General features: G+C 50.7%; 2 protein-coding genes across 2 annotated transcripts; both read right to left on the bottom strand.

Annotated features, from left to right (window-relative positions):
* Nucleotides 1-15,944: 15,944 nt before the first annotated feature.
* Angpt4 (angiopoietin 4) lies at nt 15,945-49,604 on the bottom strand. The gene is made up of 10 exons (XM_055618006.1): nt 49,470-49,604; nt 48,113-48,436; nt 32,387-32,542; nt 30,627-30,748; nt 28,445-28,683; nt 24,840-24,955; nt 22,408-22,509; nt 20,304-20,470; nt 16,933-17,063; nt 15,945-16,105 (listed from the first exon to the last, which is right to left on the bottom strand). The coding sequence occupies exons 1-10, from the start codon at nt 49,602-49,604 to the stop codon at nt 15,945-15,947; spliced, it is 1,653 nt and encodes a 550-aa protein (XP_055473981.1).
* Nucleotides 49,605-74,366: 24,762 nt separating this feature from the next.
* Nucleotides 74,367-111,585, bottom strand: Rspo4 (R-spondin 4). The gene is made up of 5 exons (XM_055617997.1): nt 111,371-111,585; nt 83,586-83,774; nt 82,891-83,031; nt 81,012-81,197; nt 74,367-77,952 (listed from the first exon to the last, which is right to left on the bottom strand). Exons 1-5 carry the CDS (start codon nt 111,447-111,449, stop codon nt 77,861-77,863), a joined length of 687 nt encoding a protein of 228 aa, XP_055473972.1. The 5' UTR covers nt 111,450-111,585; the 3' UTR covers nt 74,367-77,860.
* Nucleotides 111,586-122,442: the final 10,857 nt, after the last annotated feature.

Genomic DNA, 122,442 nt, shown 5'->3' with positions numbered 1-122,442 from the left:
CACACACACACACACACACACACACACACACACACACACACACACACCCGCCCCGTGACCATGGGGGTGGGATAATCCCTTAATCCCACAGTTTGAAAAGCCTGCTCTCGCCTGGCGTCTCATTTCACTTCTCTGCAGTGGAGTGATAGGGTGCCTGCCTTCCGGGGCAGAACACTGCTTCCACTGGAGTGCAGGTAGGCATGCTCAAAGGATGGCTATGTGCACATATGTGTGTGTCATGCTTTCAGATAATGCTCTGTGGTCCACTGGGACCAGCGAGGTTGGTGCCCGAGAGCATATGGAGTCACATGGGGCTCGGGGTTCGAATCCCACTTTGGTGCCTCTATACAGGGTGCGCTGCCCACCCCTGCTGTCAAGTCCAGTGAAGGAGAAGCGCCACCATTCCTTGTCCTGTCAGGACAAGCACTATATGTGCTACTCGGGGTGGGGGTGGGGCCTTTCCAACTTTGATTTGTTGTCAATATTTAAATCCTTGAATTGTTGGAAGGAAAACCATATGCCCACTCAGTAATTAATTCCTCTGTAACCACAGACACCACAGAACAGGGTGGGGTGCAGGTTCAATGTGAAGTAGATGTGGCTTCGATATGGTCTCAGAAGGGGAAGTCACATGCTGGAGGCCACAGGCAGGGAGGGCAGAGGCTTGCTCATGTACATCTGCCTCCACTGATCACTCTCTCTGGGTATTCAAGGATCCTTCTTCACAGGTGTGGGTATGTGATGGTGGTAAATGAAGAGACCAGCCTCCGGCCACTTTCTCCATCTCAGAGGACAGGCTCAGCAGCATCAGAGCGGCTGAGGTCTCCTGAGAAGTGGGGCTTTGAGCACATTCAGTACCCAGCGCACCTCACAGTTTTAGTGTGGGCAAGCAGCCGAACGCAAACAAACTCCTCCAGCAACAGTGGGATATTCTTTCTCTCTCCACTGCTTGTACTAGCAGTAGAAAATGGCATCTCTGAGACTTTGCTAAATTCAGGCCAAGATGCACCACGAAACCCTGTGTGGCAGTCAGAAGTGCTCTGTGCACATTTGCTGTGCAAGCGTAGAGGAGTGAGGGGCAGTCCTGGGTGTTTGTGGGAGCAGGAACCTGGCTACAAAGGCATGAGGGGCCCTAATAAATGCCTCCCCCACGACCCCTGGGGATGGAATTCACTGCCCGGCTGCCATCAGTGGTAGGAGGAAGACTTTTCCTTTTTGTGGCTTTGGAAGTTGGGATCATCTATGAATTTATTATCTATGCAGAAAAAGTAAACAGCTTTCAAGGGAAGTGGCCAAGAAGCCCAATACAGACAGGCCCAGCGGGACGCCCGGGCTGCCTTTTGGGTTCGACCCAGCTTGGCTACGCGGCTCCACCTTTAGGGTAATATTTTGGTTTTCACACCCACGGGAAACCCAGCCAATGAGCATCAGGTTCTGTGTTGGGTGTCTGCCAAGCCTGGTTGTGGGTATGACGAAGCCCCAGGAATGGCGTGGTCTAAATACCTGTGGGATGATGCGGAGGGATGGAGAGATGCACTTTTCACAGGCTCCCGACTCGCCACTGTGGCCCTCAGCAAGCCATCTCCTCAGCTCTTTTGGTGGCAGAGGCCTCCTTTTTTCCTTCCTTCCCATCTTTCTGTAGTCAGTAAATACCCACTCTGTCCCCAATCCCCTTCTAGGCCATGAAGGTATAAAGCAACTGAAAACCCCTACCCGTGGGGCTAAGGTAGTGAAACTTTTGGAGAGCTCCATAGATGTGTGCCGCCAGATTTCCTTTCTACAAGCCTCAGTTTCCCCTGTGCTAAAGGATCAGAGTGTTTGGGCAGGACTCATTCCTGTAATAGTTGCCCATCTAAAGACTGAAATTCTATTTCTGCCTCTAGCTTGCTGTGTGGCCTTGGAGAGATCACCTGTGCTCTCTGAGTCCCAGTTTTCTCTGCTGCAACCCGAGACTATCATTAACGCCTACCATGGCAGGAGAGGTGCAGGTCCAATGGCACAAGGCCCAAAAACTGTCAGCTATCTGATCATCATTACCACATCACCAGAAAGAACAGTAAACAGAACAGTAATTGCCTCCCCAGGTTGGGAAAAGTTTTGTTTCCATGGAGACAAATGCCATTGGCCGGACTGGACCAGATTTCTGAGAAAACTACTAAACTAGCTAGCTTCCTTCCAGCCCTGTAGCTGTTGGAGCAGCCAGCCCAAGGGTCCTAGGGCTTGGAGCTGAGAGCACATGGGAAGTACAGGGGAAGAAATATACCGCTCCCAATGCCTAGAGTCATCTCCTGCTTCCACTGAGAACACTGGCTCTCACCTCTGCACATGCTGGCTGCATGGGGTGGACGTCGCTCCCAAGGCCCTGCTAACCCCAAATGCTATCTGTAGCCAGTTGCCAGTTCTCTCTTGGGCACCTGAGTCTTGAGTGAGGGCAGGAAAGCCGAGTGGGTAAAGGCATGGCATTCTGGTGCTCTGCAGAGGGTAGCCGTGGGCTCTGGCTGGTCTCTATCCTGCCGTTGCCAGAGGAGCGGTGTGCCGGACCACCAGGGTTCACCCTGCTCCATTCTGAGATCACCGGCTTGTAACTACAGCTGTGTTCCTGGGTTAGTCACTCAGCTCCCCTTGGCCAAGACTCCCAGAGAGGCAGCATTGTTTCAGGCTAAAGTGGGACACCTTGGTGGCCTCTGGGAAGTGCGAGCAGTCACAGGTGTCTCTGGGGAGAGCACTGACCTCGGAGTCTGGTTCTCCAGAATGTACTGCTGTGTGGTTTGGGGGGTGAAAGAATTACCATTTGTATGCAATGGAGCAGTAGGGGTAAGGTGGGGAAACCCAGTGAGCAGATACAGGGGAAAGGCATGACACAGGTTTAGGATAGACCCAGGAGGACCACCCCTGCCTTTGAAGGCACCTTCCCGGCTTGGGATGCTCATTCCGCTTTATCTTAGGGGCTTTTCTCCCCTGCACCTGAAAACACTGAACAGTTTTTCTGTACAGTTCCTAGCATCAGTGTTCCATGAGCTGGTCGGGCAAACGGGGCAAAGACACGTTCTACGTTATACTGCCATTTCATGGCAGAGGTAGAGTCGGAGCCTGATCTGAGAAGTGGGTACTCTTTGCTCAGAACTGAGACAATTGAGACAAGCTGTGAGGAGAGGTTTGTGAACCTGACGAAGGAATTCTTAATTATTTGCTTCTCTGTGGAGCTGGACCTTAAGACAGTAACTAACAGACACCATGTCACATGCCATCAGTATAAGTGTGAGTGGATCCCACCAGACCTTGCATTTGGACTGTGGGTCCTGCTGTGTGTGTGTGTGTGTGTGTGTGTGTGTGTGTGTGTGTGTGTGCGTGCATGCACATATGCTTCGTGCTCTGTGCATTTCCTCCATGTTCACTGAAGCCTTACAATCCTCCAAGACAGATACTGCTAACATTCTCACTTCCCAGGTCGGGCAGTCAAGGCCCAGAGAGATTTAGATACTAGCATCCAAGTCAACAGCCGAGATCTAAGACCAGTGACTATTACAGTCATGCCTGGTGAGTTTCGCCACTGGCTCAGGGAAGGAAGGCTCAGAGGCAGCTCTGCTATGCACAGATGAATTCCTGCTGAGCAGAGGCTGTGCGGTGCAGAGGCAGAAGGTCGGAAGAAACGGAGCCACGTGTGGGAGGACAGAGCCATCAGCACGGTTGGGTAGAGTGTGTCATGGCCTGGGGTGGAGAGGCATCCTGTTGACTGTCCCACATTCACTCTAGTGGTGGCGGTTCAGGTCCAGCAGAGCAACATTACCACGTCCCTGGTTAACCCTGTCATGTTGAAGATAGGGCAGCATGGTCTAATGGTCAGGGCCGTGCAGGCAGGAGGCGGGACTTGTGTGTGGTGTATGTTTGTATGTGTGTGTATTGGGACATGTGGAAGCCAGAGTTGATGCTGAGTGTCTTTCTCAGTTGCGCCTCACCCTCTCTTGTAATTGATTAATGTATTAATTACTGTTTGTGTGTACTTGAGGTGTGTGTGTGCGTGGATGTGTGAGTGTGTGTGCATGTGGGCCTGTGTCATGGTGCATGCATAGGGGTTGCTCTGTGTAGCCCTGGCTGTCCTGGAACTTGCTCTGTAGATCTCACTGGTTTCGAACGCAGAGATCTACCTGCCTCTGCCTCCCCAGTGCTACTGCACCTGGCCTCCACCTTAATTTTTGAAGCAGACCTCTCTCTGACTTGGGGCTCACTGTTTAGAGCACCTGAGATCTACTCTATCCCCCAGTTTCGAGTACTGAGGTTACAGATGTGTGCCTGGCCCTGCTCTTTCCATGGGAGCCCAGACTCCTCATGCATGTGCTTCAGCAAGTACCTCACTTCACCCACTGCGCCCTCTCCCAGCCCCCAAAAGTCAGGGCTCTGGTAGCCAATGTGACATCCATCTTGTCAGGACTCAGGCTGTGGGAAAGTCACCGACCCTCTTGGCCCTTGGTGTGTTTGTCCTAGTTTGGCTTCTGTTGCTATGGTGAAACGCTATGGCCCAGAGCAAACTGGGGAGGAAAGGCTTTATTTGCTTTATACCTTCTGGTCACAGGTGCTCAATGGTTCCATCCTGAGAGAAGCCAGGGCAGAAACTCAAGCAGAGCAGGAACCTGGAGGCAGGAACTGAAGTAGAAGACATGGAGGAATGCCACTTACCGGCTTGCTCAGTTTGCTTTCTTATGCAGCCCAGCACCATGTGTCCAGGGGTGGCAGCACCACCAGAGGGCTGGGCTCTCTCACGTCAATCATTAATCAAGAAAATGCTCCACAGGTTTGCTTACAGGTCGATTGGACAGGGCAATCTTCTCAGGAGGTTCCTTCTTCCCAGGTGACCTAGATGGTTTCAAGTTGACAAAAACCTCAGCCAGTACAGCGTTCATCTCTAAAATAGAATTAGATTAGCCCTGAACCCTCTGCACTCCCTGCCCTCTGCTTCTTTGTTGCCCCAAGTCTGTCCTCAATAGACGGAAGTGCTTACCTGGTGGTGGTGGCACATGCCTCTAACCCAGCACTCAGGAGGCAGAGGCAGGCGGATCTCTGAGTTTGAGGCCAGCCAGGTCTACAGAGCAAGTTCCAGGAAAGCCAGGGCTACACAGAGAAACCCTGTCTCTACCCTTTCCCCCTCTAAAAAATAGACTATAGTGCTGGCCGCTCTTGAAGCTACTGACAGCCAGAAAAATGCAAATCATTACATGAGAGTTCTGTGAACTATCTTCAGGAGAAGCTTGTACAGCTTGACAGTCCCTTTGCCTCTCTTTCTCTTCTTGCATAGGGCTCAGGTATTGGGACTAGAGCCCAGTTGCCACCTTGGATCAAAAGGTTAAAAATGAACTACTTAAGTCAGGCTGAAGCAACCTGAAGTTAAGGGAGGAGATGAGACATTGATGGCACACAGAGATGGATCGTCTCTGGTTAGACTCTTTCTATACTTCTTAAAAAAAAATAAAATAAACATCTGGGGACTGGAGGCATGGCTCAGCAGTTAAGAGCTGCACATGCTGCTGTTGCACAGAACCTGGGTTCAGTTCCCAGAACTCATCCAGTTCTGATCTCCAAGGCCCAGGCATGCATGCGGTGCACACACGTAAACGCAGGCAAGCACCCATATACATAAAACAAATAAATCTGAAAATAACAATAACAATACCCAGTGATGACTAGAGAGATGGTTTGGTGCTTAAGAGCGCTGGATTCTCTTCCAGAGGATCGGTGATTCCCAGCACCCACATGGCAGCTAAGAGCTGTTTGTAATTCCGATTCCAGAGGATCTGATGTCTTCTTCTGGCTTCTCTGGGTACCAAGCACATACGTGGGAGACATGTGCACATGTAGGCAAAATACCCATACAATAAAAATAAAAAACTATTGTTTTAGAAGAATTTCACATTCAAGAGTTATTGCAAAAGCCTGGTGGCACACACCTTTAATCCCAGCACTTGGGAGGCAGAGGCAGGTGGATCTCTGAGTTTGAGGCCAGCCTGGTCTACAGAGTGAGTTCCAGGACAGCCAGGGCTATATAGAAAGATCCTGCCTTAAAAAAAGAAAAGAAAACGGACAGACAGCAATAACAAGAGTTATTAAAAGATGGCGCAGAGTTCCTGCATGTTCCATGACACTTCCCCCACCACTAACAGATTAGTACGCCAGGGCCCCTGCAGGGCTGACACCGTTCCATTCAACATAGGCCTCATGTCAGGACCCCAAGAAGGGCTTGTCGGGAGGGGTCAAGTGGTGCCTGAGTGGTAACTTGATGCCTTTGTTCATCTTTCTCTGCTTTTCACTATGTCTCTTTAAGAGGCCTATGGAGAATGGGGTCCAATCGTGGCTTGTTAGGCTGACAGGGCCCAGGCTCCAAACCTGTGTGCATCAGTAACACTAGACCGCATGTGTTACAATGAACCAATATTGTCACAGTATCACTAGCTGATAAGCCCACACCTTCCATACTTCCTAGTCAATCCCTGGGCTGAAGGTCCGTCTAGGACTGCTTTCTATCCAGCATTTGTGTCTCCTTGGCTCCTCTGGGCTGTGGCAGGTATTCTGTGAATTTTCAGACTACTTCCTTGTATTTGGGTTCCATGCTTGGAGAAAGCCAACAGAGCTGGCCACACCCTCCTCTTGCCGCCTTCGGGTGTGCTCCTGGAAAGATGTCAGTCCTCTGGCAGGATGTCCATCATGATGCTACTCTGTTTCTGTCCTAGGTGCAGCCCATGTTTTGGGAGTGGGCAATTCCATCCGGGTGGCCCCACATGTGTACACAATCTGCTTCTTCATGGAAGTTTATCACTGCTTATGATCTCATAATTGGTTTATGTAGATATGACTCATACATATATATGTGTGTGTGTGTATATATATATATATTTATCTAGGAAGCTGGAGTCTACAGCCGCTCTCCAGGCTTGTACAAACAATGCTGTCTGGTGTCTCCAGGCCTCAGCTGGTTGGACAGACTTCTTGACACGGGAGAGGAACTGGGAGGGGGCATCTCTCAGCAGTAGTGTGAGAGCCGTTCCATCCACTCACCTACCTGGTGAAGCATGGTGCTGCAGAGCCCCTCAAAGCCTGGCCCCTCTCTCCTCCTCCGCTGTGACCTTCACAGCTAGACACAGGCAAGCACCGAGAAGCTTAGCCAGGCTGCTGGAGGACAGGATGTGCCGAGGCTCTTTGAGCTGGTTCGCTGAGCTCAGCTGCCCACAGGGGCATGGTCAGTCAGAACCTGCTGGCCTCTCAGAGCCTGTTCAGAACCAGGCGACTAGACACCAGACCCTGGGCCTCACACACACCCTAGCACCGTGCCCTTTTTATACCATAAGCCAACTAGGTGCCAGTGAGGCAGGTTTTTTTTTTGTATAGCAGAAGTGTAATTGCTAAAAAGGGGCTGTTTGGATTTTTCCTTTTTGTTTTTGAGAAAGGGTCTCACTCTGTAGCTCAGATTAGCTTGGGCCTTCCTGCCTCAGCCTCCTGAGTGCTGGGATCACAGGTTTGTGCCACCAGCCTTCTTGAATGCTCCATTACATGCAATCCAGCCTAACAGTAAGTGGAGGCGATTACATTTCTTGGGGAGCAAGAGTTATGAGAATCAAATTCCTGAAGCAAGTCATTATTTATGACTGTAGAGTTGAGGTAAGTAATGATAATTATCATCACCATCTTAATAATTATGCATAATTTGGTAGCAACTGAGAGGGAGATGTGTTGGGCCAGGAGGAGTTGGAGGGAGGGTGTGGGAGGTAGATATAATCACAACACACTGAATACGTACATGAAATTTTCAAAGAATGAAAAAACACACCCTGGCATTTATTAATTTTTTAATAAGCTTTATTTATTTTATGTATATGAATGCTCTATCTGCATGTATACCTGCATGACAGAAGAGAGCATCTAGATCCAAGTATAGATGGTTGTGAGCCATTATGTGGTTGGTGGGAATTGAACTCAAGCCCTCTGGAAGGGCAGGCAGTGCTCTTAACCACTGAGCCATCTCTCCAGCTCTTACTCTGGCATTTATAATACTGATGACTTTGTTTCAGTCTGCTGAAAGCTCTAGGTGGAGGGACTGACACCTCATTTTATTTTATTATATATATACTATATATTAATACGTTTAACTTATTTTTAATCTAGGGATTTTTAACCTAGACTATAACCCATAGGGGAACACCTTCACAGTTTTTAATGAGAAGGATTATTGAAGCTGCAAAGGAATGCTGGCTAATCTTGGTGAAGGCTTGTGATGGGGTCTGGCCCAGCTAGGTGACTGCAAAGAGGGTTTGGGGATGAGCTTTGCTCTGGGTTGGGTACCACTGAGATGCTGGGGTGATGTGGTGCCTTTGTAAATCTCTGTAGTGGAGGCAGAATTGAGACCAGAAGTGTAACCCACATAGAAACAATGGTCCCTCCTTCCAGGCACATTTTGGAGAAACAAAGCCAGGCTGTGGCCCAGACAAGGTCATGCTGGGTTTTGTACAGACACAGTGGTGGAGAGGACTTGTTTTTGTGCAGTCGTCAGTCACAGGGTATTACCTGATGATGTCACGTGAGCTCCTCATGTTCCACGCAGGCAAATCTTTCAGCTGTGAGCCTCGGACTGTCTGGCAGTGACACCTCAGCCAAGCAGTCCACTTCTGGGTTCAGCTCCCCAAAGTCCGTATGCTTTCCTCTTTCTTAGCTGACATCAACACAAATTTGAACAGACTTTTTCCCCTTTGAAGAGTGGACTGGGTGTGGCTCAACACAAAGAGAAAGTGTGAGAGTTTGAATGGAGCCACCAACGAGCAGATTCTTACTCCGGACCAGTCCTATAGAAGCTCTGTCCAGCCTGGTGTTCAAGGTCACAACAGCCCCTGCTCTAGCATTCTGAGCAGTCATTATTCTCCAATGGGGGGAGGACAAAACAGTGAAACACCCCTTGATGGGGGACTGTCAAAGAATGTACAGCTTTTCTAATGTGTTCATGCACACACACATGAACACACACACAAATACATACACATACATACAGAGCACTACAGGTGATATTCACATGCAGAAGTCACATTCCCATATTCGCAGGCATGTGATTAGGCTCTGCAGATAATTTTATTTATTTATTCTTTTAAAATTATTATTATTATTATTATTATTATTTACTTTTTATTGATTTTTTGCTTTTTTGTTTTGTTTTGTTTTGAGACAGGATTTCTCTGTGTAGCCTTGGCTGTCCCAGAGCTCACTTTGTAGACCAGGCTGGCCTTGAATTCACAGAGATCCCCTGCCTCCCAGAGTGGTGGGATTACAGGTGTGTGTCACTGAACCCAGCTTTTTTATTGATTCTTTGTGAGTGAGTTTCACATCACCTCAGTCCAACTCATATCCCCTTCTCCTTGTTGTCCTCTGTCCTTGCAAATGCGCGCACACACACAAATAAAGCAAAGTATAGAAAGCATCTCACCCTCTAAGCTACTGTGTGCCATGGTGTGTCTCACAGTCTACCCTCCTGCCCACACATCTTCACCTACAAATGCTCATCGCAACGAGTCATTGGTCCAGTTCCAGGTCTCGGCTTCTGCGGCACCATCAATGTTGGATTCTCACCAGGACTCCTCTGGTTACACAGTTGCCCTGTGGAGATCCTACAGTTTTGGATGGGCAGGACGGGCCCTTTCAATCACCCCATCATTTTGCAGATGATGTAGATTTTGGGGCAGGCCAACTCAAAGCCCTGGATCTGGGCCTGGGTGGTAGCTCAGCTGGTCGACCCACCAGCTCTTCCTTATTCACACCACCAGGGCGAGTTCTCCAGCACTGCTCCTTCAGCTAGGCCACCCGATGCTGCCATTGGCAGGAGGCAGGGTCAGCTCTCCCCTGCCCGTGCCCTCAAGGCCAGGTTTCTGTGTTTGAAATGGGCCCAAGAACCTTTGGGGTCTATATCTGAGTTTCAGTAGCGACAATGAGCAAGAAGCAGGAGAGGATGGGAAAACACAGTTGCAGCCTAGGCCACCCTTAGCACAGTGGTTACCAATTGCATCGTGGTTTTGGATCCTAATGCACTGCTCTTTTAATCTGCTCTATTCCCAGCCCTGGATGGAAGAGGCAGGTGTTGGCCACCCAGGAAGAGGATGGGGCAGCCAGGAGGCACTCAGGGTCACACAGCCCTCCCCTACTGCCAGGTCAGAAGCAACACTTGGGCTGCTCTGCCAGGACTGAGAGCATAGTGCAGCAGCAGGATGCCTGCCTGGCATGTGTCAGTGTGTTCTGAAACCATGGCAGGACAGTCAGGAAGCCAGAAACCTGAACAAAGGTCCTGTTTATTGTGAAGCAAGAGGGCCTGGCAGTGAGCTTCATTTTCTATGGTGAGCTCCAGCCAATGCTGAATGTTTAGGTCACAGGGGAGTGAGATGGAGACAGGGTGCACTCTAAAGCATGTGGTTCGTGTCTGCAGCACCCATGTAGCCCCTTGCACTAGGCCTTAGCCATGTGCTGTCCTTTCCTGTGAAAGGGGGTATACTAGGCTATCACTGAGTGACTATGGGGCTCTGGGGCTATCTGGAGGCAGGTACCTGTGCAGTGTTTGGCATGGAAAATAATACCATAAGATGACACAGAGAATGGACAGTGCCTGGCTCTGTCCCCAGGCCTGATGACTTACTAGTTCACAGGGATCTTACAAGCCCCACCTTCCCTCTGCAAGGCCCAAAGCCAGAGCATAGTCCTCTGTGTTCCTTACAGGACCCTGAATTAGTGCCATAGGGACATGAAAGTCAACTGGAAATGGACAGTTCTTCCAGGGTAGCTTATGGTCACCTGGACCCTTACTTCTTCATAGTATGAATCCCGGGTAGAGACAGAGTTACAGAAGTCACGAAGAGCCCTGGCTATAACCTGAACATTAGAATTTTTTAGAATGCTGGGCCACTGGGGGGCATTAGCCAGGAGGAACACAGGAAGGTGCGGTCCTGTTAGGAGGCTAAGGAATGAGGCTAGCTGGCAGAGTGGGGCTAGAGGCTAGTAGGGTACAAGCCTGATTCCCTTCCTGTCACTTAGGAGATGGCAGCATGTGTCAGTTTCCCTGTCCAGGGAACAGAGCTCTGGCTGCAGACAGCAGAGCTACCCACGAAGCATGGTTATTGTTCCAGGTCTACTGACTCCACTGAATCCTGGCTCCATTAGCTTAGCCTATGTCCTAATGTCTGTGAGCTTGTTTCCACACCTGTAACACAGGGCAGTAGAGCAGCCCACTGGGGCCCAGGTAAATGGTATTCAGGGAGTTAGCACTGAGAGCACACAGCTGAAGGCTGTTGCCTCGGTGTGTCTCCTGCTGACTTCGGGAACGAGTCCCTCTGTCCTCCTATAGCCGAGGCATTCATTTACCTCCTCTCTCTAATGCCCAGGCGCAGGGCAATGGACAAAGTAGACCTTTGACCCCAGCTGATCCAGCAGTGGCATCTGGAGGATTTCCAGATGAAGGCGATGGGAGGGGCCTCAGCTGCTTTAACAACCACGGTCTAGAAGGGCAGAGAGCTAGAACCGCTGCGAGTCAAGTGAAACAGGGAAGCTGCTTGTGCATGTGTGCCTGAGTGCACTGCGTGAGTGTGTGTGTGTGTGTGTTGTCCTCATGACATGGTGGGAAAGCCACATCCTTCCTTCACTGCTACCCCAGCCAACAGTCACACCGGCCTCCGGCGGTTACAAAAATTTGCCAAGCTCACGCCAACCCCACGGCCTTTGCGTTGTTTGCGCTAGTAGGCTCTTCTCCCTGCAGCTCTTCATTTGCCTCTGTTCTCTGTGCCTCTTTAGGGGCTGGAGAGATGGCTCAGCCATTAGGAATGCTTCATGCTCTTGCTGAGGATTCCAGTTCAGTTCCCAGAACCCACATGGTGGCTCAAAGCCATTTCTAACTCCAGCTCCAGGGGATCTGATATTTTCTTCCGACCTTCTTGGGTGCTAGACATGCACATGGTGCTTATACATACATGCAGGCAAAGCACCCACACATATACAATAATGTGGGTTCTGTTTGTTTGATTTTGAGACAGGGGTGCTCTCTGTGGTCCTCCCTTTGTAGACAAAGCTGGCCTTGAACTCACAGAGATCTGCCTGCCTCTGCCTCCTGAATGCTGTGTGGCATGAGCCACCACTCTCAGCTAAAATAAATAAATAAATCTTAACAAACAATATCTCCTTAGGACCTGCGTTCAGATCTCTAGCACCACCTAAAAGCTGGGCATGGTGGGGTAGACCCGTGATCCCAGCACTGGGGAGGCAGAGACAGAAAGGTTCCTGGTGTCCACTGGCCAGTCAGTCTAGGAGCTCCAGGTTCAGTGAGGGACCCTGTCTCAAATCACAATGTGGAGAGCAACTGAGGAAGCCATCTTCTGTCAACCTCTTGCCTTCCCAGCACACCACACACATCTACACATGCATGAACGCTCTGGTCTGTTATGTGTGTTTTCTGCATTTGTGCTGTACTCTTTATTCACCTCATCTTGAGTCTTTTTAATTTGCTCCTTGGTCATCCTGCTCTGAGCCTGTTCAGTTCAGTGAGGTGGGTGGGCTGTAGACATCTGTCGATACACTGCTCCATCCCCATCACCCTGCCAGGCCTTGGTCCAGGTAGGTCTTCAACCAACCACAGCTATATTATCGAATGTGCCCATAAGGAATGAGCGAACGCAGGTGAACGCACCAGGTCCAATGCTGCACGTCTCTGAAAAGCTGTTCTGTCAAAGAGGCTGCTGCTGCTGTTGCCAAGGCAACAATTTGCCTGCTTCCCAAAGCATCTTTAAAAGAAAGAAGCAGTGGCTCAGACAGTGGTGGGATGGAAAACCCAGAGAAGGATCCATTCCTGAAGCCACTTGGGAACCTTTCCACGAGGGCTGCCTGTTTCCTTCCTCCCTCTCCTAAGGGCCACCTTCCCTGTTGCCCTTGGTTAGGTCCCTGGTATAAACACAGTGAACTCCAGTACAGAAACAGCCTTTTCTGGCCACATGAAGTGCTGCCTGGCTGGTTCCACTGGGACCCACCAGGCACCAGTGAGAACAGGCTGGCCTTGGAAGTCCTTCCAGAAAGTTCCGTTAGCCCATGTGATGGGCCACAGGGACAGTGCTTCAGTGTTCTCATGGAAGGTGGCTACATATCTCCAGAGAGCTTGAGAAAGGAGGCAGCTCAGGAATGCATGTGTGCTGGAGTGGATGAAACCCATTCTCTTCCTTTAGCACAGAAGTGGAAGGACATTGAGCCCAGGCAAGAGGTCAAAAAGATTTTGGGTAGGAGTTTCAGCTGCAGAAATTCCCAATCCAGTTCCAAGGAACTGCGGCCCCCAGGAGATGAAGCCTAGTCCCCAAACCACCCCTGCCCTTGTGGGGCTCCTCCAGCAGCTGCAGTGACTCCACACTGCTGTCCTCAGAGCTGTCAGGAGTTGGCAGGTGCTTTGTGGGATGTTGGGTCTCAGGGAGAATCAGAATTGTGCCTGGGGAGGGGTCTCTGGGCCTTGATTATCTAGGGTAACTTGGGGCACAACTGGCACCCAAGGCAAGACTTGGGGGGCGGGATCAGTGGTGGGGAGACACAGAAGAGAAGGTGGAACTCCTCCTGCCTCCCTGCTTCCTGCAAACAAGGCTTGGCCTGGTCCCTGAGTGGCCCCATCTTGGCTGTAAATGATCATGTAACCTGGCTTTGGCCACTCAGAATCCCAGGCCCATGCTGGTCGGAGAGGATCATCCTTGGCTGGATCGTCTGGGCCAGAGTTAGCTTCTGGGTCAAGATGCTGAGCTGGGACATGAACTGAGGCTGCTGGAGCCATCACATCAGAGACCCCAGCTGAGAATGCAGTCAAGCAGGGTGGGACAAGTTGCAGGTGGAGGAAGGCATCACCGGAGCACCTGGAACCAGCTGCCCCTGAAACCACCCCGTGTATGTGAGTGAACCCTCCTTCAGGATGCTGTTTCTGTGTCTGGCAAGGAGAAAGGAAGGCAAGAGGGGAGTATGGATATTTAGATGCAGGAGTTCAAGGGTGAACTGATGGAGATGCTGCCCCCTGGGGCTCACAGTGTTGCCTTGCTCTGCACGCAGTGGGCTAGAAACATCACAATACAGAGGTAAGTGCTGGGGACACAAGAGTAGGATGCACCCCTCCCTGCTTGCCTGGATCAGGAGAAGGAGCACACGTCAGGGAGGGGTGGCCTTCCTCACTCCCTTGGCCTTTGAAGGAGTGTGTGTGTGTGTGTGTGTGTGTGTGTGTGTGTGTGTGTGTGTGTGTAAGCCAGATGTCATTCCTTAGGAGCTATCTTTGTCTTTCACTTGGATCTGGAGCTTGCCGATTAGACCAGACTGACTAGTCTGTAAACCTCAGAGACTCACTGGCCTAGGGTCTCAGAGCCAGTGTGACCCAGAACTCTGCCCAGCCTCATATTCAGTAAGTGCTGAATAAGGCGATTTGAATTTTCTGTGTGTGGCAGCCTGACCCTAAGTCCTTTCCAGGCCTGCTGGAAGTGCCTCTGCATCACCGGAACCCAGGAGGACGGAGCCCATCCTGGCAGGCCTAACTTGCCCAGACTTGAGAAAGGTACTTCCTGGCTGGGCTTGGTGTGAGGGGACGGTGGAAGGGGACACAGTGATATGCCAGGTTTTGGTTAAAGGTTCTTAGAGATCATGGAGTCCCGTGACTGCAACACCTCCTTCAGGGACAGAGGGGCAGCACCATGTTGGATGAGGCAGGGGGATCCCTTGGTTGGTGTCATGCCTGACAGTTGCTGGCTGAGCCAGAGTGAGCCTTGTAGCCAGCGCAGGTGGGGTAGAGGTGGAGGTGGGGGATGTGTCCCTCAGGCTCCCCCTCATGATGGGTGAGGACCAGCTTTTCCAAGGGAATCCTTGGCCCTGTGATGGAACAAATAGGGCTCCACTAAAAAAATGTGTGTGTGTGGTGCATGTGTGTTTTTCTGTGTCATATGTGTACATGTGGAGGCCAGAGGTCAGTTCAGATCTTCCTCCTTCACTTCTCCACCTTCTCTCACCAATTCAGCGAGGTTGGCTGGCCAGCAAGCTCCAGAGAGCCCTTGGTCTCTGCCTCCCCAGTGCTGACCTATAGGTCCTCATGGCCACAACCAGCTTTTTATGGTGCTGGGGATCTGAACTCTGATTCTCATATTTGCATGGTAAGAAGTTTACCTATGGAACCATCTCCCCACTCCTCATTTTCAGGCAAATAAATTTGGAGAAAGCTGCTTCCCCCAACCCCATCCTGGGTGGCTTGGGAACACACGAAGGGCTCCGAGAAGTCCTGCAGTTACGAAAGCCTATTCTTTTTATTTAACCTACTGTCTCTCTCTCACTTCATCCAAAGTACTTTAGAGAGGAGCCTTAGTTATTACTTATGGAACACACTCTAGGGCACGCTGGAGTAAGAACATTCCCCTCTCATGCTTCTGGAAACCTCTGGGAGACCAGTTCTGACTGTCAGCCACTGAAGTCCAGGAGCCATAGAGCACTGGGAAATGATGGCTCGCACTTGGGGTGGGAACGGTGTCCAAGCCTTGGGAAGAAAGTCTGCAGACATCTCAAGGCTAGAGAAACTCTGAATTGGAGAATGGGGATAGACTCTCAGGCTCCCCTGGAGGGGGGCACCTCCAGTCTGTGAGATTTTCCCACCTGCTGCAACCCCACCTTCTGAGGTATCAAGTTCAGTCTGCCTCAGGCCATGACAGGGAGTCCCTGCAGGTGGCAGGAGGGAGAAGATTATGGGTACCACAGAGGCAGTGCTTCACAACAGAGGGGTAGGTGGAGGTGGGTGACTCTTGATAATTTGGTGGCAAGGTAAGCTGGCTCTGATGTCCCAGAATGTCATGGACGAGCCCTGGGCACTGATTTCTGGGTGGGGCCCAGCTTGCACAGAGCCATCTCGGCTGAGAATCCTCCTACGGCATCAGTCTCTGTAGGGCTGCGTGTCAGGCACCCATTGGCCGCAGCATCATGCGCGTGCCATGCAGTGAGTAGCTGGGGCCCCGGAAGTATTGCCAGCGGATGCCATTGAGCTTGTGCAAGTGTTGGTGAACTGGATAGTAGATGCCATTGAGGTTGGAGAGGCCACAGGCGTCAAACCACCACCCTATTGGAAGAGGGAGGACAGAGTTTGAGGGAGGTGGGATGTGGTGGCCTGGATTCAGGGAGGGTAAAGCTGATGACTGTCATCTTGGGGTTCCAGCTCACTAAAGGCGGTGGTCTGGGTGTAGGCAGAGATGAAGCTGGGGTTTGGGAGGGTAGCAGGGGCTTCGGTCACAGTTGAGGCTCCTCTGTGATTTTCTATCGTGTCTCTGACACCCCCTTCCCTTTTCACCTCCTACCAGGCTGTCATGCCCTCCTGTTCTTTCTAAGGCTCTCTGTGTTTGCGGATGTCCCTCTGTCTGTGTCATGTGTCTCTCTATTGCCCTGTCTTCCCCTGGGGCTCTGTCTCCAGTGTGCCCTGGGCTTTATTCCTCTCCTTGCTGTCTGCTGTCGCCTGCACCAATCTGTCTCTGCCACTTTGTGTCATTGTTGGCCTCCTTTGGCCCCTTCTCTGTGACCTGGGTCTCGACCCTTTCTATCTCTATCCTCTGACCTTCCCCCCACCCCACCAGGAACACTGCCTGACATAGAGGTGGGGAAGGGAGCTGTCCTCCTGCCTCTGGTCTCCCCAATGCGGTTTCTACCTGCCCGGGGAGTAGGGGAATCCTTAGACGAAAGGGTGGGATTAGTGAGTACGGCGTTTTCCCAGAGATACCCTTGGCATCTCCCAGCTGGTCTCTAAGGCAATCTAGGGGTGTTTCTATTGAAGGCAACCCCATGGGGACGCCAATGACCTGCAAGAGGGAGGTTTGGCCAGAGTCTCACTAGGAACACCCAGCTCCACGTAGACACACCCTCCTCCACATCCAGATGTCCTCTGGACACACCCACCTCCAGACATCATCTGAGCACATTTGCACATGCAGTTATCATTGTCCATGTCGATGGTGCTGAACTTGGTGCCCTGCGGAGCTAGGCTGTTCTTGTGCCCTGCTGAGTTGCTGCTCGCATTCACAGAGAGGCTGGAGGCAGTGGGGAGGCAGGGTAAGAAAGGGTCAGGTTGGGGCTCTCCCGAGGGCTTTGTTCTGGCAAAGTTCCCTTCCTGTTGTTTCTGCAGGGGAAACCCAGCCTGCTCTGATGCCAAGGCCATGGGCGCTCCTGGCGGCCCTCCTCACTTGCCACGCTGGGATCACAGCACTTACTGCTGCTGGGCCCTTTTTACTTGCTGAGTTTGGGTCCTAGAGAGCGCTGAGTGGGAGACACAGAGTAGGGACAGTAGCTAACAGTCTTTTGAGCATCTTCTCTGGACCAGGCGTCCTTACAGTGTCTTGAGGTTAACTCATTTTCATCTAAACCTCATAGTCCCTTTTCTATGCAAGGGAATGAGGATGCCAAGAGCCAAAGGAATTTGTTCAGGTTCTCAGGCCCAGTAGCCAGAGTCCAGTCTGCAGGGGCCTGGTAGGGGGAGGGTTACATGCCTTTTGCCTACAGCCCTGAGGCCTCAGCATAGCAGCTGCTCCATTCCACACCTCTTCCACAAAGCCTTCCTGGCCATTCCAGCCCATGTGGATCAACCCTCAAGAAACCCCCATCCAGGGGACAGAGACCTTCTATTTCTTTGCCAGACTCTGTGAATATGTCCAGGCCTCCAGGGTTGTAATGGCTGTGGGGACTCCTACATCAGGGCCCAGGAAACCTCCCTTTGATCACCTGCACCTGAGGAAACCCAGATACTTGGTTCTCTTGAGAACCCCAAGTGAGAACATGAAGTGTGTCCCGCCTGTGCTCAGATGGTTCCCATCACTGCATCTGACAGACAAGGGCGCCTCCTGCCTGTTGTGCTAGTTCTTTCATCCCTGCCTCTGGGCTTCTCTGTGGATCCTCCCACTTAGCTGCTGACCTGGAGATGGCGCCCAGGGCAAGCTGTCATCCTCCCCCTGCTCCCCCTTTGGCAGTTTCCAGGCCTCCCAGTGGTTTCCAGGACCCCCACCAGTCTTCCAGGCTTTTCCTGTGTAAGTCGACACCTTATGGCCTCAGAAGCCTTAGTGAACATTCGGGTTTGGGGAGCACACGACCTAGCTGGATGCCATTTTTTAAAGGTGTGTGTGTCTGTGTGTACAAGTGCACATATACATTTGTGTGCATGTGAAGGCCAGAGGACAATGTAGAGCATCTTCCCTCAGGTATTTTTTTCTTTCTTTTTTTTCTTTTTTTTGTGACAGGATATTTCATTGGCCCAGGGAGCTCCAGTGAGCCCCCTGTCTCCACTTCCCTAGTTCTGTGGGTATAAGCACATGCCACCTAAAGGCATAAACTTAACTGACTGAGGTATCTCTATAGCCTCTCTCTGCCATTTTTGAGAACACCTCACTTCCTGGGATTCCCCTACAAAAAAGACACATATACACCCCCCCCCCCCGCCCAGGGGACCTCTTTGGTTGTCCAGGATCTCTAGGCCACTGGATAGTGCCCCTGGCAGCTACTGCCTCCCTGGGGGAAGTGGGCTGCCTTAGGGACATGTCTGACCCCCTACTCACTACCACCACGTTAGGAGACGAATGGCTCTGAGGAGGTAGGTCCAGGCCAGAGTCTTTTCCAGCTTATGCCTGGCACAGGGCAAGTTTCAATACCCTGTCATTAGGGCTCTGCAGCCAATTAAGTCCATGCTGCTTTTTGAGGCATGACAGAGCTGGTAGTGGGGAGCTATCCATGGTCCAGAGACAAAGCCGGAGGTGTACACCCAGTTTTTATGCAGAAGAATAGGGAAGCCTGGGAACTGAGCACAACTTTTCCTGGTGAACACAAACCTTGTGGACGCTGTCAGAAGGATGTTGGGTTGGTGTAGTTTTGCCTTTGAATCTAGCATTTAACGATCTCCAACATTCGCCCAACACTCACTACATGCTAGGTGCCTTTCCATCGGTTGTCTGGTTTCAGATGCCAGTCTCTGGCTCTCCCAGAGCAGGCCAGGGCCACACGAAGGCTGCAGCAGTGATAGCGATTTGGATGGATCCCACATTTGATCAGGATTGGGAGTATGCTCGGGGCTTCCACTCAGCAGACGAGAGGAATTTGCTCAGGGTCACTAAGAAAGGGGTGCAGAGGGACATAGCCTTTCCTTTAAGGCCAGTGTCTTCAGTAGGCACCAGCAGGTCATGGCACATTCTCCCTGGTCAGCTCCGAGGATCTGGAGCCCCTGGGTCAGCCTTGCACAGCTCAGCCCTAGGGATGTTCCCTCCAGCTCTGCCTCCTACACCTCAAGCATCAGGGTGGTCCCACCAGGAAGGATGGCAGGCCCACCCTGCTGGAGGAAGCAGGGGCACTTAATAAGAAAATGGAGGCATGGGGTAGTGCTAGGGATGTCCCTAGAAGCACATTTATGGGGAGGCAGTCATTTAGAGGTTCCCTGAGAGCAATCAAATGCCTTCCTGGCTTTCTGGAAGTTGTCTGCAGCTGGAAAAGGGCCAGGTGCCAGGGGGCATCCTTGCAGGCCCATGAGTGAGCTCATGAGCTCATTCAAATCATTGAGCTGGGCTCAAAGATAGCTAAGACACAGGCTTAATCCAAAGACCAGTAAGTGTCTCAGAGATGTGGCATCACAGAGTGGAGATACAGGAAGAACTGAGTTCAAGTCCAGGATCCACCTAATTTGTCATCTTAGACTAAGCACTCAGTGCCCCAGTTCCCTTATCACTAAAATGTGTATAAGAATGTGTGCCTCACAAGATTAAGAAGATTAACCAGTGTCCAGAACAGAGTAGGTACCTGGGAAAGGCTTGCTTCTTTTCCTAAACACACACCATAAATCACAGAGGAAGGGGTGGGAAACCATAATGACTTGACTGTAGCTTTATGCCCAACACAGAGCACAGAGAATGCTGACCTTCATGCACCCAAGTTCCACTCAAGGCTGCAAATAATAGTGCTGAGAAAGGTTCCTTTTGTCCCAGGGTGGGGACTTTAGCACCTCACCACAGAGGGCATCAGACAAACTGAGATCAATTCCCCACCCCTGCTGTCTGTAAATGGGGCAACTAACTTCTTGCTCTAGGCACAGTGGCGTCAGTGACAGTCTTTCCACCCCACCCAGGGTCCAAGACTTGCTGAGTGCTAAGTAGCCACCTCCGGATCCCGTGACGTGCGCCCAAATTTGGGCCAGATGGTGGAAGCAGGAGACGCCCAGGGAATGACCCTGGGTGCAGGCTCTGCAGCCACTTGCCTTGGGACCCCAAGCCGCCCACAAGCCTGGGCCCCGGGCCCACCTGTACCGCTGCCTCTCGTCGCCCAGCTGGAAGTGCTCATACTGGATGGAGGTCTGGCGGCCCTCCCAGTCACGCAGCTCCACACGCAGCAAATAGGCTGTCCTGCTGGTGAGGCGGTGCACGGCCTCGTTGCCCAGCCAGTGCTCTCTAGCCACATTACCAAAACCCTGTGGGGAGGAGAGGAAAGGGTGGCTGTGTGAGGAAGGAGGCAGCATCTGTGGCAAGCAGCTGGGCCAGCCCAGGCCCCGAGGCCTCTTATCCGAGGTCAGTGCCTAATGAGCAAGTTTGTAAGAATAGTGCGCACAGGCCTGAAAGAGGAGCCCCCCTCCTGGAGAGCGACGATAAGCTGTTGATAAATTTTAAACCCACTAAAAATAACTGAAATCGCATTCTCCTAAAGTCAGAAACACTCAACTCATTTGTGGTGATAGAAACTGAGAGAGCTGGGGGATCGGCTCAGTGGGGAAGGGCAATCGCTGTGCAGGAGGAGAGCTTGAGTTAGAATCCCCAGCCCCCATGTACGGTGAAGTGGGAAGCAGAATCAACAAGGCTTGCTGGCCACCACCCTAGCTTCAGCTGTAGTTAGGGACCCGGACTCAGGACACAGCATCCTCCACCGGCCTCCAGCATGAATGGAAGCACAAACACACCACACAGGTAAACTCACACTCACAGATAATAAAATTGAAATAAAAAGAAGCAGCTCCCGCCTCTGGGGATACTCCTAGGGAGAGGGAACACGGGGGCCTTCCAAGTGCCAGGAAGCCGTTTAGCTGTGAATGGCATGGATGAGCTTGTGCTGCGCTTTCTGCTATATTCACACACGTTAAGCCTCAGCAGGAAGGAACCCGCTGAACCAGCTGCCAGGCAGGAGTGGCAGAGCACATTTTCTCCAGCGGCAGGACAGAGGCTGGACAGACAGTTTCAGCAATGGAAAAATGTGAGGTCACAAGTCCTCACAGTATCTTTGTGGCTTAAGCTCCACGTTGTCAAGAAACCAATGCCCTTTGGCAGAGCAACCTCTCAGGACCAAGGACAGGGGCTCAAGTGTCCTCTTGATCTGCTAGTTGCTTAAAGCCAACAACTGTGAGCCCTTATCTGGTGGACACTGGTTGCTTGATTCCCCATGAACATCTCTTTCTATTTCCTTTACTTTTGAAAATTTTAAGGGCTTTTAAGTGAGATTGCCAAAATCTTGTGTTCGGTATTTAACCTTAAACATAAGCCAGAAAGGCAGCTGGGCCCTCTTTGCCATCCATATGTTCTTTGAAGCAGCTCCACTTTCAAGAATTTGTCTTAAACTGGGTGTGGAGGTACACTCTATAGTCTCAGCATTGTGAAGGTGGAGGCAGAAGTTGAGGGTCATCTTCTGCTACAGAGAGAGTGATGTCAACTTGCAGTATGTGAAATCCAAGAAGAAGAGGAGAAGGAGGAGAAATTTGTATTGTGGATGTATTAGAGACATATACAAACATGAGGAAATTCAGAGAGCCTGAAAGGTGGCGCACACCTTTAATCCCAGCATTCAGAAGGCAGAGGCAGGTGGATCTCTGTGAGTTCAAGGCCAGCCTTGTTTACACAGTGAGAGTTCCAGGAGAGCCAGTGCTATTAGACAGACCCTGTCTCAAACAAACAACAACAAAAGACAACGAAGAAATTCATTTAAACCATATGGTCTGTCCACCTTGTTTCTGAGGTAGGCCCTGTCCCCAGCCTGGAGCTTGAAATTCAGCCAGGCTGGTCTGTGAGCTCCAGGGATCTATCTTTGCCCCTCAACCCCAGATCTGGAATGACAGGTGCGTGCCTCCCTTCTCAGTCTTCTGGGAATCAAACCTAGGTCCCTGTGTTCTGAGACACCACCCTAGCCCCTCCTTTAAAGAGCATTATCAACATGCATGTGTCACTTCTCCAAATGTTAACACAAAGTCAAGTTTCTCACAAGTGAGAAATGTCAAAACAAATGTCAATTTGAGGCCAGGGTCTGGACCGTTGGCTTTAGGTGAGCTGGGCTTTCATCCTGGGGAGAGGTAAGGGGTTCCAGTCCCTATCCACAGCACTGGCCTGCACAGGCCCTGGGCCAGGAGCCCCTGGGATGGCACATTACCTCTTTGTATTCCTCCCAGGTCCTCTGGAAACTCACACTTCCATCCTGCCGGCGCTGGATGAGGGTCCAGCCGCCTCCATCGGTCTCCATGTCACAGAACACCTGTGGGGAGGGAAATAGCACAGCTGGGAACTCTGCCCGATGCCACCAGCCAACTCTCAGGCAGCCCAAAGGTAACTTGGCTGAACTCTCCCTCCTCCTACATGGTGACCCCAAGGTCAAGGGCATCAGGAAAATTCAGGCGCAGACTTCCCACCCACTGCCATCATCTTTCTAGGAGGCAGGTGATCGACGGCCTCTCAGAGCCTCATCCTCATTTGTGACTGCATAAGCTCTTCTCCTTTGTTATTATTACAGGGTGCAGCCGGGGTCAGAGTTCATATTAGACACCTGACAGAAACAACTTGCAGGAGGAAGGCCTAAGAGCATTTTCAGGTCACAGTTGCTTGGCTCTGTGCTGGGAGAAAACATGGTGGTGTGAGTGAGTGAGTGTGTGTGTGTGTGTGTGTGAGTATGTGTGTATCTGTGTTGTGCGAGTGTGTGTATGTGTATATCTGTGTGTGTGATTATGTGTGATGTGTGTATGTAATATCTGTATGTGTATATGTATGTGTATGTGTGTATGTTGTGTGTGTGAGTGTGTAGTTGTGTGTGTTTGTGTGTGTGTGTTGCTTTTACTCATGGTAGACAGGAAGCAAACAGTGAAGAAGGAATGAGGTTTAAAAGGTCTTCTTACTGACCCACTTCCTCCAACTAGGCCCTAAGGTCTACACTTTCCAGACCCTTCCAAAAGAGCACTGCCATCTGGAAACCAAGATCCCTGCAGCTCATGACCTCACAAGGGAGGGTGTAGCAAGCAGAGGGAATCTGGACACAGTGTGGACTCAGGAAGTGCTATTCCCCTGGACACAGTGTGGGAGAATATCTTGTGAGCCAACCTGAGCCAAGCTCTGTTCAAGGCAGGGGTTGTATGGGTGAATAAGACAAAAGGTCCTTTGGTTCAAAGGGCTCGAAGCCTCCCACAGCTGACTCTCCCAGCCTGGATTTGCTCATACATTTCAATGGGTTCAGTACATGTTCATCTGACAGTGAGCGCAGGTATGCTGCCTGGCCCTGCACTAAGTGAGTTGTTGGTAAACAGGAAATAAATAAATACGCTCATAGGGCTAGCTCTGCAGGAGGCTGTGATAGGACAAGCTGAGGACTGGGAATGATTGGGTAGCCACGAGGAGGAAGTGCCTGGAGACCCCTGGAAGGCTTCTTGGAGGAGGTGGTTTTGGAAGAGGGCGTCAGATGATGACATACCTCCAAGTAGAGGTGGATGGAATTTTCAGTGGGGAGGGAAGGAGGGAGGGAGGGAGAGAGAGAGAGAGAGAGAGAGAGAGAGAGAGAGCAGGAGTAGGGTCCAGTAGACCTGCAGAAGGAGGGAAGGCGGGTGCAGAGGGTACAGGAAGTCCAGAGAGGTGTGCAGCTAAATGAGACCTAAGACATGCTGAGGCCCGAGCTCAGGACTCTCACCTCCCAGGCCAGCTCCCACCTACCCGTCAGTAGCCCTAAATTCCAGCTGTTCACATCTGCCCTCATTCCACCACAGCTGAACTTATTCAGCTTTGCATATTTACTTTCAAAGTGCTGGCATTTCTGTGCTCACACCCAGAGGGTACACGCCCATTGGGAAGGAAGCCTTCTCAGTATTGTAAAGGGAAAGTCAAAGATGCTCGCTTGTCTACATGGCAGTAAGCAGGAGAAAAGCAAGGGTATTCCGAAGATCAGCTAAACATTTGCCAGGGCGAGCCCTTGGCTTGGTTTCTTCCTATAGGAGACTTTAGCAGGTGATGTGGGCAGCACAAAAGCCAATCTGGGGTCAAACAAGGCTGCTCCCCCCAACATATGCAGAAAGTTAGACTGGGACTGTGAGGAGACCTCTCCCGTTCCTTCTGGTCTGCCCCAGACCTCACTTCTGACATCCATACTTCCCCTGACCCCTATTGTGGGGTAACAGTCAAGCTCAGTGCAACCTTGGAGCCTCTCAGATGGTGGCACCGCATCACCCTGTCACCAGCTTTACCGATCCAACTCCTGCTTCTCCTGGACTGTGTGCAAACGGAATAACCTGCTTGTGCAAAGACAAGATAGGAGCACCCAGGACCATCAGCTACACAAATGGCTGCCATCTTGACCAACATAGAACAGTTTCCTGAGATTCTGCTTAGAGGTCTGGTCCCAGAGGAGATGATGACAAAGGTAGACTGCTGGCTTTGTGAACTTCCATTTCATCCATTCCTCAGAAGCCTGTCTGGGGAGAGGTTCCAGAAACAGTGTTCCTGCCTTCTCTGGGCCCTCTGATGGTGGATACAGCCTAGTGTTGATGGGGAGGGTTGGGAGGGTCTGTTAGGAAGCCCCCAACTCAGCTCCATCTCAAAGACCCTCACCTTGAGAGGCCTTGTCATGTTGGCCCCACGGATGGTGTAGACACCACTGGTGTTGGCCCCGGAGTGCTTGATCTCTGCACAGTTCTGGAACAGCTGCTTAGGTACCTTTAAGGAAACTGCAGCGGGACAAAGCAAATGTCAGTCAGCCAGAAGGCCAGGCAGGCAGAGCAGTGCACCTACCAGCATCCAGGCAGCAAAGGTAGGGAGATCTTGAATTTGAGACCTACCTGGATCATAAGCTCTTCTTTCAAAATAAAGGAAGAAAGGAAAGAAAGAAGGGAAGGAGGGAGAGGGAGAGACTGAGAGAAGGAGAGAGGAGAAATCATCAGCTGGAAGGGAGCAATGAGGGAAAGAAGAGACTGGACAGGCACACCTGCCTGCTCTGTGCACATTCTGGCTGGGGAGGTATGGAGACTGGAAGCTGAGGGTTTCTTCCGGGAGGGGGATGGTTAACTGGGACCACCCAGGTGAGGGGGGTGGAGACTGTGTGGAGAGAGCAGCATGTTGTCAATATCCCTGGCTAGGAATAGTTCTCTGTACAGGGGGTGGTGTGAAGGAAGGGTCCACCTTAGTGACCTAGCCTTGAGGTAAGGGTTGGGGGCAAAGAGAGGGGGAGGAAGGAAAGGACAACAAGAAGTCTGGGCTTCTGCAGGGTCATCTGAACTGAATTTGCCAGCTGGAGGAACCTGACTTCAGGGCTGCGGTACTGTGCTTTGCTTGGGTGGAGCCAACTGGGGCAGAAGATGCCAAAGCAGGCAAGCCAGAGCTGGGCTGCCAGGCTCCAGCTCATGGACAGGGAAGGTGACACCTGCCTTCCCGTGTCCGAGAGTAGGAAAGTGAAGCATAGGATGAGGACTGATCCAAGGGCTCCCAACCTTTCTTTCCTGGAGGGTTTTTGGGAGAGGACCTAGGCTCTCTGTGGCCTACTGATAATCTGAATCTCCTGGAGCTCCAGTTAGAGATCCTTCATCCTACCCTTCCTGGAAGCCATCCACTGGCCTTCAAGGGCCTGTGTACATTCCCTAAGCAATGTGTTCCTGAGACCAGGAGGCTGTTAATGTAATGGAATTAAGTGAAGATGGAATCTATCACAACCCCAGGACATACAGGGAGTTAAAAATCTGCTGTCCAGTTCACTTAGTAGGCTTGGGATGGGATTCTCCTAGAACCCAGTCTCTCTGAGGGGTAAGTACCTAAAGATAGAACTAAAGTTGTGGACAGATGGTTATCAAAACTGACAGGATGCTATTGGGAATGGTACTTTCTGTTTGGGCCTTACACCTAGGTGGTGCTCCCGGATCCTGGCGTTGGTAGATATATCTGAAGGATACTGTTCCATACTACAAATGAAGTGTCTAGAATGTTTTCTGGACGGGGATCTTCAGTGCTAGCATGTTAGCAGCCCCCACATCCCCACTGCCCATAGGGCAGGGGGGCCAGACAAATACAGGGAAGGTAATGGCCTGGAGGTAAGCTGGGAGCTGGCCTGGTGTTTCAGCTCCTCTCTCCAAGGCTCTGTCTACAGCCCATTTCCACAGTGAACAGCAGCAACGACGATAACAGTCCAATAAAAGCGCTTTTGCCTGGAACTACTGTGTGAGAGGGTTTGCTAAGAGCCAGGTTCTGCTGGGACCCCCTCGGGGTCAAGGAAAATGTTTCGGGGGGTAGCATACAAACAAAACAGGACTGATGTGGCCAGGAAACAGTTTGGGTGCAGCGTGGCCTTCATTGTATGCTCAGCCGCAAAGTGCTGCAGCAGATGTCCGATCACGTAGGTGAGAAATCAGATGTCTTACGAGTAATCAGCCAGGCTTGTGCGCTGCTCATCCACTGGCTAGCCCTCCCCCCCTCCATCCTGGGGTCGGGCATCCCAGGGAGGCTGGGCAAAAGGACTAGTGCTGCATGCTGCTTTGCCACAATGCATAGCTGAGTGCCTGCCCCTGCCCTCACTTTGTGATTCTGACTTCTGACTGTTTGAGATAGCCAGGCATTTTTTTTTTTTTTTTATAATCTTCTCCCCAGTCACTGCCAGGGAGAAATCTGTGCAGAGTAGCCAAGCTGGCTGCCCACTAGGCTTCAGCATGCCCTGCCCCGTCCTCTGCTCAGCTCCCATTCACCCAGCCTCCCGTGGGTTCTCCATCTGGACAGAGGGCAAAGGCCACTCCCAAAGGTCTTTTCCTGGTGACAGTCAGGCAAGCAGACAGGTGTTTGGACAGAGACTGATCAAGTGACACTTGACGCTGGACTCTAGGAACAGTCATCTGGCCTCAGTGGGAGACGGGAGAGCTGCGGGCCTGTAAGGAAAGGCACCAGCTCAGGCCCTGCTCCTGTCTGTGAGAAACCCACACATGAAACTCATTCAGGTTGTCTCACTGCCAGGGCCGCGCACAGCCCCATAATGGCTTCTGGTCACTGCATATCCTGCGGTTTAGAGGCATCCACCTCCTCACTCACGGCTTCCCTAGCCTGTTGGATTTAGGGTGAAGTCACTGTGGGATGCTCTGCCCCTGTTTTCTATCAGCCTGTAACCCCTTCTCATGATTGAGGCTGGGTACCTTGAAGAAGGCCCAGCCTCCCCCAGGGTGTTTGCAGACTGTCCTAGAACAGGAGCCCCTTGGGTTTTTCACCCACCAAGCCAGTATCCACTCCATACTGTGCTTTCTGAAAGCAGTTCCTCTCTATCCAGGCTCTCTTGTGCCCCCTACTGGCTCTAGACTGAAACGCCTTTTCCTGGCTCAGCCCCTTTGCTGTGGAAGCTAAGAGCACCTGGCAGACTGTGGGCCCTTTGCTTCTCCTTCTCACTGAGACCTGTCAAGCGGCAGGAAGTTTTGCAGGGGACAGGAACCATGACAACTGTGTGCTGATGAGCCCCTGCTGCCCAACCCCTTGCTTGGCACACGGTGGGGTACAATAAACTCTTGTTGACTGCTCATGGAACCTGGCAAACAGGGCTGTGGAGCAAGTTAGGCATGGTTCTCCTTTCTATGGCAGTCTGGGGATACCACATTTCTTCCCACTTCCAGGTGACTCTCCAAGCCTAGGAGCAGGAGCATTAAAAGGAGAGAAGTCTTGGACTCATTGTGTCCACTCTTCCATTCTATGGAGAAACTGAGGCCCAGGGAGGCATATAGCAAGTCAAGCTGGATAGCTGGGTATAGTGGCACATGCCTTTAATCTTAGCACTTGGGAGGATCTCTGTGAATTTGAGTCTAGCCCAGTCTACATAACAAGTTTAAAACTAGAGCTATATGGTAAGGACCTGTTTCAAGAATAACAACAACAACAACAAAAAGCTGGGATACAGGTTTGTCAGGGTAGGCTGCAATTGTCTGTGTTGTTATCAGCATCTCCATTCAACAGATGGAGAAACTGAGGGCAAGAGTAGAATAGGGGCGTAGCTAAGGTCTCTCAGGAGACAAGGGCTGAGTCTGAGTTGGCTACTCTTAGAGGCCCGCTGTGGCCAGTCATTGCATTTCTCTGTTGCAGATGGTAGGAGAGAGCTGGCCTTTCCCACCACAGGCGCACAGTGGCTGAGCAGGCTACACAGGATCTCCCTTCCCCGTTTGGCTCTTCATCGGGGCCCCTGCATGAAGCCTCCTGCTCACCTGGTCGCTGGTCCTGGGCTACTATGCGCACCAGGCGCTGCACTAGCTCCACCAGCTGCTGCTGCTGCTGCTGAAGGGAGCTGGAGTTGCTGCTGAGGGCTTGCAGATTGTGCTTGAGGTTAGCCAGCGCCCCAGTCTGGTGGCCCAGGAGATTCTGCAGTTGTTCCCTCTTCTCCTGTAGGCTGTTCACCTGGGCCTGATGCTGTGCTTCCAAAGCCTGCAGCCTGCTTTCCAGTGCCCTGCCCAGGTGCGACACACGGGTGAGCCCAAGGTCTCTATCCCAAGCACTCACTTTGACCCCAGTTTCCCCAGGGCTAAGTATGACAGCCCAGGGCAGAGGCTCAGAGACACTCAGTGTCTGGCTCAGGGTCACACAGCCCGGTAGTCTGTGTCCCCTGTAGCTCAAATCAGGGAAGAGAGAGAGAGGCAGGCTATGGAGTCAGGTGAACAGCAGTGAGTAGAGGAATGGGGTCAGGATGGAGGGACCCAGCAACAAGCAAGCAGCCATGAGCACAAGTCCAGAAGTGATGTCTTTGACCTTGTGTGGACAGCCCCAAAGGAGATAGTCTCTATGGAGTGTGGGCCTGATACTGCGTATAGGTGAGAAAGGAGAGGCATACTAAATGCCTAACAGCCAGGACTGGCAAGTCTGTTCTGTTTTGGTGTCCCTAGGATGGTGCTACAGCCATGGGGAGGATTGAGGTAGAGGTACTGGCAAAGAGTTAGGAGGAGGAGGTGGGGACTGACATAGCATGGTAGAGGCTTTGGTGGAACCTTAAGTGGGGAGACAAAAACAGAGAGGAAGAAGAATGGTAGTGTGTGTGTGTGTGTGTGTGTGTGTGTGTGTGTGTGTGTGGCTAAGGACAGGCAGACAGGGTGTGGAAAGACACTAAAAGCCTTAGTGTGGGTGACTAGAAGGAATAAGACAGAGCACCTTGGTTGGGCTGGGCTTCTAGCGAAATAGAACAGGCTTGCTCTTGTGGTGGTTTCTCTATTTGTTTGCTTGCAGAACTATCGGTGGAACCCAGGCCCAGGTTCATACTAAGCAAGCGTTCTGCTTCTGAGTTGAGTGTCAGACGCTTGGTTTTGTATCCTGCAGGTCTATTAGCACAACAAGCACAGGGCGTATTCTGGTATAGAAAGCAAAGGCCTGGCTGAGAAAAAAAAGCTTTCCACTCAGCAAATCCTCTTTAGGCTTTTCTTCCTTCAGTGCAAGATATGGGTGCACTGGTCAGACCACTGGGTAGATAGTACACAGCTGGAAACAACCTTAATGTCCACAGACTGGGGGCTGGGAAACAGACACTGAGGAACTCTGGGAAGTTGGAGAAAGGGAAAAAATGTGCAGAAACAAGCTAGGGGCCTTGGGTGCCAGATTTTCCTGCCTTGTCTCTACACCAGGGCTGTTTTTGTCTGGGCAAGTCCCAGTGTCCCCAAAATGTACTTGTACAAAACACTAGACTGACAGTGAGGACGGATGCTGGGAACTGCTTTTCTCCAGGAGGGGGTACTTCAGGCTTGTGTACCCACAGTTATGAAAAGCAGTTAGGGTTCACAATGTGGATTACAGGGCATGGAATAAAAAAATAATGAAGTTTTAAAGCAGAAAGAGAGATGGGTGTGGTAGCACAAGCCTATCATGCCAGTTCCAGAGTCTGAGGCAGGGGGATAGTAAGTCTGAAGCCAGCTGGGTTACGTAGTGAGAACCTGTCTCAAGCAAAACAAAGTGACAAAAAAGAAAAAGAACAACCACAAGAACTCCAGACAAGGGCAGTGTGTGCATGTGTGTGTGTGTGTGTGTGTGCGTGTTTGTACGTGTGTCTGTTCACTAATACCCATGCAGGTGGAGGGTGGGGGTGGGGTGGGGGCAGGGTTTGAGGATTGACTCAAGGAACTGGGTTTTATAGGCAGCACCACAAGAAGAAGGAAGGTGGGAAGGAAAAAGAATCAAAGGAAAATGCATGGCCTCTGTTGATACCAAATGGTAGCACCAGGCTTGGTGCTGCCTTGTTTGGACTCCAAGCCTAGTTCTGATCCTTCTCTAGCTCTAACCTCACCCCAGCTTTGTCCCCAGTCCTAGCTCCATCCCACAGTGGTCCTTGACCCCAGTGCAAATCCAGGTCCCATCCCAGCTTTGGCCAGGTCCAGCTTCTTGCCCACCTCTAGGCCTGTCCCTGCTCACCTGTTGCGGCCCTGCAGCCGGTGCAGCTCATGATTCTGCATCAGCATCTGCCGCTCCAGCTTGGTGGCGGACAGCGAACCCTCCAGCATTTGGATCTTCATGCGTGATGTCTGGTTCAGGACCTGGCCCAACAAGCAGGAGGTCTGTAGAGGCATGTGCTATGTAGGCCCAAGGGCCTGCCACTTTTGAAGCTTGCCAATTCATTGTCATGTCCTAAGCTATGCGTTTCCGTGGTTACTAGCTTACTGCCATTTGCAGGCCCTACCTTACTTATCTGGTTTCTAACCTGCCCTCCCTCATTACTGCTCTTGCAATCAGTGACAGTCTCCCAGCTGTTGGGGCTCCAGAGGCATAATCTTGACCCCATATACCTCCTCAGCCCCATCTTCCTATTGGCCCCTAACCACTTTCCTTCCCTCCAAGGCCTTATCGGATTCTTGGCCTCTCCTAGGTCAGTTTGACAGCTCAGAGTTATCTGAGGGAGTCCCCAGTTAGGAGACTGCTTTTACAGACTGGCCTGTGGGTATGTCTTGGGGTGGGGGCATCTTCTCGGCTGTTGATTGATGTAGGAGCGTTCCCTGCTGTGAGCGGCACCACTCCTGGGCAGGCAGTTCTGAGTCATGTAAGAAAGAAAACTGAGCAAGCCATGGAGAGCAAGCTAGTATGTAGCATTCCTCCATGCTTCCTGCCTCTGTTCCTGCTTGAGTTACTGCCCTGACCTTCCTCAGTGATGGACTGTTATCTGGAAGTATAAGTTAAACAAACCCTTGCCTTGCTGAATTGCTTTTAGTCATGGTGTTTACCAGAGCAACAGAAAGCCAACAAGCTCACTGTCATCCAGTGTCCTGCTCTGGCCTCAGGGCTCTCTGCTCTTGCCTCATCCCCTTCATCCCTTTCCTACCCAGCAGTCTGAGGCAGCCTTTCACACTGTGTCCCTTTTGCTCCCCCTTTGCTCAGAGTCCTTCTGTGTGTGGAATGCTCATCCTCACTAGGCTCCTGACTCAGTTTCTCTCCACCATCTCCCTGCCCTGTCCCTCGGGACACTGGCTTCCTCTATGTTTGTAATATGGCTAGCAGGCACTGCCTCTGAGCTTTTGTGCATGCTGTTCTCCCTGTCTAGTGTGCTTTTTCCTAGCAACGTGTCCTGTCAGCTCTGCATCCCAGTGTCCTTCTGACCTTGCTGTCTGGACTCATAGCCTCCCATTCTACCCATACATGCAGCATGCCTCTTTCTCTCTCTGCATGCCGGTTCCCCGGCACGGTCACAGAGTAGCACATGGGGGCTATGTATCCCGCTTGCCTTCTTGGTTAGTTCCAGGGCAGCAGACCTTTGATTGATTTGCTTATTGTGCTGTTCTAGAATCAGGGTCTCGCATGGTGTCTGGCATGCAGGAGGGCTTTAGCAAACAGTGGCTCCTTCCTTATCTTTGTTCCCCCCCCCCCCCCATCATACACACACTTGGCTGCCCTGCTGGGCCTGCTGGGATTACCTGGTTTCTTTATCATCCAGTTCTTCCAGTGTGCCCTAATCCCTGGGGTAGGGTTTTGTCAGTGTGGTCTTTGCCCAGTGCCCAGCACAATCTTGGCATCAAGTTAACAGAGGAATCAGACCCAGTGCGGCTGGGAAATGGCTGCTTATATGAATTCAGGAGAGGAGGCCAGTAGGCTTCCAGCCCAGAGAAGGACCAGACCTCACCAGGAGAGTGGCAGAGACAAGACGCCTGGAGGACCAGCCTGGCCTTCTGGTGCTCTTTTCTTACCTGTGCCTCCACAGCAGTCAGCTTGTGGGTCTGAGCCGTGGTCTGGTTCATGAGGTTGGCGCCCAGTGCCAGCATGGTGGTTGTCTGGTTCTGGACTGTGTGCTGCTGGGCCTGTGCCAGGTCTGGCCTCAAGTTCATCCGGATGGACTGCTCCAGCTGCAGGGAGACAGAGGGCTGCGGTGAAAGGGCAGGGGCTGGGGGAGCCTCCTGCCACTCCCTCTCGTGAAGCTGTGTGGCAGAGCACAGAGCAGCAGCTAGGGGTGGACACCCGGCTGAGCATGTGCCATGTCAGGCCCCCGTGCCCCTGCCCCCGCCAGGTTTCCCCTGCTGGCGTCTGTCCTCATTCTTGTTTCAAACAGTTTGTCCCCCATTGGGCAGCCAGAGGAGTCCACTGAAACCAGGTAAGCCGCACCCCTCCCTTGCCCTCTGTTAACCCTGGGTTCGCATCTCACGGGAGAAGCTGAAAATCTTGACTTGTAGAGTAGAAGTAACTTTCATTCTCCTGTCTCCTTGCTGTGCTCACTTTCACACCGCACTTTCCTCCATAGCTAGTCCACCCCTCTCTGCATCCTTCCTTCTGTCTGTCATTCACCTCCAGTGGCCATTCCTCCACACATCCCTCCTGTATAACCAAGCACCCATCTTAGGGCTTCGAACCCCTGTACCCAGAACCCTCTCTCCACTCACTACCTCATGTCGTTGCACTGGTGTCACACACTTAATCATTCTCTAGTTTTATGCCAGACATTTTTTTTTTAAATCCTTTTTACCCTCCAGAATGTCAAGTGCATAAAGCCGGGGATAGACTCTTTCTCAGTATTTCATCTCTTCATCTAGCGCAGCACCAGGTGTTCAGAGGGTGCTCAATAATTGTGTTCAAGGACTTGATGGGAAAAGGGAACTGCAGGGATCAGAGTGTTGCCTGACCCTCTGCTTTTCCCCCCAGGGGAGAGCCAGCTTGTGGCTGCAGGGGGTAGAGGGTGGGGCTCACATCTTTCCCTTGTACAGGTTTCCAGGTCCATTTGCCAAGCTGAACTTTCTTTTAGCAAACCCCTCAACCCCCCACTGCCTGTCAAACAAGGCTGAACTCACAGCCTCCAAGTGCCCTGCAGGGCTATATTCTTCCCGATAGCCCATGGCACTCGTCTGCTGGGAAGCCAAGATTGAGCTGGAGAGGTGAACAGTTTGAGTTCTCAGCTCAGCCACTCCTTGGCAGCTCCTGATTGAAGACACTGCTTGGGTCTCTCTGTCTCTCAGGCCAGAACTCAGGCTTCCAAAAGGTTCACTGGAGCTACTCAAAGGGGCCAGGGGTCTCGGGGAGAGGTGGGGATCTTGACTAGGGTCATGCTCACTCAGGGTAATCCTTCCTTCATTTTCCCCCTCTATCCACTCATCTCTTCCTGCCATGAGCGCTTTAGAAGGTATAGGCTCCATTGCCAAGTCCGCATAGTATAAGTAACTTTTAATAGCCAGGTGTGGTGGTGCACACTTTTAATCTCAGCACTCAGGAGGCGGAGGCAGGTGGATCGCTGTGAGTTTGAAGCCAGCCTGGTCTACAAAGCCAGACCAGGACAGCCAAGGCTACACAGGGAAACCCTGTCTCAAAACAACAACAACAACAACAAAGTAACTTTTATTCACTTGTTTCAGTTGTCTCAGAAGATTATTGCCTCTGTCTGCTAACCTAGGTCTAGTCCTGGAAGCTTCTAGCCTCCTTAAAATCTAACCTAAGCCTAGAATATTTTCAGCTTTTGGGTGTATTCTATTCTGTCAGCTCTTTCTCTGATTCTTCTCCTTTTCTGCCACTCAATTAGACATCACTTTCAAACCTGGGTGCTTCCTTCTATAAACTAACTTTACCTTCATTGTTTGGGATTAAAGGCGTGTACCACTAGGGCTGAATCTAAGCTTTTCTTTACCTGAAACTTTCTCTCTGCCAGGCTGGCCTTGAACTCAGATCTGCTTGCCTCTGTCTACTGGATTAAAGGCATGTTTGTATTCCAGCCGGATCACACAGACCTAGGACTTGGATGTGATTTCTTGCCAGAACAGCCATGTTCTCAATGGAAATTCCTCTACAGTAGGGAGATTGTTAGAATTACTCACGAATCAGCCTTACCTGGGAGCTGGTTAGAAATGTGGGTTTCCAGACCTGGCCCAACACTGCTGAATGTGGAGCTAGGAGAGAGGCAGCTGTGTGTTCTGTAATAAACGTCCAGCTAAGCCTGAGACCTCGAAGTGAAGCACACAGGAAGATGAGTGGACCAGTGTGGAGCTTCTCCAGGCCCCTGCCTTCCACCTTCCTTCTTCCTCTGCACCGCCATTGGTCCTAAGCTTTCCTTGCAGCACATGGAGGATATACGCTTAGAGATCTATCTGGAAAGCTAGGACCCCACCCCTTCCAGCTGCCTCCCAATTTCTCTATTCCCAGAGTGTTGGTCCTCATCTTCTATCTTGTTTGAGACAGGGCTTCTTGTTCACCTCTGCTGACTAACTGGCCTGAGGGCTTCTGGGGGATTTTCCTTGCTCACCAGCCCATCTTTCAGGGGTTCTGGAATTACAGACATGTGCTATCTGCATCTTGTTTTCCATGGCTCCTGGGGATGGAAACTCAGGTCCTCATGCTTGTGTGGCCAGTGTGATCTCTACTGGGTTGTCTCACTAGTCCTGTTCATGATCCTTTAATTCACTTTGTCATGATCTCCTTGACATCATACTTTGTAGGGGCCTATCACCAGCATAACTGCCAGACATACACCCAAATGCACTCTCCTTCTGCATTCTGGGCACCTTCCCTCTCCTTGTCCAGTCTTGGTCTCTTCATCTTCTTGTTCCTTCTTTTCTTAAGCTAGGGGTTCTAGTTGATTTTGTTTCTAAGACAATCCATAGGCTTTCTCTGGGGCCAGATACCGAAAGACCCAGAGCTCCAAATACAAGAGGTGCTGCCTGTGTGCTCTGGCTACTGCTGGGACTCTCACGGTTCACGACTCACCATTTCCTAGAAGGAATTCTTCCTGGACACCCCTCCATATCTACACAGGTTTAAAACTGGCATCTCTAAAACTGGCAATGGGGAAACACATCTGTAATTCCATTGATTGGCAGTAGACAAGAGGATGAGTAATTTAAGGCTATCCTCAGCTACATAATGAATAATAATTCAAGGCCAGCCTGGGCTACAGTGAGACCCTGCCTCAGAATGAACGACTAGCTTCTCCTAGCACCTAGCATAGGCGCTATGAGCCCCACTTCCCTCTGGGTCCCTGTATCTTCAGCCTGTTCCCCTTTTGTTCATCTTAGTGAATGGCCCCACCCCTTCCTGAAGCCCCAAGCCTAGATGTTAATCTTGGTTCCTCTCTCTTCTGTTCACCCGAATATCTTGCTATTAAGTTGGTTTGCTGAGATCCCAGTAAGAGCTTCCAGTCTGTTCACCTCCTTCTTCAGCTCCCCAGGGATGATACTGAGTGGCTGGCCGGGGCTCACCAGTGGCCAGAGAACACTGAACACCACAGGGTGTGCGCTTAGATGTTTCTGCTCAGCATGGGCCTTCAGGAACCTGGGTCAGATGCAGTCTTCAGGGCCCCGAGTTTCTACTCAGTCAGCAGCAAGTTCATTCCTTGGTAGAGAACTTTCTAGACACCCCTCTACACTTCAGAACCAAGGTCACCTCTCCTATCCAAGTTATAATCCACATACAGGAAACCCAGGGTTCCTCTGAGCCTCCCTCATGCTTATAGAGCCAGGCTGAGGACTCAGGGCCCTCTTTAATGATTTGAGCTCCCTAAAAGCAGACTCATTGATTTTCTCCAGTGGGCCTGTGGCTGTAAGTAGCTGGGTGGGGCATAGGCCATCCACAGCTGGATCCTATTACCCAATCTGCTAGCCCACCCACTGGCCTGGGCCCTGGGCAGATAATCCCAGCCAGATGGCCTAGTTCAGCCAGGCTGGGGTTCTGGAAACCAACATCAGCCGAGACAGGGAGCTGGGGATGGCCCCAGGCTGAGGCACCAGCCAATGGGTGCAGAAAGGAATCCAGTTGAGAAACCGACACAGTCAGTGTCTGTTGTTATCCGGGCATCACTCCACTCGAGGAGCTCGTCAGCGCCTTCCTTGCACCTTGGAGCATCAAATTCTCATATCTGAGCCAGCAGAATATCCTATCCCCAGCTGACACTCCATCTAGGTCCTGGGCTCAAGGTCCAACTCTGCTGCATTCCTTTGTGGGCCCTGGAGGAGTTCTGCATGCCCCTGGGCCTCATTGTACAAACATGTTCTTGGTGGCAGTAAGCAGAACTCTGTTGGGAAGAGGGCATGAGCAGAGGGCAGAGAGGTGAGAGGAAAGGAAGTATCTGAACAGGCAGAGACTAAGGAAGAAAGAAAGGATCCTCCAGGAAGACCTGGGTGTGTAGCTTCAGCTGCTGAGCAGGTCCAAGCGAGCCTGTTTTGTTCCTGTGTTATCTATATAAGTGGATCTTAGTTGGCAAATAGCTGAATAGCTGAGGGCTATTTGGAGGTCACCCTGTGGGCTCCACTCTGCCAGGAGAAGGAACAAACGAGTCCTTAGTGTGTCCAGTCACAGTGACGGGTTTCACTGTGAAAAACACAGACTCAGTGTCTGCAAACGTGGGAATCTACCAATGCAACCTTTTAGCGAGTCATTCTACCTTCACCAGGCCTTGAGTGGGAGTATGTGACTCCAAAGGAATATGGGGATATTTACGAATGCTGGCAATGCCCTACACCATGGGATGCAGTACATGGATTTTTCTATATGAGGATTATGCCTCAATAAAAAAAGAAGCCTGCCAGCCCAAGGTTCTAGAATTGTCCCAGATAAATATACTTATATTTATAATTTGAACTGTTTTCTTACACCAATGCGGGACGTTGAGTTTCTGGCACACAACCACTCAGGAGTATTTGTTGAACCTTTGCTATGTACCATGGCTCTCTCCTGGGCACAGGGATGAGCAAACGGATAAGTATTCAGATGGCAGGGCTCCTTCTAGACAAATGAGCTAACCTGAAGTAGTGATATGAATCATGAAGGAAACCAGGCAGGATGGACATTCAGGGAAAGATGGCCAGGAACATCGAGCTGAGAGGATGAGACCTCAATCGCTGGAAGAAAGCCAAGAGGAAGGAGCTTCAGGTGGAGGGAAAGCAAGGACAAAGGCCCCGAGGTAGATGGGAGTGTGCGTAGGATTTGAAGATCGACGCTTGCAACAGCGGTATGGTCTGTGTGTCTTTTCTGGGGAAAAGGTACATGAAGCTCAGCATTCAGAAGAGCAACTGTTTACCGTCAGAGCAGAGTGGGTGGGACCTCGGGTCAGTGGTGGCCACCCTCCGCCTACAGCAGGGCTGCCTCAGACAAGTGTGTCTACCTACCTTGAGCTTCTTCCTTGCAACCCCTAGGGTTGCTGGGAACACGGCTGAGGTGACTGGGTGAGATAGCTCAGTACGGTTTCGTAACCAGCAGGTGAGAAGCCCCAGTATGTGTGTGTTACGGGTTACCTCCTGGCAATGCCAGAGGTGTTGCAGCATGGCTGAGTTTCACCACTGCTGTTTTTACAGAGATGTGCCAGATGCATGTGGGTGAACACAGCCATGATCAAAGCCCCATCAACAGTGTGGACCCAATCCTGTTGTGGTGGTGGGGACCCACTCTTGTCATGGCAGGCCCAACCCTGTGGGAAAGATGCTTGCGATGTATTCTGTGTGTGCACAGATAGAGGACAAGGATGGCCAGCTGTTAGCCATGGTGACTGGCCTTGGGTAGGAGTGACAATGGGGAGACCGTGTCTTCTATTTGTATTGCACATCTCAAATATGTTTGGATTTAAAAGTACAATGAAAGGCCAGAGAGATGGCTCAGTGGGCAAAGAAGCTCTCAGCCAAGCCTGATGAACTGAACGTAATCCCAGGAGCCCAAGAACCAACTCCCCGCAAGTTACCCTCTGACCTCCACCCATGAGTACACACACAGACACACACACACACACACACACACACACACGTAAAACAAGTAAATGTTAAAAGTATAATGAGGACAAATGCAAGTATAATTAATGTATTTAGCAACTATATGCCAGATATTCCTCTGTTTCTTTGAGACAGGGTCTCACTAAACAGCCCAGGCTGTCCTCACACTCATAATCCTCCTGCCTCTGCCTCCTTAGTGTTGGAGTTCCAGGAAGTTGTGAGCTGCTTGACATAGATTCTAGGAATTGAATTTGGGTCCGTTTTGGAGAACAATATGCACTTTTATCTGCTGAGCCTGCTCTCCAGCCCTACTATTAGTGATTCTTAACTAATGTTCCTGGGCCTTCAAAGGATCTGTTAGTAGAAGTCAAGGAATCTGAAGACTTGGGTTTTAAAAAAATGACCTGTACTCCACTCCCCACTTCCCCCCAGCTAATCGCTTGCTAAAATCAGGAACTACCAGAGCAGTGGACGCTGTGGGTTAGTGCTTGGTCACCAGCAAAAATAATATATTCATGGGTCACATATTTGTGGGTGTTACAATGTAGGTGTGTCCCCAGCTCCCAGTGATGGAAGGGACATGAGTCTGTGCTGGATCTTTGTGTGCCTGTGGACGCTGCCATGTCTGCAGGAGCAGCTCTGCTACTAGATCCAGGTAGTTCAGGGACGGATAGTGAGGCAGGATTCTGGTGTACCAGACAGAGATCTGTTTGTAAGGACCAGCTGGATTTCTGTGCCGCAAGGCAATTTGCCTTGTCTCAAAACATATAGTGGGGTGTGTGTGTGTGTGTGTGTGTGTGTGTGTGTGTGTGTGTGTGTGTAGACCACAGGTCAACACAGATGTTGTTTCTCCTCAGGTACATTTCTTTTTTTTCCTCCCTCTCTCCCTGGCTCCCTCATGTCTAGCATTTAAGTGTGGTTCTGGTGAGCAGACTCAGGTCCTCAAGCCTGTAGAGCACAACCCTTCACAGCCCAATTACTAGCTATCCTCCCAGCCCTAACCAGAGGCTTTGTAGGTGGTGAACACTTTCCTACTGATGCTGAAATCTTTAAAGGCCACGCTTTGCAGTACATGAAGCCAGAAGCTATAGCAAGAGTTTTACCCTGGAGCTAATGACCAGGTGTGGTCTGAAAGTCTGGGGGGACAGAGCTCTCTGGGCTGCATGGTATGTGTGTTTTTTAATTTCAATTTATATGCCTGTAATTTTGACTCTCTCTCACACACAGACACACATATATTCGTATGTCTGTATATACTAATAAAGTCAGGGTCTCATGTACCCAGTCTGGTCTTGGATAACCAAATTTCTCTTGTCTCTACTTTCTAAGTGCTAGGATTACAGGTACGATCCACAGCAGGCTACAATGTTAGCTTTTTGAAGGCAGACCCAAACATATGGTTGAAACTCCCAACCAGCCAAGAAGAATGGTGTGAACAGCCCTCCCTCCCTGCCCAGCTGTAATTCCTCCTGCCGTGGCCACTGGGAGAAAGGTCCCAGTGGTCTTCCACATGGCTGAGCCTGCCGAGGCCCCCTGCTGTGCATTCCCTCAGCACTCACAGCTGAGTTACAGGACCGCCTTACCAGGCCACACTTCTACAAGGTTCCCTGGGTGGGACCCCTCAGGGCCGCTGGGGGGCACTGAGCGAAAAGAGGGTTTTGCTCTGGAATCTGGCTGAAGCCTCTCCCCGCACCTCCCACAAGGGATGATAGTTCCAGCACAATGAACATTGACTGAGAAGGTTGCCAACATACAGACAGCATTCTTCTGATATGGAGATGTTTTCAAATAAGAAGTCAAAACAGCGATGAGTAATGCTTAAGGTCTAAGCACACATGGCCTTTCTCTTTTCCTCACTGCAAACCTTCAATTTCCTAGGAATCTCACAAGAAATGCCATTTACAATCAAAGGAAATTCTTAAGCCCCCATCAACCCCTGTGACCCATGCATCTATCTTACAAGATTGTTTCCCACTACAGCAGCACCCCAAGAACTACCTTGCAGCCCCATTTGTTTAAGAAGGAAAAGAAAAAAAGTTTCTTAGCCAACCTTTGAGACACTAGAGCCATCAAAAAACAAAACAAAACAAACATACAAACAAACAAACAAACAAAAAACACCACAGTTTCTGCTGAGCTACTTCAGTGAGATTGTGAGTGTGCCTTTCTTTTCCCAGACTGTCCCTCTTTCTACTAACCCCATGCTTAATGTCTCCTTTTGGAATAAAATCCAACTGTGCTTCAAACTGCCTCATCCCTGAAGTCTTTTCGGCAGGGAGGTCAAGACCTGCGAAGAACTCAGAAGTTCTCTGGCCTTGTCCCCCCATGCTTGTGATGTCACCTTGTTGTTCCCCAACAGAAGAGTGTCATCTAGAAAGGAAGATGCCTCAGCACCCATCTTCTTCCCCACTCAGCTCCAGTGCAAGGCTCTTCTCTAATCCGGTCCCCAGCAGCCCAGAGAGAAAGGGTGACAGTCTCTACTTGGCAAATGAGTAAACTTACGGTTGGAGAGGCCAACCATTGTCTGAAGCCAGGAAATGAAGCTTTTAATCTGATGGCAGAACTCTTTTTGCAGGCCTGGCCTGAGTCATTAGCAGCTGAGGCAGGCCCTGTAGATGGCCTTCTGGAGGTGAGAGTGGGGTCAGCTTACAGGGTCATGGAGGAGCTTGATGTGACTGATTGTGGCAGAGGTTGTACAGCTCATGGGCAGGGGTTGGGCCCAGTGGCTTAAGAGACAAGAAGAGGGTATGGATCCTAGCATAAGGTTCAGAATAGCTTTTTGTTCTGGGAGGAGGGGAGCAGAGGCAGGAGCATGATGGCCTTGGTGATGCTTTGTCTTATTAGCTGGATGCCTTCTCTCTCTAGCTTTTCATATACTTGAACGATTTCAGCAAACAGTTAAAGTGCCCAAAGGAAAGCAAGGAGCTGGAGCTGATGGGGGTGGGTGGGGCAGGAAGGCTCTGTGTGTCCCATAGCAAGCTGAGCAAACAGAGAAAGATGCTGGCAAGGAGAAGACTATGCCAGGCCGAAAGATGCTGCCTGTCCATCTCTCCTGTCTTCTCTCTGTAAGACAGAGTCATACCTGTGTAGTGCTTTCTGAGAGAGGAGCCCACAGCTACTCAGAAATGATCTTCCCTTCCTCACCCCTGCACGGTGGTCCTGTTGTATTCTATAGACCAGTGGAGAATGGGCTAGGGTCAGAAGTAGGGGTCCGAAAGCCTCTGCTGGCCTAATTTCCTGAGGGTGGTGGCTGTGCTTTCAGCTTCAAGGTTCCTGAGGTGTCTCTATCCTGAGAGCCCACTAGATATTTTCAGGTTTCACTTTACCTTGTCTGTACTTGAGGAACTTATTACAATCCTCACTTTGCAGATGAGGAACTTGAGGCTCAGGGAGTTAAGTGCAAGTGGAGAGACAGGATCTGACCTGTGTATCTGACTGCAACCGATTCCCTGCCTTCTCCAGGCTCCACGGTGCTATTTCCTGGGAGACAGCCCTGCATGTGGATCAATCTTTTTGATCACCACACTTTAGCATCCCCTCTGTTGATAGAAATCCGAGGCCCAGAGAGGACAAGTGATTGCAAAGACAGAGATAGCAAGTGTGTAGCTAGGGTTCACAAGTCACCTCTGTGGCCTGGCCAAGGATGGGGTGTTACAGTTGGGTCCCCTGTGCAGAAGTTCTGCACTCCTTGGCTTTCAAGCCTCCACAACTCTGAGAGATTGGCTTTGGTGGTCAGAGCATGGCTCTCGTTTGACCTTACACTCCCCGGCATGTGATGTTGGACAGGTCACCCCCCTTCAACCTGCCCAGTCTCCTCCTTACTGATAATCTCTTCTCCTAGGGCCACCATGAGAGTAAAATGCTAAAATCTAAACAGTATACAGAGCAATGTATGGTACCCAGAAAGTGCCCAGGAAATGCCAACTATAATCTCTCCCGTCCTTAGCCTTTGGTTACATTGGAAGGCAGGAAGTATGTCAGCCTCCACTCCCTAGAGAAGCCAGCCATATAGATGACTTCCCCTACTGTCCCACAGCTGGCCAATGTACCCTAGGATGTGCTCCTCAGTATAGCTGTATATGGCTCAGGCCCTGGGTAGCCCTTAAGGTTAACACGGATATACTCCAGGGCCACTCTGCAGCTGATGTAACTGATGTGGCTGAGGTTGAGGTGACCGAATGCTACAGAGGAAGTACAGCTCATGGACATGTCTGGGGCTTGCATTTCTGGCTCTGAGAGGTGGCAAGGATGTGTATCCTTGCCTGAGCACTCTAGGCACTGGAGGAGAGAGAGCTAGACACACGCGGCCCTGGCCCACAGGCTGACTGGCCAAGCCACATGAACAAATAAACCTGTCCCTCTGGAGCAGGACGGGCCTTAGGCAGCCACTGTTGCTGCTGCTGCCTCCAGTTGAATATCAGCCAATTGCTCATCCCCAGGCCAGGACTTCTGGAGCAGCAGTTTTTAAGGCCTTCTTGGAAATATCATCCTGTTCCTCTGAGAAGTAGAGGCCATTTGCTCCACCCCATCCCCCGCGCCGACTGCCCAGAAGGCCAGTGGAGAGGTTAGGAAATCAACCCCGAGCTATTCCATTCGGCAACCAAGATTTATTTCTTGTGGCAACTGAGATTTATTTCTTGTTTGCATAACCGAAGGCTGAAAATGCCAAGAATTTACAGGCAGCCTGAGGAGGCCAGGGCAGCTGGGAGCCCCCGTCATCCTGGGAGGGTCTCAGGCAGGGCCAGGACCCCACACTAGGCTCCTGCTGAATGCCTTCCTGACCCTTGGTCTGCAGGCCAGGCCACTGAGCTGAGGGGCCCAGCTATTCTTTTCACTGCCAGGGGCCCGCATATCAGTGGAGGCTGACTCTCCTACATCCCCTCCCCTGTGGCTATGGACAGAAGGGCAGAGGGACCCCAGCCTAGAAGCCTGGCTGAGGATGGGCACTGGCCTTGGGGTTCTGGGTCCAAGGTCTCCAGATTGGACACCCAGGGAGTTAGAAGCAGGAGAGATATCTTAGGGACTTTGGGAGAGGGGAGCATCTGAAGGGGACAAGAATAGTCAGAGAGGAGGAGCGAGATGCACAAGGAGACAGACAGACAGATAGACAGACTGACAGACAGAGACAGATAGTCAGAGATAGAAGCAAAAAGAAATAGACAGACACAAAGAGACTGAGGAAGAGAGAAACAGAAAGAAAAAGAGGGAGAGGAGACAGAGACAGAGTATGGTGCAGTGGGCAGGCCTCTGAACCCTAAAGCCCCACTTACAGAGAAAAGGTAAGAAAGAACAGAACCTGAGTTTCGTGGGTGATATCTTCTTTTCCCCTGTGGCGCTAGAGGCTTGGGAAGAAACGCTGCTCTCAGGCAGTGGACGTAGGCGAGGGCACAGCACTGGTTTCTGGACTGGCTGTTTCTCATTCACAGATAGAGAGATGTAGGGGCAGCAGGAAGTCAAAGATGGTACTCTGTGGCTGAAAGGCCGGAGACCTGCAGACACTGTAATAGTAACAGAGAACCCTAGTTCTGAGAGGGAGGTCTATGGGGTAGCCACTGGGGACAGGCATTCCCCTGCCAGGTCCAAGGTTAGGAGTAGCCGCCTTTGTTGTTGTGCCCCTGGTCACCCTGGGAGATCTGGGGCTAACCACTGAGCAGCACTGCTCAGCAGGAACCCCTTTCACTTGTTGTCAGTGCCTGCCCCTTCATCCCTCTCGGCCACAGTAGTTGACCCAGGTGGAGGCATGGAGCAGGGAGCAGAGCTGAGCACTGATGTACAGACCACAACAGGAGCTGTGGGTCATGAGTCGAGCTTTCTGGGTGAAGAGAGGAGGAGAAGAGAGGGCTGGGGAGAACAGGGTAGAGAAAGGCAAAGGAGGGGTACAGGGAGGAAGAGTGAGAGGAGAAAGGTGGGGCTGGGGCTAACATGACTGAGAGTAAGACCCCAGAAGCCACATGCTGGGGGGAGAGCTGACTTACAGGCTCCCTCTAGCATTATCCCAGCCCCCAGCTTCCATAGTCAGCAGAAGGCATATGCACCTGGAGGAAGAACGGCTGCCTCCCTGCCTCAGTTTCCTCACAGGTACACTGTGGGAACAGGCAGGGAGCTGAAGAGTAGCTCACAGCAGGGAGGGGCTACCCTGTGGCTTTAAGAGGACCAGCTTTGTGATGGGGAGCCCAGCCAGGCTTGTGGTGGTGGTTGTGATCATGAAGCTGTGGTCAGGGAATGCTTTCGGACTCTTGAAAAACAAAAGCCAGAGAGGAGACAGTTTCAGTGGCTCTGAGGCAGGTAGGGATGGGAGCCTAAGGAGAGGCCCAGCCGCACCCACAGAGGCCACAGCATCCCTGCCGGGGATGCGAGCCAGTTCAAGGGGCGTGAATGTGTGTGGAATGATGTGTGTGTATGTATTTGTGTGTGCATGTGTGTGTGTTTGCATATGTATATTTGCATGTGTGTATGTATGTGTATGCATGTGTATATGTATGTGTTTGTATGTGTATGTTTGCATGTATTTGTGTGTATGCATGTGTGTGTATGCATGTGCGACTGTGCAGAGAAGCCAGGAGTTACACCTCTCAATTTCAGGTAATGAAAGACTAAGACCTGCAGGACATTTATTTGCAGAGAGGACCCTGGAGCAAATATTCTGCACAGTGAGCCCAGTGAGCAGAGGATGCCCTGGGCATTGTCTGGTTAAATCTTCCTGGAGGAAGGCAGTGTTTTCACTTAGTGAGGCTTAGGGAGGCAAAGCCTCTAAGCTCAGGAAGGGAGGGTATGACTGGAGCTTCAGGGTCAGAGTTCTCCCTGCTGGGCTCTGCTCCTGCCCAAGGAGGTGACATAATTGAGCCAAGCGACTTCTAGGGGTGTATAGTTCCATGGGTCTGATCTGCAGCAGGATCTATAGGCACTGGGTGACCTGGCACGAGGAGCATGAAAGGCCCCTTAACCAGAAGATGGCCAGACTGCCCACCAGAGGCTGGAACCTGTAGAGAATATGGCACTGGTAGGTGACATTCCTTGCCCCAAGAGATAGCTCACCACCCTTTGGCCCATGTGATTAACAGGTGCCATGACTGAGTTCAGTGTTGGGGTGACTCAGGTATGGACTGTGCTGAGCGGCTACAAACTCATCAGTCCACTGCCTCTGTGCCCGGTGAGCTGCGCCATGCTGGCGTGGTTCATGTAGCTGGACGCAGCAGAGAGGGACTCCAGAGAGTGCCCCAGTGTTCCCAGCACCATCTGGCCTTCTGGCAGATGAGGAGACAGGCTGGTTCATCCACAGGCACATGACTAATCAGCGGCTTCTGGCCCATCAATGTGCGGTCAGGCTGGAGGACTCTCCCATTGCTGCTCAGCCCCACAGGACTCCCTGAACTATCAGCCTAGGTGAGTGACACCCAGGGGGATCCCAAACCATAGAAAGTTGAGCCAAGTGACCTTCTGTCTAAGAGGTCATCAACCCAAATTCTTGTGCTGGCTCAGCTGTTTCCCAGACATCAAAACTAAGGGATTCAAGGGTAGAACGTGGGGTAGGGTGCTAGCAGGAAGTAAAGGCAGTGTCGAAAGGAGAGATGGCAAGTTCTGGGCCAATGAGCACAGAGAAGCCCACTGCAGGTCCAGGTAGGGCCATGAGAGATATATGGGGTACAGGAAGAGTGCTTCTGCTCAGAACCAAGAGGATGATGCTGGCTGCCAACATTACCTTGGGGTCTAGGAAGATTGACCGAGCTGTGGTCATAGGATTTAGGAACTGGGAGGTGACCCAAGGAGGAAGAGGGGAAAGAGCATGGGCTGAAGACAGTTCCATCTTGCTAAGCAAGGGGGTGCTTGTGGCTGGCTGATGCTGAGGAGAGAGAGCAGCAGAAAGAGGCAAGTCCACGTGGCTGAGGGGAGTGAGGAGGCTGAGGGGCCCTGTACCCTCTGAGCCCGAGGAAGATCTGGGGGCTGGGAGGCATAGGACAGTCCCTGTAGCTTCTGCTGTTTGCTATAGCCGGAGACACATCTGGTGAGAGGTGGGTGGAGAGAAGGGGAAGGTTAGGGAGGAAGGCTTGGCTTAGACGGCTCATAGAACTTGGGGACAGCTGCCTACAGAACCAGGCTCCATGTAGCCTGGAGCAGTCAGCATGGGAGCCTGGGGACATGGACACAGGATGGGGGTGGGCTGAAAGAGCTGAGGGCAGGAAGCAAGGAGTGGCAGCTGGGATGCAATGTGGGGGGCAGGCTACATATGTGTGAATGGGGTGTGAAAGCATGTGGGGACAAGACTTCAATTCATGTTGTACAGCCTGCTCACTGCAGGGAGATCACCTAGGGGTGTGTGTTGTGTTAGTATGAGTTCGTGTGTGTAAATACCAAATGCGCATGCTCTATGGGAGAGCAAACCTTTCCTACCAACTAAGTGTATTATTTAAGAAGTTCAGGGTCTGGCAATAAGGCTCGGCAGGTACAGGTACTTGCTGACAGGCCTGATGACCTGAGTTTCAACTTGGGAACCCAAATGCTGGAAGGAGAGAAGTGACTCCCACACATGTGGCATGTACATGTGAACACGCATGTACACACAGGTAGATATGTTAAAAATGTAATAATAATAACAAAAAAATAGCAACAGTGTGGACGGCACAGGGCTAAGAAAGTCATTTCGGACGGCCATCATCCTACCCGGCTCATCGTCCGTCAGGCATATCTGCTGTCTACCTTGTTTTAAACCTCCATGTGTTGGTTCAGTCCCCACCCCACATGGCTCTAGGTCTCCTTCTCTTTTCTTGGTGGGTGGCTCTCACTCAGAGACTCTGTTCCCCCAGGACAGGAAGGTGCCCACATACTCATAGCCTCACCTGCCTTCTTCAACTCTCTACCAAGTGCTTACCGAGGTATAAACTGTGCTCAGCAGTTGGTGAACGCGTGGGAAGATGACCAGATACCCATCCCTGGTCCTGGCATTGGGCCCAAACTTCAGTGGTGTCCTTGGTCACCTGACTTCCAGCTTATCAGAGCTCCCCAGGGTAAATCAAAAGCAGACAGCCATCCTGCAGGACTCCAGACCCTCATGTACGAGCCTGCAGCATCTTTGGAGACCTCACACCTGGCCTCCCAGAGGCAATTCTATACCGTAATGTCTTCTACTTAAACTGAATCCACAAGTCTCAGCCTGTTCACGACACTGTGGGAGCCAAGCCACTTAGAAGGCAAAGTTGCAAATGCCTCTGTGGCTCACTCATCCATCCAGGAATGCCCCATGCTCTTCCCACAACTTACGTGCTCTCTCTCTGCCCTCCAGGTGTCCATTGCTCTCTTCACTTCCTTAGAGATCCTCCGAGGATCTGACCTGGGAAACCACCCTGTGCCTTCCTGTCTCCGCCTCTGTATGTGTCTCTGCCCCACACAGCAGACAACTTTTTCGTGCCCTTTCCCCAGCCCATTAGATAAGAATGTATCGTTCTGTTCCTGTGAGGATGCCCAGACACTTAGGACGCTCCTGACTCATGGTCAGCACTCAGCAAATTCCTCTTAGATGAATGAATGAGCATCTGTAGAAGCCTGGACAAACGGTGCTCAGCCTTGCGTGTGAGGCCTCCCAGCCATCCTCTTCCAGGACCCTTTCTGCACCCCACATCCCAGAGGCTCTGGACAACATAGAGCCTGAGCCCCTCTGTCTTGGGATGAGCATCCCCGGGCTGATGTTCCACCTGATGATGGGGCTGTCCCTTAGCCACCCGCTAGCCCATCACGCAACCCCAGCTGTACCTTCAGCAGCCACTGAGTGTTATTCTCTAGTATCTTCTCCAGCTGGCTCACGCGCTGGGCCCGCTGTGCTCGCCAGTCTGCCAGGTGCAGCCTGGAGGCAGGCAAGTCCCTCTGGAGGCTGTTGGAGCCCCCGAAAGCCTCAGGTGCCGCGGGCGCCAGCTGGCAGATGTCAGGCTCCGGCAGCACAAAGGTGTAGCTGCAGTGGCCATGCTGGACCCGGTGAATCTGGCGGCGCCCACTGGCTGCTGGCCCTCTCTGCTGGGCGGCAGCCATGGTGGCCAGCAGGAGGAGGCCACCTAGCAGCATGGCTGGCTGGCAGAGTATCTGAGACCAAGTGGTGGGGAGGTGGTCTTGTCAGAAGTACCAGGGCAGGTACCCAGCACAAGCCAGCCCTTGCCCAGATGTGCTGTGTAGCTGGGGCCTGTGAAGACAGAACTGGCTGCTGAGTCCTTCTGCTGTAAGTCCTGAGGGCCAGCTCCTCCGGGCTATTTATACCCAGGGCAGCCACAGCTGCTGGCTTCCCCTGGGAGGCCTCGCCTCCTGCTCCCACCCCCCAGGCACCTCTGTCCTCTCTCTGTCCCTTCCTGCCTCTTCCTTCTGCCTCTGACGCTTTGATTGTGCAGTGGGGCCTGTCCTCCCTGGCCAGGCTGGAGGCCGCCCATACACACACACACACACACACACACACACACACACACACACACACACTCACACTCACACACACAAGCACACATGCACGCACGCGCACACAGACTATGGCTCATGCAAGGCTCCTGCCCAAGTGGGAAGCATCTAAGTCTCTTTCTCCACTCTCCCCAGCTTTCTCTTCTTTCCACCCTCATCCCTGTCCCCCAAAGCCCGCTTCTCAAGTTTCAGCCCCTCCACCTTCCCCCTCTGATTCCAAGTTAGGCTTGGAACACAGGCAGTGACCCCCCAGAGCTGCCTGGGGGAGGGCAGAAGCACAGCAAGGCTGGGGAAGCAGCCTGGAGACAGCCTTCCAAGGCTGGAGTGGAGTCCTGTGGGTGCCCAGCACAATTGGCTCCTGGCCTCCCTTCTCCCCTGGGGCCTGGGGCGGGGGCATTCCGCCCTGTGGTGACTCTGGCTTCGTGGTGGCGCCAGGAATCAGAAGTCTCCTGGGTAGGTTGTCCCAGGACTTCCTGTTCTGGGTGGTAAGTCTTGGGCTGGGGGAGTATCCTGGCCAGTACCCCTAGAATCAGAGGTGGCTGGCCCTAAATCTTACACTCCTGCTGCAAAACACAGTAAGATCCAGCTCTTGTCTGAGGAATGCATGGAAGTCCTGGCTCGGGGACCTGAGGAATTTTCAGTTTACTGTTCAAAACCCAGCTCCACCGCTTACCAGCTGTGCAACTTTCACCAAGTCGTCTAACTTCTGTGCCTTGGCTTCTTTCTGAGAAAATGCCAGTGCCCACTTTGCTGAGTGTGGAAGTAATTGAGCGAGGCCGTGCTGTGCAGGGACATGCTGGGGAGGCATGGTGTCACCATTTGCTTGTGTTTCTTCCTCCTTAGGATACCACAGTGCAAGCTGAGAGTGAAGGGATTTGTCCTCGGGGCCATGATCACTGGAGGCTAGAAGCTGCTCCTAGCGGCCACCTTTGAGCCTGCCCCTCAGGGTGCGGGCAGCCCAGCTTTGTGGTAGTGTTTTTTTGAACTCCTGATGAATGAATGAATAAATGGAGCTCACTGGGGCCTGATCCCTGGACCAGATAAGAGACTCTGGTAGGAAAAACAGCTGCAAGTAAAGACAGCAGTCAGCATTTAAGGTGCCTGCCTGCTTGTCAGAGCTCAGTGGGCCAGCTCTGCCTTGGCTGCAGATGGGGTGTGGAGGAGGAAGCACATGAGTTCAGAACAGGAGCACAGTCCTGTGTGTGCCCTGTACCTGATGTGCAGGAATGCAGACTAAAGGGCAGCTATCGACATGACTATTGGCTGACACGCTTCTTTGACCCCCAACGGGGCCTGCGGGAGTCCTCTCCATTTTACCACAGAAGAAATTGTGTGCATTGGGTGAAGAGGGAGGGGTGAAGAGACGAGGGCAGGATTGACAGCCATTACCTCTCTACTCATCCCCCGGTCTAGTTCCACTGCTCTCTGCTCCTTAACCCTAGCAGCGGGCAAGACCTTCCGCCCTCCCAGCCCCTGCCTGCAGCCAACACAGGAGACAGTTGTGGTGGGATGACAGCGGAAAGCCTCCTGCACAGGAGGTGCCTTTAATGATGGAGAGAACCAATGAATGAGTGAATGAATGAAACATGGCTTTGCCCCACGCACAGGGTTTGGCTGACAGACGCAGGACCATGCTAAAGCTCTCAGCACAAAGAAGAGAGTCAGACTTCAAAGAAGAACACCGGCAAGACCCACAGGAGAGCTGGGTCTCCAGTGGAATGCTGGGATGGCTACCTGTCCGTCCTGCTACCTTCAGTACTGGCCTCCTCTCAGGGCCTTTGCACATACCATGTTCTCTGTCCGGAGCACTGTTGCCCACCCACTCTGCCTCTCCGTTCGTCACAGTACCCACAGGTGACCTCAGTGCTTGGCGGCTTTCAACGCAGTAGCCTGCTAGCGTCTCTCAGGTCAGGAGTGCAGGTGTTCTCCGCCCGCCCCGCCTGACTTTATTTGAAGGCTTCCTCTCTCATCGGTCAGCAGCTGATCTTCCTACATCTTTTCAGAGATGTCACCAGCATAGTGGACTCAGGTAGCCGGGTTCCTCCTGAGGCCACTGAAGGGTATGGAGGCACACAGCTCTTGAGAGCCAAGAGAAGGTGGTTCGGCCGTTTGGCTTTAGAAATTATTTCAAATATTTCTACCAAGCTGGGCTTAACACTCTATCATGTCTTAAAATTCTCAATGAAAGCATGAAGAGTTTGGCTTGTGTTTTGTGTGGGAGTCTGGAATGTGTAGCTGGGCTTGTGTCTCTCTTCCTTGGCCCCATATTCAGCCAGCCTCTCTTTGCCACTGGCCTTTGCACCTACCTTCCTGTTCCAGTTGTGTGCCCTGATCCCACTGGTCTGTCTGGCCTGTAATTCTGGCTTCTTGTCTCTGTGGCTATAGCCAGGTTATAACTCTTCTTTCACTCTGTTTCTTCTGTCTAATAGGCTAATATCCACCATTTCCTGATAACGCTTACAGTTAGAGAAGGGGTCCCTATAGTCAGTATATAGTGTGTGCTAAATACGGACCCTGTTCTCTAAGGGTTTTTCTGCCTCTGAGGTTCGTTAGTTGACAATGAAGTCTGTGTATCAGACAGGAAGGTCTTGGGGAGGTGACCAGGGCAGGGAAGGGCCTATTCAGGATTAAAACCCTTGGAAAAAAGGCCCAGAAGGGTGTGGCAAGCTTGAGTTCTGCTCTTTGGGGTGGTGCTGAGGAGAGATGTGTATTGATATTGAGTGACATCTGGGATTACTGAAATGTAGAACATTGTCCCCAGATGCCTCTCCAGCTAGCACCTTGCTCTGTGCTTCCTGAAAGAACTCTGGAACTGAGAGTCAATGATTTCTGCTACTTCTTGGCTTGTGTAGATAGGGGCACTCTGCTGTCACTGTCACGGGGCTTCCTGTCACTTGCTCATCTGTTTCCAGTGTGGTAATCAGCTGCTCTCTTCCACATACACACATGGGCCCAACCTCTGTGTTCTAGGCCTCTGGCTTGAAGTCCAGACCAGGGACTCACAGACCCCTGTGGAGCCCCTCTGCCACATGGCCGGGTTCCCTATGTGTGCTCTGCCACCTGAGGCCTCAAGGCTCACATTTCTGCCGAAAGCTGTACTGAAAGTCACCCCATGGGCACCCTGCATGGTCACTTTCCTTGGAAGGCCTACCTTTCCATTCTTCTACCTTTGATTGTTCCAATGCCAAGGCCGGAGAGTTCCTATCGAAGCATTCCCCTGCCTCATAAAGGCTTGTGTTCAGAGCCAGGCTCATCACACCCCAGCTGTGGACATTCCTTCTGTCGTAGAGCCTGGTGCCTGTTCAAGGATCAGGTTCATAGAAGCACGCACACAATTTATTGGGTGAATAATCCCACCATGGACAGGAGCTGGCTCAGTAAAGTCCCAAAGCAGAAACCTGGGTGTCACCTCTCTCCTTCAGGGTAGGGGTGGCAGAAAGTCTCCATCTGGGATGTTCTAGGTGTCTTACAGAAAACTGACCAACACCTAGGTATACTCTCACTTTACCAGCCTGGAGACAGAGTGTGAAGAACACACTTGGCGTTTTGGCACATTGACTTTTGCTCAAATAGTTTGTCAAAGAGGGAAACTGGTGAGCAATACAGCTGAGAAGTTAGAAGGCTTCTTGTCCAGGGTGATTTTTTTCTGTTGGCTTCATCCTCTGACAATTCCCACCATCGTCCCTACTTTCTTCTATCAATGCAGCAGCCCTCAGAAATGAATACCCTTTCCTGATGGCTTTGGGAACATCTCAGCTCAGGGCACATAGCTATTCCTGGACTAGTTGCTATAGCCGGAGGGCTGAATGGGTTAGTTACACTGCCCTTAAAGCCTGGAGCAGTGGAACAGGTCCTGGTCTCTTGAGATCCCCAGTAGTCTTCCAGGACACTCAAGAGGGCACAAAATCTTTGTCCATCTACCACCTCCACCCCCAACTCAGCCATCCAAGTGAGTCATTGTGCTTCCTCAGTGAGCTTGTGGGGCCCTGGGTCTCGCCTTGCATTTGTCACACAGGGAACTGACATCTAGTGCAGGAGAGGGAGGCCGAAAGCCAAACACGGGGCCTGGTGGTCCAAAACAGTTGATTTTTCTGCTCTCAGGAAGTCAGGTGTGAAGTAAGCCATACCTAGTGAGTCACGAGCTAATACAGTCTCCTTAAGTATCTGGAGCAGAAAGAAGACTAATGTCATCCATCTAGGTTCCCACTGATGGTCACCGCCCAGCACCTAGCGCCCTGCACCTTCCGGATGACTCCCCTTCCCCCAGATTCTTGCTTTTCATCCTCTCGGTAGTGAGTGTGGGCTGCCACCAGCCTGGCCTTACAGTGCTACCCACCTTCCAGAGGTCATTACCTGGGCATCTCCCACCGCACTGGTGAGTCCTGGCAGGAAGCTCTGGGGATGACGGCACCCCTGGAGGATGGTCTGTCAGTGTCTTGCAGGGAGTTAGGGGCCACATTTCATTCATCACACACACACACACACACACACACATACACACACACACACACACACACACCCTCCAGAAAGAAAGAGAGGGAAAGCAACCTCCTTCCTCACTCTGTGCAGCCTCAGCTGTTGACTGCTGGCTGGACAGTTCGGTTTTTGATGGCGTGGACTCTCATATACATGGCAGCCCTTTGATTTCCAAGGCCGAGAATCCCATGCAGGTGGGACAGAAAGCACCTAAGTCCCTCAAGCCCAGGCCATCAGCACTGCAGCCAAGGTCAAGCAGAAAAGACCCTCCATTTAGTGGGGGAAAGGGCAGGAGATACCACACCACCTCTGGAGGGTATGCTGGCCTCCACAGAGTGGGGTGAGGCAGCCCCACTGAACCAGAGAACTCCATGTGGCCTACTGTCATCCATGTTAGTGTCAGAAAGAGCCAGCATCTTTTTGCACCTTCAGCCCCTGTGACATTGAAGGTGCAATAGAAGGTAGAATTCTTTCCACCTATGCAGCTAGAGAAACTGGCCCAAAAACTGTGTTGGCTCTGACCCAAGCCACCCCTTGTTCCAGCAGCAACCCAGGCAGATGGGCCCCAGACACAGCTGCCTCTGTGGTCAACAAATGGGCTCTGTGGAAGGTCCTTTGGCCTCTGTCTCCCTCCTGTGCTCTTGAGAATTACCTTGGTCCTGTCAGGCTGAAGACCCTGAGGACCATAGCAGAATGTGTATCCTTTTGGCCCTGGGTAGCCTGGGCCACTGCCATGCCTGTCCTTTCTCAGGCCAGGAGCTCAGCCCCAGCCTGCCTCTGGCTCTCCTCCAGGAGGAGAGGACCAAGCCTGCCAGGTCGGGGTGGCAGTGGGGGTGCAGATCTATTTTGGAACTTGGGACCCTGCAGAGGCCTGGTGGAGCCTGTGACCCAGAGAACCAGCAGCCCCTACTGAATTCTGTTTATTTTCATTTAACAAGCACAGCATGTCCCCGGGTGGGAAGTCCCCCGCTGGGGCAGAGCCCGCTGTCAGCTTCATAGTCTTTTCCCCCAGTCATTTCTACATAGGTTTTTAGTGATGTTTTCCGAAACACGAACGCGTGCACATGCGCAGCATACACACAAGTACAAGGCTAGACTCTAAACCAGTTTTAAATTTTATTTTACTTGTTTCAGATTTAACTTTTGGAAAAACATTGCAACAAACCACCCTTCCGTGCATGCACCCTTCACTTAGATCAAGAGTTTGTATAGTTGTCTTCAGCTTTGAAAGGACTGACCCAGTCCAGGCTGCGCAGGCACGGCTTTAAGCGCCTTCACAGAACTGCTCCGTCTCTACAGATCTGTGCAATCAATGTAGATGCTTTTTGTGTTTTCTGAAGGGAGACAGGCAGTCTTCTGTGGGATGTGCTTTCTTTGCCCGCAGTTTTCAGCCCATAGTTTCCAGGTCTGTCAAGATTGCATATCCTGGCTTGGCCTCAGGCCTAGGGTCATTTTCCCTCCTGCTGGGAGGTGCTGGATCCTGTAATTATACCCTGTGTTCCTTCAGCCTTGCAGATGGATGCTGGCTCCATTCAGGAACTTTCACTTTTCCTAGTGAATCTGTCTCTCCTCCTCCAGAGCGTTTTAGCCCAGAGCAAGGGTTCATGTGTCTGGGGGACTGAGCGAAGGGTGTCCTTGCTGGGATGTGGCTGGCTGCACAGACTGCTTCCCACCAGACGGGGTCATCGCTCTACCTGCCACTGGTATTGTCCAGTTTTATGTTTGTGACAACCTGGTGGTTGGGAAAGGACTTGTGCACTTTTCTAACTCACTGTTCCTACTTGATGACACACAAGGACCTACTTTCCTCAGCACAATCTTCTATAATTGTGTTTAGTAGTGGCCTATGCCTCCAAGACTCCAGCGGGAGAGTTTAAATGCCCCTTGTTGTTGGACAGAGGGTTATTTCTGTGGTAGACCTCCCGCAAGCCCAGAAGCACATTGTGCTCCCATGCCCCCATGCCCTTAGCTCATCCTATAAAGAGGTAGGCTCTCTTCCCTGTCCTTGAGAATGATGGCTGCTTTGGCCCTGTCACTTACTTTGGCTAGGGGGACGCTTTCAAACAGAGACATGAAGAAGCTTGGCTTGGCCTTGTGCCACGGGGTTTGCTTTTCCATTTCCTTGGAACCCCAAGGCCACCTTGTGAGTGAGGCTGAGCTAGCCTGATAGAGGACAAGACCTATGGTCAGGTAAGTCTTCCTATGGCCCCACCTCAGACTGACAGGCTAGATCATTCTGAACTATGGAGCCCCAGTGAATCATGGAGGAGGACACTGGTCCTTCAAGGCACGCACTCTGGAGGTTTGTGAGGAAGGAGGAACCAAGGCAGTTCTAGCCACCCAGTGCCCCGCCCTGAGCCTCAGACTCTGTAACCTGGTGAACACGCATTTGTCCCCAACTGTCGCCAGGATAGATTGAGTGGTGCATGTGGGTGTCAAGCAGGGAAGACTCCATCCCACGGACATGTCTCAGACATAACAAGTGACCTTTTCTACTTTCCCAGCATTCTTCTTGATTGGTCTATTCCAAACTTGTTTGTCTGACTAAGTATTCTGAAAGGTGCAGACACGGAAAGGTGAACCTGAGTGTGGAGATCTTCTTCAGGGTGAGCAGCCTTCTCTCCGACTGCAGAACAACTCCCTAGCCCTCCACCTGGAATCCTTCAACAGGCAGGGCTTCCTGTGAGGATGTCACTAAAGATGGAGCAATGGGGCTGCAAGCCGTAGGCAGCCAGGACCATGGCCACCACCAGGGGCTGAGAAGCTCTAGGAGGGGATGGCCTAAGCTCCAGAGGAAGGCCAGAAGCACAGTGATGGCAAGCTGCTGACACTGAAGCTCTGGGGGACCCCACGTTTGGCATCTTAAGCGTCGGCTTTGTGGCACATCAGGCAGCCTGGGAAAGGGACATACCAAAACTCATTGATTAACATGGCTACCAAGGAAGGGGACCTCCTTCAGTCATCACAGGGTGGAGTCTGGGAGGCTTTCTGGGCACTGGGAACATGCTTAGAATGTCACGTCCGTTTTACTCCTGTTTCTGTTTGGCTTGGGGACTGTGCCACCCCCACATGCCCTGCCTTGTTCCCAGGCAGTGCCCAGTCTCTACAGACAGGAAGGGCAGGCACCAAGGGATTCCTGTGTGGTGGGAGGCCAGCTGTCATCTAAACCTGAAGGAGTCCCCCCTGTGGGGATTGGTTGCTGTCTGCCTGGAGCTGCTCCTCCAAGAAGGTTAGAAAACTGTAGCAAACTCAGGGCCTTCAATATCCTAGAGCAAGACTCAAAGTGGATCATGGGGGGCGGGGGAACCTCATAGATTATTCCCAGCACTCAGGAGGCAGAGGCAGGTGGATCTCTGTGAGTTCAAGACCAGTGTGGTTTACATAGTGAGTCCCAGGACAGCGAGGACTACGTAGAGAGAGCCTTAAACAAACCACCACCACCACCACCACCACCACCACCACCACCACCACCACCACCACCACCAAAATCAAATCACATGTCACAGTTTGAATCTGTACAGTTCCATACAGGCTCATGGTTGAACCCAGCTGGTGGTACTAGGTTAGCTGTGCAGCCTTTAGGAGATACAGCCTGGCAGGTCATGAGGGTTACCTTTGCCAGAAAGGTTTCTTTCTTTCTTTCTTTCTTTCTTTCTTTCTTTCTTTCTTTCTTTCTTTCTTTCTTTCTTTCTTTCTTTCTTTCTTGCCATAGCCAGTTTCTGTCAGGTGTGGTCTCAGAGACACAAAAGTCACGACACAGGATGTATGACTCAAGTGTTGAGTCACATGTGATTTATGAGTTGAACTTCACCAAAATTAGTCATTTTATTTTTTAAATTTAATTTAAAATTTTTATTTATTTATTCTTCTCTTAGATATTACATTTCGACCACAGTTTTCCCTTCCTCCTCTTCTCCCAGTTTTCACTCCCCCATATACATCTCCCCTCTCCCCCAGCTCCGTTCCTTCCCTCTTTCCCTTCAGAAAAGAGCAGGACACCTAGGGATGTCAACCAAACATGGCATATCAAGTTACAATTAAGCTGGGCACATACCCTCATATCAACACTGGAGGAGGCGACCCAGTAGGAGGGAAAGGATCCCAAGAGCAGGCAAAAGAATCAGAGACAACCCCCCACCCTCCTCCGACTGTTAAGAGTTCCACAAGAATACCAAGCTACACAACCGTAACATATATGCAGAGGACTTAGGTCAGACCCCGCAGGCTCCCTGATTTTTTCTTCTTCAATCTCTGTGAGCTCCTTTGAGCTCTGGTTAGTTGATTCTGTAAGTCATGTTCTTGTGGTGTCCTTGACTCCGCTGGCTCCTACAATTCTTCTCTCTCTTCCTTGGCATTCTCCAAATTACACCTAATATTTGGCTGTGGGTTTCTGTATCTGTTCCTTTCAGTTGCTGGATGAAATTTCCCTTATGACAATTGCTAGGCTCCAGTCTGTGAGTAGAGCAGAGTATCATTAGGAATCATTTTATTGACACCCCCCCCAGTCATGTTTAGTTCTATCCTAGCTCTCTAGATTACCCAGTATCTGGTTCTTGACACTGGCTGTCTAAGCAGTGTCAGGCATGAGCTTCCTCTCAAGGTGTGGGTCTCAAGTTGGATGAGTCATTGGCTGGCCGCTCCCTCAAGTTCTGAGCCACCTTTACCCCAGCCAGCACATCTTTCAGGCAGGACAAACTGTGGGTTGAAAGTTCTGTAGCTGGGTTGGTGTCCCAGTGCCTCCACTGGAAGTCTTGCCTGGTTACAGAAAGTGGCCACTTCAGGCTCTGCATCTCCCATCACTAGGGGTCTTTGCTAGAGTCATCCTCATAGATTCCAGGAAGTGTCCATTGCACTGGGTTTCTACCTCACCCCCGAATTGCCCCCTAATTCCAGTCATCTCTCCCAGTACTCTCTCTTTCCGTTCTCCCCCTGACCTCTCCGGTTCCCACCCCACCCCAAGTCCACCTGTCAAACCTATTCTATTTTCCCTTCTCCAGGAGATCCTTGCAGCACCCAATAAGCCCTTGCTGCTTGGCCTCTCTGGATCTGTGCTTTACAGCTAATATTCTCTTATAGGGAATACATATAGGGTAGTATATACCATGTTTATCTCTTTATCTCAGTTACCTCACTCAGGGTGATTTTTTTTTCTAGTTCTATCCATTTGCCTGCAAATTTCAGGATGTCTCTCCCGCCCCCAAGACAGGGTTTTTCTGTGTAACAGTCTTATCTGTACTGGAACTCATTCTGTAGACCCGGCTAGGCTTGAACTCATAGACACCTGCCTGTCTCTGCCTCCCAAGTGCTGGAATTAAAGGCATGCACCACCATGCCTGACAATGTTATTATTATTATTATTATTATTTTAACAGCTAAGTAATACTCCATTGTGTAAGTGTATCACATTTGCTTTATCCAGTCTTTGGTTGAGGGACATCAAGGCTGTTTCCAGTTTCTGGCTATTGTGAATAAAGTTTCTATGAACAAAGTTGAGCAAGTGTCCTGTGGTATGGCAGAGCATCCTTTGGGTATAAACCCAGAGCAGTATAGCTGGGTATTGAGGTAGATTAATTCCCAATTTTCTGAGGTACTGCCATATTGATTTCCAAAGTGGCTGTACAAGTTTGAATGTCCTGGATCGCACACCATCCTGCAATCCTGACAGAAAACAGGGCTGGTGGCAGTGGTTGGAGGGAACACATAAGAAAACCTGCTGAACCCGAAGGCCACACTCTCACCTAAAGAGGAAACTTCACTGATCCTTTCACTACCATTCCTCTTGGGGACAACAGAAAACATTCTGTAGGGCTCACTTCCTACCTCAAATCCCCTGAGACCTCTAGTAAGACATTGGTTGGCAAAACAGCCACTCTCTCTCATGCTGACCCCCCTCCCATGCTATTCAAGTGAGTCCTTCTGGGGCTTGGATGTGGCTCAGTGGTAGGATGCTTGCCTATCATGTGTGGAGACGTGGGTTCAATCCCCAGTACCTCCTAAACTGGGCATGGTAGTTCGTGCCTGGAACTTCAGCAATCCAAAGGTGAAGGCAGGAAGATTAGAAATTTAGAGTCATCCTCTGCTATCTACCAAGTTCAAGGGTAGCCTAAAACACACAAGACTCTGCCTCAAAAAACCAAACCATCACCACAATGAAAAGGTTTCCTTCTCTCCTTGGGACAGAGCCTTATTTCACAATACGTCATGTGGCCAGCAGAAATGCAAATATAACTGACTCCTTGAGTGGCCACTTTTGCTGAGAAGATGGGTATGTGTGGACAGTCCCCACACAGGACTGAGATGGGGGCTACACTTCCAGTCCTGGGTCAGTGGGGATAGGGAGTGCTGTGTTCCTGGCCTCCGGATTCTATGACAGACTGTGGAACACGGAGGCTCTGGCTTATGGCTCCTTCAGACCTTTCCTTTGGGTGGGATCTCTCTGGGAATAAAGTTCGAGCCATGATAAGCGAATCAGAGGCCAGGATACATGGTGTCCTTCTGAGTTCCAGGCCCCAGCATGGCCTTGCTTGGTCATGGAATCATACTGGTTGTTTATTTGTTTGTTTTGTTTTCTTCCTAGCCCTTGGGATGCTGAAGGCTGAGGATGACTCCTTTCTGTACTCCCTCCCTTCTCCCTTCTCCTTCCCTATACTCCCCTCCTCATCCCTTCAATCCTTTTTCCTATGGAGTTCTTGGGACAAATGCACTGGGTTCAAACCTTCCTCTATCCCCATCCCATACAGGTGGACAATCTTTGTGCCACACACCCATTTACACTGTGACCTGCCCAAGGTGATGGGACAATTGCAGCAAGTGCCTGCCCTGAAGGTCCTGTCTGAGCTCTGCCTAGCAATTCTACTGTTCTAAGACCAGGACTAGAGACCAGGGCTGGAGACATCTAGAGAAGCAACACCTCCCCCCACCCTAGGTCTCCCAGGGACTCATCCCTAACCTTGCTGAAGAGGGGCTTCTGTCTGGGCCTCAGGCCTCCTTCCCTGTGCTGCTAATTTATGTCAACTTGACACAAGCTAGAATCATTTGAGAGGAGGGAACACCAGTTGAGAAAATGCTCAATTGGATTGGACTGTGGGCAAGCCTGTAAGGTATTTTCTTAATTAATGGGGGAGGGCCCAGGCCATAGTGGGTGGGGCCACCCCTGGGCTGGTGGTCTCGGATTCTGTAAGAAAGCAGACTGAGCAACATATATGGAGCAAGCCAGTAAAAGCACCCTTCATGCCTCTGCATCAGCTCCTGTCTCCAGGTTCCTGCCCTGTTTGTTTTTCTGCCCTGACTTCCTTCAGTGATAGACTATGATGTGAAAATGTAAGCCAAGTAAACCCAAATAAACAATTCCTCCCAACCCAGTGTTTCATCACAGCAATAGAAATTCTTCCTAAGATACTCCTCTTTCACTGGAAGATGGGGAAGACCGAGGTGCCAGAGTTTGGGGGTTGGGTTTGGGCCTGTCAGGGCTACTGGTTCCTTCTCCAGGGGTTGTCATGCTGGACATGGGCAGGGAAAGTAAGCTTTCACGGGGTTTGGTTTCCTCATGTCACCCTGTACCCTGTGCCTGGAGCCCTCCAAGGTGTGCAGAACAATGATAGCCCATCCTAGCGCCTCCTCACTGGCATCAGTGGGGCAGCAGGCAAGAGGTGCCCTGAAGAGCCCTGATGACTGCTCTGTGAAGCCCAGTCCAGACATTTTTAGAGCCATCCTCCCCCCCCCCGCCCCACCCCTCTCCCTGACTGCCAGACAGGCGCCCAGGCAGGCAGAGGGTCTGGCGACGGGACAGGACACTAACTGTAACAAGGGCGGTAATCACAGAGCCACTGCAGCATCCGAGGGCACCGAGGGGCCAGGGCTGGCAAGCTGAGGCCATCCAATCCTGGCTGGGGCAAAAGGGAGACTATGCTGAGGTCAGCCAGCTTCACAGATGAGAGCACAGGGCCCTGGGTGGGCGGAGCCTTCCCCGGAGCTTCCCACTGGCATGCTCTCCCCAGGTCCTGCCTTCAGCATGGTGTGTGAGGAAACACCTGGAGCCTTTACGGCCAAGCTCACAGTAAGAGCAAGATGTGAGAAAACTTTGGACTTCCTGAAGTACGTGGCCCAGCAAGGGAAGGCAGGACAGACACATAGGCAAGTAAATGAACCTGAAAATTTGGTGGGGATGAATGCCATGGATACCTTAAGACACAAGTCAAGGAGGTGCCTAGGGACATCTACATTGGGGACTACTTTTGGTCCTGGAGCTTAGACACTGTGGTAGGGGGAACCCAGGAGGAGCTGGTGAGGGGGCTGCTCTGGGCAGAGGGAACAGCTGATGCAAAGGTCCTGAGGTTAGATAGCTTGTCATCATGGAATAGAGCAATGTGATTCAAGCAGAGAAGGTTAGAGTCCGTGTAACTGTCAGGCCTGTGACAAAGGCCAGCCCTGGTGGGCAGTAGTGGGAGGCCTTCCCTGAAGGCCAGCTGCAGGAGTGTAGGAGAGAGAATCACTGGTGAATAGGAGACAGGGATGTCTCCTTTCCCTCCATGTGACAAGCTGGTCCCTCCTGGCCTTTCTTCTTATGTTTTCACTCTCTGTCTCTGGGTCCTCTGCAAGTCGAGGTTGAGCCCCTTAAGAGAGAGTCTCAGGTCTGAATCCAGACCCTCAGAACCTAGGCCACAGTCTGACCTTCCCAAAAAACCTGGTTTGAAAGGGGACAGTCTGAGAGTCCTGCCCTGACTCACTGTGTGACCTGGGGCCGCTCTGTGCCCTCTCCAGGCCTGCCTCTTCTCTGTTCAGGAGCAGGCTAGGCTGGAGCCAAACTTGAAGCTGTCTGTCTCTGAGTAGGCCTTGAGCCTCACTTTCACCTGTGGGGTGAATATGGCCTAGTCCCAAGGTCCCCATGAGGGATCAGTCACTGTGGGGAGTTCCCCCTCTGCCTCTTTATGGCTGCTGCTAGGGCTGTCAACAGGATAATCATGTAGACGGTGACCCAGGTTCCTTCTGGGTTCAAAGAGGGTGGGTGGCTCAGTAATCAGCCTGTAGGAGGGTGACTATTGACACTTGGATGCTCACCCTAGGGTGGGGAATGGGACAGATCAGACTTGAGTCTTCCCATCTGTCCTAAAGTCTACCTGGGCACTGCCTCTCCTCTCTCACAGGGAAGCACTTTGTCCTCACATTCCTGAAGGCTGGCCCTGCTCAGAACAGTGACCTGCCTGTGAGCTCTGTGGCCCAGCTCCATTAAAATGCAATTAAAATGCAGAAGGCGCCTCGGTCCAGAGCTCTGGGCTTGGTCCTAATCACTCCCAGGCGTCTTGGCTAAGTGGCCACCGGCTGCTGGCTGCCCTCATCCTCCATTGGAAAGGATGAATGTAGACCTGGAGCCAGGCTTCAGGCCCTTGGCCGGTGAGAGGAGGGCAGTTGGTCATGGCAGAGCTAAGCAGGCACTGAGGACGCGGGCTGTGGTGGCAGCCAGCATGTGTGGCTTGGGTTGCTGCTGGCTGCAAGGGAGGTGAAGTTCTCTAAGATTAGTTTTCCCATCTGGAAAATGGGAGGGTAAAGCTCTCTTGGAAGAATGGCTCTGGCTCACAGCCAACACTCAGTAGGCCCACCAGAAGGTCCCCTTCCCTCCTTCCCAGCTTCCCCTCTTCCTGCTACTGACACCCATCAGACACGGGGAGCTCTGGTGAAGGCGGCTCTAGGCAGAGTTAAAACTCTGAGCATGCATCTGCTCCTGGCCAGTTTCCTTCCCTTTCTCAGCTCCCAGCTCCCCAGTTTGCTCCCTGCACACACTGGCCAGCAGCTGCACCCCTGGCTCCAAGGGCTCCAAATATCCTCATCAAACTTGAGCTGTGCCCCTCTTGTGGGCTCAATATGGCTCTTTAAAAAAAAATTCTGATATAATCCTTACTGATTCAGTGAGGAAAGCTCTGGAAGGGTAAAAGAGGTTGACTTATAACTCTTTCCATGCATCCCCTCCTGGCCCCACTTCCCGCTCATTCCAAGCTCCTTACGCAGATGGTTCCTCAGGATTCACTCCGCACACGACTGGCCAGCAGCTTCCTTTGTCCCTGGAACAATGGGCTCTGCACAGAGCCTGTCAGCACAGGGACTGTGCGTCAGGCTTTTTCATCACTGCATAGTTTTCTACTTGTGGCTGGGCCACACTGCTGCTGTTGCTGGCCAGCTGAGCCGTGGCTAGTGTCGTGTTATTAGCAGGGCTGTGGGGAAGTCATTGTTGGTGCCACTTGGTCCACACAAGCGTGCTTCTCAAAGGGAGCATTCTAGAGAGGAGGTCAGTGGACACTGTGTTCTGGAAGGCTGGAGTCAGCCACATTGCATCTTACTAGCAGGCTGGTCTAGACTGTGCCCCAGTGGGGCGTTCCCAACCCCCTACTCTTCACCCTGCTTCTGTGAGTTACTTTGCTCACTGCTGTGGTCAAACACAAGGCTAGAGGCAGCTTACAGGAGGAAGGTTTATTTTATTTTGGCTCACAGTTCAAAGATACAGTCCACGAATGCAGGGCACCCATGACTTCAGGAGCATGAAGTCACAACTGTCACCACAGTCTGGGGGTGGGTGGGGAGCAGAGTTGGATGAATGCTGCTGTTTAGTCCATTTTCTCCTTTGTTTCCTTTTTGTGTTTGAATATATGTGTACATGTGTGTGAACACCTGTGTGTGCTAGTGTGTGTGTGTGTGTGTGTGTGTGTGTGTGTGAGAGAGAGAGAGAGAGAGAGAGAGAGAGAGAGAGAACTGAGAGCAGAGATTAATGTTAGGTGTCTTCTTTAATCTCTCTCCGCCTTGTTTTTTGAGATAGCATCTTTCACTGAACCTCAAGCATCATGCTGGACTGGATTATAGGTGCGCACTGCCCTCTCTCTCTTTTTAATTATAGGTTCAGGGGATCTGAACTCAGGTCCTTATGCTTACATGTGCCCTCCTCTCCTCTTTTCATTTTATAAGAGCCCATGGGATGGCACTGCCAACATTCAGAGTGCGTCTTCACTTCTTAGTGGCTCCTCTTCCTCACCTGTCTCCTAGGTGATCCCTGAACATAAGGCTGACAATAAAAATGAGTCATCACACTGGCCTTCCCCAACCTCCGGGCCTCTCCCACCTTGCTCACCTCCAGTTGCTAGAGATGGCTATTCCTCTGTGGCCTCAGCAACCAGGACAGGTAGAAACTGGTTCTCATCCCCACCTCAGGGGCATTTGCCACAAGTACCCAGAGAACCTGGGTCCACAGGTGTAAAGGATGGTTAAGGAGTGCTCCCAGGTTCACATCTATCCTCTGCCTTCTGTAGGCTGTGTGACTCAGGATCAGTACTCAATGTCTCTGAGCCTTGGTGGGGTCATGAGAGGAACCAAGCTAGTAGGCACACCTGGTTCAGATGGCTGCTCTGCAATGTTCGTGAGGAAGCATACATTGCTTGGATCTTCACTGGATGCCTTAGCTTCCAGTGTGCTCACCCGCCCTGAGGTACAGAGGCCAGGAGGCCGGTGGAGGATGACTGTTGCAGGGCCTGCCTGGCTTATGGAAGGGAAGGTGGGGATCTGTGAGGCACGGGGCTGCGGCTAGGCTGGCTGCCCCCTCCCACCTCTCCATGTGGATCTTATGTGGGGCTGAGCTATCCCTGTGGGAAGGGTGGCTGGACCCGGCTGGTACACGAGATTTCCAGGGCTGGGGCCCAGTCCACAGTTCGGGCTTGATGAGGAGAAGATGTGTACGCACCCAGGTCCTCCTGCCCTCCTCCCGCCCTCCCCTCGCCCTCCTCCACCACCCTTTTCCACTGTCCTCTCTGCCCAGGGCACAGATAGCTTCCAGATGGGCTGGCCTCTGAGCTGGCCCTAAAGTGACTTTGTCGGGGTCTCCCCAGGGGCAGGAGAACTGAAGGCTCTTGTCCCTCTGGCCTTAGCGGATCCCTGACACAGCACACAGGGACTTGCTTAGAGGCTCAGTTTCCCCAAATGAGAAAGCATCTCCATCAAGCTGGGCTGCCCAGTGGATGTGTCTCAGGAAGCAGGAGAAATGGCCTCCCCGCAGCAACAGCCTCTGGGCAAGCAGCTTCCTCCGTTTCCGTTCTCTATTTGTTTTCTGAGGGTGTATTCCCCAAGCACAGCATTAAATCCCAGTGTTACAAAGGGACACTGTAAAATCCACGTGTTCCCAATGCCAGCCCCCACATGCCAGCCCTGCTCCCTTAGGCCACTCTGTGACCGGTTCACTGTAAATTTTCCCAGGTGTGTTTTATACACATGTAAGGAAATGCACAGATGGTGAGCTTTGGTTCACACACATGAGCCTGTCCTGACAGAACTCTTCAGAGGTGCCCCTATACCCTGCTAGGAGAGCTGCCCAACAAAGACGGTTTCAGAACGCACAGACTTCAGCACGGTCACTGATTGACCCGAGTGGATTCCCCCCAGCAGCACACAGTCCTGCAGAGGTATGTGGCAGATGGCCAATACCAGCCGTTGCAGCAGTTTTCCACAGTGCTTGTGGGCCAGCATGTGCCCTGGCAGTCTGCAGGCGAGGGGCACAGGTGGGCCTCATCTTCCACCTTCTTTTTGAGACTGTGTCTCTTATTGCTACTGTGTAGCCTAGCTGCCAGCTTCCTGGCATCCTCCTGTCTTTGCGTCCCATCTTGCCACAGGAGTTCTAGGATTGCAGCCATGCTGCTGTGTCGACATGCGTTCTGGGGATCCCAGCTTCGTCTTGCCTTTACCAGCTGAGCTACCTCCTAGCCCCCAAGGAGGATAATTTTTCCAGAAGTAAAATTGCATTTAAATGAGTATTAAAACAGAAGAGAGCCAGAGAGATGGCTCAGCAAGCAAAGGCACTTGCTGCCAAGCCATAGGACCTGAGTTCCATCCTTGGAACTCACGCAGCAGAACACTGATGCCTACAACTTGTTCTCTGACCTCCTCACATTCGTGTCAATGGCAACCCACACATCCACACCCATGCACACACACTCACTCATGAGCAAACACACACATTCATAAACACACTCATGATTATACACACTCATGTAAACACAAAAATTAAGAAAAAAAGACACTATTTAAGAAATGATAAATTAAGGAAAGAAGACAAGCTCACTGCCACCTCACCTCATACATAGGAGTACCTTGGAGAAAAGGGCCAAGACCTCAGTCGTAAACCTAAACAAAATTTATGGGCTCTATACACAAGAAAAATCACTTCGACTTTTGATCAAGCCAAGAAATTTTAGGTAAAACACAAAAACTATGAGATAAAACTGGAAAGTTTTTACTTAAAATGTAAAGGTTTGGAGCCTGTCCTGGTGGCACGCACCTATCATCTCAGGACTCAAGAGGTGGAGGCAAAAGGATTCAAGTTCAAGTTCACCCTTGGCTATATGGGAAGTTCAAGGCTAGCCTGGGAAACATGAGATTCTGTGTCAAACAAACAACCATCCCCTAACAAAAACAACAACAAAATTCCCAGCAATAAAAAATACAAAAGTTCCATTCTAATGGCATTGAACCTGTTGAGAAAACATAGATTACGAGATGCAGGCAAAACCAGCGTCTAAAAGTTTGCATCTAGACGTCTATTATTCATTCACTTACATGTCTCTGTTTCTGTATTAATCTCTGTCTGTGTAGAGAAAGAAAGCAGAGAAAGTTTTAAGAACTCAGTAAGAAGAAAGCAATCCAATAAAATGAACAAAATATTTTAAAAGATACTATACTTATTTATTTAGATTTATTTATTATTTATACAGTATTTTGTCTACATGTATGCCTACACATCAGAGGAGAGCATCAGATCTCATTTTAGATGGTTGTGAGCCACCATGTGGTTGCTGGGAATTGAACTCAGGACCTCTGGAAGAACAGCCAGTGCTCTTAACCTCTGAGCCATCTCTCCAGCCCCTATATTTATTTATTATCTTTAAAATATTTATTTATTTTTATTCATGTATTTACTTATTGCCTGTATATTGGTGTCCCATGTGCATTCCTAGTGCCTGTGGAGGCCAGCAAAGGGTGTAGGATTCGCCTGGAACTAGAGTTACCACCATGTAGAGGCTGGGAACTGAACCTGGTTCTTCGCAAGAGCAGCAAGTGCTCTTGACCACTGAGCCATCTCCCCAGCCCCAAGATACTGTATTCATAAGACATCTTTATTTTTGTAACAGGCCCCCTGAGAACACAACTTAAGGAAGGCTTCCTGTTTTTTGGCTCACCATTTCAGAGGCTTCAGTCCGTGGTTGCTCAGCTCTGTGTGTCCAGGCAGAACATGGGGGCAGCAGGAGATAGAGAGAGAGAGAGAAAGAGATAGATAGATAGATAGATAGATAGATAGATAGATAGATAGATAGATCTTCACTTCATGGTGCCTGGGAGGCAGAGAGAGAGGTAGACATAGGCAGAGAGGAGGGGAAGGAGGAGGAAAAGGAGGTCTCAAGGATATGCCCCAGTGACCTCAATTCTTCCAGATAGGCCCCACATCCTAACATTTCCAGAACCTCCCCCAATAGGGTCATGAGTTTGGGGCCACACCTTCAGCATCTCTCATTTAAACCATAACTCTGTGCTCCAAGCCCTCAACAGCTCCTTTCCATCTCATAATGTGAAGAGCATTCGGTGCATCCCAGACGTCTGTCTTCACAGCTGCTTGGGCAGCTGCACACTGTTCAACAGCGTAAGTCCAGAGTCTCCTCTGAGATTAGAGGCAGACTCCTGTAAAATCAAAACCAAGGGACACACTGCCAAGACACAAAAGCACGGAATAAGCACCCCCATACCAAATGTGAAACATTAGGAGAGAACCAGGAAGGCGCGGACTCAAGCAAGATTGACAGGACAAACACTGAATCCTGCAGCATCGTGGTCCACATTAGGGAGGCATGCACCCTGGAAGGATGTGAGAGCTCTAACGTGCTTGGGCAGACCTGCCCTATGGCTTTGCCCATTGCAGCCCTCATAGCTTCTATCTTGGGTTGGTACACGATGCCTGCCTTTTTGCTCAGAAGACAGCTCAGGTTCTTGGCATCTTCAGTATCCTGTGGTCTCCATTACAGCTTGGGTTTCAGCCTCACAGGTTTATATGTCAGCCTCTTTGGGGCCACCTGTAAGGAAGCTGACCCTCGCATACGTCATCTGCTCCCCAAAGGCCTTCCATTTGAATCTAGGTAGAAGTTATTAACCTATAACTCTAGCTTTTTATACCCTTCCTAAATGAGTATCACTTGACCAACACTGAGGTCTGCTACCAGGGTGAGGGGTCCTCTTGGACCATAGAGCATTAGTCTCTAAGTACTTGGGCACTGAACACAGTCAGTCTTAGAGAAACAGATTCCCCAGGTAATCCTGTGTGAGCTGGTGTCCTGCAGGTGCTCTTCTGGCAACGGAGCGCCTTTCAGATGACTTTATTTTTTCATGTTCTTTAAATTGAATCCCTGCCTCCATTCCTATCTGCATTCCAGCCTTCTAAGGACCCACCAGAATCGCCCCGTGAGTTCTATGAAAAGTCTCCTAGACTGTCTCTAGCCTGCTTATTGAAAGGTTTCCTAATTCCTCTCACAAACCAAGTCCAAAGACTTTGGAACCACATGGTCAGACTTAGTCATAGCAATGGCCCTGATATCAGCTTTTTGTGTTGGTTGGTTACTTTCCCTGTTGCTGTGTCAGAATACCAGACAGAAGTGTGATGGGACCCCAGACCTTTGCACAACTGAGGCCATGATGGAAGTTCCATGCAGGCCATAAAACAGCATGCAAACAGCGCCACCTGCTAAAGTGAAAAGAGCCCTAATCTATCAAAGTCTGTAGTTCTGGGAAATCTCTAAATGTTCTAGTTCTAACTTTGCTTTCTTTTTTTTTTTTTTCTTTCTTTCTTTTTTTTTTTCTACTTCTGGCTTACTGTTCTTGTTAACTGAAGTATGTCAACCCAGAATGTGGATTTTGTGCTTAAAAGTTCATCCCAAGAAAAGCTCAGTGCTACGCTGGGATCCTGACCACCCACTGTAGTTGTTGCCAGCAAATAAAGACTTTTTATTGGCTCAGACCCAAGTCTGAGCAGTCTTTTCTGGTGAATACTCACAGCAGGAACAATTCACTTTGGTGGGGATTTTGGAGGTTTTCATGCATCATGGTGGGAAAGCAGAGTTCACATCATTGTAACCAGGATGGAAGGAGCAGGGAAGAGAGGGAGAGGGAGAGAGAACAGGAGAAGGAGGAGGAGGCAGAAGAGGCAGAGAGAAGGGAGGGAGGAGGAGAGACACAGAGAGAGGCAAAGAGACAAAGAGAAACACAGAAAGAGGCAGACCCCATCCCTGCAGAGAGACAGAGACATAGAAAGGCAGAGAGTCAGAAAGAAACAGAGTCAGACACACACACACACACACACACACACACACACACGACAGAAAGAGAGACACACAGAGAGAGACAAAGAGAGAGAGGGACAGAGAGAGCAGTCCTGCACCAGTGACCTCTTTCTTCTGTTCATCTGGCCTGAGCATGCGAAGTGGTATGCTCCCTCTTGGTTAGGCATCCCTGGAAATGCTGTCGTGGCAGGAGATATGTGCCGTGTTAATCTCCCAGGCCATTCTCAAGACTGTCAGGTTGACAGTCAAGATTCAGCCTCACAGGCACTAATAGATGATGACAATGAGTAAGCGCATGAGAAGGTGCTCAGAATCAGTCAGCAGAGAAATGCAAATGAAAATCAGCATTAGAATAGCTATAATTAAGCATAAATACATTTTGAAAATTTAAATTACGTTTTACTTATTTGCTGTGCATGTTGTGTGTGTACACATGTGGCGTCCAGAAGACGGCTTGTGAGACTGAATCCTTTTCTTCCATCATATAGGTCCGGATGCATGCTCAGTGCTGCTAAGAACCCACGAGGAATGGTTACAACTGTGATTTCAAAGAGATGTGTGGCCCAGCAGCGGGTCAGTTTGCTCCTCTGTAGAATGGTTCTTCCTGTTGCGCTGTTTGAGGAGACTGCAAAACACAAAGGTGGTGTTCAGAGAACCAGTGATCTGGCAGCTCCAAGCTTCCTCCCTCTGTCCCTCCCTTCTTCATCCATCCCTGCCAGCTTTCTTTTTCCCCCTAGTTTTTTCTTCACATTAACTGTGATTTATTATTGATAAACATGCTTGAAGGGGCAATGTGTGCTTGACGCAGACATGTGAGCACAAGACAAGTTAAAGTATATAATGCAAGTTTATTGGAAGTAGTTCTAGTCTACCATGCAGGGGAAAGGGGAGAGAGAGAAAGAAAGAGAGAGGAACAGAGAGAGAGAGAAAAAAAGAAAGAAAAAAGAGGGATAAGAAGAGGAGAAGGAGGAGGAACAAGACAGAAAGAGAGAGAGAGAGAGAGAGAGAGAGAGAGAGAGAGAGAGAGGAGAGGAAAACCAAAATGTCAGGATTATATAGTGAAAGGGGAGGGGAAGCCCCTGCTCCTGGCCTGGAATGTTCAGGATAGAGGGCAGGGTATGCTAGCCATGCTCTACACCAGAAAAGGACCAAGGGATGTTGGGAGATGCTTAATAATAATTATTGTATATTATATATAATTATATAATATATATTAATAATTATAATTATTATTATCCAAAGCTGGCATACAAAGAAAGCAGTTTAAGTCAGGTGTGGTGGCACACATCTTTAATCCCAGTGCTTGGGGGGCAGAGACAGGCGATCTTTGTGAGTTCCAGGCCAGCTGGGGTTACATAGAAAAGAATTTGACTGAACAAAATGAAGTAGAAAACCGTAACAACAAAAAGGGGTTCCCACTGTGAACCCCTTCTCAAACTTGCCCATCATTACACTTTGCCCACTGCTCCCTGCTTCCTGCTCCCATCTCCTTCCCTCCTCTTGCTGGTCTTCTCTCCTGTGACACACATATTCCATTGCCTTCTCTCTCTCTTTTAAAGATTTATGTATACAATGTTCTGTCTGCATGTACACCTGCCCATCAGAAGAGGGCACCAGATCTCATCATGGATGGCTGTGAGGCACCATGTATTTGCTGGAAATTGAACTCAGGACCTCTGGAAGAGCAGCCAATGCTCTTAACCTCTGAGCCACCTCTCCAGCCCCATTACCCTCTCTTACCCCTCTTTAGACTTCTTCCTCCCTCTCACAGTTCCATTTCTATTTTCATGTCCTACACTCATGGGTACTTAACCTCATATGAAAGAAAACAAGATATTTGTTTTCGCTGTTCAATTCATGTCAGTTTGTCACGAACTGGAGTCACCTGGGAAGAGGAACCTCAGTTGAGGGATGGCCACCATCAGATTAGCCTATAGGGGTGTGTCTGTGGGGAAATGATCTTGATCCAGGATTGACATGGGAGGGCCCATCCCTAGGCAGGTGGTCCTGCAGTGTATTTAAAGAAAGAAAGAAAGAAAAAAGTCTGAGCAGACCAAAGGAAGGAAGCCAGAAGCAAGTGCTCCTTGTGGTCTCCGTTTGAATTCCTGCCTCGACTTCCCTTAATGGTTGACTGAGACATGGGGTGTTGGTGGAGAACAGGGTGACTGTGGGCAGGGCTCTCTCTCTAGAGCCTGGCCTCTCTCCCAACCCAATTCAGCCTCAAGTTTTACTTTCCTAGCTTCTCAGACACTGCTGCCCTCTGGTGACCTAGACAGATATAGGACAAGGCAAGGGTAGAAGTGGGAGCCGGTGGCAACATTGGAGGAAAGAATGGTGGACTAGGTAAGGCTCCTAGAACGGAGGAATGTCTGTGCTGAAGAAGACACATGATTTCACCCAGGGCTGGTGAGAGGATAAAAGGACAGATGGAGCGATGACAGAAAAAGCTGCCTGCCTCACGGAGCCCCACAGTATGCCTGGTGCTCACATCTCACGAGGTGCTTTCACCACGATCCTGGGGAGGCTTGCTCAGGGTCAAGCAGTTAGCCAGGCACAGGAGACAGGCCCTGTGACTTGCTAGCACACTCTGACTGCCTCCACTTCAGCAAGGACAGAGGAGCCTGCTCAGTGGAGGCACAATCTTGTAGTCTGGGCATTTGGACTTTGTCTCAGCAGCATGACACCTAGAGCCACCTAGGCGGAGGAGTGGACATGGCTCCTGTGGACATGAGCAGGCTTGCTGGTGCAGCCTTCAAGGCTAGACCTTTGACAGACAGATGGAGCTGCACACTTGGGGGGGGTGGTGGTTGTTCCTCCTTAAGTTCTAAACATCGCCTGAAAGATGAGTCCTTTTGGAATTTTTGCCAAAGCCTTGGAGTCCTTTTAAGGGCATCTTAAGACTAGTTTTCACAATTTTTTTTGACCCACTGTTATGGTCAAATGGCTTAAATTCAAAAGGCACAAAAATGAAAAGCCAGGCCCCTTTCTGCCTCCCTCCAGCTAGAGCCTTTGCGTAGCTCTCTAGAGCCATCAGCGCACTGGTGTCTTCTTTCAGCACATCGCTTAGCTGTGTCACCCATCTCAAGGCCCTTCGTGATGCTGTTATGCCACTGAGAGCACTTCTTACACTGCCCCCTCCCCTAGCTCTGGATATTTCTGCTTTTCTTTTTTCTTTATTTCTTCTTGATATTTCTGGTTTTCTTGTGTGTGATCGCATATGGGGTTAGAGGGAGCAGCTGTGGATCCAGGAACCCTTGATGCTTCACCTGTGGGCCAGTCTAAGTGAAAGGGAAACCAAGGCAGTGCCAGGGGCCAGAGGGACATGTGCGTGGCTATTTTGGTGGACACTGTCAGATGCCCTCTACAGCGTCTGGGCTGAGTCTTGCTCCTTTGAGGAAGGCAGTGAAAACAGAGACCCGTGTAGTCACAGATGTTCCTCTGTGAAAATAGCATCTGCGTGATGTGTCATGATTTGGGTTTCCTGTGGGAGGACCTGTTCTTCTCTCCTATGCTGTGAGAAGCAGGCCTCATCGTACAGGAAGAAAACAAGTGACAGAAAGTCATGGATGTCCCATAAGCCCCTGGACTTGGGCTGGTCCTGGTCAGTACATGATGTAGCTGTGGTCGAGGGTTTTGTGTGTGTGTGTGTGTGCGTGTGTGTGTGTGTTTCATGTTCCAACTCTACTACTTACTTTGAAGTCTTGGATTTCTTGTTTGTTTTAAAAAATTAATAAAAGTCACTAACCAGAGTTCTGGTGAGGATGAATTTAGTGTTCCATGTTAAATGGCCACCTTGCTTCTTGCTCCAATGGTATGTTTAGTAAATTTTTATTGAATTAATAAAGAGACTATGTAATGAGCAGACCATTGTAGGCACACTGGTGTATCTAAAGCCTTTCTCACATATTACCTTGTTGGAACCTCACACTGACACCATGGACTCCTGGTGTCTACACTTCGGTGGACACTTGGTGTCTGTCCCCTTTCACAGATGAGACCAATGGACAGGGAGCATGGGTTCTTGCCTGTGGCCCATAGCTGGGCAGGGTGGAGGCGACATTTGTGGCTTTGTCCTCAGTTTGCCCCAGGAGACAAATGTCAAGATCAGTCCAATGCAGCCGTGAACTCCTGTGGAACAACTCTTCCCCCAACCCAGAGCAGAAAACAGTGTTTAATCATGCTCATTCAGAGAGTCAGGAGCCCGGGCAGGTCAGGAGGGCAGCCTCCACTGGGAAGACTCCAAGCTGGGGGCAGGAGGAGCTGCTGCCCATCAGGCTTCTTCCTCTGTGGGCCAGGTTGTGTGTCTGTTCCACCTCAAGGAGGAAGGCTGGTGGAAGCCCAGTGTGGGGTGGGCTGAGTGACAGAGACCCCAGACAGGAGCCACAGCCTCAGGGTCGGGCCTGTGGTCCAGGATCCAGCAGCTTCTGAGGCTGGAAGTTGGGATGGGAACTGATCCTTGGGCCCTTTGTACAAACAGTGACCTCCCTTCTACTCTCAGTGGGCTCTCTGGGCCTGAAGAGATCTTTTAACCAGTGGGCCATGGATGGGTGTTTTGACCTTGCTCCCAGAATGTCTCCACTGCGAAAGACCTTTCCCACCACTGAAGGTATACAGGAGGGGGTCAGGTGAGTTTCTATGGTCTCTATTGAATTAAAAGGACCAGAACACAGTGAAAAGGCTCTTGGCACCTAGATCTACCATACACGGGGCGCTAAGTTAATACAGGGCACCATCGGTACCACCACTATTGCTTTTATTGTTAGGACGCACATTTCCAAGTCAGAAGGGTCCCACAGCATGGGCGGATTTGACTTAAAACGATCTGGGATGTCTGCTGTCGCTGGGGGTTGGTGTCTGCAGGCGGGTCCTGGTGGCTCTCCTGGAATGTTGGACTGTCTTCTAAGTCAGCTTTCTGTTCTGGGCTTGGAATGGCTTGGGGCTTGGCTCTGGAGTCTTGACACTGTGTGCTGTGGTGAAGGCCATTCCACTGAAGTCACTGTTCAGTTGAGGTGGGAGGCAGCCTCTCCCTGGTCCCCAGGACAGCAATATGCCCCCAAGTTCAAGGGAGTGGGCAATGGCCAGGCTGGCAGTTCCTGGTGGAGTGATACCCTCTAGTGGCTGTGTGTGGGAATAACAGGCAGCCCAAGCTGAAGGGTCTGGTGGAGTAGGGTCTAGAAGAGAGTAGGACAAATCAGAAGACCTGGTCCAGGCCAGTAGGAATGGGGTAGGAGGAGCAAAGTGTCACTCTCTGCCACTAGAACATCACCGAGGGGCCACACAGCCTCACTGGCCATCTCCATGTGTCCATCCAGCTGTAGAGCAGTTTTCCAGCTCTGCTTGCAAGAGGCGTCCAGGTGATGCAGCTGATGGCAAGGAGCTTCCCTTACCAGGAAGGTGGGAGAGATGGACCACAAAAGCATAGTCAAAAGGAGGAGGGTACATGCAGCGCCAGGTTATAGTGGAGGCTCCAGGGGAAATCTATAAACTATTTAAAAATATCCAGAGCCTTCAACAGAGTATCAGGTTCAACAGAGTATCAGGTTCCCCACCTCAGAGGGGAAGAACATAGGGAGATAATTGCAGGCCTGAGACCTTCCAGTCTCATCCTGTATGGAATTTATGAGCCTCTATGGAATTTAGAGCCTCCACTGTCCAAGGGCTTGAATCTTAGCAGAAAACTCTAGACAGAACATGTCTGTATTCCCCATCTGTCCCAGACTCAGACCTTTGAGCTGTGTGGTCAGAGCTGGAGCCATGACCATCAATCCAGATCCTGGGCTTCTGGGCACCCTTCCCCTAGACTCATCCTAAATACCTTCTCCTGTCTCACTTGTTTCTCAGCTTGTTCATGATGTTTAGGTCTGTGTAGCACTCTGAAGTCTGAAGCTTTGAAAAAAACAAAACCCTTAAAGCCCAGGACGTGGCTGGACGGTCAGATGCGGACAATGAACTGAGCCCAGCCTTGCCTCCTCTTCATTCATCAAAAGGAGTAATGGAAGCCCAGAAAGGGCACGTGGCTTGGCCCAGACTCACAGCTGACAGCTCACAGGCTGGACTTACACCAGGTCACCAGGAGCTCAGGTTACTCCCAGGACTCAGTGAGCCTGTGCTCTTTCCAGTGGCTCCTGGGTTCCAAGAGGCCACAAGGAGTACAGCTAGAAGCTCAGGCTCTATCTAGTCCAGGAGTTTGAGGGGGTCTGGGACACAGCATCTGGCTGAAGTGCAGACAAGTGCTAGCACACACACATACACACACTGTCCCTCTCTGTATAGTAGCCAGAGGATAACCTCAGGTGTTCTTCCTCAGGTGCCAATACCTTTTTTTCTTTTTTATTTAAACAAACTTCCTTACTGGCCTGGAGCTTGCCTCTTGGGCCAGGCTGACTGGCCAACAAGCCCAGGGAATTTTGTGTCTCTGTCTTCCCAGTGCTGTGACACAGGGGCATGCCACTATGCCTGGCTTTTTCCACGTGGGTGCTGGGGTTCAAATTCAGGTCCTACACTTGCAAGGCAAGCATTTTAATGATGGAGTGCATGAGAGACCCTTGGGAAGCACTCTGGTGGAAATTCTGTCCCAGTCAGTCCCCATGAACCATGGCCCCTGTCAGCCGGATCACTCCAGAGGAAGCTGCCCCAGGAAGTTTACATTCTGCTACTGTGAAACTCTGGGCACGGTGGTTCCTAACACTCTCTGATGCCCAAGAAATCCTCACGAGTTTCTTTCCTTTTATCTTTATCTTTACAAAGTAGCCAGGAGTCTCAACACAAGAAAACAGTCCAGGGGAAGCTGGGCCCCTGGCCAGGCAAGCAGGGGATCCGGCTGTTCTTAGTGGGAGACCAGGGAGGAATACAGCTACAGGGTCAGGAGCAGTGCTGTGGATCCCCGCCTGCTAAGTGTAGGGTGGATGTGAAGGTCATTGCCTGACAGGATGAGGTTACATCACATGGAGCTTCTCTCTTGCCTGTATCCTTTCCCAGCTACCCTTGGGCCCTAATGCAAAGACTCCTCCCAGCAACAATGGCAGTTTTAGGCCAATGCCAAGGCGAAGGACAGACTTGCCAATTGGTTTGTCTACCTGACGGCTCTTCCCAGTGTCCTTCCTGTCTAGAGTTAGGGGTACCACAGAGTGTCCATGCAGAAGGTGGATAAGTGGGAGGCCAGCTGAACTGCTGACCCATCAATTTTCTCTACTGCTTCCCCAAACACCCTCAAGCTTCTTCACAGATGTGCTGTGCTGAGTGAAGGCAGAGAATGCTTGCCCATTACTCCCTTAGACGTCAGTTTCTCTATGGGTATGATGGGCAGCGGGTAGCAGGGGGTGAATGGAGTGGGTGGGACCATCTCTAAGCTCCACTTGGCTGCAATAGCCTTTGGGACCACCGAGTAACAGGACTAAAAGTCCCACCTGATCCTGTACACGGGTCCCCGAAGGCTTTGGGAGGGTGGGTGGTCAGCTGGGGAAAAGTCATGGCACTCCAAAAGGGAGATGGATCAGGGATGGGGAGTGGGGTTGGGACTCAGGGTGTGTTGCAGGCACTTGTAAGGGGATTTGCTGGTGGGCTTCGGGCCACTTCTAGCTAAAGAGGCCCTAGTGGATCCTATACCACCATTCTGGACAAAGGGTGCAGGCTGGGCCTTGGGAGGTCCTGGAACCATTCCTGGTGGCCTCATGGCAGAGGCACTGGCTGAGTGCTGCAGAATCGACCTTGAAGGAGTGGTCCTGGTGAGGGGTTCACAACTCAGATTGCAGGGCCTTTCTGGATAGAAGCAGGGCTTCCAGGGCCTGCCAAGTTGTACCCAAACCTATTCCTCATAAATTGTAACTCTGAAAAGGTGGAGTCAGGATAGGGTCATAGAAAAATCTAGAAAAATAAAGTTTGCTTTGAAGTCTAGAGAACCACATGGAGGACAGAGGCACAGTTTCTCTCTCTCTCTCTCTCTCTCTCTCTCTCTTATGTCTGTTGGTGTATGGGGGTTGGATAGTGAAGAACAGAAAGTAAAACAGGAAAAAATGAAGAAAAAGGGACACGGAGAGAAGGAAAGGTCCAAAGAAGAAGAAACAAGGAAGTGAACTGAGGGAGGAGAGGAAAACAGAAAAGGATAAAATATAATGTCGAGACAGGAAGGGTAGCAAATGGAAAGAGTGAAGGGTGTGGGGAAATAGCAGGGCAGGGGAGAAGGGAGGAGGCCGTAGTGGAAGGGCAGCAAGTCAAAGGCGTGAGCCAGAACTGGAGATGGTCATTGTGAGCCAGGCTGAGGTGGTCTTTGCTCCAACTTCCTGTCCTTGCGCTGGCGCCGATCCTTCCGGCTCTTCCGCCTGGGATTTCTCTCTGGAAGAGAACACAGGTTCCGGGGAGGTCCTGAGAGATGAGGAAACCCCAAGTAGCCCCAGCAGGTCCTGTAGCTGGACTGCTGCACTCAAAGTCACCCTGTTGTAAATTTGGGGCTGCAGGTGAAACTGTTGCAGACAGAATCCTCCTTGGTGATTCCTAGGGGGTCAGGAGGACTCTGACTTGAGGAGGGAGTGTCAGAAGTAAAGGTGGAGCTGGGCAACAGCCTGTAAATATGGAAGGACCAGCACCTGTCAGGACTTAGGATGGCCTCATGGGGTCCCCATGTCCTCCTAACCATGTACTACCTAACTGTTAATAAGGCTTCTCTGCCGCCCAAGTCCCTCACAACTCAGCCAGGCTCAGCCCTTACGAGCATCCCCGAAAGCCCAAGTCCCTTAAGTTTAGCTGCTGCTTGGCCTGAGCCGGATGACCCAGAGAGCAAATCCATGCATTGGGAGCAAAAGCTACTACCATTTCTATCCCATTTGACAGGCAGGTGAAGCAGTTGGCCACAGCCGCTCCTGCAGTGCAGAGGGCTGGCTGCACATCCCAAACCCAGGTCTCATCTTGACCCTGGTGTGTCCCACCAACCCTGGAGGAACATGGCACATGCCCAGTGTGAACACCTGATTAGTCTCTTCTCAGATAGGGTGGCCAAAGACTGGCCAGCGGATTAACTTGCTCAGTGGCCTGGAGTTCCTGGAACCAGTTCTGACTTCCATTCAGAGAAGCTCATCTGGGCTGAGGCCGTCTGGTGACCAGTGGCCAGATGGCAGACGGTGTGGACAGAGTCCCAGCATGCTGTCTCTAGGAGACCTGAGTGTTCCCAGCAGGGCCCTCAGCTGGCTTCCCTCAGCAGCCCTGCTTGGCTCACTGTCATTAGCCCTGCCTGTGCCTCCCAGTAGCGGTCCTCGCTGCTGGTGCACCTTTGTGGGAACCTGCCTGCTCCCTGGGGCACCCCTCTTCCCAGCTGCTAGCTGCCATCATTGATTGACAGGAGGAAAGACTGAGGTGTGTCTGGGAGTCAGGCCAATCCTAAAATTTGAGTTTATAAGGTGAGGAGTCACCCAGGCCGTTTTCATATGCTCTTTCAAGGCAGTCTCCTGGGGAGTTGTGTGCTCTTGGAACTGATGACATCACCCAGAGCACTGCTTTCCAAGGACACAGAGCAGACAGGGGGAGATGTCAGAACCCTGTCACAGACAGGGCAAGAACTGTCTCTCCATGGCTAACTGTGCTCTCACAAAGGAGCCAGGGTGTCAGCATCTCCCTTTGCAGGGCAGATTCAGAATCACCCATAGACCAGGCCGTCCACTTTTGGGGCTCCCCACCAAATCTAAATCCTTGGAGGCACCATGCAGGGGAAGATGGAATCTGGGGACGTAGGAGAGCACTCCCTGAGAGGTCCTTGTCAGCTCTGAGGGCGGGGACTGGGAGAGATGCGTGATCTGTGTCCCCCACCTTCCCCTGTGCCAGCCCATCCACACCACCATGATCCTGCTCACCCGAGCAATCTCCCACCCACCCATACGCCCTCCAACCCATCGAGTCACGGACTCACAGAACTACCTACCTTTCCATCGACCGGCCCACTCACCCCTGCACCCTCCAACCCACGCACCCACCAACCACTCACCCCTCTACTTACCCACCCACTCAACCTCTCACCTACTCGCCTGTCTGCCCACTCACTCACTCACACAACTACCTACCCAGCCACTCACCCACCCACCCGTCCATCCTCCCTCCACCCACACGTGTACCCCTCCCACAAAGTTAACATCCGGGTCCTGTTCCAGCGCCAGAGATGGCGTGGTCCTCCTCGGAGACCACAGACAAGTGCAGAAGGCGCAGGGCTTTCCCCCCGGGGTGTCAGTGCAACGATGTGATGTAACATGCCTGAAGATGGCTCTGTGAGGGGGAGCTCAGAGAAGCTTTCCTCGGAAGAGGAGCCTGAGCCAAGGCACATATGAGGAAGCTCTGCAGGCTTGTGGGAACTCATACTAAGCACATGCCACTCCCATAAGTCCCCTCAGTGCCTGCACCACAGCTCCTGGTACCACCATCTGTGAAAGCACTTTCCTTGAGTTGTGGATGTCTAGTCTCATCTTCTAGGTCCCCCCACTCTTTGTCCCAACTGCCCATTGTATGTGTGGGTGGTGGTGGTTGTGGTGGGAAAACCCTAGATTCAAATTCTGCCTCCTCCATGTCTCGGCTGTGTGTCTGTGTGCTCCGGCCCCAGGTCTTTCACTGTTGACTACAGTTTAGATTCTTCTTTGCCTACTGGCTAACATTTGGCTACCGACATCACCTAGTGGCTCTGTGACCCCGGGGCATGCCTCTCAAGCTCTGTGGGCTTCCGTCTCCTGAAATGGGGTAATAACCACACCCACATCCTGGCCACTGGACGGATCAAAGGAGCCAGCAACTCTAGAAAACTCAGCACACCGTGCTCATGCTGGTGCCATCTCCCTCACACTCCATGACCCATGCACTTGTCTCTCTTTTGCAGCTCTTAGTGGTCCCCATTGGAAACCTGTGGCCTGACGTGCTCCAGTGGAGGGGTCTCTGTGGCATTAGTGAGGTGGTAGAGGCATAGCTTCCCACTCTACTGTTGTGTAGCGGACAGCATCGATTCCTCAGAGCTAGGATCTCTTTGCATCTGTGTGCCTAGGGTTGTACAGTGTTTCACTCCAATCTCTATGGCAACCGTGGCTCCCTGCATTCCTGGGACCTGTCTCTAACTGAGTCTGTATGTTGAGTCAGGCAGCTCTCTTTTGTGTTATAGACACCACACCCATACTCCCATGCACTCCACTAGAAACAGCAGACCTTTCTGAAATCCTTACGGCATGGGGGTCTGGGTACCGCAGACCAGCCTTCCTACTATGTCTGGAACCCTTCCCTGGAAATACCCCACAGGGTGATGCCTAACTCCCAGGAAGGGCTGGCAGGCAGGGGCCCTTGCAGACACAACCTGTAGGGCTCTCTGTCCGTAGACGCTAGAAATCACCCCTGGGTCTTTCCCAGCGTGGCCCCGCAGGCCTGGTGCTCACCTCCCGGGCAGGGCCTCTTTATAGGACACCTCCTGGACTCAGATAACACTTGGCAACTCGCCAGCTCCTCCTGCGTGGCTGGGCCGGCCTCCCGCAGCCGGGTCTCTAGGCCCCAGCCCGAGCCACAGGTCTTCCCATTGTGTATGCAGGGACTCCAGCTGCCCCAAGGGCTCGGCTCACACTCCTCTGCGGGTGAAGGGAGAGGCAGACAGGTGAGCCAGTTGGCAGTGTGTGCCCCTTGGATTCAAGGACCAGGGGTTTGAGGATACCATCTCCACCTGCAAGGGACTCAGTCTGTTGCAGCAGCAGAGAACACACATAGAGACTGCTATCCACAGGGGCCTGAGAAGGGGTCAGTGAAGGCTGAGCCAGAAGCCACTGACGAGGAAGGCTTCCCAGAGGAGGTGACAGAGCTGAGTTGGGCCTCCCTGGCCAGCAGGATTTGAGAGCCATGCGGCTGGAATTCAGAAAGGTGTAGGAACTGGGGGCAGACATGAAGTAGCTGGCTGTTAAAAGGTCCTCAGGAGCAGAGTTCTAGCTTTGAACTTGACCATATGCCTTTGACCAACTATAGAAGGCAAAGCCACCTAGTGCTGTTGTGAGGGAAAACAAGGATATGGACAGGAAGTCCTCAGAAAAGGGAATTTTAGACACATTCCTTTCATCTTGGAATGGGAGGTAGCACCAAGCTCAGGGGACAGTGAATGTCCTGTCTTAGGTGCTGAGGCCTGGAGCAGGAACAGGTGTGTCTCCAAATCTCAGGAAGCTATGCTGCCACCACACAATGGATTCACCAGGTAAGTCAAGACTGAGTACCTTCTGTGAGACCCAGGGCTGCAGGTACAGAAGGGCAGCTGCATATAAGAGACAGCCACCTGCTCCCAGAATGCAACACGTTGAGGTATTACACCAGGAAGGCAGGGTGCTTTGTATGACTCTGGAGGGCACAGAAGCTACGGGAGCCCAGAAGAAGCATGGACCACACCCTTGGGTCTAGGAAGACTTCTTGGAGGAGATTGTGGTACTGAGTGTCCAGTGGGGTGGGAAGGAGGGGTAGGAGGTGTTTCAGATGGATGGAATCCCCCACAAAGTCCCCAGGATGCTGATCCAGGATAGGCACACCCAGCCTGGAAGAAGAGGAAGATGGATGAAAAGGCCACAGACAGGGACTGATTGCTCAGGGCTCTGCCAGGGCCTAATAGGAGCCACGGAAGGGCCATGAGCAGCAGAGGCATTTTACAGCTTGCTATCTTATCTATTCTGGTCTTGGGTTGGGGTGCAGGCTCAGAGACAGACCCAGGAGGTCACACCAAAGAAGAAAGATGTAGGCAGTGGTTGATAGGGTGGGTCCCGGAACTCTATGCTGCTTCAGGATTCTTCTCAAAGATTCTGCACCTAAATGCCAACTGCATGTCCCTTCTGTCCCCCACTGAAGTGTGGAGACAAAGACCTCAGCCATCTCCTGGGATCCCCCTGTCTCTCACATTCCTGGGGTCACAGTGAGCGCCCAGGGTGCCTGGCTTTTCTGTAGGTGCGGGGACCCACACTTGCACAGCAAGCCCTTTTCTCATACAGCCCCTGGCCCCATGTAGTCACTTTGTGCAAGTCTTCAGAAAAGCCCTGGGACACACTTGGAGTGACTTTCTTGAGATGGCTGCAGATAACACTGTTCCTTGTTGCCTTGCTGGTGAGAACACCCTTGGTGACAAGAGCAATGCCAGAGTTGGTGGCACAGCATCCGTGATCCTGATGGTTACCCTGGCACTAGAACCCTGAGGATTCTCTGTGTACCAACAGGCCGCTAAGGCTGCCCATTAATAGCTTTCAGGTCTCCTGCCCTTTCCCCAAGGTCGGGACAGGTGGCCAGGGCATCACTTACCCTGGCACTCTTGGGTACTCTGGTGGATCAATGTGCCTGGTGGACAGGTGGGCAGGCACTTCCCTTTGTAGAGGTGAAACCGCCGTTTGCACCGGATACAGAAGTCCTGGCTGAAACAGCTCTCGCATGTGGCCCCACATTCTGTAACAGAGCCAGGGACACCACATGTAAGCTGCCTGGGACGGGGCCTCACGGGTCTGCCTGAGGTGGGAAGATCTCTGTGCAGCCCCAAGTGCTAGAACATTGGATCAGAATATGGTATCTTGTCAGCAGTCCAGACTTGGCCATTGTTGTTGAGTACCGGAAGCAATACACTGAAAGTCACATAGCAAATCTGGGTTGGGAGTGAGGTTCCTTCACCCTTTACCCATAACACTCAGAGATTAGTGATTTTTTCCTAGGTCACAGTGAAAACAGAGAACAGGTCAGGACTACCTTTCATACTGGAGCTAGACGCAGGTGAGGCGAATAGCCTGCTGGAGGCCATACGGAACCCAGACCTGCTGGTGTTCCCTTACAGCGGACGGTATCAGGGAGGAGAGAGACGACCTGGCCGAGGGCTGCAGGGCCGGCTGGAACCAGCAAGCTTGGGGTTGGGCATGGTCCTGCTTTCCCCCCGGGGCAGGTTCTGGGAAATGGTGGGATACTGGGCAGCCCAACCCAAACTTGCCTACAACGTGGGAGGAGACACGTACTCTTGCACCTGTTGGCCTCCTGGCCACGAATCCCAAAGAAGCCGAGGGGACAGTCGTGTACACATTTGCCGTACTGACGGATACCTTCCCGGCGGATGAACAGGAAGAGCCTCTGCTGGCAGGTGGAACAGCCGTTCTCTTCCGAGCATATGACACAGCCGGTGCAGTTGCCTCCCAGACCAATGCCTGCTGCAGCCAGACCAGGTGGGAGAGAGACAGTCAAGTCACATATGTGAGCTACTTGAATGGACTCATCAGGCTATTTATTAGCTGGATACAGTAGAAGGCTACGTTTCCAAGCATTCTTGACTACTAGATATCATGTGATCAAAATTTGGCCAATGGAACATAAAAGAAGGCATTTAGAGTCTGCTGATATGAGAGAAATCAATGCCTGCTTTTCTCGACTACTGCAAGCTTTTCATAAGAGCACATTTGCTCTTCAGTAAAGCAGTATTTGTGTGTGTATGTGTGTGCGCATGTGCGTACACTCATGTCTGTGGGCGAGACCATCACCTTCCTTCTTGGTTTCTGAATACCAGTCCCCACTGTCACCATCACAAAAGCTCCTGCCATCGTCAGGTTCAGACAGTCAAGGGGAGAAAGTAGCAAGCAGGCTGCAAGACTGGGGAGAAAGTGAGCAAGCCTCTGGAGTCGGGTCAGATGCTCTCTGCCAAGGCTCGCAGGCAGATCTTTGCCAAGTCAGGTGGGGCTAGCCTTCATGCCCCAGCCCTGCCACCAGGCCTTTCTTTTATCTCTCTGAGTGGAGAAGGGGGCCTGGAAGAGTGGAGCAGAAAGGGGCAGCAGACTTCATGGCAGGCATGAGGAGCTTGCAGCCAGGGAACCCACGGAAGAGCCAGGTCATAGGGTCTGGTTGTATCTTGCAGAGGCATGTGCCAGGAGAGAGGGAAGAACTATGTAGACCACTGGGGACAGGATGCTGGAAGAGTCGGAATCACTAAGCAGAATTCACTTTTGCAGGGTCACCAAGAAAGGACATGGAAGCTGCCCAGAGGACATTAAATTGCTGTTTTTTAAAAATATTTTTAAACTTAATTTTCAATTTTTATTAATTACAGTTCATTCACATTGTATTCCCCCTGTAGCTCCCTCCTCCCCTCCCAACCCCACCCTCCTTCCCCCTTCTCCACCCGTGTGCCTCCCCAAATCCACTGATAGGAGAGGTCTTCCTCCCCTTCCTTCTGATCCTACTCTATCAGATCTCATCAGGAGTGGCTGCATTGTCTTCCTCTGTGCCCTAGTAAGGCTGCTCTCCCCTCATGGGGGAGGTGATCAAAGAACAGGCCAATCAGTTCATGTCAGAGATAGTCCCTGTTGCTGTTACTATGGAATCCACTTGGACACTGAACTGCCATGGGCTACATATGTGCAGGGGTTCTAGGTTATCTCTATGAATGGTCCTTGGTTGGATTATCAGTCTCAGAAAAGACCCTTGTGCCCAGATTGTTTTCTTGGTTCTGTTGCTCTCCTTGTGGAGCTCTTGTCCCCTCCATGTCTTACTGTCTCTCCCTTATGCTGGAGAGGATGTGGAGAAAGGGGAACCCTACTCCACTGCTGGTGGAAATGTAAACTTGTACAACCACTTTGGAAATCAATCTGGCACTTTCTTCGACAATTAGAAATAGTGCTTTTTCAAGATCCAGCTATAGCACTCCTAGGCATATATCCAAAAGATGCTCAGGCATACAACAAGGACATCTGCTCAACCATGTTCATAGCAGCTTTATTCGTAATAGCCAGAAGCTGTAAACAGCCCAGATGCCCCTCAGTTGAGGAATGGATACAGAAATTGTGGTACTTTTACACAATGGAATACTACTCAGCAATAAAAAACAAATAAATCATTAAATTTGCAGGCAGATAATGGGAACTGGAAAAGATCATCCTAAGTGAGGTATCCCAGAAGCAGAAAGACACACAAGGTATATATTCACTTATAAGTGGAGATTAGATATATAATATAGGATAAACATACTAAAACCTGTACACCTAAAGAAACTAATCAAGAAGGAGGACTCTGGCTAATATGCTCAATCCCCATTCAGAAAGGCAAAGAGGATGGACATCAGAAGACAGAGAAAACAGGGAACAGGACAGGAGCCTACCACAGAGGGCCTCTGAAAGGCTCTACCCTGCAGGGTATCAGAGCAGATGCTGAGACTTATAGCCAAACTTTGGGTGGAGTGCAGGGAATCTTATGAAAAAATATTTTTATTTATATGCCTCATCAAGCTGGGCAGTGAATGAGCTGATTACTCACCCTAGCCCACCTGAATACAGGGCTCCAGGAGGAGGACATTCTTGGTTCTCCAGCTCCCAGCCCTTCTGTTTCCATTAGAGTGTATCTTCCTCACGGAGGCACATCTGGTGAGGTACCAGGACCTCCCTAGAGCAGAGACCAGGGGCCACCTTTCCTCCTGTCAGCAGACAGCAGTCCTCTCAAAGCCTGGATGACATCCCATGCCTGGTACACAGTGAGGGACTGTGGGAACGCCCGTGGTCTCTGCCCCTCTCTCCTATCTCCCTAACCAGACACCTGAGGGCCTTCCACCTTGTAGCCCCATTTCTGTCGCTGACACCCAGGGAGCTGACGGGTGTGGGTGGCCCTCATAGGGTCACAGTGTAGCAGATGTGCCCTTGTGACACAGCCCCGTACCAGCCAAGGGCGCCAGGGCCCTTGATGCTCTTGCTTAGGAAGAGGATATGCAGTGGGACAGGACAGTAAAGACTTGGCACCTCCGAAAGTGTGAAGCCATGAGAGAGCCCCAGGAGAGAGAGAGAGAGCCAGAGCCACTCACCCAGCAAAACCTGCTCAATTTGAACAACGCCAAGAACAGACAGGAATGAGAGGAGAGGAAACTCCTCCTCCTGCTAGGTGTGTAAATCCTGGGTGATGTTAGCATCCAGTCAATTTGAAGACGTGCCTTCTCACCCCCAGCATCTGAGCCTCACTCCAGAACGGCTGTGTGATTGGTTATGATGTTGACGCAGGAGAGACAAACAAAACAAAACAAAACAAAACAAAACAAAACAAAACAAAACAAAAACAGGGTCATGAGAAGGGAAAGGAACCCCACTCTGGGGTCTGGCTGAGGACTCAGCCTCGGAGGAGCATTAGTCTCAGTGTAATCAATAGCATCCACTTGAGGCCTTCTCTTCTTCCAAATGGAAACGTGAAATTTTCTAGAGCCTCCTTGTGAAGCTCCAGTGGCTCATGGTTTTACTTTATCAGATTATAATTCTACCCAAGAGACACCTCAGAATCTTAGTGATCAAAAAAGGGGCTAAATGTAGGGGCGAGTTGGGTACCTTATGAACAGGGACTAGGGAGATGGTTTAATGGACAAGAGCACTTGCTGTCAAGGCATGGGAACCTAATTCAAATCCTCAGCACCCACAGAAAAACCATGGCTGGCCATTCAGCTCCAGCATTGAGGGGTAGAGACAGGCAGATCCCAGGAGCTGTCCAGCCAACCTAGCCAACGATGAGCTCCAGGTGCAATGAGAGATCCTGCCTTGAAAAGACAAAATGGAAGGTAATCGAAAGGTAATAAAGGAAGATACTCTGATGTCCTCTTCTGCCCTCTGAATGGATGTGCATTACACACACACACACACACACACACACACACACACACACACACACATACACACACGGGCCACAGAGGGACAGAGTGGATTTTCAGTAGCTCCCAAAGTCCTTTCTTTATATTGTCACCATCAGGACACTTCGGTGTGACTCTTTTTTGAGAAACCCTACTCCTCCAATGCTCTTGGGTGTGTCATATTGTTTCCCCGAGTGACCTTGAATTTTTAATAAACTCCACTTCATCCCAGACTACCCTGAAACACTTTTCTGCGTTGAAGCCAGGGGTCCCTTTTTATCTGAGTTGAGATTAAGGGAACTTCTTAGCCACCAGCGGTGATTGTTCCTCCATCCCACAATAACTGACAGGAACAACTCTAGGGGAGGAGAGCTTTACCTGAGCCCAAAGTTTCAAAGCAGTTCCGTCCATGATGGCAGAGAAAGAATGGTGGAGCAGAGCAGCTCGTGGCTGTGAGAGCATGTGGGAAAGGCTGCTGGCATACCAGTGGCCCAGGAAGCATGGAGGGAGATAGGAAGTTGGGCTAAGGACAATCTTCAGAGACTACTTTTAGTAGTCTGTGCTAGTCCTGCCAGGCAGGCCCCTCTTCCTAACAAACAGGTCTGCAGCTCTCAGAACAGTTTCTCCAGCTATGGAACAGCTTTCAAAGTACCAAGCTATGAGAGACATTTCAGATTCAAATCATCACAGGAGGTCTAGGACGGGGCCTGAGAATCTGCTTCTCTATCTGCTGGCAGGTGACCAGTCAGCAGACCTCTCTTGGGAAACCACAAGGCCAAGAAAGTTGTTGCATATCTGTGCCAAGAGACCTCGACAGAGATGTTTACTGCAGCGGGGCTTAATGGCGCACAGTCACAAAGGAGAACCCGCTGCGGGAGGAAGAGATAAACACGTGGTGGTGGCGTCATACACACAGCCACACCACACACGCAGCGTGGCCATGATAAACGACCCAGGTGGAGTCAGTTATCATTGCGGATGCAGCTCGAAGCCAACGAGGAGAAGAAAGAGCAAGCTGTGCGATGAGTCATGTAGAAGGCACCATGTGGGTCAAGCTCAGCAGCAGAAGCAGCATTTGCAGCATTGACTGCGCACGAGGCATCTGAGGAACGAGGGGCATATGAAGGGTGCGTGCACGCTTAAGTCAGGATGGGGGTGTATCTTGGGCAGAGGCGGGGGAGGGGTTTGGGAAAGAAAACCAGACCGCAATCATATTTACCGTGTTTAACTTCCTACAATTTGAAGCAAATGTGGACGTGGAAAGGTTTGGCCAAAATGGTTGACGAGGATGGGTGGGTGGGAAGATGGCTCAGCCAGTAGAGACTGCCCTGAGAGCTTGAGGACCCAAGTTCTGACCTTTACAGCCAGGCAGGGTAGAGTGCGGCCGGAACTCCATTGCGCTGGAGGTGCAGGCAGGGGGAGTCCCTGGAGCTTGCTAGCCAGCCAATCTAGCCAAATTAGAGAGCTCTGGGTTGAGCAAGAGACGGATCAAAACAAACAAAGAAGCAAACAAGGCGGAGAGTGGCTGAGGAAGACATTCAGTGTTGACCTCTGCCTTCCATATGCTCATGCACACTTGTGCTCATAGCACAAACATACATATATACACCAGGATGTTCATTATATTAGTTTTTAATATTTAGGATAGACTTGAAACAGTTTGCAATAAAAATCCATTAAAAAAAAAGAATTTAGCTTCTCTGGTGCACTGGAGGAGGGGAAGGCTGCATTTTCTTAAAAAAAATATTATTCTATGTGTATAAGTGTTTTGCCTGCATGTATGTTCATGTGCCATGTGCATGCCTGGTGCCCACTGAGGTCAGAAGAGGGCACTGAGTTGCCTGGGACTGGAGTCAATAGATAGTTGTGAGTCTACAGAGTGGGTGATACAAAATGAACCAGGGTCCCCCTAAAGGAGTGGCCAATGATCTTAACTACTGAGCCATTTCTCTAGTCCTCTAGAGGTATATTCTTTATTCCCTCTTTCCTCCAGATCCCCTCTCCAAGCCCCATCCTATCCTCAAGTTTAGGTAATAGGTAGGGAAGGAAACAAATTCCAGAGGTAGAGAGTTTGGCAGCAGGGAAGACCCACTGTCAGGCTCTGTGCCAGTCTCCTCCATATTCCCTTCTTGGCCCTTAGGAAGGGAACCATGATTTTTAGCAGGATTTGGCCCAGAAAGGTCATTGCCCAGGTCCCGTTGCACTGTTAAGGGGTCACACGTCTAACCCTCACCGGGAGATGGGCATGGGCATGTCATGGGTCAATCCCAAAGAGGGCCCTCACCACTTTTTCTCTTCTTGTCTCCTTTGTTAGGCTGCAGTTTCGACGGCAGGAGCCTTGGCTGATCCCTATGGCAGAGGATCCCAAGGAAGGCATCCCAAGGAAGGCAGTACATTGACTACAGGAACGAAGGGCTTTAATGGGAGGATGAGAAGACCTCACACACCTTGTTCAGGTCATTGGCCTTGCCAATGCACCAAGGCTTATGATGCTGGGCAGATCGGCATAACGGTGTTGGTGACAATGGGGGTGCGCCCTCTGTGCTATGCACAAGGAGCCGAGATGTCACCCCAGTGTTGAAGGCCAAGGGACTCTCAAATGACTCAAAGTGATCCCAGGGAAACTTAGACAGACTCCAAGTTACATTCTGTCATCAGAGCGCAAGGTGGGCTATAGGGTGAAATTGTGGGCTGAGGTGCCCTATTGTGGAGGAGGTGTTGCCATTTTGCAGCCAAGGAAACCTAGGCTTAGGAGGAAAAACGACATGCCCAGGGCAATACAGAATCAGAAGGCAGAGACTTCCTGCTGTCCCCTGGAGCACGAGTGCAGGGCTTGTCTGTGACTGGCAGGGGGCCGTGGCACACAGGCTGGACTCTTGGCTCAGCACAGCAGGAGTGGTGGACACCACAAAAATAACGTCTGAGCAGAAGACAAAAGTACCCTGAGACCCGCGCAGAGCAAAATCGTTTCCAGTGTCAGAAGATCTTTCAAAGCTCTCAGCCTGACCCTTGCAGTTTTACTGGGGACCCTAGAACTGGAAGGGGTAGGGCCTTCCTCAAGAGAAAAAAAAATCTCAAATCAAAGAAGGTCCTTTCAAGAGCCATAACGCCTGTTGAAGAATGTTGACTGGACAATCTGAAGGCAAAAGAACCTTATAGGAACCTTCCCCTGGCTAGATTTTTGCACAGGCACATGTGGGTGCCTGTGTGTGTGTGTGTCTAGTTTCTGGCTGCATCCCTCATCCAGCAATTGGCTAGAGTGCCCTCTAGTGCTTCTACATTGTAATTTTGAATTTTCATCGTCAGCCTTTATCACATCTTTCTTTATACTCATAAGACAAAACAATGGTGTCCCCTCAAGGTCATGGGGCAAGGAACCTGAATGCTCACTTTATGAATGAATGTCCAAACGTGCTTCTCCAGAAAGCTCCAAACATGTTGGTTCTTAAACATGACTGTATCAAAGTCTGAGTGAGGCTCAGGAAGTGATTAATTTGGGTCCGAATCTGAAACGAACACGCTGGGCATTTCACATTTCATAGCATCTTCCTTGCTACGGTCTCCTTTCCCTGAGCAAAGGAGCTGGCCACCAAGCACGAGCTAGCCATGGGCATGAGCTGTGTGGTCCCAGCTTCGATCTGCTCACCTGGGCCAGTTAGCATCCCTTTGGAAAGTGACTTTGGATCAGAGCTGGTGGTCGAGGCTGTGCTCTGTAGCCAAGGGCAGTGGTAGGTATGGTGGTGCCCAGGTCTTCCCCAAGGTAAAGTGGCCACTGGTGGTCACTGGCATCATTTGTAGCAAAGGCTAGCCCACAACTCAGCTTGACTTTTGAGTCAAAATTGGAGCCATGTGCACACTGGTACCCATTATCTAACTTGAGCAAGCAGATCCCCGTGTGTCCATGACCTTAGAGACTGCTGGTTCACATAGAGGCATGTGTCCCCCAGAAGCTCATCTTGGGGCTTTTCTTTTTCTTAAGTCAACAGGGGTGTGTGTTGTTTCTGTGTGTGGTATGTGGTGTGTGTGTGGTTGGGGTGTGTGTGGGGATATGGTATGCTTGTGCGGTGCAGTGTGGTGTGGTGTGGTGTGTGTGATATTCCATGCATGTTTTCTTTTTTGCTCTTTGGACCTGGGAAGCTGAGGCTGGCGGAGGCTGCATAAGCCAAGAATAAGCCCACACAGCAGCAGAGCCAGGTGCTACGTCTGAGTTTCAAAGGGAGCCTCCACCCCACCTGGTCTGCCTCAGAGCCCTGTATAGTCTCCCCATTTCCCGAGCCGCTTTGAGTTAGCTTTTCTGTCATTGCAACCAAATGATTTCTGACTAATACAGAAGCAGAGGGAGAAAAAGAAATAAACAGATGAGGCACAGAGAGGGAACAGCAGCCAGGAACCTCGCTAGCTCCAAAAGGCAGCAAAGCTTCTGAGGGCCTTCCAGCCCTCCCGGGGCTTGGCTTCCCCATGGCTCCGCAGAAAGGCACTTTTTCACTAATGCTCCGATGTCAGCCTGCAATCGGAAAAGACCTAGCTCGCCAGATAGGAAACAGACCCGGTAGGCAGCTATGCCTCTGTAGGGCAGAGGGGCCTGCAGCACCTTCCGCTCCAGCGCCCTCCACAGCACTCTGGGGAAGCCTTAGGTCTTTTTTTCCATGTCAGGTGGATCCTGGCTGGAACCCCTACCCTATCCGGGATCAGATGCAAGCCTATAAATGAGCACATTTGGGCTCTAATTGCAACCTCATGAGCTTTCTTGAAGCATCAGGCCCAAGGCCCATGTGTTTCCCCTGAGCAACTGTCTCTCACAATTGAGACCAGCTTCCCCCAGTGGAAATGCCAGTTGGCCCCACAGGTACGGCTCCGCCTTGTGCCGGCAACAGAGGGCTGAATGACTTTCTCCCAGTGCCTGGGGAATTGCTTAGGACATGGAAGTCCATTTTCCAGAGCATGATAACCATGTTAGGCTTGACAGTTTACAAGATGACTCTGGTTTCTAACTCTGAATGCACACAGCAACCCAGAGCTGAGCCACCTAGCCACGCATCCAGTGAACAGCTGCTGAACCTTTTGAGATTTTGTTGTTATTGTTGGAATGCTAGACATTCAATGACTACATGCTTGGGGAGGCACTGTGTCAACCTGGGCAAGATCCGTTACCACCCTGAGCCCCAGATTTTCTATGTATAAAATGGAGGAATGGTGCTTATCTTGCAGGGCTGCCTTCATGGAGGGAGACAGTGTATGCTATGAGCTCAGAGCCCAGCACACAGCCAGCATCTGAGAAACTGCAACCATGGTTACTAGGTTGAAGAGGATGGTGTCATTTCTGTCTCCCAAAATTTAAAATCTCTAAAGCCATGTGCAGGTGACCAGGTAGAAACCCTGGCTCTTTGGCTCAGTTAAGGACCTTAGACAAGTTCCGTTGTCTCTGATGCCTTAGTTTCCCCACTTGAGGACCCGAGGGAGCAACTCCCAGCCATGAAACCTTAAAGGGTCATCTCAGCACCCTAGCAGACCACCCCACACATCAAAGTGCCTACCCTGTCCCTACACTGTCATGACCCACAGTGAAACTGAGAACCACTGTGTAGCCCCTTGTCCCATGTAGAGCAGAGACATGGGAAGGGCTGAAAGGTAGATAGCAAGGGCTGTCACGAATGTGTGAAGATCTCATCAGGTGGCTTTGGTCTTGGCTGACAGGCAGGTTTGTTCTTTCCTCTGGGGACAAGGAATGACAAAGATTCCAGGGTCAGAGTCATTGGCTTCCTGAGACTGGGCCCCAAAGCCTCATCTAACAGGAGCCAATGGCCACCAGATAGGGGACCACTGTTTTTCTATTTGAAAACTGAATAGATTTAATATCACCTCTGTATCAACATACACCACAGCTACCTTTGCCCCAGGGGCTGATGGGACTCATGTAGATACCCGAGACCCCCGACAACTGCTGTCCCAGAAGGGTTCATCTCAGCAGCACACAATGTGCTTGGCATTAAAATGCCCTTGGTACTGAGGCCAACTCTACAGTCCCCCACTTGTTTTTTTTTTTTTTTTTAAGAGTAATTTGGACAGATGACCAGTATTTATAAAATCAAGAGATTTCACATAAAAAGCTGGAATTTGGACTTCTGGAATTAACCAAGCATCTGCCAGTTTTGGTTGCATTCTCACGGTGGCCGTAGCTGGGGTTGCCCACAGTGACACTCTCTGGTGCCATATGCAGGCCTTAAATTCCTATGCCCATCCTGGTGCCAAGGATGAGGGAAGCCCCAGGTCTCACTGTGCTTAGGGGACAGTCACACCTATTGGCTTCTTCAATGGGAAGGAGAGGGTTTTTCATTAATTTTGATTTTTAAGGCAGGGGGTTTTGCTGTGCTGCTCAGGCTGACCTTGAATTCTTGGGAACCCTCCTTTGGAACAACAGGTGTGGGCCATCACACTGGGCCAAGTAGGACTGACAGATAAGAGGGTCTCAGTGTCTGAGCAGGGGTTCTAGGTACTCTCCATGCATGATACTTGTTTGGTGCATCAGTCTCTGTAGGCCCCCATGGGCCCAGATTTGTTGGGTCTTTTGGTCTTCTTATGAAGCTCCTGTCCACTCTGGGTCCTTCTGTTTCCTCCACTCTTTCCTAGGCTGGGGTCAGATGGTAGGGGGAGGAGGGATCCCCCTTTCTGAGAAATAGGAAAGGGGAATGGGGTAGGGGGAGAGAGAAAGGGACTGGGAGGAGATGAGGGAGGGGACTACAATCGGGATGTAAAGTGAATAAATTATAAAAATAAATTAAATCCCCAGGGCACGAGTGTGGTAGAGCTGGCCCTGCTTCTTGTCTTCAGACACAATCTATGGGAGGCAGGAGGCTGGCTCAGGAGTCATGAGAGTGGGAGGCCTGGCCATGTCCTTCACCAGCTGCAACACTCACTGGGCAGCCCTGCGCCTCACCTGAGAAGCAGGATAGAGCTGGCCGTGGTTGGATGGGGGGAGCGGGAGGCGTGTGTTGTTGGTGAGTCAGTGCCTCGGGAATGAGAGCCTATGGCCTGACCGGCTCAGACACCTCTCATGTCCAGACCCAGGGCCTTGAATTGGCCCACCCCAACATCTACCTCATCTATGAACTCCTGGGGTAAATGAAGGGGCTGGTCTTATGGACCTAAAACTATAGGATTTCCATGACACAGGGCAACAACGGACATCCAAGAGGAGTCCCAATGAGGATCCTGTATTGATAGCGTAGAAGCCAGAGGTCTGTACCAGAGCAGAGTCATTGCAATGAACACTTGCAGGGAAAGAAGTGTGGACAAATGGGTTTACTATGGGACATGCTACAACTCCCACAATGGGATTATTATTTTTCTGTTTTGGGGGGAAGGTTGCAAGGGTGGAGGGTGGGTACAAGGGGAGGAGTCGATGAATGGGTACATGATGTGAAATTCACAAAGAACCAATGAAAAGTTAAAAACAAAGTCTCAGTGACATTGCTGTGCAACTGTGACCCCCACCTGCCCTGCCACCACCAATCTGTGGCTGTGATTCTGACAATCACTGCAGAGCTGTTTGTTTCAATGCCAACATTTTTGGGGGCAGAGTTTCTTCATAATTGGGGTGTGTCCAGTGAAGTATGCCTTGCATGAGAACATGGTTTGTCATGGTGGACTACAGATTTAACACAGCCGTCCTCAGGACTCCCTGGGTGAGGAGGTGGGGGAGGGAGGCAGGCAGAGAAGGATCATGGTCACTGCTGCAAGATACGTTAAGTCTAAGGAGGACCAGGGCAGGACCTGGTCCCTGTTCTGCCCTTGGGAAGGATCCAGAACCCGAAAAGAGGAGCTGCACAGAGAGGGCTAGTCAGCCCATCTCAGATATCCTCCTGGCAATGAGGGACGCATGTCACTGATGCCCAAGGGAAATGAGCAACATCTGGGTGCCCGCCTTACTGCTTTGACTGCCACATATGGGAGGCAGTTGCCACCGCTGGAGGCTGCTTCTGAGGGCCAGCACATTCCTGCCTAGGGGGCAGATTGCACCATCCAGACTCTGGAGATAGCTCCCGGCTTGGAGGATCCCAGAGAGTGCAAGCTTGGAGGCTTCTAGACCAGCGCCTCAGCACCAGCATGGGTCATCTAGAGGTCAAACCCAACAGAACCCAAAGGCTTAAACTTGGTGTCATGCTATCACCTGCCCCTTCAAGCCTCCACTTAGTGGGGGCCATAGACACTCACCAAGGTCTTGAGAAGCCTTCCTACAGCCACTGTCTTTTCCGGTGTGTACCTGACCTTAACAGAGGTAGAGGTCAGGGGTCTCCGCCTTTCTATTCTCCTTTCATCCTTCCTAGTAGCCATGAGTCAGGTCAGGAAGGGCTTTTGAATCAGGGGACAGTGTTTGGGATTGCTCCTGCTATCTTCCATGTCTCATAAGACAGGAAAGAAAAGGACTGGTTGGGTCCCTGTGTGTCCCTAGGACTTTGGCTAGTGTATACTGGCATCGGCGACTACCCCTAACAGACTGAGATGTTCCTGGATGCAGCATGGAGATGCAGCCCTTGGTCTTTTCTCAGTGGTGTCCCTGCCTGGCCTGCTGGTGGGGTGCAGGACACAGACCAGAACAAGCTGCTTGTACACAGCCTCTCTTCTCCCATCTCTGCAGGACCCAGCAGGTGAACTCTGCTCCGTTAGCCACTCAATACAGGAAGTCTCACCGGTGTCCCTGGCGATCTTCAGAACCTTCAAGGCAGAAACAGGGTTCTCTTCTTGGGGCCTTGCTGGTGTGTACATGCAGAGACAGGAAGCTGAGTAACATGGGGCCAACAGCTAGCTTCTCCCGGATTGTCTCCACACAGCTCAGCCTTCTCATAACTGCCAGTGTAGAATCACCACAGAGCAGCCCCGAGGGGAAACTGCCTTAGAGTCAGCTGGCCTATCCCTAGTGTCAAATATGTAAAACCGTGTATTAAGAAATTGAAAAAAAATTGTGGGGGGGAAGCATAGAGACAGCCTGGTCGGTAAAGTGTCTGGAGCACAAGCGTGGAGACTCTGGTGAACCCTAGAACCCGCTTAAAAAGCAGGACACAGTGCAAGCTTGTAATCCTAGTGTTGACAGGTGGACTCCGGAGGATCCCTGGAGAGTGCTGGTCAACCAGCCTAGCCTAACTGGACAGCTCCAGGTTCTGTGAGAGATTGTGTCTCAAAAACAACAACAACAACAACAAAACAAACAAAAAACCAAACCAAAACCAAAACAAACAAAACACACCCTCCACCCCCACCCCCACAAAGCAAAAAACAAAAACAAAAAAGCCCAAGATGGATGACTCTTGAGGAATGACAGGAGGTTGACCTATGCCCTCCACAGATAGAGGCACATGTGTGCACCTCCACACCCACTTAGGAACCCCTGAGTGTGCACAGACCTAATTCATCACAGAGTTCAGCAACTTGTGTACGGAGCTCAGCAATGCAGGGGCCAGAGCCCTCAAGCTAGTTGCCCACTCTGGGGTGTTTGATTCCCCCGGTCCTTCACAGCTGTGAAATGCAGAAGCAAGGATGGGTTAAGGGAGGACTGCAAGCCAGGCACTTCCGTTCCCTTAGTCGACCTCCAGAGCAGCACCTGAAATCCAGCTGGGCTGATGGCAGGAACCGAGGAGGGTAGTGCTTAGGGTAGCCAGGAGCACAGGCTGCAGAGGCAGAGGACCTGAGTTCTAACCTAGGTGAGCCTCCCCAAGCCTCAGTTTCCCTTCCTGTAAAATAGGAAGCACTGTCCTCAGATGTAAGATCCAGTGAGATGGCCTGTGTGGTAGTCTCAGGACATCTGGCAGTGAGGCGGCTGTGAACACATCACCCTTGAAAGTGGGTTTATTAATTCAGAAAAGGGAGCTAAGGCACACAGGACAGTAAGTTGCCTGGGGCGCCACAGATTCTCACTGCGAGCAGGTGCAGAGCCAGGCAGCCTTAGTACCTGGAGGTCACTGTATTATAAGTGCTAGAAATGCAGACTTCACATAGCTTCAACTTGAACACCCCTCCCCCCATGAAGCAGAAGCAGCTTTGGAGCCTCCACTTCTAGTACTGAGGGAATCTGGCCCTGCTGCCAGTGAGTGGCAGGGAAAGGGCCTGGGTCAGGCCCAGGCAGATCCAAAAGTGGACCCTGTCCACAAGGACTTAGGGGATTGCAAAGGCTGGCAGAATTGGGAGTCCAGTTTGGATCTCCATCTTTCTGGCTCCAGGGAGCATCTTTAGAATCTGATTTTATCTGACCACTCTCAATGGGCTCCCTCCTCCTCTCCAATCCTAGGATACGGAGAAGCCCTGATGTGGCTTCCGGTCGAGAGCTGTGTGTCCTTGGGCAAGTTCCTGCCTCATGGGTATACTGCGCTTCTAAGGATTCAAGGTCCATCCATTCGTCCATCTACCCACCCACCCACCTGTCCATCCATCCATTCATCCATCTATCCACCCACCCACCCACCCATCTGCCCATCCATCCACTCATCCACACATGTATTCATCCAGCTGTTTGTCCATCCAGTATGTCCTAAATACCTACTTCATGGCAGGCTCTTTCTAGGGTATAGGGTAAAAACAAGAAACAAAGCCCTCCCCCCACCAATACTGGATTTATTAAGCAAAGATAGACAAACTACATCTGTAGGGGATTCTGAGAGAGTTACAGGAGTCAGTGCTTGACGAGAACCATGAGCTTCAGCCAGACTCCACCTTGTTCATTGGTGGCTCTCAGGCACCCCACACAGTGCCTGCCGCATGTGCGCGCTCTTTAGATATTTGCTAATAATCTTGCTCCTCTAAAACATGAAAAAATACACCCTGTGCTCTCCCCTTACCCTGAACCAGGAGTCTAGAATTGGGGTCCAGCTATGCCTGGACATTCTGGGAGGGAACCAGCTCTCTTTGCCACCTTCCATCCCCTCCCTTGCACTTCTGCAGCCTGTCCACAGAGCACTGGAGGATGGCCCAGTAGTGCCTGGGCCAGGAGGCACATCCCCTGCTCTCAAATGCAGGCAGGCTTCTGGTTTGAGCAGGCCCGAAGGATGGAGAGACTGGAACGCCACACCCCAGCTACATTCACATTTATCTATCTTCATCCACCGAGGATGAGCAAACTAGAGATGGAGGGGGTGGGCAGGTGGAACAACCATGTTGTCCCCATTGGTCAATTTATCATCCCTGGTGTGGGGATGCCGACGGAGATGACAAAGACTGAGTTAATCTGAAGATCCCTAGCTGGAGGGGTGCAAGGCTTCAGGCTCCCACAGTGAGGAACCTGCCATCCTGCCATCCATGCAGCACAGGTTTGCCAGGCACAGCTCCCTCTCTACTCACTGGAGTAGGCGCTTCCCCAGGAAGTTTGGAGGTGACAGCAGCAGCCAGCGCAGCCACTACTCTTTCTGCCCACAACACACGAGCAACGCCATAGTTGGGACATCACTCCCAAAGACCTGTATGTGAAAGAACCGGTCCCCTAAAGAGGGTGAGGGAACCTTTTGGAGGCAAGATTTAGTGAAGGCTCTCAGGTTAATGGGGCACATGCATGCCCTCTCTCTTTCTCTTCAGCTCCTCCCTTATGAGTCGAACACTTTCGCTACCTTGCCACCATAGCTGTAACATACCCCACCAGGGCCCCAAAGCAACAGGGCTGCCCAACAGGGATTGGAACCCACAGAACTGTGAACTGTCAGAACTGTGAACTAGACAGCAAAACTGTCTAGTTGTAAGGTATTTCCCTGTGGTTACAGGAAAAAAAGGTGGGTAGGGGGTGGAGAAGCATTTGGAACAGCAAAGCCTGACACAGCTATGTGCCCATCAGGAAGAAGTCTGGCTGTGACAAGAGCATGTCCGGAGGAGAACTGAGGTTGACATCTGGCCTCTACTCAGGAGAGAACTGTGAAGCAGACCCATGCTTTAACGTTTCAGCACTGGCTGGGTTTTGTATTGTTGTTGTTTTCGGTTAGTTAGTTTGTCTTTGTTAGCCTTAAATTTACCAGAAAGGTTTGAGAACTGCTCAGTTACTAAGGATCGGATTTTAGAGTTAAATTGAATTAGAGAGAAAAACACCGTAACTTTCTATTACACTCCAGCCTGATCATTAACTCAGCTACAAAGCAGGCCAAGGGTAGCTATCTTCAACATACAAACAACTTAAAAAAAACCTCTTGTTCTTGTTTTTCAAGACAGGGTTTCTCTGTGTAGTTCTGGCTGTCCTGGAATTTTCTCTATAGACCAGGCTGCTCTCCAACTCAGAGATCCACCTGCCTCTGCCTCCTGAGTGTTTGGATTAAAGGTGTGCACCACCACCACCACCCAGCTACAAACGACTTTTATAAATCAATAAGGAACAGAAAACAACCCAAGGGGAGCAAAGAGATTCCAAGCAACCTCAAAAAGAAAGACAGCCAGGTCAGTTCCCACATGAAAAGTGGCTCTTTGTCACTGACGATTTTCAATTGATGATTAAAACCAGAACAAAGGCTGGAAAGATGGCTCAGTTGGTGAAGCTCCTGCCTTACATACGAGGACCTGCATTTGTGCTCCAGGATGTACATTTTAAAGAAAGTCACATGTGAAGGTGTGTGCTTTTACTCCTAGTGCTGCAGAGGCACAGCCAGGTGTGTCCCTGAGGCTTCTTGGTGCCATCCCGGCCAGTGAGGAAGCCAGTCTCAGGAAACAAGGTGGGTGAGCATTCCAGGAAGAATGCTGGAGGTACATGTGTTAAAGACTCAGTCCCCTAACGAGAGGTGGAGCCTTTTGCGGGAAGGGTCTAACGAGAGGCCCTCAGGTTGCCAGATGCTTGGCATCTCTATCTTTCTCTTCAGCTTCTCCATTATGAGCAGTTTCTCTCTCATCATGGGCTTCTCCACCATTGCTGCCCTGAACCGTACTAGGAGACTCCACACACCCATGCACACACAAGTTAAAAAAAAAAAGTCCAGATAAAATATGACTGTGACCTATTGGATAGGCAAGCTGAAATCTACTGGCATCACCCACCACTCTGCGTGGGGATGTGGGCCCTGCTGTCTGCAGCATGGCAGGTAACAGCATTTTACTGGGGTGCTCCCTCAGTTAAGGGTCCTAGCAAAGGACAGGAACTTCTTTAGAGGCACACAGTGAGTCTTTGGAGTCCAGGGCCAAGACCCTTGGATCTGAATGTGTTCCTCTGGCTCTTCATCTCTCCAGCTACCCCTTTTCTCTCCACCTGGACAAAGGCACACCCCCTGACTCAGAGGCCAGCTATGCTATACCCATTGCCACAGCCTGTTGGGGCTGACAAAGGATGGGGCTCTGCCACTCCAGGTAACAGATCCCTAACTGTAAGATACAGAAGGCAGAAGTGGGAATAAAGGGTCCTGGTTCGACTAACGGACTCTCAGATCCCAGCTCCACACTACACAGCTACCTGACCTCAGTGTGTGCATATCCAGCCACGTTCAGATGTCTACAGAGGACTTACTGTAGTTCACTTGACCATGTTCTGCATTGAAAATACTAAGAAAAAAATACACATAGACAGAACACATAGAAACTTTTTCTTATGATTTTATAAACAATACAACAGAACTGTTTACAGAGAGTTCCATTGCATGTGGCCTAGTTTGGACCTCAAGGTTATATGGTGTCTTAGTACTTTTCAACTGCTGTGACAAAACATCATGACCAAGGCAACTTAAAAACAAAACAAAACAAAACCCAAAGCATTTAATTTGTGGCTTATGGTTCCAGAAAGTTGAATTCATGACCAGGATGGCAAGAAGCATAGCAGGAGGCAGGCGGGCATGGTGCAGGAGCAGCAGCTGAGAACTTAGAACTGGCTGGCAATTGCATGGGCTTCCAGAAACCTCCAAGCCTGCCCCCAGGGCACATCTCCACCACCAAGGCCACACCGCCTAATCCTTTCCAAATAGTTCCACCAACTAGGGAACAAGCATTCAAATACATGAGCCTATGGGGGCCATTGTCATTCAAACCACCATGCATGTCCATATGCTGTGTGATACAAGAGGCTTAACACCTGCAGACTAGGGGGCTCGAGGTGGTGGAATATCAGGGGGAGATTGTTTTGTGTCAAATGCTGTTCAAAGCACAGGGAGACCTCAGTGGACAAGATCGCCATTACTCAGTGGAAGTTTCCATCCTGAAGGGAGTGGGATTCTAAAGCCTCTCTGGAATATACATTCTTGCTAAAGGGACTAGCAAGTCCCATGCTGGAAAGATCAGAGGGCAGTGATCAAGTGAGAAGGAGTGGGTGCTGAGGTCAGAGGGTGGAGACCCAGACTACTAGGGTGGGTTTACTGTAACTGACTTGTTCAGGTTCTGCATTAAGAATATTAACAACAGCAAAACAAAACAGGCAGAGCCCTTTTCTTGTTGTTCCCTAAACAATCCAACAGAACTATTTACAAACAGTTACATAGGCTTGGGTGGTGCTCATTTTTCTGGATTAAGGATGGGAAATGACTGGAGGAGCATGCTCAATTGGGTCTGCCTCCCCAGCCCTCCAGCTGCTAGTCCCAGGTGTTGAGGGACTTTTTCTCTTGTTGTTCCCTAAACAACACAGCAGAGCTATTCACTAACAGTTACATTGTAAGTGGGCTTGCATATAACCTCAAGGTTATAAAACAGGATACTTTAAATTTTCCTGGGCTGGGAGGTCACTGAACAGGCCTGCTCAAGCCTGTCTGTCATCCTAAGTACCTCTCCAGGTGTTGAGGAGAAGGGACAGGAGAGGCAGTGCTGGGAGAGAGGCTGGCAGCCCAGACAGAGACATGGTGGTCATCCAGAACGAGGCTGGTAGCTGGGAGGAACAGGAGATTCAGGGAAGAGGAACCCAAGTTTGCTTACGTGTCAAAAGAATTAAAGGATAGATGGCTCTGACAACAGAGTCATACCCAGCAGATGACAGGTCCTTTACCTCCTGTCCTGAGCTTCCAAGGGATATTGTCACAGAAATTCATTGTACTGGCGAGTTTTATGTCACCTGGACACAAGCTAAAGTCATCTGACAGCTGGAGAGATGGCTCAGAGGTTAAAGGCACTGGCTGTTCTTCCAAAGGTTCTGAAGTGCAATTCCCAGCAACCGCACTGTGGCTCACAACCATCTATAATGAAATCTGGGGCCCTCTTCTGGCCTGCAAGCATGTATATGGGCAGAATACTGTATAAATAATAAATAAATCTTAAAGTCGTCTGAGAGGAGGGCACCTCAATTAAGAAAATGCCTCCGTAAGAGCCTGTGGGCAGGTCTGTAAGGGTATTTTTGCAATTAGTGATTGATGGGACAGCTGATTGTGGGTGGTGCCATCCTTGGCCTGGGGTTTCCTGGTTCTTTAAAAAAGCAGGCTGAGCAAACCATGGAGAGCAAGCCAGTAAGCAGCACCCGTCCATGGCCTCTGCATTAGCTTCTGCCTCCAAGTCCCTGACCTTCCTGTTCTGACTTCCTTGATGATCAACTGACATGGAATTGTAAGCCAAATAAATCCCTTCCTCCAAAACTTGCTGTTCGGTCACAGTGTTTCATCTCAACAGTAGATACCCTCACCAAGACGCTCATGGTGGTTCCTCTCGAAACTTTCTCTCCCCCTGGCCCAGCCTCGTCCACTCCAACCAGTCACGGTTCATGGTTTCCAGCAGCAGCAGTCTCAACTTTGAGAGGACCATAAGGCAGAAAGGGACAGGGAGAGGCTGGAGTTTCTACTCCCATCTGCATTACACCTGGTTCTCTGCAGTGTGTGCTTTGGCAAGCCCCTGTAAGTCCCTCACATCTGTGCAAAAGGGCTAGGCATATACCACACCTTGTAGAGTTGTGTCGAGCCCTGCACCTGGTGCGTATCACCACGCTTACTATCACCCTCCAGGTCGCTACACAGGGCTGTGCAGGGCTCAGAGAGGGTGGCTCACTAGGCCACATCCCACAGCACTGACCACCAAACTTCAGCCTCAGAACCTGCCTAAGATCTTCAGCTAGGGCCGTGTGTGACACTGGTTTTGAGCATTTCACTAGAGAAGCCAGCCTCCTGGGATACGTGGCTGTCATCAGCACTAGCTGAGTGCTCTGTGTCTTCCAGATGGGCCGTGTGCAGTGAGAGACCTTCAGGACACCGTACTGTCAGGCACTAGCATTGGGCCCTGTTGTCCTGACAGACAGCAGTGACATTCAGGAGTGAAGTATTTGCACCGAAGCTTGGTTGTAGCAAAGCAGAGATTGGAGGCAAGGCCTGTCTCAGCCCTAGTCACAGGTCCTTGCCTGGGGCCTGGCTTGCCATTCTGTTGAGCACTCCTGTGTGTTAGTGTGCTATCTTCATTTCCCGGCTGTTTTGTGAATCAGCCCACAGAGGCAAAGAAGGAAGCTTGACCTGAGGAGGGCATGGAGAAAAGCTGCACCCATGCCCCCATTGCCACTGGCTTCAGGGCGTACCTGAACTCACCAGACAGCTGCACCACTCACCAACGCCAGAGCCCTTTCCAATGTGTCCCCTTCCTATCATCAGCTGCAGGGAAGGTGGAGGCTCTGGAGACAGGGGGTAATCCTCCCATGTGCTCTGGGGGTCCCCCACTTAGCTTGATTTCCTCTTGCATTGCTGGGGTACAGCCACTTCTGAAACAGGCATCAGAACCTCCCCATGAGCCATGGAGTGGGATCTGGGCCCTACAAGAAATCAATCCAGTGTATGAAGGTGGCCTAGCCTGGGCAGTGGCACGCAAGGGAGCAGGTCTCTCCAGCTAGAGGCCATGTAGGATCTGGGGAAGGGCATGTGACTCGGATTAAGAAAGAAGGCTTGGGTCCTCAGGGACCTTCCTGGGGACATCCCATCTGTCTCTGTCTGTATGTGGCCTTGGCTAGCTGATGCCTGCCCCCGGTCTTTCTAGCACAGAGGTCTGCTGGCCCAAGCCACACCAGGAGCCATACTGTGGATGGGCCAGGAGAGGACTGGCATGTTGGCATTGGACCTGAGCTCAGCCATCAATTATGTGGATTTAAATCCTGGTTTGGCAAACCTTACTTTGTCAAGCTGCTGTTTTGGAATGTGAGATTGCTTGTATTGGCTTTTTTCAGCCTACAAAAAGGACAAGTACGCATGGTGCAGGGAGCGCCTCTGGCTTTAAATCTGCTTGCAGCTCTGTGGAGTGCACGGAACTCAGTCTCTGTGAGTGGTGGCTGCGAGGCTGCTGTGCCTGGTAGTCAGAGCTCATGTCCAGGGCCACGAAGAATCTGAACCTTGGCCGTGTGGCCTTGGACAACTTACTTAACCTCTTTGGGTTTCTCATTTATATAATAATATTCACCTAACATCCAAAAGATGGTGTCTGGGTCCCTTAGCAGCTGGTTGGCCCCCTCAATGTGGGTCACTGAACAGCCTCCCAACCTTGTCAACTCCTCGTAGGGAACGGCTACGAGGGAACGGCTACGAGGGAACGGCTCTTACTCACATCTGCAGAGGCAGAATGCAGTGGGGAGGATCCACTGGTTGGAGGATTAGAAGTTGCCATTCCCATAGGTCAGAGAATTAGGCAGTCCCCCAAAGACACCCAGGGACATTAGGATTGTGTGGTGCGTGCTCTAGGAGTTACCATGCCAGACCATGTCACATCTCGACAGCATCCACAGCCATGGCTCTGGATGAAGGACTGGTCCCGAAACGATGACAACTTTAACACAGGCTTTAACAAGTCCCCAGGCCCTATGTAATAGCGGTACAACCCCAGGTCACTGAGAGCTGTGAAGGCACCTGACCCTGGCTATTGGCTGCCCCCCTCCCCTTGTGCAGGGTCTCTTGATGTCTTTGGACACTGATGCTGCCTGGGGAAGGGCAAGGCAGACTGGCAGCCCTCAGCTACACAGCGGAAATGGGGCTCTTCGGGGCCATCTCCGACTTCCCTGGCTTTGGAGCAGCTGTCTTTGGTTACTGGCCTTCTGCACCTCCATGACCACCAAAAGCTGATGACCTGGGGCTGGCTTTTTCCCGCTGCCACCTCCATTTTTACAAGTGTTGATCTCAAAGTTTCCTCTGGACATTTTTTTGTGCCTATTCACCCTCCAACACTCTACAGTCCCACTCAGGAACCCCAGAGAGAAAGCAAGCATGGACTCCTCTGCCAACTGTAGAGTTTCTGTGCAAGAAAGAGGCTGGTTAATGTCAGTACTCAGCACTTAGCAATAAGTGGGATTTGCTTCTGTGGGTTTTGGAACCAGAAAGACCCAGGTTTCTGTCTTTTTCTGTCATCTGTCTGTCTGTCTGTCTGTCTGTCTGTCTCTCACACACACTATGTGACTCAGTCTCCTCTGAATTATTTTTCTTCCTGTGTATGGGGGGGGGGGAGTAACTGTATCACCATACAGAGCTGGGCTGAAAGCCAATGTGAGGAGAACTTGATGGTGTCTGTCACAGTCAGTCAATGTTCTGTGGTGTCTAATGAAGGAATACCCTCAGGGCCCAGACAACCTTCCAGGGCCAACATCCAAGTGTGCTGGGAAGGGTACAGCACCAGGCTTAGGGTGACTAGATGCAAAAGACCTCAGGAGCTGATCGTGTGTGTGTGTGTGTGTGTGTGTGTGTGTGTGTGTGTGTGTGTGTCGTGGAGAGAGTAGAGGTGGAAATTGGCAAGCCCTCCTGGGCTTACTGCCCAGCTCCCAGATGATGCCATGTGGCCCACTGGGCCTTGGGCTCCTCTTGGGAAAATAGGGACCTGCTACCTTCATACGGTCCTACATCTTACATCTCTCCTGCATTAGGCTGATTGTAGGGGCTGAGTGTTTCAGACATGCACAGCTGGGGGAATGGCCTCCACGTTCTGGTAACAGGAAGAATGCATTTTCAGAGGCTGGTGACATGGCCCAATAGCTAGAGCAGTTGCTGTGCAAGTCTGATGGCCTGGATTCGGGTCTCCAGGACCCATGGAAAAGCCAGACAAGTGTGGAGGCTCACTTGTAATCCCAGAACGCAGGAGGTAGAGCAGGGGACCCGCCAGGCAGACTAGCTAGCTAGATTAGCCAGAATCAGCAAGTCCCATGTTTGTCGAGAGACTCTGCTCCCATAAGGGAAGTGAGAGCCATTGAGTAAGACTCCTGATATCCGCTTCAGGCCTTCACACTCATGCACACACTCATGAGTATGCGCACATACCAGGTTTGCACACCACAAAGACCTGCACGCCACACATATGCGCGCACACACACACTGTACACATATGCACACTCACGGGCACACATACTCCGTATTCATGTACATATACATACTTGCATGCACACTCACATACCTGTGCTCACAGCCCTACACATAGGCAAGTGGCAGTACACTTAACACTTCAAAAGCACTCTGCTAGTTTCTGCAGAGTATAGAACACCATGGCCTCTGGCATGATCCCGTGTGGTCCACAAAACTTAGAATATTTACTCTGGTTCTCTACAGAAACACCCCAAACTCCACTCTGCTTTCTTCCATCCTTTTCTTTTCCCTCTGTTCTGTTTCATGCCATTTCATTTAAAAAAAAAAACAACAACAACAACAAAAAAACAAAACAAAACTGACTGTAACTTAATTGGCTGCTGGCTGCCAAGGGCTTCAGATCTCTGTGTGAATTCCCTTCATAAGGAACAGCAAACCTTTTACACATGACAGTCCCACTCAGCAATGTCTCCTCTTGGAGCTCCAGAGTCCCCAATCAATGTCCCTTCTTGGAGCCCTCAACTAAGACAGGACCAACATCCAGCCTGCCTATCAAAGGCGGAGAACAGAAGAGCACTGAGGGTCCTGTTATGGCATTGTCCCTGATGGCCTTTAGGGACATGTTGGGATATTGTGACATTAGGGATGGCGCAGTGCCCACCCATGCCATCCTCTGGACCCATCAGAACCTGGCCAGGGGAGCTCAGCAAATGTGGCATCCAACTCCCACCCAAGACCCAACACTGGTGCTGCCCACAGTGGGACTTCAATCTTCTTCCCACCGTGCGGCCCCTAGAACAGCAGGCTCTCCCTCCTCCTGCAGCTCACTGCATTCATGTACCTGCTTGATGACCCACTGAGCTCCTCCTAGGCAGTCAGTCCCAACAGTCCCCTGCTAGCTCTATGCACAGGCCATGGTGCCTCCAAAGCTGTGGTTCTGTGCCCCAACCCAGACACTGGGAGTTCTCCACAGGCAGCTGGCCCTTGGCTCCCTTGCCTGAGAAATGGGTATGCCACAGGAATGGCAGGAGTCTATCCACTCCACAGTGCCCTGGCACATGCCCAGCCCTCTCCCTGTGGTCTCTGCATCTCTGGTGGCTAGGAATGGGGAGGGTGTCTGGATGGCTTCCCAGCTCTATGGCAGGATAAGTGGAAATCACCTCCCTTTGTTCCCAGGCTGGCTTCAGACTGGCTGAGGAGAGACAGGCCAGGTGTGGGGGTCAGGATCAGCTGCCGGCCTTGTGTGCAGGCTTCTGCTTTCTAGATTCAACTGGCTCCTGTTTCAGCAAGAGACCCAGGTTTTAGGGCAGGACTCAACCACACCATCCCTCAGTACCTGTCAGGCAGCCCCTCTCTCTGCCCCAAGGGAAACGGCTTCCCTTTCAGAGCTCCATCTCCACGCCAGCTCTCAGGAGACACACCTTGTCCTGCACCCAGCCTTGGCTCCAGCCTGCAGGCAAGAGGCCCAGGTGAATCCCTGCTGTCTGTCCAAGTGTTGGCCTCTCCTCTGGATCTGCATCCAGGGCCAGAGCTGCCATCCATACTTCACACACGGCATTCCTTTCACCCACTGTCAGGCCTCTGGAGTGGATGCCACCCCTTGCCATTTCCTGGTAAGTCGAATGGGCTCAGGGGAATGAATGTGAGTTCTCGGGGAAGCCAGTGCTCAGGAGGTGCCCTCTACTGAGCCCCCTCTGCCCTAAGAGGCCTTTGTGTACTCTCCCTCTGGGATGTTGGTGAATTTTGCCTGCCTCCCAGGGAGGCAGCTTCAGTGACTCCCACCATTGAGGGAACCACATATCAGAGAGGTTGCGTGCTCTGTCCAAGTTCTTATGCCCAGGGTAGGAGGGGACAGAGGATTTGGACCCCAGCCTCACCTCCAGGAAGCTTTAGATCTATGAACCAGGGATGCAACTTAGAGTTCCCTCATTTTGCTCCACTGCCCCACTGCCAGGCGCACCAGCTCATTTCAAGAGAAATGTCCCCATCTGGTTCTAATTCATTTATACTTAATTAATCAAAGTGTTTTGTAAGAGACACTTGAGGTCCAAGAACCCCTTTCAAGCCTTTCCTTTCATTCTGTTTTGTAGAAACAGAAAAATTAGGTTTCATCAAAACCAAGCAATGACGCTGGAGCCATAGGAGCCCAGGTCCATGAGAAGTGGATGCCACAGGGGACAGCGTAGCTCAGGCATGACTGGGGCAGGCAGATCCTTCCCCATGGCTGGACATTGGGTCAGAGGCTAAGGTCAAAGGCAAGGTGTAGAGGGGAAAGCCCAGGAATGCAGGGAAAGGTTGAGCCTTCTTGTTGGCTAGGACATTTCAGCTTAGCATCCCGCAGGCTTCAACACAACCTGTAACACCACATGAATAGATGAATGAATGAGTGAGCAAGCAAGTGAATGAGGCACTGCCAGGCGTCTACAGGACACCTTCTCTGGCCAAAATCAGATCAGAAGGCCAATGTCAATAAGACCTGGGGATCACATGCACAGGCTCCCCCCCACCAAGCCAAGTGTGAAAAACAATCCTTATGGGCATGTCTTGGTTTGAGAAAGGTCAGCTCTTCCCCATTGTCTCTTCCTGGGCCCTGATACACCCCACAGTTAAGAAGTCAGCCAAACCCAACATTTTCCAAACCTACTTGGCCACGATAACTGTGACCGCTTGAAGAACGGACTCTAGGCAGGTGTAGCCTCCATCTCATTGCCAATGGGGAAACTGAGACTACGGGCCGAAGCAAAGGAGAAACTCTCTCATCCAAGGTCACATAGCACAAATGGGTCAGGAGAGAAACTGAAGGCTGAGGCTGTTTCCTTCACATCACAGTTACAGCCTTGCTGAAGATGCTGGGCAGGTGTGTGCATTTTAAGCTCAAAGGCAGCCTCTTCATCCAAGTGGACCAATGCAATGCAAGGAGCAGCACTCTGCTCCCAGCTTCCTTAGGAGGTGCTGGTGAGCTAACAGGAAGGACAAATGATTTTCCTGTCCCCTCCCCTCTGTCCTTGGTTCTTTCCTCAGAAGCATTTTAGAAATCTAACTCGGCTCCCCTCCAGGGAGGTACACTGAGGTTCTGAGAAAGGAAGACTAACCCAGGTCCTAGGAACCCACAATACCTATCAGACAGAGCTGAGCTTTACCTGCTGTGTAGCCTTAGGCAAGTCAATTCTCCTCTCTGAACTTTTTTCCTCTCTAAAATGTAAGTGCCTCTCCCTGCATTCACTGGGCTTTTTAAGTAGCGAATGATACAAAAGACAAGAAGTGGTTAATAGTGACCAGCACCACGCGGTGCCTGCATAGGCAGCTAATGCTCTACCTCACTTTACCCTGGCTACGGTTCTCCTGATGAGATGGAGACTGAAGTTTATCACTTGCATTTTAAAGACAAGTCAGTGAAAGGAAAGGACTTTAAAAATCGTTTCAGAATGGAGAAGTATCTTGGGGGTCTAATGTAAAGGATCTCACATAGGTAAAATTGAAGTCCCTGGTACATTTCCTGAGGTCACTCAGGGGGAACCCTCAAAGGAGTGCTGGGCAGCCACGTAGTGCTGACACACACCTTAATCCCAGCACTCGGGAGGCAGAGGCAGGCAGAGGCAGGCAGATCTCTGAGTTTAAGGCCAGCCTGGTCTACAGAGTGAGTTCCAGGACAGCCACAGCTACACAGAGAAACTCTGTCTCAAACAGAACGAAAACAAAGGAGTGACATGCATCCTCACTCTGGCAGGCTTTAGAGCTGGTGCTCTGGACAGCGGAGTGGAGGCCACGCATAGGCCCCCAAGTCCCTGCAGCCCACCTGAAGCCAACCTGCATCTCTATTATCTCTGCCCTTTGTCCAGCTCTTAGGCGTTTGCCCCCCTAGGTCATGGCCTGCAGTCCCACCCCATGCCCACCCTCCCACAGCCCCTCTGTGGGCTCTGATCCTTTACAAGAACTACAGTGTCTGTGTAAGGCTTTCCACACGGATGGACTAGAAGCCCCCATAGGCAAGGCCATTCTCAACTCTCCCATTCTCCGTATTCTAGGAACCAGGCTCTCAGGCAGAGAGACCAAACCAGACCTTCCAAGCCTTCCTGTTGGACCGTTCAGCAAAGCAATATGCATGAACTTTGGGTTCCTGCTCTATAGAGTGAGCCAGCCACAGTCATTAGGGCATCATAGGGATCTGAGGACACAGTGTGAGGCAGACTCTTGGGACAGTGGCCAATCTTTGGCTGTTGATTCACAGACAGGCATCTGGAGTCCCAGGACCTGTCCTGCTTAGGCAAAGGGCTTGCTGGTATTCTTGTCCTCCCTGCCAGCACAGGGTCTGCAAACCTTGGTCTGCAGAAGCAGTTCCAAACTCACCTCCGAAAGACATCTCTGGCTGTGGCATCAAGGAACCGTGGCACAGGACCCCAAGAACAATGTTTCTAGAGCCCAGGGACAGTAAAGAGCCTCAGGTTCAGGTCTTCTGTTGGCTCCAGGAGACCCAAAGGGAAAATCCCAAGGTTCCTAGAGTGGACAAACTTCTAGGTCATCCCCAGAAGACTTCAACTTGAACACAGTTCACCACACAGTTCACACACAGCCACCAGAGAGGCTCACCCAGCTCACTTCTTGGGAGGGGGTAGGTAGGTGACAGCAGGAGTCAGGATCAGTGGGCCCTGGAACCACTGCTCTTGATATGACTCCCCCTGGCTGACTGTGGAGACTTGGGCTGGCTTCTAAGCTATTACTAGCCCTGTCTTCTGGTGTGCTGGTCCCAAGGATAGTTCTTTGGGTTTTTGCTATCTGTGGAGTTACTTTGGGACACACCTGGGAGGCTGGCTGGGGCCAGCGAGCCCAACCACTAGCCCCTTCCAAGTAGTGCTTTCTAGGTCCAGGTTGCTCGACAGCTCTCCGTGCTAACCCTGAGTCAAGAGTCCTGGCGTCAGACACCAGCCAGATGCCCGCCGGGCTACGCTGAGTCTGCCTCACAGCGCCTAGCCCACCGCCAGCCCGGCCACATCTGTACCTTGCTTCTTCCTCCGGTACAGGGCGAGCATGTCCACTGCGTGGGCGACGAGCAGCAGCAGGCAGAGTGGCGCCCGCATTTGGGCAACCTGGTGCTCCTGGTGCCCCGACGGCCCGGCAGCCGCTGTGCGGGGGCGGCTTGTGGCACGCGTTGAGCATCCGCGGGTCGCTGGTCGCTGCGGCCACCGGGGACCCGCCGTGCGCCCAGGGCGCGGTGGGTCGAGTGAGGGCGTCAGCTTGGCCGCGCGACCAGGGAGGGGCGGAGCCGGCTGCTGGGCGGTGCTTAATCCTGGATGGGTGGAGGGGGCACTTGCTGGTGCTGGCGGACCTGCCTGCTGCACGCAGCCCAAAGCTCCACGCACGTGCATAGGCCAGCCGCAGGTACACGCGCACAAGCAGTACTGCACAACCACCTGGACAGACCCTCCCTCAGCCACTTCTGGACTTCCTCCTCCTCCCGCCTCGCCTCCCGACACTCTACTCTAGCCAAGAGCTTGGCCTCTCTCTGGCACACTGTCCCCACCTGGCTGGGCTTGAGTTTTCTGGTGTCTGGCCCTCCCCATCTCTCAGCCCTCAGAGTGGGAGTGGGAGCCTGTTGCTGCACCACACAGCCCCCTCCCCTTTTTTTTTTCTCTTTCTTTCTAGCTATCCCAAACACTTTCTGTGGACGTGGGAGCGTTTCCTGCTACAGCCTTGGGGAGCCCTTACTCTTTGACCCAGTGTCCAACATCTCATAAATTTGCTTACTAAGGGGCCTGAGTTTGTTTCTCCTTCCAGCCTTATCTCCAGGAATGGGGTTGGTTTTAACCTTTTCAGTGCCAAATTGCTCCTCCAATAAAACAGTATCTTCCTGTTACCCTGTGAACCAAGCCTAACCGTAGTGAACCTGCTACAGACGTCAGAAACACATGAACTTGGCCTTTGGTTCAACACTTTACATGCACTAAAGCTTCAGAAGAACTTTCTGTTTAGACTAATTGTCCACTCCAAAAGGGAAGGGACACGGGGGACCAAATGATTCGCCCAAAGCTGGACAGCAGATTAGTCACCTTTCAGCCGCTTCTCAGCATGCTGTCTCATCACAGAGATGGAGGGAGCCTTGGAGACTCAGAGGACAATTAGGCTTCCTGTTTTCTCTAAGTGTTGCTTGATAGACAGAGGTCCTGAAGCTCTGTCCTGTCCACCCCTACACCCCAGCCCACATACACATATTTAACACCGGCCAGCTGCAGGTAAATATCTCACATACCGAGCCTTGTTGTGGTTCTCTGCTGGGTTCTGATGTCTCCCTTCTCCCTTCCATCCTAAGTCTCCAACTTCTCACGGTGTTTTGCAAGCTTTTCAAGCCCCTTGTATGTTTTTTTTTTTATTTGTTTTTGTGAGGCGGTGTCTTATGTATCCCAGGCTAGCCAGAACTGATTATGTAGCTAAGGATGGATGACCTTGACCCCCTGATCATCTTCCCTCCTCTTCCCAAACGCTGACGTTACAGGTGTGTAATGTCACATCTAGCTTCCTCTTACACCCAGAGGTGGCCTAATCCCACCACTTCACTGGGTCTTCCGGGACCCAGTCATTGTTAAGCCCTCCTCCAGTAAGTTCTCCCTAATTCTCAGCCCAGCACCTCTTCTGGGCATCCACAATTCCCCATTATAGCCATCTTAACACACTGGTAAACACAGCCCTTTCTGTCTCTCCCTCTGCCCCAGCTCCCCACGCCTCCCCTTGGTTCCTGCTCTTAAGGTATAGATATTTCACAGGGCTTTTGCTGTGGTGCTGTCTGGAAAATTCTTCTTCAGAACTTGGCACCAGCATGGCCTCCCCAGAAACCCTCTCCCATCACTACAGAAGTACAGGACAGTCACTGCCCTCGCCACCTCACCCTCCTCTGCTCTCTGCAGTGCCAGGCACCACTGGCCTGCTTTTGGCTGTAGCTTGCTTGCTTGTGAGTTACATAGGGCAGCTACCATCTGTGCATTCTCCATGTGCCCAGTGCGTAAAGTGATTACTCAATATTTTTGAAATGAATAAAAGTCCAAATGAGTGAGATGAATGAATGAATGGTTGAGCATTCACTAACCCCCAGATTTATTGCGGGACCTTGTGGTGGTTTGAATGAAAATGTTTCCCCGTGGGATCAGATGTTTGAGTCCCCTGTTGGTGGTGCTGTCTGGGTAGGATTAGGAGGTGTGGCCTTGTTGGAGGAAGTATGGCCTGTCACTGGGAGCAGGCCTTGTCGCTCAAAGCCTCACATGAGTTCCAGTTCTCTGTGCCTCCTGTTTGCAACTTGTGATGTGAGCTCTCTGCTGTGTGGTCTCCACCACCACGGAGCCTAAGATCTGGATCCCTGAGACCAAATAAACCCTTCCTTCTATAGGTTACTTTGGCCATGGTGTTTTATCACAGATAGAAAAGTAATACCTCAAGAATTTTCTGATCTTGTGAACCCAGTAGACTGTCTGGGCCCTCCAGAATCTGATTTTAAGGAATTTAAGGCCCCAAACTCTGATCCTTTTCCTCCCTTAGATGTTCAGGGGAGTTCATTATGTCTCTAGGGGTTGTCTGGGCACCTCAGCCTGCCATCCAGACCCTCCCCCAGGACATCTGCCCAGGAAGGACATAAAGGCTGGGGAAGCTGATGGCCTGTATGGGAGTTGTGGGCCCAACAGTGTTAGGGGCTACTGTACTGGACACTGTCAAGAATAGTGGCTTTACAGCATGTGCTCCCAGGACGAACCCTCTCAGACCCATAGGCTCAGGCCTCCCCCATCTTCCACACAGTGGTCCCTCCTCAGTCATGGTTTTCTTTTCCACAGTTTCAGGTGATGTCAGTTGACCAAGTCTGCAAATTTATGAAATGAAATATTACAGAAACAAGTACTGCTAAGTTTTAAATTGTGGCCTGTTTTAAGTAGCACACACTTCCTATTTAATCTGATCCTGGGTTAGAATAATACCATTTTCTAGCATATCCATTCTGTAAGCATCACCTTCCTGTCAATCACTTAGTTGGCTAGGCAGCGCTGTGTTCAAGTCAACATTATGGTATTTATTAACAGTCCCAAGGAATGACATCAGTGATTCACGTATGCCGGACAGAAGCCAGGAAATGCTTCCTTTAAGTAGAAAGGTGAACATAAAACAGAACATAAAACAAACATTATATTCGTTTGACTTTTATTGAAGTGTATTACTTCATTTTTTTCCTCTTTTTATTAGCTGGTGCTGTTAAGCTTGTACTGTGCCTAACTTATAAATGGAACTTTATCAGAGGTTGGATGTATAGGAAAAATAGCATATATAGGTGCGGTATACATTGTTTCGGACACACACTTGGCATCTTGGGATTTGTCTTGGAAAAGGAGGATTATTCCACATGGTTTCAAGTTTCCTGAGAAAGGCAAGGGCTTATGGAGAGGACAGAGCTGTTCATTCATGTCTGTCCTGTTAACCTGAACTCTGCTTCACTGCAAGGGTGTCTAGGAAATGTACTCTAGTCCAATAGCTGGAGTCCACACAGTTTGAGCAGGAAGAGTGGGTGGACATCTGCAGCCAGAACACTTGGGCTTTCCATCAGGCCAAGTCCAGGCACCCCAGAGCCACATGACGGCTCCTGCTCGGATAGCCACCAGGTTTGCCAGCAACTGTGTTGTTTCCAGCATGCTGTGTTATCTCACTGCATGGAGCTTGGTTTCAGCATCACCACAATCAAGATTCCTAACAGAGCCACAGGACTCCCACATGGTACCTCACAGCTCTGCCCTTCCTCTCCCTCCTCAGCACTAATGCCTAGCAACCACTCATCTGTTCTCCATCTCTGTAATTATGCTGTTATACAAATATTATGTAATGGGATTGTGAAGTGTGTACAGTTTGAGACAGGCTTTCTGCACTCAGCATAACTTCCTTGAGTCACCCCATTTTCCCCATGTGCTACCATCAGCTGCTTTTTCTGCTGAGTGGTCTTCCGTGGTGGTGGACTGAGTGAGCCTTCCACTCAGTTAAAGACATTTGCATCATTTTCAAATTTTGCTAATTAAGAATAAAGCTGCTGTCTTTTTTTTTTTCTTTTTTAATGTCTAGTGATAAAAAGTGCTGCGTTGGATATTGTGATTTTCAAACATTTTTCTCCTGCTCTGTAATTTCTCTTTTCATCTCCTTACCAGACTCTCTCAGAGAGCAAAGATACTTAGCTTCAGTGGGGTCTACTGTATCAGCTTTTCCTTGTCAGAAATTAGACTTTGTGTGGTTTGTTTTCCCGTCGCTGTGACCAACACCCTGACCAAGAGCTAAGCTGGGGAGGAACAGGTTTATTTCCGCTTACAGGCTATAGTCCACCATTGAAGGAAGTCAGGGCAGGCTCTGCTGGCTTCTAATACAGCATAGGGATGGTGCTGCCTGCAGTGGACTAGGTCCTCTCACATCAATTAGCAATCAAGAAAATGCCCCACAGACATGCCCACAGGCCAGTGTGATGGAGGCAATTCCTCAGCTGGGGTTCCCTCTTCCCAGGTGTGTCCAGTTGACAACCAAGCCATCACACTTTAAGTTTCAAGTCCAAGAAAGTTTTCTAGTGTCAAAGGCTTTCTCATATGATATCCAAAAAAATGATAGGACAGTGGGGGTGGGGGTGGGGGTGGTGACACATGCTTTTAATCCCAACACTCAGGAGTCCAGCCTGATTTATAGAGCCAGTTCCAGGACAGCCAGGGATACACTGTCTCAAAACAACAACAACAAAACCAAAAACCAATCAACCAATCAACTGACCAACCAATCAATAAGTTATGTCTGTGTTTAAATCCATGATTCATTTTGAATTTGTTTTGGTGAAAAGTGTGGGGTGTAGGTCAAGATTCACCTTCTGCTTGGGAATATCCACTTGCTTCCATGTAGTGTGGTATTACTTAGTATTGTGCCTCCATGGAACTACTTTAACTCTTTCATCACAAAATAATTGAACGTGTTTATATGCATCTATTTTGGGATTTTCTATCCTGTTTTTGGACCGTATGTCCTTTTGCCTATCAGGACTATATTGCCTATCAGGGGCTCGAGAGATGACTAAACCAGTAACGTACCTGCCACATAAGCATGTGGCCCTGAGGTCCCCAGCACCCCGTGCATAAAGCTGGACTCAATTGTCTATCAATTTGGGAGAAATTGGGAGAAATGTCTTCAGTCTGCTGAGTTGACTCCCCCACATGAGACATGGTGTGAGTCCCTGTCTAGTTGGACCTCCTTTGGTTTTTTTAAGCCAGAGTTTCATCATTTTAGCACAGCATTCACACCCATGTTTGGTCGGGTTCAAATCTGTTTCATCTCTTTTTCTACTAACAAGTTCAGATGCTACTGGATTTTTAATTTTGCTGTATTCATCATCATTACTAACATATAAATTTAGACAGTTTTGTGTACTGGTCTTATATCTTGTCACTTTGCTAAACTAGCTTGTTAGTTCTGGAGTGCCTATATATGCTCATAGAATTAACATATACATATATATTACTCTCTGTATATATAAGTTTTTCATAGACGGTCGTGTTACCTGTAAATAGGGACTGTTTTCCTTTCTTTCTGAACTTGGTGCCTTTTTTTTTCTTTGTTTCTGCCTTATTGAACAGTGAGAACTTCCAGCACTCTGCTGAAGGGGACTGATGAGGGGACTGACGAGAACAGACGTCCTTGTCTCATTCCCAGTCTGAGTGGGAAGATATCCAGTCCTCACTAGTGAACATGACATGACCAGTCGGGCGTTTGTGGATGTTTTTCATCAAGTTGTGGAACCTCTTCTGGTTGCTGTTCTCTGGTTGATAAAATTATGAGCAGATTTTGGATTTGTCATTTTTTTGTGTATATTGATATACTCATTTAACTCTTATTTTACCTATGGATATTATACGTTACCTCCTATAGCGGAACAAGCCCCACTTGGGCATGGTTTTCTTAGCTCTTTTTCTGAATGGTTTTAAGGACTTCTGTGACTATATTTATGAAGACTAGTGACCTGTAGCTTTCCTTTGTGTTGTCTCTTGGTCTGATTCAAGTATCAGTGCTTAACAGTAGTCTTGGAAACCCCAGAGGAACAAAGCAGACAGAATGGATTTGCACAGGCTCTGAGGACTACCCCGTCAGTGTGATTTAACTGATTAATTAATTAGTTAATTATGTTTTTTGAGACAGGATCTTACCATATGGCCCCGGGTATCACATAACTCGCTATGTAGAGAGGCTGGCTTTGAACTCAGAGATTTAGCTGCCTCTGCCTCCCAAGTGCTGGGATTAAAGGTGTTCACAACTACACTGGCTTTACCCTGTTACTGTAGCTCAGCACTTGAAGGTCACCTGGAGGAACCCTTGTGCCCCACTTCAGCAGTGAAGACTGTTAAATCAAGAGGTATAAAGGCAGAAGTTGTAAGCATTTGCTTAGTGTGTCTTAAGGTCCTGGGTTTGGTTCCAGCACATAAGAGCAAACAAACAAATACATGAATACGTAAAAAGATGTAATAAGACTTGAAGCTTCCTGACATAAAAGCCCAAAATGTCCAGGATTTAATAGAGAATTATTTGTCATAACGAGAATCAGCATAACCACAATTTTAATGAGAAAGTACACGCAACTGATGCTAATATCAAGATAATTAAGATGTTGAAATCGTCTGACGAGGATTTTCAAGGAGCCGTCATGTCATAATATTGTTCTTGTAGGAAATTACAAATTCTCTTGAAACAAATAAAAACATAGAAAACCATGGCAAAAAAGAAACCAAATAGAAATTATGAAGCTGAAAAAAATAATTGGAAAAAACAACTTGCTAATAGACTCAATAGTAGAGTAGAAATGAGCAGTGATGGACAAACCCCAGATTCCTCCCCAACAGGCATGGTAACCCAAGGCATTTCCCAGGCACGCTCTCTTCCCGTAGGACCTGGGGGTTGCAGTCTTGGCTGCAGGTGGTGTTGACAATGCAGCTGACCTTCCAGGGACAACTTCCTTTCTGTTTCTTGACTGTTTCCTGTTCTGTGCAGGATAGGGGATCAGTTTCCAGTTGAACTTGACCCCAACTGTTGAAGTCAGGATCTGCCAAGGCAGTTCTTAGACCAAGGCAGAATGAGAGACTACTTCTCAGGATAAGTCATAGGTAGTGCAGGTGGGCTGGGAGAACTCCCATCCGAAGGAATGTTCTCACTGCATGTGGTCCTCATGTGCTCAAAATCTGTAAGCAGAGACATCAAACCTCTCACCTCCTTCTCCGGACTTCACATCAGTCCCCTCTTCAATCAAAACCCTTAAACCTCCATCTTCTTCCGTTGTATGTCTGGCATTCCAGGGACAGGGGTGAGCAAACAGCCCAGGCCTTCCTTGTGGGGCATTTAGGCATACAGCTTCAAACGAGCCTGCCCTCCTGTGCTAAACCCTGAGGAATCCCAGACTCCATCCCCTACAGATTGGCTTGATGTTATTTTAATACCAGTGAAATAAATTAAGAAATTACCCACAAAATACAGGTTTTGAGCATCTTGCTTGAAATTTCTTTCCATAAACAAACGGACTCTGATGAGATGCCTCAGTACCAGTCTGGGACTCTCTTAACCTTTTGTGTCCTATGTGGGTATGGAATCTGCTGGGGCATGGCAAAGGCAGACTGCTGGGAGCCACGGTCACCTCTAGGGCTCTGTGTTGACTTATGTGTATACCCCTCTGCTCCATGAAGAACCCCTTAGACACACTTCCTTCCTTCTCAGCTCCCACAGTTGGTGTCGACTGGGGAGCCACACTCCCTGAGTGAAACAGATTTCCCAACTGAAGTATGGCTTCAAACTGGTGTCTTTATTGAAACCTGCCCCTCTTTCTCCACGGAAAGCAGGGATATCATCAGTCCACAGGAGTCAGACCCTCTCTTACCTTCTGTGTTTGTAATTCCTAGGTGTACCCAGGGGAAAAGAGCCCCACAGATCCAAGTCTTCTGATGCCAGAATGGTGACGCATGCTATTGTCTGGGTGGTTTTCAGTTTTGATTATTGAATAAGTCATTTCTGGTTTTATGTCCAGCCTTGGTCAGCCTGGGGTAGCATTTTTCTTTTCTCTGCTGTTAGAAGTTGTGACACTCTTTCAAACAAAGGGCAAAATAGAAAAACAACAGTGAAAATATTTCCAAAGTATGTTTACAGTCAAGTTGATCCCTTGGCAATTGACTGAGGATAGAAGAGAAGGATTGAAAAGTTTTCCATCAGGAGGGGAGAGTAGGTCTGGGGTACAGGAATGTGGGTGTGTGTGGCTGCCAGTCTTTGCACTGAAGAAGTGAAGGATGGAGAGAGACAGGGGTAGAGAGCTGAGCCAGCAAAGGTGGGGAGGAAACCACGTTCAAGCTTTTATGTATGGACTCTAGAAGAAGCTGACGAGAGCAAGCTCATGAGCTACTGTGTGTCCTGTAAGTCTGGAGTCACCAACACCTTCCCAGGAACAAGGTGGCTGTGAGATGCTGAGCAGATGCAAGAAATAGCAACTTCTTCCTTTGTCGTTATTTTTGACCAGGCACAGAAGCCAGAGTCAAGTCAGGGGCTGGCCACTTACTTATGTGACTTTAGGCAAACTGCTGAGCCACTTGAAACCTCAGTTTTCTCATCTTTAAAATGGAGATAGATTGGATTTTGAAGATTGAATTTGTTAACATAAGTGGTTCCTGGTAAGTGACAGGTGCATTAGTCACTTTTCCTGTTATCGAAAAATGCCTGACAAAAAGAAATTAACGCAGCCGGGCATGGTGGCTCACTCTTATAATTCCAGAACTCAGGAGGCAGAGGCAGAGGCAGGCAGATCTCTGTGAGTTCAAGGCCAGCCTGGTCTACAAAGTGAGTCCAGGAGAGTTAAGGCTACACAGAGAAACCCTGTCTCCAAAAACAAACAAAACTAAACAAAACAAAAAAGCGACTTAAGACAAGGAAGGATTTATTTTTGACTCACAGTTTCAAAGTGCAGTCCTTTCAAAGTGCAGCCAAGGCCACAGGAGCCTGTGGCAGCTGGTCACACTTCATCTGCAGTCAGGATATGGAACTGTGGCATCTAGTTTGCTTTCTTCTTTTTATTCAGTGGGGGACCAAGCCCATGGAATGATGTCCTTCACTCTTAGGGTAGGTTTCACAACCTGCCCCCAATTAACCTAGAGATTTTTCCACAGATATGCCCAAAGGTTGTTTCCAAGGTGATCCCAAATCCATCAAGTCAGGGTTAATGGCCACAACAGGTGTCTAAGGGTTGTTAGTTTGTTACAGGTTCACAGAATATTTCATGTAAACATGCAATGGTCAGGATGCAAGGAAAACAGGGTTAGGCATTGTGAGCTGTAGCATGGACACTGGCTCCAAGGTCCTGTGTCCCACATTCATTAATGTTGGCTGACAGCATCGTTCACTCATTACCCATCAGGTACTGTACTAGGGATTGGCTAAACTTGAAGGTGATGTCCAGGAAGAGGCTGGTGGAGAGATAGACTAGGAAAGAAGGGAGTTTTGCAAAGTCATTCAAGTTTCAGAATCCAGGGTTGTGGAGGATCATGGGCATCCGGGGGAGGTACCAGGAGAAGTCTATAGAAGTAGTACCCGGATTGAGTTAGGCAGGGCTTACAGTATTTCATTCTTTCACCCCTTCATTCATTGAATAAGATTTGCTAAGGACCGGTACACCTGTAGTGAGAATTTAAACAGCCACACCACTGCAGACACATTGCTGGTTTCACACACTCAGCTGGTTAGCTCCACTGAGGCCCTGGGAGGTCTTGGGCCCAGGAGGTCTGAAACCAGACTTGGCCTTTCCCACCTGGCTCTGTTTCCCAGAGGGGCCTGTCTACCTGCTCACTGCGTATGTGGACCAGCGCTTTCCTCCTTGCCATGCCCTTGGCTCCAGTCTGTCTCCCATGGCACACACTGTAACTGTTTTGATCCCCGCAATATATAACTTCCCATATCCAAGTAGCCTGCTGTAAACACCAGTGATTCTCCCTGCAAGCTTGCCAAGGCCTTGGCTTTGGACTGAAGAATTAGAATCCATCTCTAATGAGGTATGGGAGATAGATGGATGGTAGCCCCAGTACCCAGCCTTGGCTGGGCTTCCTTGGGAGTATGCCCTTTGTTGTCTTTAGGCGCCCTTTGGGGCTGGGCCCTTTCACCCACTTCAGCAATTTGCTTATGTGTTGAAGAGCCTTTTGTGACTCTTCGTTATCACTGAGCTAAGGAATTTTATGAAAGTCACAGACTGCATCCCCAGATACCATCCATGAAGTCTCTTTAACTCAGTCTGAGAAGCGTGGGTCACCAGGATGGTGTCCAAGCTTCTTGCTGCATAGTGTATTCAAAGACCCTGTCCTGGGTCTACCCTTGCATGTTTGGTTCATGCTATGCTCTCTGGCATAAGGAAAGCTTTCTTTTCATTGTTGCTTCTCTGAGTCGCACCTACTCTTCCAGATTCAGGTCAAGTTCATCCTGAGTGTTCCTAGGGACTGAGCCTGCTCCTGGCTTGTGGTGCAAATGGTACTGGGCCTTCCTAAGTGTCCCTCTAGTGGTTGGCCTGGTTAGCATTCCTTCTGGGCATGGCCTTGAGAGCTGGAAACATAGAGTGGTCAGGTCAGAGCCTAAGACAAAGCCTCCGCTTCCCCTATTCTTGAAGCCCCGCTTTCCACACAGGTATCCAGACCTGGGCTCATCTGGGTCCTAGTCAGACCTCCCCTGACTGGGAAGTGATCCCACTCTCCTCTGCACCTCCTGTGGCCCCCACCTTCTCTTAGACCACTGTCATATGACCCACTAGACTGCCTGCCTCCTTCCCTCTATCTGAGCTCCACTGCCTCAGTCTCTCCGTAGCCATCTGGTTGGAGACAGAATCTGAGGCATGTGCTCTGTCATGGTCCTTGGTTGCATGCCCTACACTCTTTGGCTTTCCTTTGCCATTCTGAGATTAATGAAAATATAAAACCTGGCCCTGGAGCCAGAGGAAGAACTGAGCCACCCCAGGGAGGATTGTAAGTACACTCATGGGAAAGCCACACTGCTGCTGCCATGGTGGCTTCCACAGTAGTC

Source organism: Psammomys obesus, unplaced genomic scaffold (genome assembly GCF_907164565.1).
Source record: "Psammomys obesus unplaced genomic scaffold, mPsaObe1.curated_primary_1811, whole genome shotgun sequence".
NCBI lineage: Eukaryota > Metazoa > Chordata > Mammalia > Rodentia > Muridae > Psammomys > Psammomys obesus.
The sequence above is the reverse complement of the archived record's forward strand: the minus strand, read 5'-3'. Positions and strand labels throughout refer to the sequence as shown.

Coding starts and splice junctions, on each gene's coding strand:
- Angpt4 (XM_055618006.1), bottom strand. CDS start 49,604: ATGCCTCCCCAGCATGTCCCTGCACAGCACGGCCTCGCTCAATTACTT. Junction 32,543..48,112: donor ACACTCAGTGGCTGCTGAAG/GTACAGCTGGGG, acceptor GTCTCCCTGCAG/CTGGAGCAGTCCATCCGGAT. Junction 28,684..30,626: donor CGGCTGCAGGGCCGCAACAG/GTGAGCAGGGAC, acceptor GCACCTGGGCAG/GGCACTGGAAAGCAGGCTGC.
- Rspo4 (XM_055617997.1), bottom strand. CDS start 111,449: ATGCGGGCGCCACTCTGCCTGCTGCTGCTCGTCGCCCACGCAGTGGAC. Junction 83,032..83,585: donor GGAGGCCAACAGGTGCAAGA/GTACGTGTCTCC, acceptor GCTCTGTTACAG/AATGTGGGGCCACATGCGAG. Junction 77,953..81,011: donor AAAGAGGCCCTGCCCGGGAG/GTGAGCACCAGG, acceptor GTTCTCTTCCAG/AGAGAAATCCCAGGCGGAAG.